This window comes from Equus przewalskii, chromosome 8, assembly GCF_037783145.1.
Source record: "Equus przewalskii isolate Varuska chromosome 8, EquPr2, whole genome shotgun sequence".
NCBI lineage: Eukaryota > Metazoa > Chordata > Mammalia > Perissodactyla > Equidae > Equus > Equus przewalskii.
Window position 1 is genome coordinate 35,221,130 of NC_091838.1, and position 128,183 is coordinate 35,349,312.

Consider the following 128,183-nt stretch of genomic DNA (forward strand, 5'->3'; position numbering starts at 1 on the left):
TGTGAATGTACTAAATACCACTGAACTGTACACTTTAAAATGGTTAATGTTATGTTATATAATTTTGGTCCAATAAAAAAACATTGTAATTGCATTTGGATGAGATGTCAGAAATAATCTAGTAATTTCAATTTTAGCATAGAATCCCTCCTTCAAATGGAAACATATTGGAATGCTAAAGTGTAAAGTGACAAACATGGAATTTCTCTGGCTGAAACAGAGGTAGGTGAGGCTCTGGCCCTCAGTGCTCACCCCGGTATCCCAGCAGCCCCTAAAGGGATGCCACTGAATCCCTAAGCCTCCAAGGAGGAATTGAATCCCATCTCCTTATTTTGCACATAAAAACACTGAGGCCCAAAGAGTGTGTCAATTGCCTAAGAAACTCAAGCATTTTTGAAAAATGGAGACAAGCTCATTATTTTTTCCATATGAAAAAATACCAATCAAACCTTAGCTAAGTGCTAAGCAAATAGTGTATGTAACACATGCAGAGACAAGAGAAGAGCGGGGTAGAGAGGGCCAGGGCCACCTGACGGCTGTGTCACCTGGGCCAGGAGAGCCACACAGACATCCTTAGAGAAATGCCAACATGCAAAAATCTCAACACAAACAACCATTACATCTAAGTTCAAGAGATAGCTTAAGCAGGTGAAGATTAAATTAACACAAGATAGAGCTGGAAAGGCATTTGCTGGAGACAGTGGGAAACAGTCAAGCTTATAAAATGGTAATGAAAGGCTTTGACACACTTGGGCTTCAGATAAAAGACATAATGTCCTCAGGGGAAAAAAAGAATATGCATATAGAGAGAGAGACATAGAGATATATATCTATGTCAACAATTATGTAACATTATTAACTCTAACTCTCTGGCCTTATAGCTCATCAAACAGAAAACCTCAGTCCCTTCCTCTCCACAGTTCCTGTGGAAGAACCACAAAGTGGTAAACATCCACCCAATATCCTCCCACAAACTCAGCCCAGGGAGCTGCAGGAGCTGGGACCCTGAGTCAGGACAGGTTGGCATTCCCAAACTCTGGAGCAACTTCTAGTCAGGAATTTGATGCAGTGAGGCTGGTATCTGTCCTGTCCAAGTGGCAGCTTCTCCTGCAGGAGCTTCTCCAACACCCCACATCACAGATCTTACCTTGCTCAAAACCCTACAGGATGCAGAACAGCATGCTCTTGACCCCTCCATTTGTTTCAGACCCTATGGAGATTAACTGTAGTGAGATGATGGGTGTCGTTCTCTGCTAGGGCAAAAAGGAAATATTCCAGATTTCCACACAGATGAAAGCTACTAATTTGTACAAATATATCAGAATCATTTCCTGTTTCCCAAGTTCTATGTATCTCTCAAATATACAAAGAAAAGAAATGACAAACCAGGTGAAGAATGTAGTTAGAATAGAAGTGAGTTTTAAAGCCCACTGGAAGTTAAAGTTCTAATTTGAACTGGAGCAGGAACATTTCAGAGCTCACGGCAAAGGCAGACAGTTGTGTGTAAATTGAGGCAATCTACACATGCAGTCACCCTTTGTCTATTTCCCTGTGGATGTTGCATCTCACCAAATGACAAGCATTAAGAAAGGAGTGAGATTTGTACCTAAAACATGTAAGAAGGCAAAAAGTAATTAAATACAGAACAGGCTGAAGTCCCTGGCAACGATTTGTGCCATGGGCTTCCTGGCCTAAGGCACCCCAACACCTGCTCACTCCATTTCCCACTTTAATTTAGACCCCTGACAAGCAGCAGGGCCTGGGCAGGAAGCAGTCTGATGCCAGCCCAGGTCTGTGCATGTCTGATTCACCCATATTGATTATGAGTAATTATAGGTGATCATGATTATGAGCTGTTCTCAAGCCAAGAAAGTAAGATTCTTCACTTATCAGAAACATTTAACTTCCCAGATGCTCCCTATTTTACTTCAAGACTATCTTCAGAAACATTAATATGATGCCTCTGCACTTTATTCGTTTTTAGATTTAGAGAAACGGTCATGTCTTGCCAGAGATTCCAAATGGGTTTAGAGAGGATAAGTCCACAATACGTATGTATATATAATAAGTTTTAACAGAGAATTGTTTTTTGAGAAAGTAGGAAAATCAACACCCCTCGCTCTGTCCAGATACATCTGTGTTCACAGATGGGCATCCTTCCCTGGAGAACAGGTCCCTTCATTCTTTTATGAGGGTAGGTACTGCCCTCTGCTGATTATTCAAAAGTGGTAGAAAAAGATACTTAATGTTAAGAGCAGGAGTTTCTTTCCCTCCCAATCAATCCCTGCTCCCAAGATGGAGATGGAACAGGAGGACACATCCCCTCTCTCTGACATTCAAGGTGATGTCCAGCCCTGAGGCAATCCTGCAGCTCATTAACTGATGCCAGCGCCGTAGGACAGACTAAACCTTGTTCTCCGAGCATCTAGACCAGACTCTTCACTGCAAGACCTTGGTCCCAGCAAGTTTCTGAGGATCGCAAAGGAGACACCTGTGCACCAATGAGTCAGGGACCCTGGCTACTCAAAGGAACTAGAACTTCCCAGGGTTTCAAACCCTCACCTCTGGAGGCCGCGGCCACAGCACAGGCGTTCCTCTGCATAAAGCCACAGACAGTGTCTCCACCATCCCACAGGAGCCAGGCAGGAGCATGGAGACACAGAAGCTCAAACATAATGCACAGAAGAGCAAAATGGTGTCTACAGACTGATTGATGGCACCAGCTCCACACAGAGGATAATGCTCATACAGAACTCATCTAACAAAGAGTAAGTGCCTCCTCTGCTAGGCCCTGGGCTAGGCACCAGGGCCACTGACCATCAGTAACACCCTGGCCCTGTGGCCAACATGGCCATGTAGTGTGAGGGAGACTTCAGCTGAAAGCTGCAGTTACCTTGTACAAAGTTTACATCGAACAGCTATTCTTGAGTAAAAGCAGCAAAATAAACCTTACAGATTGACTTTTTTAAAAGGATGACAAAGCAGAGAAAAGATCTGTGATTATCATCATAGTTATAACATTTGCTGAACTCTCTCTTTTAAGTAACCACCTTGAAGCTTTCTAAAAACAGAATCTAAAATAAGCGAATTTGATTGCTAAAATTAGCCAATTGCATAAACAAATAAAAAACTCAATCCACTTTTAAATGTCTGCTTTTGTTTTTAACCAGTTCCTTAAGAGAACTGACAGTGCCCAGTGACAAGCAAGCAGCAAATTCCTCTAGTAACATTAGATTCAATACAGCAAAACTGAAAAAAAACAAATATTTTTCTTGAGCAACACCACCATGAGATTTCCATATGCGTTTATTTAATGTAAACTTGCTTGGTGAATGTCATGAAACATGAAAGGTATGCAGCTCCCTGGAGTCTGACCAGCTCTGCAGAGAAAACATTTCTGGTTCCCAGAACAGCTGGATGGTGGACTCTGGAGGAGCCCCTGCCGAAAGCTTGTTCACAGTTATTCTGCCTGGTTTTGTCTCTGGAGGCATTAAAATGCTCTCTACTTATACAGTATCTTTCACCCAAGAATTTCAGAACACTTTGCAGACATTAACTGGTTTGTCCTCCCTGCCCTGGGTGGTCAGCTGGGGGAGGTCACCTGTCACTCTCCTTTCAAAAGGGCAGGTCTGAGTGTGTCTCCTGGAGCCACCACTTTCAGATGAGATCCTCAAAGCTAAAATAAATCTCCCAAGTAATTCAGGAAACGAACATCTAGGGAATTGGGGTTAGCTCAGGCATCCAAATAATGGCCTAAAGCTCCCACTCTCCCTTGCCTGGGGATCACAGCCCATAAGTCAGAGCGGTATTGAGAAGGGACTTCAGCTCTCCAGGATCCCATACCAGTGAAAGCTCCACCTTGGGCTCATGGTTTAAGAGCTGGGCTCCCACCAGCCACCATGTTAGTCAGCAGAAGCCCTAGCATGCTACCAGTGTGCAGGAAGCAATGGACCAAAGATATGAGTTTGTCTGATATGGTAAATATTTCACAGGAATATTCACTTCAACAAAAAATAAATACTTCAAGATTTAGGTAAACACCCAAGACATCTTCCAAAACCCTCTGGTTTGGATTGGACTTGGTCTATCTAGAATGGACCCAGATCATAAGACTCTGTTTCCTGGGGACTGACATTTGGGATTTACAGAAGAATCAAAACTTTTCTAGCATGATTACTGGTTGTTTCACAGTCTAAATCTACGACAGAACATTTTGGCTAAATTGGGCTCCCAAGAGGTATGTAGGCACTTTCCAGCAGTGCCTGTAGCCTTAGAGTTCAAACCCACAGACCAGAAACTCTCACAGGACACTCAGTGTCTAGAGAATGCTTGCTCTTTGAGAATTCAATTTTTTAACATCTTACCGTTCTAAAAAAGTTCTCTCTCTCCTAGACTCCTGGGGTTCATAATGACCATTCACTGCAATCATAATGTGTCAGTAGATGGAAAATCAGAATATGGAATGCAGAGGTTTTAGAAATGAGAGAGGACAGAAAGAAAGGAATATTATGGGAGCAAAGACTCTGCTAAGGAAAGGGGCAGCAGTTGAAGCAGTGGAGAGCAGAAACGTCAGGAAAGGAACACACAGCTTCATTTGATGGCAAAAGAGATCACCTTAAGAAAAACAAACTTTATATCCTACATGGCATTTCACTCAAAGAGAATAAATAACTTAAAACATTTTATCTCCCAATCACAGAACTGTCCTTTCCTCAGCTGAAAAATGTGTTATTCGTGATCCCTAAAATGCTTTAGCTTTTGATCAAGTCGATGACCCAGTGATGAACAAAGAGGATCCAAACTCCTTATTTTGTCATGGTTGCCTGCCTTGATATATAAACAAGCTTTCATGTTGGACAGTCTTGATCATTTTCACCTAAAAATTTAATGGTCAACTTCAGAACTTTCAGACAGATTAAGATTAGTTTTTATTCCATTCCAGTTATGTTGATGACAGGGGAGCCTCTGTCTTGGCCAAGGGCACTGGGGGGAACAAAGGGGTCCAAGGGGCTCATTCCAAGCTTCCAGGTCCTGTGGAAATGGCAAAGTCACAGTCCTGACTCACTTTGCAAATGACTAGGTCACCTTCTCTTCTGCACCCAGGTTAGCAGGGGAAGGTGTTCTACAGAGAGTCTGTGAGGCTCTATACTTCTTTCCTTCCTGCTTGATAAAGTCTCCCACTTCAGTTTGCCGTAAAACAATGGTTTGCATATCCCATTTCTTTTTCTAGTGCATGAAGGCAAACAGAGTGAACAGAGCTGGGTATGCATCCCACGCACCAGGGTTCTATCCTGCTCTGTGATATCAAAATAGAATATTGTGGTGTTAGGTCTACTTCTCTGCTCTTTCTCTTCCCACACATTAGCATACTAGGAATGGAAACATTTTAGTAAAACTCCTTGGGGAAATTTGGATATTTGCAGAAGATGGATAACTTTAAAACGTATGAGTGTGTCAGATACAGTAAAATATTTCAAAGGAACATCCACTTTGATAAAACACAAAAGCTCTCATCCAACTCATAAAAGAAGGCCTTGAAATCAAAAAGGTATCATTGATTGAGTCCTAAGGAATTGCATAGTATAATTTTTTACAGTAATTTGGAAAATTATGTTTGATATTTTAATCACACATAAACTACTTTAAAAGCATGTGAATAGTGACATCAGCGTCATGGTGGAGTGAGGTCTTTCAGAAGTCTTTCCCCTCCAATATACAACAAAAAAAATCCATAACCCAACAGAGGACATCCAAACACAGCACAAAAAAAATCAGAGAAACCCATACAGACATACGATAGAGGGCAAAGGGACTGGAGCCCCCCTTGGAGGAGGTGGAATGGGTTAAGAGAAATCTTTGCTCCCTCCCCTTAAAGACAGCAAACCTGGACTTCAGAAGGCCTCCAAGAGGAAAGGAATGGGGGCAAGGACATTCATTCGCTGGAAAATCAAGGACTCCCAAGGCCCTTGCAGCCTAGAGGGAAGCCCTCTACCGGGGAAAAAGGGTTTGCAGGGGCGGGGGGGTGGGGGTGGCGAGGATGACCTTATCAAGCTAACACTCCAGGAGATCAGAGGGAGAAAACCCCGAGAGCATGCAGAAGAAAGTACCCCTCCCCCTACCTGCTCAGCACAGCTCCAGCCCCTGGGATTTCGGCTGAAAACAGAGGGCTCATATTACGTGGTTCTTGACCCCCACCCAGCGGCAATAGGCAGCACCTGTGACCAAATAATGCCAGGATGCAAAAGAACAGAACTCCCTCTAGCAATATCAGACACTATATCAGATCTCCAGACCAGAGAGAAAACGACAAGTAGCCAGAAATCAGTCCTGAGGATGCAGAAATATGTCATCTAAATGACAAAGAATTCAAAACAGCTATCATCGAAAACCTCAATGAGGTAAAAGAGAATAAAAACCTCAATGAGGTAAAAGAGAATGTAGAGAAACAATTCAATGAGATCAGGAGCTACTTCTCAAAAGATATTGAAACTATAAAGAAGAATTAATCAGAAATATCAGAGATGAAAGACACAATAGAAGAAATAATACAAAATATGGATTACCTGAATGCTCGAGCAGGCACCATAGAGGAGCATATCAGCATAATTGAAGATAGACATGTTGAAATGCTCTAGATAGAGGAGGAGACAGAACTAAGACTAAAAAGAAATGAAGAAAGTCCCTGAGAAATAACTGAGTCACTTAGGGAATGCAACATAAGAATTATAGGTATTCGAGAAGGAGAATGGAGCAGAAAGCTTGTTCAAAGAAATAATAGCACAGAACTTCCCAAACCCAGGGAAGGAAATCCACGTGGAAGAGGCTGCCAGATCTCCTAAATATGTCAATGTTAAAAGACATATTGCAAGGCATGTAGAAGTGAAACTGGCAAAACTGAATGACAAAGATAGAATACTAAGAGCAGCAAGGCAGAAAAAATAAGCTACAAAGGAACCTCCACCAGGCTTTCAGTGGATTTCTCTACAAAAACCTTACAGGATAGGAGAGACTGGAATGACATATTCAAATCATTGAAGGACAAAAACTTTCAAACAAAAATACTCTATCCAGTGAAATTATCCTTCAGATATGATGGAGAAATGAAAACTTTCCCAGACAAACATAAGCTAAGGGAGTTCATAGCCATGAGACCACACCCCCACAAGAAATCCTCAAGAAGGCCCTCATACCTAGGAAAATAAAAAAGAGGAAAGGGGTTACAAAGCACAGTATAAGGAGTTAAATAGGTAGACAGAATCAGAGCAAGATAGCAAATGCTCAAGTATAGCATTAAAAACAAAGGGAAGGAAAACACCAAAAACAAAGATAATCTTGTCACTTTAACCATAAACTCATAACAGAAGATGGAATAAGGGAGAAAAACAACTTAGGAGGAGCAGAGGAAAGGGACTGAATTGGTTTAGCCTAAGGAAATTAGAGGCCATCAGCAAAGGAACTATCTCATCCACAAGATCTTGAATACAAATCTAAACAAAAAAGCAGAACAGAAACACAAAATAATAAATAAGGAGAAGATACAGAAACATAGCAGAAAAAACTACATAACTCGATTGGTAGACGAAAATACACAGAATGAGAAACAAAGGAAATGCAGGAGAATTGAAAAATGAGTGATAAAATGGTAGCATTAAGCCCTCATATATCTATAATCATCCTAAAGGTAAATGGATTGAATTCTCCAATAAAAAGACACAGAGTGGTGAGACAGATTAAAGAAGACCCAACAAGATGCTGCCTCCAGGAAACACATTTCAGCTCCAATGACAAACAAAGGCTCAGCGTAAAGGGATGGGAGATGATACTCCAAGCTAATGGCAAACAAAAGACAGCAAGTGTTGCAATACTTATATCAGACAAAGTATACTTCAAGATAAGACAGGTAAACGGGGCTGGCCCCATGGCTGAGTGGTTAAGTTCGCGTGCTCCGCTGCAGGCAGCCCAGTGTTTCGTTAGTTCGAATCCTGGGCGCGGACATGGCACTGCTCATCAGACCACGCTGAGGCAGCGTTCCCACATGCCACAACTAGAAGAACCCACAACGAAGAATACACAACTATGTACCTGGGGGCTTTGGGGAGAAAAAGGAAAAAATTTAAAAAAATCTTTAAAAAAAAAAAAATTTGAACACTAAAGAGCAGTAAAGTAAAACAAATTCATTTATAAACACACAAAATTTACCTTCACACATGTCCCTCCTCAGCGCAGGACTCTGCAATGGCTGCTCATGTCACTCAGAAGAAACCAATGTCAGGTAAAGAGAAACAAAGAGGGACTGTATATAATCATCAAAGGGACATTCTATCAAGAAGAAATAACACTTATAACTATCTATGCACCCAACACATGAGCACCAAAGTACATACAGCAACTATTAACAAACCTAAAAGAAGACATTAATAATAATACAATAATAGTAGGGGACCTCAAAACTCCACCCACATCAATGGACAGACAGAAAATTAACAATGAAACAGTGGAATTAAATGAAAAGCTAAACCAGATGGACTTAATAGACATATACAGAATACTCCATCCAAAAACAGCAGAATACACAGTCTTATCAAGTACGCATGGAACATTCTCAAGAATAGACCATATATTGGGAAACAAGGTAAGCCTCAATAAATTTAAGAAGATTGAAATAATAGCAAGCATCATTTCCAATCACAATGCTATGAAGGTAGAAATTAATTACAAGAAAAAAGCTGAGAAAAGGACAAAGATGTGGAGACTAAACAACATGCTATTGAACAACCAATTGAAGAAATTAAAGGAGAAATCAAAAAAATATCTGGAGACAAATGAAAATGAAAACATACCATACCAACTCATATGAGATGCAGCAAAAGCAATACTAAGAGGGAAATTCATCGCAATACAGGTCTACCATAACAAACAAGAAAAAAATCCAAAAAATCAATCTCAAACTACACCTAATTGAATTAGAGAAAGAAGAACAAACAAAGCCCAAAGTCTGCAGAAGGAGAGAAATAATAAAAACCGGAGCAGAAATAAATGCTATTGGAACAAAAAAGGCAGTAGAAAGGATCAATGAAACAAACAGCTGATTCTTTGAGAAGATAAATAAAATAGGCAAACTCCTAGCCAGACTTACAAAGAAAAAAGAAAGAAATCTCACATAAATAAAATTACAAATGAAAGGGGAGAAGTAACAACGGATACCACAGAAATATAAGGGATTATAAGAGAATACTATGAAAAACTATATACCAACAAAATGGACAATCAAAGGGAAGGGATAAAATTCTTAGACACTTACAATCTCCCAAAGCTGAATCAAGAAGAAATAGAGAATGTGAATAGATCGATCACAAGTAAAGAGATTAAAAGAGTAATCAAAAGCATCCCAAAGAATAAAAGCCCAGGACCAGACAGCTTCCCTGGAGAGTTCTATCAAACTTTCAGACAGGATTTAATACCTATGCTTCTCAAACTATTCCAAAAAATAGGGAAGATGGAATGCTTCCTAACATTCTACGAGGCCAACATCACTCGGATACCAAAGCCTGACAAGGACAACACAAAAAAGGAAAACTACAGCCCAATATTGCTAATGAACATAGATGCAAAAATTCTCAACAAAATATTGGCAACCTGAATACAGCAATTCATCAAAAGGATCATACATCATGATCAAGTGGGATTCATACCAGGGACACAGGGATGGTTCAACATCTGCAAATCAATCAACGTGATACACCACATTACCAAAATGAGGAATAAAAACAACATGATCATCTCAATAGATGCAGAGAAAGCATTTGACAAGATCCAACAGCCATTTATGATAAAAACTCCTAACAAAATGGGGATAGAAGGAAATTACGTCAACATAATAAAGGCCATATATGACAAACTCACAGCCAACATCATACTCAGTGGGCAAAAACCGAGTGCCATTCCCCTGAGTACAGGAATGAGACAAGGATGCCCTCTATCACCACTCTTATTCAACACAGTACAGGAGGTTTTGGTCAGAGCAATTAGGCAAGAAAAAGGAATAAAAGGAATCCAAATAGGGAGTGAAGAAGTGAAACTCTCACTGTTTGCAGATGACATGATCTTATATATAGAAAACCCTAAATAATCCATTGGAAAACTATTAGAAATAATTAACAACTACAGTAAAGTTGCAGGATACAAAATCAACTTACAAAAATCAGTTTCATTTCTATACTCTAATAACGAACTTACAGAAAGAGAACTCAAGAATACAATTCCATTTACAATCGCAAAAAAAAAAAAGAATAAAGTACCTAGGAATAAATTTAACTGAGGAGGCAAAGGACTGATACAGTGAAAAGTACAAGACATTATTGAAAGAAAGAGATTATGACATAAAGAAATAGAAAGAGATTTCATGCACATGTATAGGAAGAATAAACATAGTTAAAATGTCCATATTACTCAAAGCAATCTACAGCTTCAATGCAATCCCAATCAGAATCCCAATGACATTCTCCACAGAAATAGAGCAAAGAATCCTAAAATTCATATTGGGCAACAAAAAACCCTGAAGTGCTAAAGAAATCCTAAGCAAAAAGAACCAAGCTGGAGGCATCACAATCTCTGACTTCAAAATGTACTACAAAGCCATAGTGATCAAAACAGCATGGTATTGGTACAAAAACAGGCACACAAATCAATGGAACAGAACTGAAAGTCCAGAAGCAAAACCACACAATATGGACAACTAATCTTCAACAAAGGTGCCAGGAAGACACAATGGAGAAAAGATAGTCTCTTCAATAAATGGTGTTGGGAAAACTGGACAGCCACATGCAAAAGAATGAAATTAGACCATTATCTCATGCCATACACAGAAATAAACTCAAAATTGATCAAAGACTTGAAGGTAAGTCCTGAAACCATAAAACTGCTGGAAGATAATATAGATAACGCACTCTTTGACATTGAACTTAAAAGGATCTTTTCAAATTCCATGTCTTCTCAGACAAGGGTAACAATAGAAAGAACAAACAAATGGGACTTCATCAGACTAAAGAGATTCTGCAAGGCAAAAGAAACTAGGATCAAAACCAAAAGACAATCCACCAACTGGGAGAAAGTATTTGCAAATCATATGTCTGATAAGAGGTTAATCCTCATAATGTGTAAGGAACTCACACAACATAACAACAAAAAAACAAACAGCCCAATCAAAGAATGGGCAGAGGATATGAACAGACATTTTTCCAAAGAAGATATACAGATGGCCAATAGGCACATGAAAAGATGTTCAACATCACTAATCATCAGGGAAATGCAAATCAAAACTACACTTACTCCTGTTACAATGGCTATAATACTAAGACTAAAAATAACAAATGTTGGAGAGAATGTAGACAAAAGGGACCCTTCATACACTGCTGGTGGGAATGCAAACTGGTGCAGACACTAGGGAAAACAGTATGAAGATTCCTCAAAAAACTAAAAATAGAACTACCATACGACCCAGCTATCCCACTGCTGGGTATCTACCCAAACAACTTGAAATCAACAATCCAAAGTAATACATGACACCTATGTTCATTGCAGCACTATTCACAATAGCCGAGACATGGAAATTATCCAAGTGCCCATCGACTGATGATTGGATAAAGAAGATGTGGTACATATATACAATGGAATACTACTCATCCAGAAAAAAAGCCAAGGTTCATCCCATTTGCAACAACATGGAAAGACCTGGAGGGCATTATGCTTAGTGAAATTAGCCAGACTGAGAAAGAGAAGCATCACATGATTTCACTCATATGTGGAATATAAACAAGCACATGGACAAAGAAAACAGTTCAGTGGTTACCAGGGGAAGGGGGGTGGAGATTTGGCACATGGGGTGAAGGGGAGCACCTATGTGGTGACAGACAAGAAATAACGTACAGCTGAAATTTCACAATGATGTAAACTATATGAACTCAAATTTTTAAAAAGCATATGAGTATTGTCACTTCTCTAATACAGAAATGAATCTGTAGTTAATGAAGTATCATACAACACCTGAAAAAATGATTAAATTTATTGTTCAAAATTCTTTCTCCTCTATCAAATACAATTGCAATAAACATAGATTTATATTAAGAAACAAACAGAACTTAACATACATTAATACCAACTGTAGCCTAATAGAAAAAGTCTCAAGTTACTTGTTATATAACAAAAGTGATATTTTTCTATTTAGGTATATTTTTGGGAAACATTAAATAAAGTGTTCCAGATGATGTGGAGAATGGGGAGTTAGGGAGAATATGGGTAAGTGATCTACATTCTCACCTGATAGAGCCGAGAAAAAGCACTTGATTTTAAAATTGAAGAAAAATAAAATTTCTCAAGCCATTAGTGTTATCAGTACTGCCCTAATAAAACCATACCAACATTAATGAAAGTAATTTTTAATTCACTTACCATCCAACCCACTTACCGTCCAACCATCCTAACAAATCACTTTTATTCTCCACATTCCCAAAATAGTTCAACCCTAAGAAGGCCCATAAGATGAGATGACAAGCACATAGAAAAAAACTCACTTCTAAATTTGATAAAACTCCATTTAAAAAAATTAATACTGTAAAATATTTATAATAACAAGAACTAAGAAAGTTATTAAACAAAATAAGCCATATTTCATTCACACCATATTTTGAAACCCATTCCTAAGACATCTATGTTTCTCTGTCAGTTCCAAACATGCCCAAGAGTAAATGAAGAAATATTATAGATGTGGGAAACAGATGCCCTGAAAGCATTTCAAACTCTCACCCAAATTTTCATTGATTATTAGCCAACTCCATCACTACAGTAGGGCTGGCCACAAGAGGGAAAAGTAAAATCTCACAGTCTTCTACTATATGATTTTAGCACACTCTTCATCATAATCTCATTTAGTTCTTACAGCAAATGAAAATTTGCTCTACATGAAACAGTTACCCAAGGATGGGGAAAAAACTGGAGCTGAGAACTTACCCAGCTTAAAACTTAAAAGTATAATCCTGAAATTTGTCAGGATTTAATTAAACAACATGGGCTTGCTGTGTTCATGCTCCTCTTAGTGACTAAATTGGGGAAAATTAAAAAATCAGTTTTTCCCAAGTCATGTTCATTAAGTGTCCACAGTGTGAAGGATGGGACTCCACCAGTCATCAAATAAATGACAATATGGGCTCATCCAGGGAGTCCACCCACAATTTTACATCTTGCTTGTAAATTCTCTGTATTATGTAATACACTCTGTCCTGTCTTTGGCCTTCTACTTATGAAAGGCTCCCAAGAGAAAGGTTTGTTCTGTTCTTCGTTTGGCAGATGGCATTTTAGAAGGCTTGTGCACATGTATGACACTACAAATAACAACTCATGCAGCCCTCAATATGTAGTTACCTTCAATGTCATTTCTTATAGAAGATCTTAGCTTCTCCGGGCTACTATTGATTCCTTGTCAAATTTAACCTGCTGTCACTCACATTTTTAGGCTATATTTCTTGTGACCTCTATTGAAAAGCAAAAAGAGACTAAAATGGTGTTCATGAATTCTAAAAAATATAACATTTTCCTTAAAATATACAGCGTCTGTGGGGGAGATACAGGATCTCCGTGATGCAACATCCATAGTGTGCTTGAGCCATCTGCTGGTGCAAGGTCATGGGAAAGGTGTCTGTGTGGGAGCCTGGAGGCTGGACCTCCATGGGAAATTGCTTCAGCAACAAGTTGCTCCTACAGCTCAATGAAATTGGCATCAAGGAAAAGCCAGGTGCTGCTCAAATTAAGCTTAACCTCAAAATACTGAATAGGATAATTTTACCATGGCCAAGAGGAAAATCATGTTTGAGTTCAGAACTGTCTGTGGCGTTCCAGAGTCCTGTTCTGTTTATAGCACCCTTGGAACCCTAATCTTTAAGGAAAAGAAATAGTGAACTAGACAGAAAAAGCCCAAGTCCTGCACAATTTAAAATTGAGGAAGAGGTGACCATCTAGTCATTAAGCCTCTTTCATTAACCATGTGAACACTGTGGGTGGCCACAGGAAGAGGCCTCATGAGGAGGCCACAGCAGTCTCCCCCATCCATGCAGCAGCACCACTGCAGAACCTCCACTCCCACCCTTTAGTCTTATCATTTCTCAACAATGCAGCCAGAGTGATAGTGTTAAAATATTCCTTCACAGGAGTGACATCAGCATCATGGCAGAATGAGCTTGCCCAGGACTCTCTCTTCTCCAACATACAACAAAAAGGAGCAACAATATTCCAACAAAAAATATCCTAATAGCACAGGAACCCTTTGAGAGTCACAGCAGCCAAACAATGGAGGGCAGAAAGACTGGAGCTCCCCCTCAGAGGAGCTGGAACAGGGTAAGAGAGAACTTCATTTCCTACCATAATGACTGGGATCGCTGCCATGGAAGGCTCCCTGAGGGAAGGAGTGGGGGAAGGGTCACATGTCAGTGGGATCCCCCAGGACTCCCTAGCACCCTTGCAGCCTAGAGAGAAGCCCTCGAACAGAAGCCAAAGCTTTCTCCTGGGCTGACCTCATCAAGCCAAGACCCCAGGAGACTAGATAGCAAGAGCTGATCAGGAAACACAGGTCTGCGCACAAGAGAAACTGCCCCCTCCAACCCCTGCTGTGCTGCGCCATCTATGCTGAAGGTGGAGGGCTCAGAATACGTGGCTCTTGACCCCCCATCTAGTGGCAATAGGCTATAACTTCAACCAAATAATATCACAATGGGGAAAACCCGTACTTCCAGGATCAGGCAATTCATCGAAACTCCAGACCAGAGGGAAAATAATAAATACCTAGAATTATGTCCTGAGGAATCAGAAATAAGTAAACTAAATGGCAATGAATTCAGAATAGCTATCATCAAAAACTCAATGAAGTAAAAGAGAATATAGAGAAATAATTCAATGAGTTCAGGAGCTACTTCACAAAAGAGATTGAAACTATAAAGAAGAATTAATCAGAAATACTAGAGATGAAAGACACAGTGGAAGAAATAAAACAAAATACAGATTCCCTGAATGCTTGTGTGGACACCATAGAGGAGCAAATCAGCACAATTGAAGATAGACGTATTGAATTGCTCCAGACAGAGAAGAAGAGAGAATTAAGACTAAAGAAATTAAGAAAATCTCCAAGAAATATCTGACTCAATGAGGAAATGCAACATAAGAATTACATGTATCCAAGAAGGTGAAGAGAAGGAGAATGGAGCAGAAAGCATGCTCAAAGAAATAATAGCAGAGAACTTCCCAAATCTAGGGAATAACAGAGAAATGAGTGTGGAGTAAGCTTTCAGATCTCCTAGAGTTGTCAATGTAAAAACACGTACTGCAAGGCATATAGTAGTAAAACTGGCAAAAATGAATGACAAAGAAAGAATACTCAGGGCAGCAAGGCAGAAGAAAATAATCTACAAAGGAACCATCAGACTTTCAGAAGATTTCTCTGAAAACCTTACAAGCTTGGAGAGAAAGGAATGACACATTCAAAACCTTAAAAGATAAAAATCTTCAGCCCAGAATACTCCATCCAGCAAAAATATCCTTCAGATGTGAGGGAGAAATTAAATCTTTCCCAGACAAACAAAAGCTAAGGGACTTCACAGCCACGAGACACCCCCCCCCCACACACACACACACACACACAAGAAATCCTCAAGAAGGCCCCTATAACTGAAAAAAGAGAAAAGGGAAGAAAGGGGTCACAAAACACAGAGTAAGGAGACAAATAGATAGAATCAGAATAGGATAGCAAATATTCAACTATAGCATTAGGATATAGGGAGGAAAACACCAAAAACAAAGACAATCTTGTCACTTTAACCACAAACTCACAACACAAGTTGGAATAAGAGATGAAAATAATAACTTAGGAGGGGAGGAGGAAAGGGACTAAATCAGTTTAGACTAAGGAAATAGGAGGCCATCAGAAAAGATTCTGAATGCAAACTTCAGGGTAGCCACTAACCTAAAAAGCAGATCAGAGACACAAAAAATAAATAAGGAAAAAACTAAGAAACACGGCATAAGAAACTGCAGGCATCAATGGGTAGACCAAAATACACAGGATGAGAAACAAAGTAAATGCAGGAAAACTGGAAAACGAGTGACAGAATGACAGCATTAAGCCCTCATACATCAATAATCACCCTCAATGTAATTGGATTGAACTCTCCCATAAAAAGACACAGAGTGGCAAGATGGATTAAAGAACAACATCCAACAATTTGGTGCCTCCAGGAAACACATCTCAGCTCCAATGACAAATACAGGCTCAGAGTGAAGAGGTGGAAGATGATACTCCAAGCTAATGGCAAGCAAAAGACAGCAGGTGTCACAATACTTATATCAGACAAAATAGATTTCAAGATAAGGCAGGTAAAGAGAAACAAAGAGGGGCAATATATAATGATCAAAGGGACTCTCCATCAAGAAGAAATAACACATAACTATCTATGTGCCCAACAGAGGAGCACCAAAGTTCATAAAGCAACTATTAAAAAACCTTAAAGAAGATATCAAAAATAACATAATAACAGTAGAGGACCTCAACACCCCACTCATATCATTGGACAAATCATCCATTCAGAAAATCAACAAGGAAACAGTAGAATTAAACGAAAAGCTAAAACAGTTGGACTTAATAGACATATATAGAACACTCCATCCAAAAACAGCAGAATACACATTCTTCTCAAGTGCACATGGAACATTCTCACGGATAGACCATATGTTGGGAAATAAGGCAAGCCTCTATAAATTTAAAAAAACTGGAATACTAACAGGCATCTTTTCTGATCATAATGCTATAAAGCTAGAAATTAATTAGAAGAAAAAAGCTGAGAAAGGGACAAAGATGTGGACACTAAACAATATGCTATTGAATAAGCAATAGATCATTGAAGAAATTAAAGAAGAAATCAAAAAATATCTGGAGACAAATGAAAACAATAACGTGCCATACCAACTCTTACAGGATATAGCAAAAGCTGTATTAAGGGGGAAATTCATCGCAATACAGGCACACTTTAACAATCAAGAAAAATCCCAAATCAGCAATCTCAAATTACACCTAACTGAATTAGAAAAAAGAGAACAAACAAAGCCCAAAGTGAGCAGAAGGAGAGAAATAATAAAAATTAGAGCAGAAATAAATGCTATTGAAACAAAAAAGGCAGTAGAAAGGATCAATGAAACAAAGAGGTGGTTCTTTGAGAAGATAAATAAAAGTGACAAACCCCTAGCCAGACTTACAAAGGAAAAAGAGAGAAATCTCAAATAAACAAAATCAGAAAGAAAAGAGGAGAAATAACAACTGACTCCACAGAAATACAAGGGATTATAAGAGAATACTACAAAAAACTATATGCCAAGAAAATGGATAACCTAGAGGAAATGGATAAATTCTCAGACTCTTAACAACCTCCCAAAGCTAAGTCAAGAAGAAGCAGACAATCTGAACAGACCAATCACAAGGAAAGAGATTGAAAAAGCAATCAAAAGCATCCCAAAGAATAAAACCCCAGGACCAGACGGCTTTCCTGGGGAATTCTACCAAACTTTCAGACAGGATTTAATACGTATACTTTTCAAGCTATTCCTAAAAACTAGGGAGGATGGAACACTTCCTAACACATTCTACTAGGCCAACATCACTCTGATATCAAAGCCTGACAAGGACAACACAAAAAAAGAGAACTACAGGCCAATATTGCTGATGAACATAGATCTAAAAATTCCCAACAAAATTTTGGCAACCTGAATACAGCAATTCATCAAAAGGATCATACATCATGATCAAGTGGGATTCATACCAGGGACACAGGGATGGTTCAACATCTGCAAATCAATCAACGTGATACACCACATTACCAAAATGAGGAATAAAAACAACATGATCATCTCAATAGATGCAGAGAAAGCATTTGACAAGATCCAACAGCCATTTATGATAAAAACTCCTAACAAAATGGGGATAGAAGGAAATTACGTCAACATAATAAAGGCCATATATGACAAACTCACAGCCAACATCATACTCAGTGGGCAAAAACCGAGTGCCATTCCCCTGAGTACAGGAATGAGACAAGGATGCCCTCTATCACCACTCTTATTTAACATAGTACTGGAGGTCCTGGCCAGAGCAATTAGGCAAGAAAAAGGAATAAAAGGAATCCAAACAGGGACAGAAGAAGTGAAACTCTCACTGTTTGCAGATGACATCATCTTATACAAAGAAAACCCTAAAGAATCCATCGGAAAACTTTTAGAAATAATCAACAACTACAGCAAAGTTGCAGGGTATAAAATCAACTTACATAAATCAATAGCATTGCTATACTCTAATAAGGAACTAACAGAAAAAGAACTCAAGAACACAATATCATTGACAATCGCAACAAAAAGAATAAAATACCTTGGGGTGAATTTAACTAAGGAAGTGAAAGACCTATACAATGAAAACTACAAGGCTTCCCTGAAAGAAATTGATGATGACATAAAGAGATAGAAAGACATTCCATGCACATGGATTAGAAGAATAAACATAGTTAAAATGTCCATACTACCTAAAGCAATCTACAGATTCAATGCCATCCCAATCAGAATCTCAATGACATTCTCCACAGAAATAGAACAAAGAATCCTAAAATTCATATGGGGCAACAAAAGTCCCTGAATTGCTAAAGTAATCCTGAGAAAAAAGAACAAAGCTGGAGGCATCACAATCCCTGACTTCAAAATGTACTACAAAGCTACAGTAATCAAAACAGCATGGTACTGGTACAAAAACAGGTGCACAGATCAATGGAACAGAATTGAAAGCCCAGAAATAAAACCACACATCTATGGACAGCTAATCGACAAAGGAGCTGAGTGCATACACTGGAGAAACAAAAGTCTTTTCAATAAATGGTGCTGAGAAAACTGGAAAGCCACATGTAAAAGAATGAAAATTGACCATTCTTTTTCACCTTCACCAAAATAAACTCAAAATGGATCAAAGATCTAAAGGTAAGGCCTGAAACCATAAGGCTTCCAGAAGAAAATATAGGCAGTACACTCTTTGACATCAATATTAAAAGGATATTTTCAGACACCATGTCTTCTCAGACAAGGGAAACAATAGAAAGAACAAACCAACGGGACTTCATCAGACTCAGAAGCTTCTTCAAGGCAAGGGAAAACAGGATTGAAACAAAAAAACAACCCACTAATTGGGAAAAAATATTTGCAAGTCATATATCCAACAAAGGGTTAATCTCCATACTATATAAAGAACTCATACAACTCAACAACAAAAAGTCAAACAACCCGATCAAAAAATGGGCAGGAGACATGAACAGACATTTCTCCAAAGAAGATATACGGATGGGCAATAGGCACATGAAAAGATGTTCATCATTGCTGATCATCAGGGAAATGCAAATCAAAACTACACTAAGATATCACCTTACACCCATTAGAATGACAAAAATAACCAAAACAAAAAGTAACAAATGTTGGAGAGGTTGTGGAGAAAAAGGAACCCTCATACACTGCTGGTGGGAATGCAAACTGGTGCAGCCACAGTGGAAAACAGTATGGAGATTTCTCAAAAAATTAAAAATAGAAATACCATATGACCCAGCCATCCAGCTACTGGGTATCTATCCAAAGAACTTAAAATCAGCAATTCCAAAAGTCCCATGCACCCCTATGTTCATTGCAGCATTTTTACAATAGCCAAGATGTGAAAGCACCTAAGTGCTCATCAACTGATGACTGGATAAAGAAGATATGGTGTATATATATACAATGGAATACTACTCAGCCATAAAAAAAGGACAAAAGCATACCATTCACAACAATGTTGCTGGACCTTGAGGGTATTATGTTAAGTGAAATAAGCCAGATACAGAAAGACAGTCTCTGTATGACACCACTCATATGAGGAAGTTAAACACGTAGACAAAGAGAACAGATTAATGGCTACCCAGGGAAAGATGGGTTGGAGAGTGGGCACAAAGGGTGAAGTGGTGCACCTACAACATGACTGACAAATAATAATGCACAACTGAAATTTCACAAGGTTGTAAACTATCATAATCTCCATAAAATTTTTTTTAAAAATTTGAACACTAAAGGGGCTGGCCCCGTGGCCGAGTGGTTAAGTTCGCGCGCTCCGCTGCAGGCGGCCCAGTGTTTCATCAGTTCGAATCCTGGGCGCGGACATGGCACTGCTCATCAGACCACGCTGAGGCAGCGTCCCACATGCCACAACTAGAAGAACCCACAACGAAGAATACACAACTATGTACCTGGGGGCTTTGGGGAGAAAAAGGAAAAAATAAAAAAAAAATCTTTAAAAAAAAAAAATTTGAACACTAAAGAGCAGTAAAGTAAAACAAATTCATTTATAAACACACAAAATTTACCTTCACACATGTCCCTCCTCAGCGCAGGACTCTGCAATGGCTGCTCATGTCACTCAGAAGAAACCAATGTCCTCCCTGACCTGCACCATGACCTCTGACCTCTGACCCTCTGCCTTGGCCTGCTCATTGATCCTCCCATACTCCCCCTGCTTTCCACACAGCTCACTCCCCAACCTTCCTCAAACTGCCTGACTTCCCCATTCAAAGGCAAAGCCCACTCCCCCACTCCCTCCAGCTGTATTTTTTCTCGTAACACCACCTTCTGCACTTGAGTTCTATGTGACATTCATGGTCTGTTGTTTGTATCCCTGCTGCAGTGGCAGCCCCTGAGGACAGGCTGTGATGTCCCCAGGGGTCCACAACACTAGTGCACATTAGAGGAATGGGCATTCTCTCCTTCTCTCCTTCATCCACAGCACTCATGCATCAGAACATTCAGATTCACACTAATTCATTGAACTGTTTCAGATAAACATTCCTTTGTCATATTTGTTTCATGTTCTAATAAAAATAACTGCAGATCAAGCTGAAGGCCCCTGTGCCCTTCTTTTCTCCCCAGAAGAAACCACTGACCTTCATTGTCATCATTTCCACGCATGCTTTTATGCCCCCACCACATGTATGTAGAGGCTCATTCTCTATATTCTATTATTCTGCATGTTTTCAAGCTTTACACAAATATCACAGTATACGTTTACTGCAAGCTAGATTTTTTGTTTTATGTTATATTTAAGATTTATTCATGCCAATGCAGGTACCTCTCATTCGTTCTCATTCATTTGCTTTCATTTCCATATCATATTCCATTGTATGAATATCTCACAAGTTTTGCGATTGTACACCAGGCTGTCATGCACGTTCTTGAATTCAGCTCCTGTATCTCTTAAATGGGTTGCAATTTTTGCTCCCAGTTTTTGGCTTGTCTTTTCACTTCATTTCTGGTGACTTTTGATATAAAGCAGTTTTTCACTTTAATATAGTCAAATTTATCAGTCTCTTTATGAATTGGGCTTTTTGTATATTAAGATATTTTAATATATCCAAGGTCATGAAGATATTCTCTGTATGAGTTTCCTGGGGCTGACATAACAACATACCACAAACCAAGTGGCTTAAAACAACAAAAACATGTTGTCTCACACTTCTGGAGGCTAGACGTCTGAAAGCACAGTGTTAGCAGGGCCCTGCTTCCTCTGGCAGCTCTGGGAGAGAATCTTTCCTTTCCTCTTCCAGATTCTGGTGTTGCTGGCAATCCTTGGCCCACCTTGGCTTGTAGATGCATCACTTCAGTCACACGACCGTCTTCACCCTGTTTGTCTTCATGTGGTCTTTCCTCTGTGTCTGTCTGTGTCCAAATTTCCCCTTTAGGACATCAGTCATATTGGATTACAGCCCATCCATATAACCTCAGTTTAACTTGATTAACTCTGTAAAGACCTTATTTCCAAATAAGGTCACATTCTGAGGTACTGGGGGTTAGGATTCCAACACATCTTTTTTGAGTGACCCAATTCAACCCATAGCAATCTCTTCCATCTTTTCTGCCAAAGCTTTAGAGTTTTGCTTTTCACATGTAAACCTCGAACTGCTTTCTGAGTGAGGAGGCGACTCTAATTCATTTCCTATCCCTTAATCTCTCCTCCTGGTGTCTTGTGTGGAAGAGCCCATCTTTGTGAACCAGTTTCCAAATATGCCTCTGCCATGGATCAGGTTTCCATACGCATGTGGGTCTGTTTCTGGGCTCTGTCTCCTCTCCTTAATTGAGCTATTTCTTATTCCTGTTTCTTAATTATATAGGTTTATAAAAGAACTTGGTATCTTGTATGAATAGTGCTCCCTCTTTAAGTATAAAGATTTGATTTTTACTGGTTTTAGCTATCAGAGTTTCCATAAGAATTTTAGGATCAGCATCCCAAGCTTTAACAAAAACCTGTTGATATTTTGATTGGTACTCTAATAATTAATCAGAAAGAGATGACATCTTTTTTATGTAAAGTCTTTCCAATCATGCACACCATCTCTCTCTCTATTCATTTATTGTCTGTCAATGAGGTTTTCCTGTTTTATCTGGACATAGTTTGTACCAATTTGCTCCATTCATTTCTGGGTATCTAGGTGCTATGAAATGAGTTGCTGTAACGTCCATGGGGTGTTGTATATAGAACATCCTGTGGTTGTAAAGGCTGGAGGAGAAGGAGTAACATGGAGAGACAAAGGCCTAAGAAAGGGGTGTCCCTGGATCCAGGGACAAAGGCTGAAGGAGGTCCTCTCTCCAGTCTCATAAGAATGTGAGTGAAGCAAAACATAGGTTTTCTGTGACTATTTCAAGTTACCTTCCTTCTCCTTCCCTCCTACCATTAGTAAAAACAAGAAAAGCCAGTGTCAAACAAGGCATTGGAGGGAAAGGGTTGTGAAAGCTACATTGGTAGTCAATGTTGGCATCTACCCATTCCAGGGCAATCTGGATTCCCAGGCAGATGAGATCCAGCCTAGAGTTGCCTCCATATTGGGGATGGAGAGTGGGTTTTGAGGAAGGTGAGAATCTACCTGAAAAGGAGTCCACACAGCTGAAAGACAAAGAGCCACAGGATCTGAGGATCTGATTCCTTTTTATTAGCTTGTAAAGCACGAGACACACCAGATACATGTCATTCCATAAAGGAATCCAAAAAACGTCACACTTGTTCCTAATCAAAACTTTTAGCAAGCTAAGAATTTAAGAATAGAAAGTTTCTGAACTGAAAGTTAGCTTGATGAAGGATATCTAACAGGAGCTGACAGCTAACAACATGTTCTTATTAAAGTAGGAACAAGCTAAGTTGCCCACCACCATCACTTCTATCCATCACAATATGAGGGCTCTAACCAATGCAATAGACAAGGAAAAGGGAATATTAGAAAGGAAGAGAAAATGCTTACCTTATGGGCAGACAACTAAAATCTTCTAAATGATGAAATAAAACATAAGCAGAGTGAAAAAATAAGCGACAGTCTGGGAGAAACTGTTTTCAGTGTGCAAAAAACCAATGGACTAATATCCAAAATTTATAAATTGTTCTGACAAGTCACTATGAAAAAAAGACAAGAAAAAACAGCAAAGGATTAAAAAAATAGGACAATCCCCAGAAGAAACCCAAATGGTTGATAAACATATGAAAAGGAGCTCAGAGTCTTCAACCATTAGGGAAACACAGATTGAATTTTAATGAGATACAAATTTTCATATACAGGAATCTCTCGTATGGAAATATCCACATATGTGCCTAAAGATATTTGTACAAATTTATTCTTTGCAGCATTGTCAGTAATGGTGAAAACTAAAAATAGACCTGAATGTGTATCAATAGTGTGGAGGGCTCAAAATGACTACGGGAGCCAATTAAAGAGTGGCATGGACCCATATGTTACTGACAGAGAAAGGCGAATAACACACATCAGTAGGGTTTTTAAAAAGTAAGACACAGACTATTACATGTAGATTAAATCCATTTATGTTCTAAAAGTGTATAAGTACAACAAGAAAGGATCTTCAAGTCTCTAAGGAGCCTATGTTTTGTTTTTGTTTTTTTAAGTATAGAATGGTGTTTAGAAACCATTTACTAATATTTAATAAATGAATTTGTCGCAATGAGTCTGACGTCTGAAGAGTGTCTGAGTTAAAATTGAGATTTAGAACATGATTAAATGACTCCAAATTCTTTCCTTGAAAAAATAGTACTAAAAAACCCTCATTTCTTTTTTTTCTTTAAGATTTTATTTTTTTGCTTTTTCTCCCCAAAGCCCCCCGTACATAGTTGTATATTCTTCGTTGTGGGTCCTCCTAGTTGTGCCATGTGGGACGCTGCCTCAGCGTGGTTTGATGAGCAGTGCCATGTCCGCGCCCAGGATTCGAACTAACAAAACACTGGGCCGCCTGTAGCGGAGCATGCGAACTTAACCACTCCGCCACGGGGCCAGCCCCAAAACCCTCTTATTTCTTGAAATCTCCTTAAACCATAGAATTTTATGGATGTAGCAATCCTTGTCCTGCATTTAATTATCTGTATCCTCCTTACTCCCACACCCAAAATTATTTATTTCACTTTGTGTTTGTCCCTATTTGGAAGAAACGAAACTTCTCAGCAGGCAACCTGGAAAAAAAGTATTTGGGGAAGCAATTCAAAACCTTTATGTTACATAAGTACGGAAACAATCCCTGGCCACTATTGGTCCCTCAGGAACCAGCTTTATGTCTACTCCAGCCTGAGTTGATAACAAAATGGTTCCTCTGGGCTATTGATCTACCCCGTGCGGATTCACCTTGATCGGCTCCACCTTAGTTAAACTTCAGATCATGGGCCTCCAAGCAGCTGACCTTCCATCAGCTGATAGCTCTTCCTAGAACTACAGCTTTCCCTAGAACCTTGACTTATGCCTACACCTTCTAGCCTGTGCTTGCACTGATTGTCAATAAACGTGCCAAATAATCTGTCAGGAAATGCCCAAGACCTTACAATGGTCTGATAAGCCTCCCTATCCTCACTTCCCCGCCCCTCCCTCACTCTGCTCCTCCTCCCTGTTCCCTCCCTATCTCTACCTTCTCCACCCCTCACTCAGGACTTACAATATTGCCTTGTATTAGTAGCTACTCAATAAATATTCGTTGAATAAATGAATGAGACAATGAATGTACAGATTTCTCTCTAGTACCTTCAAGCCCCTCCAACTGACCACACTCACCACCACATATCCCTTGAAGTTCCCCCATCTATTCATTTTCCTCCCCCAACTCAAGTTCAGTTCACCTCACATTCTCCACAAGTCTTTCCAGATAAAATTGTTCCTATGACAGTAATCCATATATCATCATTCACCCACCAAAAAATGCTTATTTAGTGTTATATATGCAATGTTTGACCAGGGATAGTGATATGTATGCACTTGTACATTGAATGGTATAAAAGTTTGTGTTTTCCACTGATCAAATCAATGACACTCTACCAAATGCTTGAGCCTTCAAACAGATAAATATGTTAACACTAGCAAACTACAATGTGAAGCAGGAAATTGTTTTTAAACTTTCCTCCAACAAACTTTGCGATTTACACATGTCTCTTCCTTCAGATAAGATTTTCAAGAATAGGGCTTTTTTCAAGAATGTATCTTTTACTGCTTTGAAATCGAGTATAATGAAGTGAAAATTATAATAACAATTTTTGGCACCAGCATTCTTCTTGGAATTCTGTTCCTGTGATACGCCACTTGGAGTCAAAGATGAGAGCCTTAAACTAGTGTATCATCACTGGCTCAATCAACTACAAAAGACAAGCAACTTCTTTTTGTATTCTTATTCTTTGTTTGGTTTGATTTTTGTTTTCTCCTGGGAGGGAGAGAGAAGACAAGGAGGCTGAGGATAAGAGGAGTGAGTAGCCTGGTAAGCAACAGCCCAGAGACATTTTTGGAAATAGCATGTCTCATGTTCTATTTATTTGCTTGGTTGTGCTATAGACCCTTCTTTTATTAACCCCTTCAAATTTTCTCCCACTCAAAAAAAAACTACTTTGCTTAAGGATGCCTTTGTATCAGTCACATTTAGAATAGAAACTGATCAAAAGAGTTAGTGTGTCTAGGTCAATGCTACTGGGAACAGAGACAGCATTTCTGAAAGCAGGACCCAGAGCAGAAGTGAACATAAGTACGTAAGGCCCCTGGGAATTTGCAAAAATTTATGTTCCATAGAGAACATCAGTCAATTAGTTACATACAATTAATTTTCACTGAACTTGTTTAATAGCTCTGATAGTTTTCTGTATGGATGTAGATTGCTTAGAATTTTCCATAGGTAAGATCATGTCATATGAGATATAGTTATTAATTCCTTCTTTCCAATTCCAATGCCTCTTATTTCATTTTCTTGCCTAATTGCCTAGCTAGAACCTCCAGTACAATGATGAATGACAGTGGTGAGAGCAGACACCCTTGTCTTATTTCTGACCTTAGGAGGAAAGCATTCAGTCTTTCACTACTAAGTGTGATATTAGCTGTAGGTTTTTGTAGATGCCCTTTATCAGGCTGAGGCAGTTCCCTTCTATTCCTAATTTGTTAAGTGTTTTTATCATGAAGCGTGTTGAACTAGTAAATGCTCTTCCTGCTTCCATTGAGATCACCTGTGGGTTTTGTCCTCTATTCTATCACTATAGTGTGTTATTTATTGATTTTTGTTATATTGAACCAGCCTTACATTCCTGGGATAAATCCCATTTGGTCATGGTATATAATCTTTTCATATATGGCTGAATTTTGTTTGCTAGTAATTTTTTGAAGATTTTTGCATCTATATTCATAAGAGATATTGGTCTCTAGTTTTTTTTCTCGTGATGTCTTTGTTTGGTTTTAGTATCAGGGTAATACTGGTCTCATAAAATGAGTGAGAAGTGTTCTCTCCTCTTCTATTTCTTGGAAGACTTTGTGAAGAATTGGCATTAATTCTTCTTAAATGCTTGGTAGAATTCATCAGTGAAGCCATCTAGGCTTTTCTTTGTGGGAAGTTTTTTTATTATTAATTCTATCTCTTTTCTTGTTATAAGCCTGTTCAGATTTGCTATTTCTTCTCAAGTCAGTTTTGTTAGTTAATGTGTTTCTAGGAATTTGTCTAGGTTATCTAATGTGTTGGCATAGGATTCCCTTATAATCCATTTTATTTCTCTAAGTTAAGTAGTAACGTCCCTGTTTATCTCTGTTTTGTTTAATTCTTATTCTGAGGATTTGTCCTGTTCCCTTATTTGGAACATATTCCTTTGTCTCCTCATTTTCCCTCTTTCTCTGTGCTTATATCTGTGTATTAGGTAGATCAGCTACATCTCTCGATCTTAGAGAAGCAGCCTTACGTAAGAGGTGCCTTATGGGGCCCAGGAGACAGCTTCTCTCTCATCACCAGTTCCCAATGTTCCAGGAGCGTCCCCTGTGTGGGCTATGTATGTCCTTCTGTTGTGGCAGGGTTGCTCTTACTGCAGGTGCCCAGGGAGGCTAGGCTGTGCCCCTGACCAGCTGGTTGTAGGGCTCAGCTGCATGCAGCTTCTACAGTCCCTTCAGTCACTTTATCAGGTGGGAGAACCCCCTGCATAGTTGGCTGCAAGGTCTAATAGCACATTCCTGCTACAGTTTTTCTGTTAAGTGAGTAGGCCTCAAGTGATGAGGATTATTTTAGGCTGGTTACTTTTAAAAACTGCTTGGCTCTGAGGAGTGGAATTTGCTTGCCCTTTGATGGAGACATTTGCATTTGTGAAGGAAGTCTCCATCTGCAGCGGGTGTCTCCCTCTCTGCACCAGGAGGAAGGCGGGGTGGCCTTATCTCTGGAAACTCTTAATGGGGAAGGCAAGGACTTAAGTTGTTTACTGTCTGGCAACCTCATGTAACTGATCCCCGCCCACCAACATCCTCCTTTGTCTTTAGCTGAAGATAATATTTAAGCGGTGGCTTCTGCCATTTACTTAATCTGGTTTGATTCTTACCTAAAAGTTATAGGACCACCCAATAACCAGACCCTACCAGCACTGATACCATTTTAACAACTCTTTTTACATATTCTTTCCTTTGTCTTGTAAAGAGATAACTCACATACCTATGCCTTAAATTTAGCCTTACTCTCAACCCATGTTTGCAGCAGCAGCTCCTCCTGCCAGTGGGTCCTGTCCCCACACAGCAGCTCTGACTGCCCATCCATCCTGTCCCCATGCTATTCCACACTATTCTCTAAATAAAAGAGCACTACTGCCAGACCTTGAGAGTCCAAGAAATCTTTCTTTCGACTCCTCGACTCACTGACCTCGCATCACGAAGCATGGCTGGTTGCTAGGCTAAAGGGCTTACAATTGCTGTAGGCTTCTGTAGGCCTCAAAGTATGAGAGCTGTTGTCAGCTCTTTCAGTAGAGCAGCTGGGTGGGGCTGTCCCCAGGCGTGGCAGCACACAGTTGTTTCAGGCACTGGAAGGTGGGGCCAATCCCCTTTGTGGCTTAAGATTGCTCCCAGCCATGAAGTGCCACAGCTAGAAGGTGGCTTTTTTTCTCTTCGGAAAGGAATTTCTGCCTCTTCCACCTCAGTCAGCACTGTCCCTTGTTGTGGGGGTCCTTTTTATCCAGTTTCCAGTCTTTCTCAGGGGTAATTTTTCCAAGGGTAGTTGTCAGTTTGTTGTGTCCCCGGGAGGAGATGAGTTCAGAGTCTTCCTATGCTGCCATCTTCCCAGCAGGCTCCCCAATTTTAGAAATCTTAACAAAGAGCTGAACTTGGATTTCCTGTTCCTCTCTATTATATATTTATTTTCTAATTTATTGATTTCTGTTTTTAGCTTTGTTTCCTCCCTCCTACTTTCTTTGAGTTTAATTTTCTTTTCTCTCTATAACTTCTTGAGATGAATACTTAAACATTTATCTTTCAGCCTTTCTTAATTTTTAATATATGTATTTTGAGTCTATACATTTTTCTCTAAGCAATATTTTTGCCATATCCCACAGATTTTAATATGTAGTATTTTTGTCATCACTCAATTCAAAATATTTCCAATTTCCATGGTGATTTCTTCATTCACCCATAGGTTATTTACACACATGTTACCTAATTTCTTATCTAATCATTTTCCAGTTATCATTTTGTTATTGATTTCCAGCTTAATTCCACTGTGCTCAGAGAATACACTCTGTGAGTGCTTCCAGCAAATGTTTATTCTGAAGTTGTTGGGTGCAGTTTTCTATACAGGCCCTTTCAGTCAGTTTTGCTAATCACGTTCCAATCTTCCGTAAACTTAATGGTCTGTGTTACCAGCTACAGGGAGAAATGGGTGTTAGTGTGAATGTGTCTTTTTTTTCCTTAAAGTTCTATAATTTCCTATAAACTTTTTCTGCACATATTTTAAGGCTATGTTTAAGTGCACCCAGATGTAGAAGGCTAATATTTCCCAGTGATTAGATTCCTTTATCTTCAGCAAGTTTTCCTCTTGGTTTCTAAAATCAACTTTGTCTTTGGATAGTGTTTGCATAGTATGTCTTTTTCCATCCTTTCATTTTCAACTTTTCTGTATCCTTATTTTTTTAACAGCCTTATTGAGGTAGAATAAAATAAACTGCATATATTTAAATTGTACTGTTTGATAAATTTCAGATATATGTATATAAACGAAACCAGCCCACAATAAGACAATTAATATATCCATTATCCCTGAGTTTCTTCATGCTCATTTGTATTTTCTCCCCTCCCAACCTACCACCACAAGGCAGCATTGATCTGCTGTCACTATAGATTAGTTTGCATTTTTTATAATTTCATAAAATGAAATCATATATACTCTTTTTGTCTGACTTCTTTCACTCAGCATAATTATTTTGAAATTCCTTTTTATCTCTGAGTAGTAGTCATTGTGTGGATATATCATAGTTTGTTTATTCATTCACTTGATGAAGGACATTTGGGTATTTCCAGTTTTTAACTATTACAAATGAAGTTTCTGTGAATATTCATGTCTTCATAAGGACATATGCTTTTAATTTTCTTCAGCACACACCTAGGGATGGAAAAGCTATGTCATATCGTAGGTATGTATTTAACTTTTTTTAAAAACTGGGCCAGCCCGGTGGCACAGCAGTTAAGTTCGCATGTTTCGCTTTGGCAGCCCCTGGTTCACGGGTTCGGAGCCCGGGTGCGGACATGGCACAGCTTGGCACGCCATGCTGTTGACAGGTGTCCCACATATAGAGTAGAGGAAGATGGGCACAGATGTTAGCTCAAGGCCAGTCTTCCTCAGCAAAAAGAGGAGGATTGGCAGCAGATGTTAGCTCAGGGCTAATCTGCCTCAAAAAAAAAAAAAACTGCCAAGCTATTTTCAGAAGTAATTGTGCCATTTTACAATCCCACCAGCAATATATGAGAATTCAGTTAATCTACATCTTTGTCAACATTTAATATGGTCAGTCCTTTTTAATTTAGATATTCTAATAGATATGTAGTGGTATCTCATCATAGTTTTTATTTACATTTCTCTAAGGATTAATGATGTAGACCACCTTTTTATATGCTTATTTGCCATCTGCATTTCTTTGTTACTGAAATGTCTGTTCAAATCTTTTGCCCATTTCCTTCCAATTGCTCTCAAAACCACTCACAAATTTAGGGACTTACAAATTTTTTATCTTACAGTTCTGGAAGTAAGAAATCTGAAATGCATCACACTGGGCTAAAATTAAGGTTTGGGGAAGGCTTAATTAAGGTTTTCTACAGGCTCTAGGGGAGAATCCATTTTCTTACTTTTTCCAGCTTCTAGTGGTTACCCACATTCCTTGGCTCATGGCCCCTTCTCTTTCTTTAAAGCCAGCAATAGCTGGTCAAGTCGTTCTCACATCACACCACTCTGACAACTGGTTCTTCTGCATCCTTGTCCACATTTAAACCACCCTTGTGATTACATCAGGCCCACACAGTTAATCCAGGATAGTCTCTTTATTTTTAAGGTCAGCTGATTAGTAACTTTAATTCTATCTACAACCTTAATTCTCCCTTGCCACGTAACATAACATTTTCATAAATTTTGGGGATTAGAATATAGACAGCTTTGGGGGACCACAATTAGATATGTGATTTGTAAATATTTTCTTCAGGTCTGTGGCTGACCTTTTTTATTCCTTAACAGAGTCTTTCAAAGAGCAGAAGTTATTAATTTCAATGAAGTTCAATTTGTGAATTTTTGTTCTACGGATTTTGCTTTTGGTTTTCTAAGAAATCTTTGCCTACCCCCCACCCCCACCCCAAAGAAATATTTTCTGCTATTTTGTCTTCTAAAAGTTTTGGTAGGTTTAGGTTTTACATGTAAGTCTATTATCCATTTTGAATTAACTTTCTTATATGGTGTGAGGTATGGGTTGAAGTTTTGCATAAAGATATCCAATTGTTCAAAACACATTTGTTGAAAAGATTATTCTGTCTCCACTGAATTGCCTTTGCACTTTGACCATCAATGTGTGAGTCTATACCTGGACTCTCCATTCCATTCCATTGATCTGATCTATTTCCCTATCTTGATTCTAATAACACACTATCTGGATTACTGTAGCTTTATAAGTCTTGAAATCAGGTATTGTAAGTTCTTCAGGTATGTTCTTTTTCAAAGTTGTTTTGAATACTCTAAGTCCATTGCATTTCTACATGAATTTTAGATTTAGCTTCTCAAATTCTATCAAAACAGCCCACAGGGATTTTCATTGGGATTGTGTTGAATTCACAAATCAATTTGGGGAGAAATGATATTCTAACAATAACGAGTCTTCCAATATACGATCATGGAATAAATGATGGCTAGTTTTATGTGTCAATTTGATTGGGCCATGAGGTGCCCAGATGTTTGGTCAAACATTATTCTGGGTGTGTCTGTAAGGATGTTGAGATTCACATTTGAATCACAGACTGAGTGAAATAGATTATTTTCCCTGATGTGGGTGAGTCTCATCCAATCAGTTAAAGGCCTGAATAAAATAAAAAGGCTGGCCCTGGCATGAGTAAGAGAGGATTCTTCCTGCCTGTCTGCCTTCAATCTAGGACATCAGCTTTTTTCTACCTTCAGACTCAAACTGAGAGATCAGCTCTTCCTGGATCTCAAGGCTGCCAGCCTTCAGACTGAAATTACACCATCGGCTCCCCTGAGTCTCCTGCTTGCTGACTCACCCTGCAGATCCTGAGACTGCTGGCCTTCATAATCTTGAGTCAATACCTTATAACAAATTTCTTTACATATACATATATATGTATGTGTGTGTGTGTGTGTACACATATATATGTATATATTCTACTGGTTCTGTTTCTCTGTAGAATCCTGACTAATATAGCATATCTCCCCCATTTATTTATGTCTTATTTGATTTCTCTAAGCAACATTTAGTAGTTTTCAATGTATCCTCAATATTTTAAAATTTTATTATAAATCTTATATTTATGTCAGTTTATGATTTCCAGCAGAAACATAAAATATAATATAAATATAAAATACATACAGAAAACACAACTAATTTTTGTGTATTGATCTTGTATTGTAAAATTTTGCTAAACATATGTATTCATTCTCATAGCTTTTTTATAGATACCATCAGATTTTCTACATAAACAATGATGTCCTCTGCTAACAAAAGCAGATTTACTTCTTCCTTTCCAATTTGGATGATTTTATATTTTTGTTGGTTTTTTGATTGGTGTTTTTGTTTTGCCTCTTTGTACTGGCCAGAACTTCCAGTACAATATTGAATAGAAGAGGTGAGAGTAGACATGTTCCTCTGACTTGTTCCTGCTCTTAGGGAAAAAGCATTCAGACTTCTACCATTAAGTATGTCAGCTTACTTAAGTAGGATTTTTTGCAGGTGCCTTTATTATGCTGAGAATGTTCCAAGACTGCTGAGAGTTTTTATCAGGAAGAGGTTTCAAACACTTTTTCTACATACATTGAAATTATAACTTTTTCTACTTTAGTTTATTAACATTGTGAAATATATTAAATTTTCAAATATTAAGCCAACTTTGCATTTCAAAGATGGTCATGATATACTATCCATTTTATATATTGGTGGATTCTATTTGCTAAAATTTCATTGAGAATTTTTGTATCTATGTTAACAAGGGAAGGCTTCTTAACTACAAATTCTACTTATTTAACACGTATATAGCTTTGGTAGCTTATATCTTTCGAGTAACTCAGTAATTTCTTCTAAGTTATCAAATTTATTGCCATATAGTTATTCATAATATTCCCTTATGATACTTTTTTTTTTTGGAGGATGATTAGCCCTGAGCTAACTACTGCCAATCTTCCTCTTTTTGCTGAGGAAGACTGGCCCTGAGCTAACATCCATGCCCATCTTCCTCTACTTAATATGTGGGATGCCTACCACAGCATGGCTTTTGCCAAGCAGTGCCATGTCTGCACCCGGGATCTGAACCAGCGAACCCCAGGCCACTGAGAAGCGGAACATGCAAACTTAACCACTGTGCCAACGGGCCAGCCCCAATTTGAATCATTTTAAATTTGTTGTTTTGTGACCTAATATAGTTTAGCTTAGTATATGTTCCATGTGCAAAATGTATACTCTGTATTGGATGGAGTATCCTATATATGTAAATTAAGTCAAATTGGTTGATAGTGTTGTTTGATACCTCTATGTCCTTATTTTCTGTCTACTTATTCTATCCAATTATTGAGAGAGAGTTGTTGAAATTACTGACTATGTCTGTGGATTTGTCTATTTCTCCTTGAAGTTCTGTCAGTTTTTGCTCCATTTATTTTGAAGCTCTGTTATTTGGTAAAGAAATGTTTAAGACTGTTACGTCCCTATGATGAATTGATAATTTTATAATTATTAAATGATTCTCTTTATCCTTCATAATATTTTCCTCTGAAATCAGCTTCAAAGCAACAGGTTTGAAATCAACTTTGCCTGATAATAATAAAGCTACTCCAGATTTCTTTTCATTAGAGTTTGCATGGTATATCTTTTTCCATTCTTTTACTTTTAATCTATTTGCATCTTGTTATTAAAATTAGAATTCTTGTAGATGGCACATATTGGAGTCTAGTTCTTTTAATCCAATCTGATCATCTCTGCCTTTTAACTGAGGTGTTTAGACCACTTACATTTAATTTATATGATTGATATAATTGGTATCATTGGATATAAATCTATGATTTTACTATTTTCTTTCTATCTGACAATTTTTTCTCTTTTCCTCTTTTCTTCTTTTATGCCTTCTTTTGGATTTAGTGATTTTTATTATTCCATTTTATATCTTTTATAGTCTTATCAAGTATAACTCTTTGTTATTTTAGTAGCTGTCCTAGGATATCTACTACACATATTTAACGTGTCACAGTCTACCTTCAAGTGATATTACACCACTTCCCAGATGATATAAGAACATTATAACAGTTTAGTCCTATTTCTCTCCTCCAAGGCTTTGTGCTATTTACATTTTCCTTCTACATATATAATAAACCCTACAATACATTGACATTATTTTTGCTTTATACAATCTATCTTTTCAAGATTTAAATGAGAAGAAAAATGTGCGTATGTATCTATATATAAAATTTTCAGTGTTCATTCCTTTGTGTAGATCTATATTTCTTCTGTATTATTTCTCTTCTGCTTTTAAAGATCTCCTCTTATATTTCTTGTAGTGTAGGTTTGCTGGTGATTAATTCTTTCAGCTTCAATATGCCTGAAAATGTCTTCATGTCACCTTTGTTTTCCAAAGATATTGTCAACAGGTAAAGAATTGTAGGCTGACAGGCTTGCTTCCCCTGTCCAGTACTTGGAAGCTGTTGCTTTACTGTGTTCTATCTTGCATAGCTAGAGTACAAGAAATACAAGAAATCTGCTGTCATCCTAATTACTGTTCCTCTGTATGTGATGCACCTTTTTTCTCTGGAGGCTTTGAAGATTTTCTCTATATCACTGGTTTTAAGCAGTTGATTAGCCTTAATGTAGTTTTTTCATGTTTCTTGTGCTTCCTGTTCATTGATATTCTTGAATATGTGGGTTTATAGTTGTTATCAAATTTGGACAAGTTTTAGCCATTATTTCTTCCCACACCCAGGTTACTTCAAGGAGTCTTTTGTTTTTTTCTTTAAGTTTTTTTCTCCTTGTATTTCTTTTTGAATACTTTCTACTGCTATGCGTTTAACTTCAGTACTCTTTTATTCTGCAGTGCCTAATCTGCTATTAATCCTATTCAGTTAGGATTAATTCCTATTAATTCATAATCCTATCAATCCTATTTTTTATCTCAGACGTTGTAGTTTTTATTTCTAAAATTTCAATTTGCGTCTTTTTATGTCTTCCATGTCTCTACTTAACATGTTCAATCTTTCCTCTAGTTTCTTGAATATATCAAATACAGTTATAATAACTGTTTCAATCTTCTTTGCTCATTCTATCGTCTGTGTTATTTCTAGGTTAGTTTCCATTGATCAATTTTTTATCCTCATTATGGATCTTATTTTCCTACTTTGACTGCCAGGTAATTTTTGACAGGATGCCAAGCAATGTGATTGTTGGTTATCAAACATTTTCATATTCTTATAAATATTTCTGTGCTTTGTTATGGGACAGTTAAATTTCTTAGAAACGGGTTGATCCTTTCAGGGGTTGCTTTTAAACTTTGTTGGTCAGGACCATAACAGCTTTTAGTCTAGGATTAATTTATCCTCACTACTGAGGCAAATCCCTTCTGAGTATTTTACCTGATATCTTGTGAAATGAGGTATTCCACTCTGCTTATGGGTACAGGCACTGTTCCAAGTCCCATGTGCACTCTGAGGATTGCTCCCTCTAGTCCTTTCAGTTACTTCTCTTTCTGCAGCCTCAGGTGCTTTTCTCACACACTGTGCTGATTTGTACTGAGCTGAACACTAAACGGAGATGCTCTATAGACCTATAGAGTCTCTTACTGTGCAGCTCTCTCCTCTCCAGCACTTTGCCTGCAAAATTTAGGCACGTTGGCCTCCCCAGGTTCTCAGTTCTGTCTCCTCAAAATAAGGGAGATTGCTGGACTCCACCTGGGTTCCATTCCCTGTACTTTAGTAAACTTTCTCCAGGCAGTCAACTGGTGGGAATTGTAGGGCTCAGCTCATTTGTTTCCTGTCTTCATTGCCTGATGTTCAATGCTTCAGAACCATGGTTTCATATATTTTGTCTGAATTATTGGTTATTTCAGGAAGGAGGGTAAATTTTGGTCCCCATTATTCTATCTTTTTTTTTTTTTTTTTTTTTTTTTTTTTACTGAGGAAACATTGGCCCTGAGCTAACATCTGTGCCAATCTTCTTCTATTTTGTATGTGGGACGCCATCATATCATGGCTTGATGAGTGGTGTGTAGGTCCGCACCTGGGATCTAAACCCACAAACCCCAGGCCACCAAAGCAGAGTGCATGAACTTAACCACTACACCACCAGGCCACATCCTATTCTATCATTTTATAAACAGAAATCTGTATCCTTATGTTTTAGCAGTTTGTCATGTTAACTCTCATATAATTAGGCATTTTCTTTGTATCCAATCTGACAATATTTGTCTCTTATTAGGAAATTCTTACTATTTACATTTAACATAATTGCTAATATATTTAACTTAAGATCTACCCTTTTACAAAGCTCCTCCTGTTACTATTCTACATTCTTTTCCCCTCCTTTCTTGCCTTCCTTTGGATTATTTTTTATTATCCCATTTCTCCCCCAATTAGATAAGAAATTATATGCTCTTTACTATTCTTTTAGTGTTTACCTTCACTTACAGTATGCATCCTGTTTCAGAAGAAATGAAAATTATGAACAAGTATTTCATCATGAACTTTTTCATGTTTTGAAGCAAATGCCAATATGATTCAGGAGATTAAAACCACTACAAAGCAGAAATACAAGTAGACAGAAAATACTTGACGAGAAAGAATTTTTTTTAATAAGCTGGCAGATCTCAGAAAAGTAGAAGAAAAAAATTTACAAAAACAAAAGCAAAATTGGAAGCAACACAAAGGATATGATAAGTGAAACCCAGTAAAAGATACAGAGGAAAAGAATTAGAAAAGCAGGAAAAAGGAAATAGAAACAAAGAATGTTAAAAGGATCAGAGAGAAGTAATTGCTATGAAGGATGGCAATGGAGGCCAAATTTATGCATAAGATGAAACCAAAAGCAATGAGACACACTAAATATTTAAAGATATAATTCAAGAAAGCTTTCCAGAAATAAAAGAAGACATAAATCTACAGATTGAAAAGGACCCCCACTGTCCTAGGAAAAATTGACACAAAACGTCCAACACCAAGGCATATTTCAAAACATCTTTGTACATCCAGATGAAAAGTTTAAGTCACTTATAAGTGGAGACAGCAGGGAGCAGATTAGGCTGACCCTAAATTTCTTGTAGCAATGCTACAAGACAGTGGAGCAATGTCTAAATGTGTTCAAAGAAATAATGACTAACCCAAGAACTTTACAAAGACAGCCAAACTGTCTTTCAAAAACTAAGGCAAAAGATTGGAAAGCATCAGCCCCCTACGTCCCATGGGTTTATCTTTGAAAATTACTAAAGGATCAGGGCCAGCCCAGTGGCCCAGTGGTAAAGTTCACACATTCTGCTTTGGCAGCCCAGGGTTTACTGGTTCAGATCCTGGGTGCAGACATACACATCGCTTGTCAAGCCATGCTGTGGCAGACATCCCATATATAAAGTGGAGGAAGATGGGCACGGATATTAGCTCAGAGCCAGTGTTCCGCAGCAAAAAGAAGAGGATTGGCAGTGGATGTTAGCTCAGGGCTAATCTTCCTCAAAAAAAAAAATTACTAAAACATGAATGTCAGCCAATCAAACATAAGAGGAAAACTATGATAAAAAAGAGCGGCAAGCATAGGGAAAAGATAGCAACAAATGTTGCAATTATGATTACAGAATATAAATATTATAATACTGGCAGTGAAGAAATAATAATCATCAAAAATTGAGAGGCGGAAAGAGCAAATTTTGGCAGCTGACAGCTCTCAGATGAGACCCACTCTCGGGATTGGCCACGCCTAATGAGAATCACCCTGCCTGATGTTATGTCCCCTTTCTGGAGGCAGCCCACATGCAGTCGTTGGTTGATGCAAGAATTTAAGGACTTAGTCCCCATAGCTTGATTTGCAACAACTCTGAAGGGCCTCCCCACTGCAGAGGTCCCATGGGATTGGCTGCAGCCTTTGCTGTGACCACCTCTCAGCTTAACATTGTGGTGCAGTGGCCCTGCCAGTTGGGCCAAACAATTCAGGGAACCTATGATATTAGAGGTGTTTGTGGTAAGAAAAGACACATTGTGGTGTTTATGGCAAATCCCTACAGAATCACATTATACTACTAAGGTCCTGAAGCAAGGCCCCGCCTTCTATAGCAGACAATAACATCTTTTGAAAAACAGCTATTGGCGCACTACTGGCCCTCATAGACACAGAGTGCCTGATCATAGCCAATCAGGTGATCATGCAGTCAGAACTGCCCGTGATGAGCTGGCTCTGACAGACCCACCAAGTCATAAGGTCCAGTGGACCCATCAGCAATCCATGGTAAAAGGAAATGGTACTAAGACATCAGGCATGAGCAAGGCCAGAGCTAACAAGTGAACTTCACAAGCGAGTGATCCCCACTGTTGCATCAGTGCCTCTTCAGCTCACACCTGTAGCTAAAGGGTACAGGGAATCTTTGAGACCAGCTTACTGAGGAAGAAGGCGTGCCTGGCTTGCATGTTGGCCAGTTTCACATATCAGTACAAGCCAAAACAGGACTGCTGCTACATCACAGCCATACTTAGGACAGCCCTAAGAGACAGCAGTGGGTGACATCCTCCCCGTGGACACAGCCGTGGGTGCCACACCTCACCATCCACCTTGTGAGAAAGGACAAAGTCTAAAGTTAAAATATACACGGACTTGTGGGAAGTGGCAAAAGGGCAGGCTGGTTGGTGAGAAGCCTGGAAGGAAAATGATTGGGAAGTCTTAAGAAGAGGCATGTGGATGGACCTATGGGAGTGGGCACAAAGTGCGAAAATCATTGGATCACAGGTTAATGCCCACCAGAAAACATCCACCCCAGAAGAGACATTAAACATCCAAGTAGACAGAATGACTCAGGCAGTTGACGTCAGCTAATCTGTCACTGCCATCTCAGTGCTGGCACAACGAGTGATTGAAAAGAATATTGATGGTGGTAGGAGTGGAGGCTGTGGGCCCAATAGTGTGGGCTTCCACTCACATAGGCCAGTCTTCCAGCGGCTGCTGCTGAGTGTCCAATTTGCCAATGACGGAAACCAACACTGAGCCCCAATACAACATCCCTGAGATGATCAAGCAGACACTTTGGGGTAAGTTGAGTCCATTGGACCTTTCCCATCCTAGAGAAAGCTGGTTTCATCCTACCTGGAATAGACATATTTTGGGGATGGGTTAGACTTCCCTGCCCACAAGCCTGGTGTCCTGTTCCTGGGGGCAGCCTGGACCATGACTGTCAGTACAAGGATATAAAGGCCCAGTTCCCTTGCTCCAAATTAGGACAACTCTGAAGAGACATCCTAGCTCCAGAGCATCCCAAGGGAGTGGCTGAAGTCTCTGTTGTGACTGCATCCCAGCTCAGATTCTCCCTCTGCCAATCCTGCTTGCTTTCCTCCCATCAGTGTTGCTCCCAAGGGCACTTCTCCATAAACCTCTTGCATGAAAATCTCCAACTGAGAGTGTACATCCTGGGAAGTTGCTTGCAACAGAGGTCAAGGCTAGAGACAAAAATACCAGCTTAAGCCAAGTATGTGTGAGCATCTTCTCCCACCGTTCTCCATTGCTAATCCAATCCAGCACTGATGGGCACATCCTGGCATTAGGTTCTCAAGGACAAAACTGTTAATTCTGATTTCTGGATATCCATACAGGGACCCAGGGGTCGCAGCCTTGAAGGTGCATCCACTGTCTGGGCCTCTGAACTAAAGAATCCAGATTTCAAAAGACAGAACAAGGAGAATGTTGTTAAACTGGCAAATACACTAAAAACAGAAAGGGTCACATATATAGCTACAGGCTGCAGATATAACTTGTATTAAGTAAATAAAATTATAAAATAAAATATGCTCTGTGTGAAAGTTCAAAACAGACAGAACAGTTGGAACATGACAGCAAGCATGAAAATACTGGTCTTCTGATTCAGAAAAATAGATTGGAGAAAAGCTTAGTGAATAGATTAAAGCAATAATGAAACAACGTCTGCAAGTTAATTATGTGTTCTCTATCAATGCCTTCAGTGAGCCAATCCTTATGAAAAGAAAGCAAAGTACTTTTCTTAATGCCCTCTGAAGCATGATAATAGGCAAAGCAGTCCAAATCCTAAAATAATTTAAATAATGTTCCCTGATAAAAAACTGCTAACTCTGTAAGTCAAGGAGAAATAGTTAGAAATTTAGTTACTATATCCTCTTTTTCTCCCTTCTTTCTTTCCCTTCTCTCAGAGGTCTTTTTACCTGCCACAAAAGTCAGAAATCAGCAAAAATAAAAACAAGTCCTTGAAGACGTATGAGGCTATTTGAAGGGCCTGAAACAAAAGGATGACTCTGAAATATGTCTTCCTTGAGCTTTAATTTTTACAGATGCCATATTTATATACTTCATATTAATCTATATCACTCTTCAAGTTCTCAAATGAATGTAAGTTATCCCAACAATTAGATTTACTGCAATCCTCTTATAATTTTATCACACTTGATTAAATGATTTTATATATTAAAAAAATAATCCTGTACTTTAAAAACCATAGCCAAGTCTATATTGAGACATGACCAAATAACACGCCAAAGTGATAAAATAATAATTCGGAGCCATGGAGAAAATATTAGTTCAAAGTCACCACCAAAAATTCAAGCAAAACGTAGGTAAGAGCCCTGCTGGCATTTAGTTTTCTCAATCAATATCCTAATAGTAACCAACAGTTTTTATTTCCCTCCAGAACTTTTTTATGGATTAGCGTGTTTTTTTTTAATCATTTAATTTTTTATTGCGGTAACATTGGTTTATAACATTATATTAATTTCAGGTGTACATTATTATATTTTGATTTCTGGGTAGACTACATCATGGTCACCACCCAAGGACTAATTACCATCCATCACCGAACACGTGCCCCAGCAGCCCTTTCACCCTCCTTCCTCCCTCTTTCCCCCCTTCCTTCCTCTCTCCTTCCCCTCTGATAACCACAAATCTAATCTCTATATCTATGTGTTTGTTTGTTGTTATTGTTGTTGTTGTTGTTATCTTCCACACATGAGTGAAACCATATGATATTCGTCTTTCTCCCTCTGACTTATTTCACTTAGCATAATATCCTCAAGGTCCATCCATGTTGTCACAAACGGCATGATTTCATCTTTCCCTCCAGAACTCTTTGGTACATTACTTGTTTGCTCATCAAAAGATGAGTGTCTGTTCATAATGGGTTTTATTTTTTAAACTGCCAGGATTATTTGAGGACACACCATCCATAGTTTCTCTGGAACACTGTTGCCACATATATTAGTCATGTTTCACTAAAAGGAGTAGACGATGCTCCCTCACTTAAATTTCTGAGCACCTCCTTCTCTAACTCCCACAGCCTCCATCACCTCAGATCTTCCGCCAGCAAACTCAGAACTAGAAAGGAAGTAAGTCATACTTGAGGTGATCCACGTTATTAAGAGCCAGAGAGGAGAAGAAAGGGCTTCAGAACTATCTAGATTCCACTTACGTGTTCCCAGCATAATATAAAAAGTAAATCCTTCAGAAGACTCAAAAAAGGAAAGCATCTAAATGCTCTAAGGACATCAATTTGGCTTCTAATTAGTCTCTTTTCAGGACACTGTTTTCTTATGTACACATTCACTTCACCTGATCTGGACCCCCTTCACTGGGTACAGTTACTGAACCCTCTGGCTGCTCTGGCTGCTCTGATTTCTATCGCATTTCATAACAGATAACTGCAATAAAACATATCAGCACATTTTTACATCTACAAAGTGCCTGATACTAAACAACTCTGGTCTTTGCAAAATTTCAGCTTTTATTTAGCTAAACCAAAAGTAAAACAAATAAATGAATGTCCTATTTCTCTTAGGAAACTGCCTGCTAGCAAAACTCTTCTGGTCAAACATGAATTTTTGCTCCCAGAGGGCCAAGATAACATGTGTCTATAAATAGCCGAGAAAGCTTTGCTGGAAAGTATTACACGAAAATGGGTCATGTCAAGCTGCTTTCTCTATATGACTCTTGTGTCAGCCCTAGTGAATTTCCCCAAATGACTGTTCTGCTGAGTCTGCTTATTTTCAAATCAGTCTGGTCATTTTCAGCTCTTATATTCACCAACAGGACAGAAGAAACCGAGACGATTTTGTAAGTAATCCTTTATCCTGAGCACTGCCAACTCACAGCATTCCTCACCGAGGTTAATACTGCTTTTCTCAGAATTGCCCAGGCTAACCATATTAATGGAATATAAAGCACTTTCTTTTTCAGAATTTCCTTAGCTTAATTTTTATCTGTCTCTGCCACTTACCATTCCAGAACCCAATCAGCTTCAGTTTTAGCAATAACCTCATACTCTTTCCCTGCATCCTACCAATCACAAATGTCAGTTCTTAGTTGGGGCTCTTGACTTGGGCCACCGGTGACAAGGAATGGGGAAGTGTGTGGAGAAGCTCTTATCCCTGGCTGGTGCCTCAGATTACTGAATGTGCAAGTTTGACTGGCTCACTGCCTAGGAATTGCCAGGGTGGCCAAGGTTGCAGATATGCTCCACTCTGATTTAGAAAATTCACTCCATTCATATAAAAATTAAAACACACACAAAAAAGATCATGTCTCTATCATTGTTTAATTTACCTGCAAAGTTCCAGCCCATACCAGACATCAAATCTCACTTATATTACAAGTATCCCAAAAGATGCTTTTCTTAAATTACAGTTATCGGTTTTAATATTTATATATATCTTTCTGTAATAAAGATTTGAGTTTTTTCTCTAATCTTTTAAAAAGAATTTTAGCACATTTCATGTACAGAGAATACCCATATACTTGCTCTGCCTGCTGCAGTTTCCCCAATTAACATCTTGCATTAGTGTGGTATGTCTGTTACAATTGATGAACTGACATATTATTAACTAAATTCTTTAGTTTACATTAGAGTTCATTCTTTGTGTTGTACATTCTATGGGTTTTGACAAAGGCATAATGACATGTATCCACCACTGTAGTATCCTACTGCCCTAAAAATCTCCTGTGCTCCACCTATTCATCCCTCCCCTAGCACTGCCCAAATCCCCGGCAACCACTCATCTTCTTAGTGTTTGCCTTTTCCAGAATGTTGTATAATTGGGATCATACAGTATGGAGCCATTTCAGACTGACTTCTTTCACTTAGCAACATACATTTAAGATTCCCCCATTTCTTTTTGTGGCTTGATACCTCATTTCTTTTTATTGCCAAATACTGTTGCACTCAAAGAGAAGGCTTCTATCTCCACCATCATCATCATAGCTATGTGCCAGGCATTATTTTAAGAGCTTTATACATATTAGTTTATTAATCCTTACAACTTTATAAGGTAGATACTAGCAATATCCCCATTTTACAGATGAAACAGAAGAACGTTTTACAGAGGAAACAGGACGGAGCACTTAAGTAATTTGCCTAAGGTTACTAAGCTAATAAATAGTAGAACAGGATTTGAACTCAGGCAGTCTGGCTCTAGAGTCCATGCCCTTAACCAACTAGACTGTACTGCTTCATGCAAAAATGTCTGAAATAGTTATCCGTGCCTAATCTTGTTTTATTCACAGTACTATATTGAATATATAATTATTTCAAAATATACAATTGAATTAGGTGTGTTCTTTATTATTTCTCAAGAATAGTAACTCATCTTTCCTACATGTTATTTCCCTTTACTTCTATTTATTTAACTACGTGATGAATGTCTCTTTCCCCACATTCAGTAATATGAGTGTGCGTAAGTATGACTTATAACACCAGTAACTGGACACATCCTCTAATCTTCAATTTATGTTCAATTCCCCTTATTATATGGTATTTCCTTAACAACTTCAGATATTTTAGTCAAACTGAACTCTTTACAACATCAATTGTAAAAAGATGTCAATTTAAAAATATTATGAAAATTCCAGACTAAATAACACTGGGCCCACTTATAGTCCTGCTGTCGTGAGAGGTCCTTGGACAGCTACTGCTTCAGTCTCAACATGGCCTCCTTTGCACAAAGCAGCAACCTGGTAATCAGCTCCAGCAGGAAAACTACTCTTGAAATATTGTTTGCAGATTTCATTGACAGTATTGAAGTCATTTACGTCAGCCAGCAAAACAGTTGTTTTTACATTAGTGAAGTCACAGCCTGCAGAATTCAGCATCCCACTCATATTTGTAAGAACTTGTTTAGCTTCTTCCACCACCCTTCCTGGGACAAGCCCCATCTGAAGGGTCCAAATGGAGCTGTCCTAAATGGAAATGATCCTATAGACTAACAAAGCCTGACCGTAGGGACCAGTAGCCCTGGAGCTTTCATGGTGCTGACCAACTTTCTGATCAAGGATGACATGGCTAATCTTTCTCTCTGGTGGGCTCCTCTGGGAGAACACACCCCTAAACTCCCAACACCCCCATCCCCCAGCCTGGGACAGTGTCCCTGCCCTAAGGTGTCACCCCTCCAATCTTCAGATGTAAACTTATCATGAGTTTTCAGTAACTACTTAGATAATGAAAAATAACACTAGGCTAGATCTCTAAGAGCTCAATGTTTAAGTTCATATTATGATACAAATGTATATTTAACAGGGACCAGAGTAAAAGCAGGGGAAAATTATATTCAGGAATGACTATTCCCTCACTCCATTACCCCACAAAAATACAAGTTAATTTTTCAGTCACTTGATGTCTCACTGGATCCTGAGGAGTGAGACCATAAGGAAATGGTTAAGAATTTGTGAGCGTCAAGACAAATACAGTTACAAAAAACAGTCTGGTCCTCAACAAATTACTAGTAGGGAAGAGATGGTTGATCTCAGTATTTGGACTCCTAGGACAATCTGATCTCAAGTTTGTTATTTGATCCACAAAGTACATGGAAAATTAGTACACATTGCTCAGAAGTATAATGAGGAACTGAAGGAATAAAATTGCATAGATAATAAAGCAATTCAAGAATATACTCCCTTGGATCAGTTAAGATATAAACACAAACTGTCAGTCTTTCAGCAATCACCAAAAAACTGTTAGAACTAATCAACAAATTCAGTAAAACTGCAGTATACAAAATCAAAATACAAAAATCTGTTGTGTTTCTATATACTGATAATGAACTATCAGAAGAGAAATCAAGAAAACAATCCCATGTACAACTGCATCAAATAGAATAAAATACACAGGAACAAATTTAACCAAGGATGTCAAAGGCCTGTAAACTGAAATCTGTAAGATACTGATGAAAGGAACTGAAGAAGAAACAAATAAATGGAAAGATATCCTGTGTTCATGGATTAGAAAAATTAATATTATTAAAATGTCCACAGTACCCAAGCCAATCTATAGATTCAATGCAATCCCTATCAAAATTTCAAGGGTATTTTCCACGGAAATAGACAAAAAATTCCTAAAATTTGTATGGAACCAAAAAGACTCCAAATAGCCAAAGCAATCTTGAGAAAGAAGAACAAAGTGGGAGCCATCAAGTTTCTTGATTTCAAACTATGTTACAAATCTATAGTACAGTATAGTATTGGCTTAAAAACAGATATATAGATTGATGGAACAGAATAGAAAGCCCAGAAATAAATCCAAGCATATAAGGTCAATTAATTTACAACAAGGGAGCCAAGAATATACAATGGGGAAAGGATAGTCTCTTCAATAAATCATGCTGGCAAACTGGACAGCCACATGCAAAAGAGTAAAACTGGATACACAGGAACAAATTTAACCAAGGATGTCAAAGGCCTGTAAACTGAAATCTGTAAGATACACAAAAATCAATTCAAAATGGATTAAAGACTTGAACATAAGACCTGAAAACATAAAACTCCTACTAGAAGAAAACACAGCGGGTAAGTTCCTTGCCATCAGTCTTGGTGCTAATATTTGGATTTGACACCAAAAGCAAAGTCAACTAAAGCAAAAATAAACAAGTGGGACTACATCAAACTAAAATGCTTCTGTACCGCAAAGGAAACCAACAACAAAATGAAAAGGCAACCTACTAAATGGGAGAAAATATTTGCAAATCATCTATCTGATAAGGGGTTAATATCCAAAATATATAAAGAACTCAACAGCAAAAAAACCCAAAAAATCCGGTTAAAAATGGGCAGAGGATCGGGGCCGGCCCCGTAGCCGAGTGGTTAAGTTTGCGTGCTCTGCTGCAGGCAGCCCAGTGTTTCGTCAGTTCAAATCCTGGGTGCGGACATGGCACCGCTCATCGAGCCACGCTGAGGCGGCATCCCACATGCCACAACTAGGAGGACCCACAACTAAGAATATACAACTATGTACTGGGGGGCTTTGGGGAGAAAAAGGAAAAAATAAAATCTTTAAAAAAAAAAAAAATGGGCAGAGGATCTAAATAGACATTTTTCCAAAGAAGACATAGAAACTCAACAGGTACATGAAAAGGTGCTGAACATCATTAATCACCAGGGAAATGAAAATCAAAATCACAATTAGATATCACCTCACACCTGTCAGAATGGCTATTACCAAAAAGACAAGAGATAAAAGTGTTGGCGAGGATGTGGAGAAAAGGGAACCCTTGTGCACTACTGGTGGGAATGTAAACTAACTGGTGCAGCCACCATGAAAAACAGTACGGAGTTTCCTCAAAAAATTAAAACTAGAACTACCATATCATCCAGCAATTCCACTTCTGGGTGTTTATCTGAAGGAAATGAAAACACTAACTCAAAAAGATATATGCAACCCCAAGTTCACTGCAGCATTATTTGCAATAGCCAAGACATGGAAACAACCTAAGTACCATCAATGGATGAACTGATAAAGAAAACGTTATACACACACAAACACACAGCACACACACAGTGGAATGTTATTCAGAGACAAAAAAGAAATTCTGCCATTTGTGACAACATGGATGGACCTTAAGGGTATTATACTAAGTGAAATAAGTCAGACAGAAAAAGACAAATACCAAATGATCAAACTTATATGTATAATCAAAACCAAAAGAAACTCAGATACAGACAACAGTCTGATGGTTTGCAGAGGCAGGAGGTGGGTAGTGTGCAAAATGGGTGAAGATGATCAAAAGGTACAAACTTTCAGTTATAAATAAGTCCTGATGTAATCTACAGTATGATGACTATAGTTAATAATAACATGTTGGATATTTGAAAGTTGCAAAGAGAGCAGGTCTTAAAAGTTCTCATCACAAGAAAATAATTTTTTTGTAATTATGTGTGGTAATGAAGATTAACTAGACTTATTGTGGTGATCATTTTGCAATATATACATATATTGAATTATTGTGGTGTACAACTGAAACTAATATAATGTTATATAACAATTATATCTCAATTTTTAAAAATGACTACCAAATGTTAGTTTTGATGATAATTTGGCTATGTAAGAAGCATATTCTTATTTCTAAGGGATACATACTAAAGCATTTAGAGGTAAAATGTTAAAATGTCTATATTTTATTTTAAAATACTTCAATATAAACAGTTTTTAAGAAGAGGAAGGTCAGTTTCAAAAACAATTGCAAAAAAGTGAGTATAAATTGTTCATTTCAAAAATTATGCTCCAATGTCAAGGATTATGCCAATTATAATTGGACAAAATGATACATGGACCAAGAAGCTTTACTGGCAAGAGGCCTCCCTGTCGCGCCCCATCCCCCACCACCACACACTCAAAGTGCTAAATGAAACATTTTCCAAATTTAAAGTAAAATATCATTTTAAAAGATTCCCTAATATAATTTTAGAGAAACTTTTAGGTTTCTTATACAAATGTTCAGAATCACTAAAGGGAGGGATTAGAAGATCTGAAACTATAACATGCTCTTCCAGAATAATCACAACCCAGGCAGCATGGAAAGTTGATGTTCATATTGCTGTCTCTATCATATGTGCTTCATTTTCATACCTTACATGGGAATTATTTCCTTTGTATGAAACATCTTTTGTTCTAAGCACACAGTATCTAACAAATAAGGGAGCAATGGTCAAAAGTTTAGACGATATTTGGGAGAGAGGAATTAAACTTCATTAAAGCCTTATTAACCAGCTTCATCATCTGACTTCAATAAGTTGCTGTGGCTGACAGTGCCGGTCATTACCTGGAGGTAATATAAAGGCTATGAATGAAAAATAGTAAAAGGCTAGATTCTTAGGGATATAAGATCAATCCAATTCAGATACAAACAGATTAGACCTACAGAATACACATAAGTTTTCTTCAGGGAGCCTACAGCAAAAAAGAAGAAAAAAAGAAGATTGTAGATACAAGATCAATATACAAAAACCAGTTGTAGCAATGAATCATCTGAAAATGAAATTAAGAAAACAATTCCATCTACAATAGCATCAAAAAGAATAACATACATAGGTACAAACTGAAAAAAGAAGTGCCAGATGTGCACTGAAAACTATAAATGACTGTGGAAAGGAATTAAAGATGTAGATAAATAGAAAGTCATCTCAGGTTCATGGGTTGGCAGATTTAATATTGTTAAAATAGCAATACTTCCCAAAGCGATCTACAGATTTAATACAATCTCTATGAAAATTTCAACTTCCTTTTTTTTAAAACATAAATGAACAAGCTGATCTTAAAATTCATGTGGAAATGCAAAGGACTCAGAACAGCCAAAACAATCTTGAAAAAGAACAAATTTGAGCACTCATGCTTCTTGATTTCAAAACTTACTACAAAGCTACAACCAAGAGTGTGGTACTGCCATTAACAATAGACATATAGATCAAAGGAAGAGAACTGAGAGTCCAGAAATAAACCCATATATATATTGTCAGTTGATCTTCGACAAAGGTGCCAAGACCATTCAACAAATGGTGCTAAGATAACTGGACACCCACATGCAAAAGAATGAATTTGGACTCCTCCCTCATACCATATATAAAAATTAACTTAAAAGAGATCAAAGTGCTAAATGTAAAAGCTAAAAGTATAAAATTCTTAGAAAACATAGATGTATATCTTTGCTACTCTATCCATCAGAATCAGTAGCAGATGATTAGATAGACAGACAGACAAACATAGATTTATTTTAAGGAATTGGCTCAAGTGATTGTGGGGGCTGGCCAGTCTGAAATGTGTAGGGCAGGCTGGCAGGCTGGCAACTCAGGCAGGACTTGATACTGCAATCTTGAAGCAGAATTTATTCCCCTCCAGGAAACCTCGGTTTTTGCTCTTGAGGCCTTCAACTGACTGGATAAGGCCTATTTACATTATCCAGGGTAATCTCCTTTACTTAGTCAACTGATTGTAGATGTTAATCAAATCTACAAAATATCTTCAAAGGAACACCCAGATTGGTGTTTGACTAAATAACGGGTTACTATAGCCTAGCCAAGTTGACACATGAAACTACACTAAACTATGACCTTGGACTAAGCAATGGTTTCTTAGATATGATATCAAAAGTACAATAACCCCAGAAAAAACAGAAAAATTGCATTGTATCAAAGTTAAACTTTTGTGTATCAAAGAATACTATCAAGAAAGTGAAAAGACCATCCAAAGAATGGGAGAAAATATTTGCAAACCATACATCTGGTAAGGGTGTAGCAACCAGAATATATAAGAACTCTTAAAACTTAACAATGAAATGACAAATAACCCAATTTTAAAATAGGCAGAGGACCTGAACAGCCATTTCTCTAAAGAAAATATACAGCCACTGATGTTGTAAAAAGACACTCAGCATTATTAGTGATTAAGAAAAGCCACGATGAAATACCACTTTACACCATTATGATGGCTAGACTCAAAGACAAGTAAGTGTTGGCCGGGATGTGTAAAAACTGGAACTCTCATACACTGCTGCTAGAGAGATAAAATGGCATAGCCACTTTGGAAAATAGCCAGGCAGTTTCTCAAATGAGTAAACAGTTACCACATGACTCAGTAATTCCACTCCTAGATACTGACCTGAGAGAAATGAAAAACGTTTGTCCACGCAAAAACTTGTACACAAATGTTTAAACAGCATTATTTATAATAGCCAAAAGATAGAAACAGCCCAAATGTCCACCATCCTGGTATGTTCTAGAATTAGACAGTGGTGAGAGCTGCACAATCTGTGGCTATACTGAAAAGTACTGTACACTTTAAAATGGTGAATTTTATGGTATGCAATGTATACCTTAACAGAAATGACAAGCTCAGGAAATGTAGGTATGACAGAAAGTCATCTCCAGCTATCCTGGCCTTGGGCCCACTACTCCCAGGGCTGGGATGGAATGAGTCTCCTAGAGCAGTGGGCAACACTGGAGTGTTGTCCAACATTGCTTCAACTCCAGGGAGCTCCCTAGGGGCACAAATCATTCATGCTCAAGAGAAAGGATCAGACCAAGTTGTTGGTCACCACCTTCTAATAAAGAGCCCTACTGGGCAGCATTTCATACTAAGTTAACTCAAAGTTGGCTTCCTCTACATGTCCAACCTCCATGTGTCCAATTTGGTCCAATATGTCCAAATTTCTACATGGTTACTTTGAAATTCAAGTCAAAAGTCTATATTTCTAGTGGGCCAGTGAAGTATATCCCAATATCTGTGTTGGATGAATGCATGAATGAATTACACCAATAACATCACTTGCAGTTTAATTTGTAACTTGTATTAGGACTGGAAAACAACGCAAACAATCATAAACATATTAATAGGTCACACGACCATGGAAAGGGCAGAAGTGGAGCTAGGCTTGAGGCGACAGAATCAAGACTTGAATTCACCACCATGGTTCTCTCTGTCCCTCTCATGTCTGTCTCTGAGGGTCAGCTCGTCCTTTCACCCTGGTTTCACCCTCAAAGTGAAATTATGGTCCACAGTGCCGCCTCCTCCTCCTATCACACACACCTGCCCCTGAGGGGGAATGAACAATGTCCACTTCTCAGATGAAAGGAAAAGAGGCACACAATTGTTGTCTACCACACCGCTTTTCAAAATTTGCTCCAAATTATACATAGCTCATTAAAATTTTAATCCAGGCTAAAACATAAATGTTTAGAAACTGAGTCTGAAAGTCCTCCTGGGGTTTCTATTTGCACCTTCACTCTTCACTTAGAGACAACAATTCAGAAAACATGTACATTTGATAACAAGAGGCATAATTTTCAGTGATGAAAGTATCTTCTAACACAAAGGTGGTGCATGATGTCACTCTTCCTCATCTTTGATTCTAGCAAAATTCACCTTTAACATAGCTGACTCTTGACAAGTAACTGACTTCTCCCTTGCCCAGAGAACCCATCTTGAAACTCATTGGTAATCAAATACCTAGAGCCATCATTATTACTTGAGAATTTTTTCTCAAATGAAATGGTCTCAAAATTGGAGAACAGTCATATATACCCAAAAGTGCTAACAGGGAGCCCTTAGATAAAATAACAATATAACCTCAGAAAAAAGAAATGTCTGCAGTTCTTGGAATGTTTTAAGAGGCTTTCTCCCTAACCCCACAACATATATGCTAAAGTTTAGAACTAGAGAAAAAGGAATGAAAATAAACATCATTCAATAGACAAATTGCAGATAACCTAAGAATCACAGTTACAAAGTAAATTAAGTTGACAAATACCTATTGTGTATTTACTTGTATCTAGTATGCCCCGGTCATTTGAAAAAAAATCGAGAAATTGAGTTAAAAAAAAATCTGAACTGAGAGGGAGGCCCCCACTGTTCACTTATTTCCCTCTGCCACTGCAGGCTGGTATTTCTGTAACCTTGTCCGATAGTTTGCTTCTTACCACCCTGACCCTTTCAATCACTGGCTCTGTCAACAACAGGCAGGTGAAGCTGGCAGTGACAGTGGGCATCACACATTCCATGCTAGTGAGGACTGCACTGAGATCATGGCAAGCCACTTTGTTGCCCACTCCAGGAAAATAATGCCTCCACCTGCAAGCTTTCCCTTTATATATACAGTTTAGAGGAGGAAGAAATTAGTGTAGGTGAAATTTTTAATTGAGGAGGTAAGATTTGAACTTGCCCTTAACAGATAAGAGAATACTTTTGGGGTATAAAACCTACCTGAACAAAATCTCATTTGTTTTGCAAAAGTAAATGGCCATGTGCGTGGAACAGGGCCAAGGAGGAGCAACTTCCCAGGCTTGGAAAAAGAACAAGTTATTAACAGGAGATGAAGGTTTGGAATCTGTGAGGCAGTATTCAGAAATGTCCGTCCACCCGGGGCGGGTAGCTTTGCAAATAAATCCAAGAAGACTAGAGCAATGTGGGCATGCACCCATAGTGGGTCCATAGAGAGCCAAGGCACAGCTACGGGACTGGGGGCTACAGGCACAGGAAAATATTGCTGTCTGCAGAGGAAAATGCCAAGGGCAGCAACCAAAGTAAAAATAATTTATCTATACTCCAGATGGGACAATTGAAAAGGGAATTAACCTTCGTGATGTGGCAATGTTAAATTTAGATATTTGAGGTAAATCACCCCTACACCCACCCCCACAAACACACATGCTTTGACAGTCAGCAGGTCTCAAGTATAGAGCTGGCGAAAAACACCAGAGGAATTAACAACAGAGGATCAGGAAGTGAGTTTGGGAAGACAGAACCAGCACACACAAGGGCTCCTCAGTGAAACTGCTCTTGCTCCTCTGTATAAGGCAAGAGAAAGAGTTTATGCACCCAAAACACAGTCTACATGTCCTACTCAACAGTGTCTGTTATATGCTAGATACTCCTCCATTACTTTCTCCCCAAATGCTTATTAGACCCTTTAGTACTCAAAGCGTGGTTCACCAAGCAGGGCATATCACTGGGAGTTTGTTAAAAAAAAAAATTGAACCTCGGATCGTATCCCAGACGTACTTAATTAAAATCTGCATTTTAACAAACCCCCAGGAACGCCATTAAAATCTGAGAAGCCCTCGTCAATATCACTGAATTAAATCCTTCCAAAAGACAGACTGTACTTTCCATGTGAATAAAACTATCACTCTGTGTGCCCCCATAGGACCAGCATGTTCAACACACAGTAAAGCATTCTATGCTGCTTAGAACACACACTGTAACTGGCCGAAAAATCAAAGAACATGGCACTGAAGGTGTCTCAGAACTGTCTACTCCAATTTCCTCTTTTTGTGGATGAGGAAACCATTTCAGATAATATGTGGGCTGACTAAAGTCTAACAGTTTTTTTTAAACGACAATATAACTCCTTAATTACAGGTTACTAAACACCAGGAAGAGGAGCAAATCAGTATTTAGGTATGATTTATGTCCTCTTTAAAAGACATACTATCAATCATAGCACTTGTAGCTATTCAATAACCTTAAAAATTTAGTCCCAGGACCGGCCTGGTGGCATAGAGGTTAAGCTCGAGCACTCCACTTCAGCACCCGGGTTCACCAGTTCAGATCCCAGGCGCAGGCCTATGCACCGCTCATTAAGCTGTGCTGTGGCAGGCATCCCACATTTAAATAGAGGAAGATGGGCACAGATGTTAGCTCAGGGCCAATCTTCCTCAGTGAAAAAGAGAAGGATTGGCAGATGTTAGCTCAGGGCTAATCTTTCTCACACACACACACACACACTCTTCAGTCCCAAAAGGGCAAGTGCTCCTTCTGAATGCTCACCAAATAACAATACTTCACCTCTTTCGGTATTTGTCCGTAGATAAATTGCCTATCTCTAAGCCCTACTAGCTTGTAATCCATGAGAAGAGGCTGTGACACCACTGTAAACATACCCAAGGCAGGAACCGAATACATTTTTGTTGAATTAACGGAACTAATCAAATGAAACAACTGATCACACAGCTGTTAGTGGTGAAGCCAGTATTAAAAGTCAGTCTTTTAAATGACTGGATAAAGATGTGGTACATATATACAATAGAATACTACTCAGCTGTAAAAAAAGAACAAAATGGTCCCATTTGCAACAAGATAGATGGACCTTGAGAGAATTATGTTAAGTGAAATAAGCCAGATAGAGAAGGACAATTTCTTTATGACTCCACTCATATGAGGAATTTAAAAATGTGGACAAAGAGAACAGATTAGTGGCTACCAGTGGAATGGTGGGGTGGGGGGTGGGCACAAAGGGTGAAGGGGTGCACCTACAACACGACTGACAGACAATAATGTACAACTGAAATTTCACAAGATTGTAACCTATCATTAACTCAATAAAAAATTTTTTTAAAAGTCAGTCTTTTAAGACCTGGTAGGGGAATAATTAGCAAATATTATCAGCCTAATCCACATTTTAATTTTCACTAAACACCAACTGAATAATCATTTGCTGAGGTCCTAACTTGTCCAAGAATTAGGTTACATACAACTCCTGGAAAGCAAGGATGAATAAGACAAAAGTCCTACTCTTGAGATTTGCCTGGATGTACCATATATTGACATCTACTAAAAGTAGAAACTCTCTACTGAAGACTTTTTTGGCAGAGGTGGGGGATTCACAACTCAGGTGACTTTTCACTGTGATTACCTTCAAAAGCGAGAATGATTACTGGAAGAGACAAGCATAAAATGTAATCTCTCTCTCTTAATTAATCATACTTGTTATTAGCATACATGTTTACTTTATGTAGGTTGCAAATATGAAGTTTTCTATTGGAACATGGTTGAAATAGTGTGGGCATTTCAGCCCAAGCTTTGAGAGCTTTCTCTTGCATTGCAGATGAGTTAACTCTTTCCAGTGGATTTCATCTTCAAGACCTGCTGCTAGTGCCAAAGCAGCGGTGCCCATTCAGAGAACCCACCAGGGCCACTGCACCAAGGGATCCTCTGGGCAGTGTCAGGGGTGCCAGGCCTGCCAGGACTCACTAACATCCAGAAGCCCATCTGTTTATCTTCAACCATGAGGAGAAATTAACTTCATTCAGAATGCATTAGTGGCTTAATGAAGCCCATATAACCTCATAAAACCTCTTTAAATCAGCCCACACTTTACACAGGAATAGACTTGATTCAAATTCGTATTTTAACATAATTTAAGATTGAATGTTCTGGGGCCGGGCCTGTGGCCAAGTGGTTAAGTTCGAGCACTCTGCTGCGGCAGCCCAGGGTTTCACTCGTTCAGATCCTGGGCGCGGACATGGCACCACTCATCGGGCCACACTGAGGTGGTGTCCCACCTGCCACAACTAGAAGGGCCCACAACTAAAATATACAACTATGTACTGGGGGGATTTGGGGAGAAAAAGCAGAAAGAAGAAAAAATCTCTTAAGATTGAATGTTCTTAGATTAATATTTTTAAATGCTACCATTTATTGATCACTCTGCATCAGACTGTGATTAAAACCATGTATATTATTTCATAAAACCACAACTCTATGGGGTAAGCATGGCCTTTACAGGAGAAACTGAAGGTTACAGGGGCTAACTGGCCCAAAATCATAGGGCCTGGGGCAAAATGGTATTCGCCCCAGGATTTGTACTAGCTTCATCTCTACTGCTCTTCATTTAGCAACTTACAATCCTGTTCAGCTTGGAATATTATTGCTAATGGGCAGTTAGCCTCTATCAGAAGGGAGAAATGCCAGATGAGGTACTCACAGCCTTGATCATCTACTTGATAACCAAGAGTTAACCATAATTTATATTTACCTATAACCTCAATAGTATCATCTACATTCATGTTCTAAATAAGTAGTGTTTCACAAGGACTTAACACAGGGAGGGTCTGAAAACAAGCATTCCAACAGGTTTGGTAAATACAATTCAGTAAAGTTTTCATTGCATAAAGTTATGTAGTAGTTGGCAGTTGTGATTTCAATAATTTTTAATCCAAATAAATGATTCTAACATTTCTTTGTAGCCAAATACATTGTTTTCAAAAAGTGGTATTTTAAATAATCAAATATCGTGAATAAGAAAACATCCAATATTTGACTTTTAGTGTCAAAAAATGTACTTTGGCGATATGATTTTTTTAATTCAAAGAATACAATTAAATTATTAAAATACATTTACAAATAGTTTTACAACTAAATTACTGTGATGGTCACTAACACCATAGCTGGCTGCTTGGACACCAACTCCTAGAAACAAGTAAAACCAAAAATATCAACACATAAGGACACTGTTTTCAAGAAATACAGCAGTGATAGGTTGAGAAAAAGATCTGCAAATCAGAGTGGTAAAGAAGTTAGGAGTGGTCCCAGGGTAATGAAGTGAACAGGAATAAACATTAAGTGGTAAACAAAGGCACAGGAGTAGAAAGGAGTCAGAGCATAGCAAATGGTTCAAGCTGATGAAGCAATCTCTCAAGACTATTCTCCAAATTCATGGTTAATGTTGATGTAAAAGGAAGAGGATGAAGGGGATCATAGCCAGGGTGAAGGGAAAAGAATACTGCAAGAGCTTCAAGGAGTTTAAAGGAAGGGTCTACTCAACAGGAACAGAAAGAACTGGTCATAAGAACAGAGGTGACCACAGGCTTGGTAGCAAGGGAGATTCAGAGAAAATGATGGCACAGTAGTCACAAAGCAGGGTGGGGGGCAGGCTGGGGGGGAGGGGGGTGGACACACACACACTTTTAACTGCAGTTTATTTTCTAAACCAGTAAATATATTCAGTACTCCTTACCACTGAGCTTGGAGAATAACACCATTTGGCTTTAAGATATCATTGATTAAAATGTTACCCTAGGGACTGGCCCAGTGGAGCAGCGTTAGTTAAGTTGGCACACTCCGCTGCGGCGGCCTGGGGCTCACCAGTTCGGATCTCAGGGATTGGACCTAGGCACCACTCCTCAGGCCATGCTGTGGTAGGCGTCCCACATATACAGTAGAAGAAGATAGGCACGGATGTTAGCTCAGGGCCAATCTTCCTCAGCAAAAAGAGGATTGGCAGAGAATGTTAGCTCAGGGCTAACCTTCCTCAAAAAAGAAGTTACCTTAATTTGGGGCCAGCCCAGTAGCACAGCCGTTAAGCTTGCACACTCCATTGAGGTAGCCCGGGGTTCACTGGTTCACATCCCGGGCAAGGACCTACACACCACTTATCAAGCTGTGCTGTGGCAGGCATCCCACAAATAAAATAGAGGAAGATGGGCACATATGTTAGCTCAGGGCCAATCTTCCTCAGCAAAAAGAGGAGGATTCGCAGTGGATGTTAGCTCAGAGCTCATCTTCCTCAAAAAAAAGAAAAAAGTTACCCTAATTTAAAATGACATTATTAATGTATCAAGTTATCCACCATCACTAATCATAAATAATTTTTATTCCTATGTAGGGCCACAACCACAGCAAAGTGAGTATCATTGTAATTCTTCATAATCAAGGATTTAAGACAATTGTGATCTCAAAGTGGAATCAAAAGACTTAGTCCTCATTCTCTGCAAGAACTTCTTTTGGCAAAAAGAAAAGAACAAAGGTAGACTTAAAACATTAACTGTATTTATACCAAATAAAGAAGGTGAGATAACACAACAAAGATGCTTTTGTAGCAGTTTGGCAAAATAAAAAAAGAAAATTTGAGGTTCAGCAACATACCAAAGTATAGACCAAAAAAGAAAAAAAGAAAAGCCAAGAGGCGACACCAGTATTTACATTTCAAGCAGAGACTAGTTAAAAAAAAAATCCTCAGGGGCCGGCCCCATGGCTGAGTAGTTAAGTTCTCAAGCTCCGCTTAGGTGACCCAGGGTTTCACCTGTTCAGATCCTGGGCACGGACATGGCACCGCTCATCAGGCCATGCTGAGGCAGCATCCCACATGCAACAACTAGAAGGACTCACATCTAAAAATAAACAACTATGTACCAGAGGGCTTTGGGTAAAAAACAGAAAAAAATAAAATCTTTAAAAAAAATCCTCAATATTACATTATTTTACATTTTAATTACTGTTTAGTTGTGTGTAATTTACTTTAAGTTTTTTTAAGGGCTAAGAGCATAAGTCAACATATTTGCATTAATACAGTTTTATGCATTAAACAATGTTTTAACAAAAATAATTCAAGGCAATATTGAGTTCATAAGAATTATTTTTTCTCCTTAAAGAAGTCCATACTTTACTCAAGATTAAGAAACCCAGGCAATTAGATATTTTACTTTACTTGTGAACTCAATTATTTTCACTTGAGTCTTAAGTGAAGAAAATTTTATCACCCACTTTAAATTCATCTGTATAGCCGTTACAATTATCTGGATTTTTTAAATTACAGCAATTGAAAGACAGTTTACAATAACGAATATATTCTGGACATCTGACCATCATTACTTATTTGGCCAACGCAGCTTGAGAAGGAGTAAAACAACACATCTCTCTTTGTTAGTTATCAATTGGGAAGAAGATGTACATTTTTCCTCAAATTAAGGGCTGATCAACTACAAAGGCTATAAAATCCCACCCTTGTGCATTTACAATTACCATGCTTTTTGATTGTAAAAGGATGAGTCTTTGGATCCAAATAAATGGCATTAAGTATTAGAACTAATTTTACTATATTTTAATATGAGGGCGTCCTTTTCAAAATCTCATTTCACACAATAGCCAAGACATGGAAGCAACCCAAGTGCCCACTGACTGATGACTGGATAAAGAAGATATGGTAGATATATACAATGGAATACTACTCAGCCATTAAAAAAAAAGACAAAATCATCCCATTTGCAACTACATGGATGGACCTTGAGGGTATTATGTTAAGCAAAATAAGCCAGACAGAAAAACAAACACGATGATTTCATTCATACGTGGAAGACAAACACACGGACAAAGAGAACAGTTCAGCAGTTACCAGAGGGAAGGGGCTTGGAGGGTGGGCACAAAGGGTGAAGGGGCACACTTATACGGTGACTGACAAATAATAATGCACAAATGAAATTTCACAATGTTGTAAAATATTATGACCTCAATAAATAAATACAAACTTTAAAAATCTCATTTCACATTATATTGTAAATTATCCAGATTACTTTGTAAAGTTATCTATTGTTAAAAGCCTGTTTCTTTTTTTAAAAAGCTATTATACTAGATGAAGGAAGAATATACACTCAATTGCTACCAATGATTCCTTACAATCTTTGAACAATATTTTTTAAAATTACTCAACTACTGCACTGAACAAGCAACTAAAAGTTTTCACTATCAATTAGTTCAATGATTTGCTTCTTTACTGTCCACCGGTTTCTATTACTATTGGTTTCTTAGTGCCAACTATTAGTCTTCCTTTGGAGGTAGAATATTAACTTTACTTTTGTATAATCTTTTAGCTGTCAAAATTTCTAGATAAACTTAAAGTACCTGCTCCTTATTAAACAAGGACAAGATAAAAGAATTCATATAAGAAGTCTACATTTGGCAGCAAATGGATCACTGCACAATCCTTACAGGTATTTGCTCAGTTATTCACCTGAGAAAGGATGATTCCTCGAATCTTTCTAAATTAAGAAAGTGAGAGACAGCCCTGATGGTCTAGTGGTTAAGGTTTGGTGCTCTCACCGCTTTGGTAGCCCTGGTTTACTTCCCAGTCACGGAACCATGCCACCCGTCAGTTGCTATGCTGTGGCTGCACATCACATAGAAGATCTAGAAGGAACTACAACTAAGACATACAACCATGCACTGGGGTGAGATCTGTCTTTATCGTGATATCATAAATGAACTTACTGAAAAAATCTTGGGTCGCTCTTATAAATTACATGTAAAAATGAGATGGTGCAGACCCTTAGGAATTTTTTTAGATGACGATATCCTCCTAAGGATGTAAACACCATGGCAACCCCTTCATATCCAACAATTTTTCTTTATCATATACTCACTCCATGAGTTCCCAAAATTCGCCTATGTCACAAAATGGTTTTGTCATTTATTTTCTGTATCATCAAATACCTTCATTAATTTTCTCTTCAGAAAATGCTTATGTTGCTTTTATTTTAGATTCAACTAAACTTCTTAAATAGCCAAGATTTTCACTATGAACTATAAGATTTCCATCTACTCTTTAGTAACTTCTATAAGGCATATTAACTTTAGCATAAAAGATATTCTATTCCACACATTTCCTGGTTTTGAGTAAAGAGTACTACTGCGTGGAATTAACTGCTATTGCCCCTATCAATTCTATAATATACTCCATCTATTTTTTTATACTGTTTCTATTTTATACACAAGTTATATACACTTTCCAAAATCTTGAGTGTCGGAATCTTTTTGTGAAAATGACCAAAAGTGAATCATGCTGGTACTGGAAAAACTATATTGATACTTATCAGAACGTACAATCAGTGCCTTTTAGATCCTTCCCAGCAATGATACTATGATTCTACATATATATGTTTAAAAGATATACTTATAAAAGAAAATCTGGAAAAAAATTCCTTAAATACCTCCCCAAATCCTATTATTCATGATACTAGACTTTATCATTAGTACTTATATTCTTTAAAATATACATAAGAACACAGTCACATTCTCATTAAAGAAGCTACCAAAGTTTTGACCAAAATCTTAATTCCATACTGCACCTATGAGAGCCTCCCAAAGCCATACACACCAAATCTCTTAAGGAAAATGCATTATTATTTCCCAGCTGTGTACTCTAAATTTTCAAAACAATATGAATTTTATATGTATTTATCAATAACAACTATATTTAGTGAGAAAAATTCAAATCAATGAATTGGTATTAAGTAATCCAGACTAATAAAAACCATGTGAGTCAAACGAATTCACTCTCCAAGCACCTACTCAAATTTGAAGTGTGATAAATTCTTCTGAAAGGATAATTTAAAACTAATTTATTTCTATTTTACACCCAAAAGACTCAAATACCATTGACTATCCCTATAAATGTTTGTTCCAAAGTCCTGAAAAGTCACACATAAACCTGTAACAAATGCCATCACTTTAAATACTAGAAAAAATATTTTTTAAAATTAGCAATTCTGAAAATTAGTAAGTAATTGAAATCATTAAAGCATAACGCTGACCTAATAGGACAAAAATTTTATTTTTGTAATCTTTATTAATATATGATCATCCCCTAGGGTCTCACCTTATAGCCTTTTAAACAAATTCAAAAGCAATTTTACAGTTCATTTAAACTAATACCACACACTCCTACAACCTTAGCCACTTTACAAAACAAAGGAAAAGTTGCTTCAAAACTGCCATCTTAGAAATGTTACCATAATAAAGAACGGCTCTATATTAACTCCTCCGGTAACCAACCAGTGTATCTTAGATTGCCATGTACATCTTGATTGTGACATACAAAATGGATTCTGCTTTGGAAATTGGCTAACTGGGATGCAGATTTCTGCAGAGATACATAGTCGCAAAAACAAAAGAGGAGAAATAAACATTATAGGGCTGACTCAGACAACATAAACCTGGGAAAAATAAACCTTCACAAAAGTAGATACAGGGAAAGGAAAGACAACAAGAGATCAAGGTACCCAGATTCTCAGCCCATCAATATATAAATAATTTAACAGTGTTCAAATGGTTATTAGCTCCCAGGTACGACAAGATACATTTTCAAGGTGGAAAAGAAGTCATTAGAGATATTAATTTAGACCATCAGTAACCATCAGACTCTTAACATATGATGTCAGTGTAATTCAACTTAATCTCCAACCATGTGAAATTTTTAAGAATGTATTCCAAGGTAACAGTTAATTTAAAACCTACTTTAATAAATTACACATGCATTAAGTTGTCTGTATATATTCTCTATGTGTTCTTTTAAAGCATTTTAAACATCTTTGATAATTAGAATAGCCATGTTGAAATTAATAAGTTTAGACAAACTGTCACTGACTTTAATGTATTATTGACCAAGAAAAGGTAGCTCAGAGCTTTAACTTTGAGTGAACTTGACAAAAATACGTCAGGGCACATTTGAGAAATCTGTCCTTGTTACCTGACCACCTTTCTATTTTCTTCAGTGAATTCATGAGAAAAGAGTATTTTCAACAAAGTAGTATATCCAGTGCTTTGAAATGAAAAACAGTGGCCTAAAGCCTCAAGTCACTTTGGTAAAAGCAGAATACAAATGAATTTTCAATTCAGAATTACATATTTGCCAAAGTAGAGGATAAGCGGAATGGATAAAATTAATCCCAGTTAGTATTAAAAGCATTGGGAGAAGAAATGTCACAAAAAAATAAAGAAAAATAATGTTACAAAGAAAAAACAGAATGTATATTTGGATAATTTGCAGTCTATTAATTCTATGAAAACTAGCATTATTCAAAGTTTTTAATAACATTTCTGGTGAAATCAAACTCAAAATATAATACCTGGGATTCCTCCTTCTCCAAAGAAGAAATTAAACTAATTAGGCAATCTGTTCTCTGAAATACTCTGCAAATTCCAATTCACAAGAGGTATACAAAATAGGATAAATAATAAAAGGTGTGTATAGATGAAAAGCTACAATAATTCCAATTTTTGCTACCTCAGCAAGGTACTGTACATATATCACATCAATATAATAGAAATGGCACGGTTTCTGAGGACATGTTCCACATTTTATTTACATTTTAAGACTATCTTTAATCTCAAAATCACATATTCATACACTTATTTCCTTTTTGTTGATTTCACTTAAACTTAAATGCATGGTTTGTCAAACAAAGACTGTAAACAAATGTTTGCCATGTCTGTTAAATGTAACACACAGGAACAGCTTTTAACAGAAATTCATCGACCTCCTCTATGACATTTTTTTTAATTATAAATACAGGTATCAAAACAATCCTGAACATATTTTTGATACTACTAGTAGTCAGCACCCACACCGCTTCAAAAATTAACACAATTTGTGACACTATTCATTGTACCTGCTACTTTAGACAATTTCAACTGAAGCTCTTTCACTAAGCAAGATGGATAAAGCATGCCATTTCTGCTTTTCCTTCTTGAGATTTTTACTTTTCAGAAACACACATGCTTACACAGCCATCTGACACTTCTCGCCATGCTTCCATCTTGTGAATCTGAATTCTATTGTGAGTACTCCAGGTTGATGCTTAAATGACAGTTCATTAACAAGAGAAAAAAAATTTGTGCTGCATTTTTCCTCCTGTTACCTAAAAACATAATGGGTGTACATATATTAAATATATTCTTACAAATGTCCAGGTCACGTTTACCAGCTGGAATTCTTTTACTTAATATGTAGGTATTCTGAATTGTGATATTTAATCAAGACACTAACATGAGTAGAAGATTGTTGATTTAAGACAAGTTTGAGATCCACTAAATTAATTGTTGTATGTTTGTCCTTCTGGTGGCTGTGGAAGCTTCATATTTTCTTTGGACATCATTAGACGTCTTAGCTCTTGAAGTACAACTTTAATGCTATATGAATTTTGCCATTTTGCTAACACTGGTATGCTCCGTGCATCCACCTGAAAGAGACGAAAGAATAAAATTAACTACCAAGTTTAAAGCACTATGGCACCAATTTATTAAACATACTTTAATAAGAAGCGCTTTTAAAAATTCATAGCCTGGCTCTATTTTCACAAAAGTGAACATTTTAAAACTACAGGTTCATATAAAACTTATGGAAAATATTCCTTCTTTAACAGGTGTTTCCTAAAAATGTGTGTCTTTTTTGTGTACGCACTTTTCTGTATTTTACAATAAACACGTCGTGAACTTTGGTCATCAGAAATAAACATTATATTAAATAACTACATTGTAAACGTATTTACAATGCCTTCTTGATAAGGTTGGAAGGTTGCTCTCCATTTCCAATGCCGCTACCCAAAATCTGAGCAATTTTCTCAGGGGGTTTAGAAAAGAGCTGTGAACCTGATCTCTGCTTTCAGATTTCTCTTTCCGATGTATTCTCTGCATTATACTAAATAAATCTTCCACTGTGGGAGACTGACATAATGGGGTTGGAGCTCCTTCAAAGGTTCATTCCCAGACAACTGTCATCACTTGACCTGTCTGGTGGTTTCCTGGAAAACTCCAACAGGGTTTGTCTTTATCTGACCTTAGCACTCACCCACTAAGTATCGCCTATTACCTACCCACCCACCTCCGCCTCCACGTCCACCCTAGGCATTTGTCAAAAATAATCAGTGTCAACTGTTTAACATCTCTGCATCCTGGGGAGGCAATAATAGGGCTAACAGGAAGGTGATCAAAATACTTCAGAGGAAAAGTTGGAAAATGAGACGTCCACATGCATCTTAACCAAGTGGGATTTATCCCAGAAATGCAAGGTTCGTTCAATATTTTAAAAGTCAGTCAGTGTAATATACCATATTAATAAAATAGAGAATAAAGCATGATTGTCTCAATAGACACAAAAAAGCATTGACAAAACCCAACAACCTTTCAGAATAAAAACACTCAACTAACTAGGAATAGAGGAGAACTACCTCAACCTAATAAAGGGCATCTACAGAAAATATCTGGCTAACATCATACTTAATGATGAAAGACTGAATGTTTTCCTCTAAGATCAGGAAGAAGAGAAGGATGTTTGCTCTCATCACTACTATTCAACACAATACTGGAGGTTGTAGCCAGGCAATCAGGCAAGAAAATGAAGTAAAAGGTAACCAGATTGAAAAGAAAAGAAGTAAAATTATTTCTGTTTGCAGATGACATGATCTTGTATACAGAAAACCCTAAGGTATCCATTAAAGAAACTATTAGAGCTAATAAACAAGTACAGCAAGGCTGCAGGATACAGGACAAATATACAAAAACTATGGCTGTGTCCTTGCAATGAATAATCTGAAAATAAAATTAAGAAAACAATGCTACAGGGGCTGGGCTGGTGGCACAGTGGTTAAGTTCAGATGCTCCACTTCAGGAGCCTGGGGTTTGCAGGTATGGATCCCAGGTGCGCAGCTACACAACACTCATCAAGCCATGCTGTGGTGGCATCCCACACAGAAAATAGAGGAAGATTGGCACAGATGTTAGCTCAGGAACAATCTTCCTTGAGCACAAAGAGGAAGATATGCAACAGATGTTAGGTCAGGGCCAATCTTCCTCACCAAAAAAAATGCCATTTACCACAGAGTAAGAAAGAATAAAATAGATAGGTATAAATTTAACAAAACAACTACAGGACTCGGACACTAAAAACTATAAAATATTGTTGACACATTAAAGACCTACATAAATGGAAAGACATTCCATGTACATGGATCAGAAGATTTAATATTCAGATAACAATACAACTCAAATGATCTACAGATATAATGCAATCTCTATCAAACTTTCAACTACCCTTTTTTCTTTTGCAGAAATGCACAAGCTGACTCTAAATTCATATGAAACTACAAGGAACCCAGAATAGCCAAAGCAAGATGAAAAAGAACAACAAAATTTTTCCAATTTCAAAACTTACTTACAAAGCTACAGTAATCAATGGAAGTAGGAGTGATGACAGCGACATGGCGGTATGAGCTCACCCGGGACTCTCTCCCCACCAAGTTACAACCAAAAAGAGCAACTGTTTTCCGGCCAAAAGACAAAATCATAATAAGAGAAATCATCAGAGACCCACAGCAGCCGAATGATGGAGGGTGGAGAGACTGGAGCCGCCTCGAAGGAGCTGGAATGGGGTAAGAGAGAACTTCGCTCCCTCCCCTAGAGAAGGGGATCACTGCCACCAGTGAGGGAAGGAGTAGGTGAGGGGCTGCGCATCCGCAGGATCGTCCAGAACTCCCACAGACCCATGCAGGAGAAACCCTCAAACAGGGAAAGCTTTCGCGTGGGGGGACCCCATCAAGCCAGGGCCCCGGGAAACCAGAGAGCAAGAGCTGATCAGAATCCAGGTCTGTGCGCAAGAGAAAGTGCCCCTCCTCCCCCAACCCACGCTGTGCACAACCATCCAGGCTGAAGGCAGAGGGCTCAGAACGCACAGCTCTTGACCCCCATCTAGTGGCAACAGGCTGTAACTGCAACCGAATAATAGCATAATGCACAAAAACCGCTCTTCTACCATCCAGCAATTTATAAAAGCTCCAGTCCACAAGGAAAACAATAAAAACACAAAAGTATGTCCTGAAGACTTGGAAATACGTAAACTAAGTGAAGATGAGTTCAAAATAGCTATCATCAAAAAACTCAATGAGGTAAATAGAAATACAGAAAAACAAGTCAACGAGTTCCTGAGTTACTTCACAAAAGAGATTGAAACTATACAGAAGAATCAATCAGATATACTAGAGACGAAAAATACAATGGATCAGATAAAACAGAATATGGATTTCCTGAATGCCTGTGTAGACCCCATAGAGGAGCAAATTAGCATAATCGAAGACAGATAGGCTGAATGGCTCCAGACAGAGAAAGAAAGAGAACTAAGAATTTAAAAAATCAGAAGAAAATCTCTGAGAAATAGATGACTCAATGAGAAAATGCAACTTAAGAATAATCGCAATTCCTGAGGGTGTGGCAAAGGAAAATGGAACAGAAGGTGTGCTCAATGAAATAAAAGATGAGAACGTCCCAAATGTAGGGATTGAGAGAGAAACGTGTGCGGAGGAATCTTTCAGATCTCCTAGATTTGTCAATGTAAAAAGACCTACTGCAAGGCATATAATAGTAAAAATGGCAAAAATGAATGACAAAGGAAGAATACTCAGGGCAGCAAGGCAGAAGAAAATAACCTACAAAGGAACCGCTATCAGACTTTCAGTGGATTTCTCTACAGAAACCTTAGAAGCTGGGAGAGATTGGAATGATATATTCAAAACTTTAAAGGAAAAAATCTTCAGCCAAGAATACTATATCCAGCAAAAATATCCTTCAGATATGAGGGAGAAATTAAATCTTTCCCAGACAAACAAAAGCTAAGGGACTTCGTAGCCACAAGAACCACCCCCCAAGAAATCCTCAAAAAGACCCTCATACCTGAAAAAACAAAAAAAAGGGAGAAAGGGTTCAGAAAACACAGAGTAGGGAGACAAATAGAATCAGAATAGGATAGCAAATATTGAACTATAGCATTAGGATAAAGGGAAAGAAATCACCAAAGCAAAGACAATCTTATCACTCTAACCACAAACTCACAAGACAAGTTGGAATAAGAGATGAAAATAATAACTTAGGAGGGGAGGAGGAAAGGGACTGAAACAGTCTGGCTAAGGAAGTAAGAGACCACCAGAAAATAGACTATGTTGTACACGAGATTCTGAATACAAACTTCAGGGTAGCCACTACACTAAAAAACAGAACAGACACACAAAACATAAATAAGGAAAAATCTAAGAAACCCAGCATAAGAAATTGCAGAAGTCAACGGGTAGGCTAAAACACACAGGACGAGAAACGAAACACAGGAAAACCAGAAAACGAGCAACGGAATGACAGCGTTAAGCCCTCATGCATCAATACTCACCCTCAATGTAAACAGATTGAACTCTCCAATAAAAAGACATACAGTGGCAAATGGATTAAAGAACAAGATCCAACAACTTGTGGCCTCCAGGAAACACACCTCACCTCCAAGGACAAACACAGGTTCAGAGTGAAGGGGTGGAAGACAATACTCCAAGCTAATAGCAAACAAAAGAAAGCAGGTGTCGCAATACTTATATCAGACAAAACAGACTTCAAGATAAGGCAGGTAAAGAGAGACACAGACAGCCAAAACATAATGATCAAAGGGACACTTCAAGAAGAAATAACGCTTATAAATATCTATGCACCCAACACACGAGCACAAAAGTTCATAAAGCCACCATTAACAAACCTAAAAGAAGATATCAAAAATAACACAATAATAGCAGGGGACCTCAACACTCCACTGACATCAATGGACAGATCATCCAGACAGAAAATCAACAAAGAAACAGTGGAGCTAAACGAAAAGCTAAAACAGTTGGACTTAATAGACATATAGAACACTTCACCCAAAAACAGCAGAATGCACATTCTTCTCAACTGTGCATGGAACATTCTCAAGGATAGACTATATGTTGGGAAACAAGGTAAGCCTCTACAAATTTAAAAAACTTGAAATAATAACTAGCATCTTCTCTGATCATAATGCTATAAAGCTAAAAATTAATTACAAGAAAAAAGCTGAGAAAGGCACAAGGATGTGGAGACTAAATAATATGCTATTGAACAAGCAATAGATCACTGAAGAAATTAAAGAAGAAATCAAAAGATACCTGGAGGCAAATGAAAACAATAACATGCCATACCAACTCATATGGGATACAGCAAAAGCTATATTAAGAGGGAAATTCATCGCAATACAGGCACATCTTAACAAACAAGAAAAATCTCAAATGAGTAATCTTAAACTACACCTAACTGAATGAGAGAAAGAAGAAGAAACAAATCCCAAAGTCAACAGAAGGAGAGAAATAATAAAAATCAGAGCAGAAATAAATGCTACTGAAACAAAAAAGGCAGTAGAAAGGATCAATGAAACAAACAGCTGATTCTTTGAGAAGATAAATAAAATTGACAAACCCCTAGTCAGACTTACAAAGAAAAAAAGAGAGAAAGCTCAAATAAACAAAATCAGAAATGAAAGAGAAGAAATAACAACAGACTCCGCAGAAATACAACAGATTATAAGAGAATACTATGAAAAACTATATGCTAGCAAAATGGATAACCTAGAGGAAATAGATAAATTCTTGGACTCCTACAATCTCCCAAAGCTTAATCAGGAAGAAGCAGACAATTTGAACAGACCAATCACAAGGAAAGAGATTGAAACAGCAATCAAAAGCATCCCAAAGAATAAAACCCAAGGACCAGTCGGCTTTCCTGGGGAATTCTACCAAACTTTCAGACAGGATTTAAAACCTATCCTTCTCAAGCTACTCCAAAAATTAGGGAGGATGGAACACTTTCTAACACATTCTACGAGGCCAACATCATGCTGATACCAAAGCCTGACAAGGACAGCATGAAAAAGGAGAACAACAGGCCAGTATCGCTGATGAACATAGATGCAAAAATTCTCAACAAAATTTTGGCAATTTGAATTCAGCAATTCATCAAAAGGATCATACATCATGATCAAGTGGGATTCATATCAGGGACACAGGGATGGTTCAACATCCGCAAATCAATCAACGTGATACACCACATTAACAAACTGAGGAATAAAAACCACATGATCATCTCAATAGATGCAGAGAAAGCATTTGACAAGATCCAACAGCCATTTATGATAAAAACTCTGAACAAAATGGGGATAGAAGGGAACTACCTCAACATAATAAAGGCCATGTATGACAAACCCAGAGTCAACATCATACTCAGTGGGCAAAAACTGAGTACCATCCCCCTGAAAACAGGAACGAGACAAGGATGCCCTCTATCACCACTCTTATTTAATATACTACTGGAGGTTTTGGCCACAGCAATAAGGCAAGAAAAAGGAATAAAAGGAATCCAAATAGGGAGGGAAGAAGTGAAACTCGCTGTTTGCAGACGACATGATCTTGTATATAGAAAACCCCAAAGAATCCATTGGAAAACTTTAAGAAGTAATCAACAACTACAGCAAAGTTTGCAGGGTATAAAATCAATTTACATAAATCAGTCGCAATTCTATACTCTAATAACAAACTAACAGAAAAAGAACTCAAGAACACAATACCATTCACAATTACAACAAAAAGAATAAAATACCTCATTGTGAATTTAACTAAGGAAGTGAAAGACCTATACAATGAAAATTACAAGGCTTCCCTGAAAGAAATGGATGACGACATAAAGAGATGGAAAGACATTCCATGTACATGGATTGGAAGAATAAACACAGTTAATTAAAACGTCCATTCTACCTAAAGCAATCTACAGATTCAATGCCATCCCAATCAGAATCCCAAAGACATTCTTTACAGAAATAGAACAAAGAATCCTAAAATTCATATGGGGCAACAAAAGACCCCGAATTGCTAAAGCAATCCTGAGAAAAAAGAAGAAAGCTGGAGGCATCACAATCCCTGACTTCAAAACATACTACAAAGCTACAGTAATCAAAACAGCATGGGACTGGTACAAAAACAGCTGCACACATCAATGGAACAGACTTGAAAGCCCAGAAATAAAATCACACATCTATGGACAGCTAATCTTCGACAAAGGAGATGAGGGCCTACAATGGAGAAAAGAAAGTCTTTTCAACAAACGGTGCTGGGAAAACTGGAAAGCCACATGTAAAAGAATGAAAATTGACCATTCTTTTTCACCATTCACCAAAATAAACTCAAAATGGATCAAAGACCTAAAGCTGAGACCTGAAACTATAAGGCTTCTAGAAGAAAAGGTAGGCAGTACACTCTTTGACATCAGTATTAAAAGGATCTTTTCGGACACCATGTCTTCTCAGACAAGGGAAACAATAGAAAGAGTAAACAAATGGGACTTCATCAGACTAAAGAGCTTCTTCAAGGCAAAGGAAAACAGGATTGAAACAAAAAAACAACCCACTAATTGGGAAAAAATATTTGCAAGTCATACATCTGACAAAGGCTTAATATCCATAATATATAAAGAACTCACATAACTGAACAACAAAAAAATCAAACAACTCGATCAAAAAATGGGCAGGAGACATGAAGAGACATTTCTCTAAAGAAGATACACGTATGGCCAATAGGCACATGAAAAGATGTTCATCATCGCTGATCAGCAGGGAAATGCAAATCAAAACTACACTAAGATATCACCTTACACCCATTAGAATGACAAAAATAACCAAAACAAAAAGTAACAAATGTTGGAGAGGTTGTGGAGAAAAAGGAACCCTCATACACTGCTGGTGGGAATGCAAACTGGTGCAGCCACAATGGAAAACAGTATGGAGATTCCTCAAAAAATTAAAAATAGAAATACCATACAATCCAGCTATCCCCCTACTGGGCATCTATCCAAAGAGCTTGAAATCAGCAATTCCAAAAGTCCCATGCACCCCAATGTTCATTGCAGCATTATTTACAATCGCCAAGATGTGGAAGCAACCTATGTGCCCATTAACTAATGACTGGATAAAGAAGATGTGGTATATATATATACAATGGAATACTACTCAGCCTTAAAAAAGAACAAAATCGTCCCATTTGCAACTACATGGATGGACCTTGAGGGAATTATGTTAAATGAAATAAGCCAGATAGAGAGGGACAATCTCTGTATGACTCCACTCATATGAGGAATTTAAAAATGTAGACAAAGAGAACAGATTAGTGGCTACCAGGGTAAAGGTGGGGTGTGGGGTGGGCACAAAGGGTGAAGGGGTGCACCTACAACACGACTGACAGACAATAATGGACAACTGAAATTTCACAAGATTGTAACCTATCATTAACTCAATTAAAAAAAAGAAAGCTACAGTAATCAGAAAATGGTGGTGCTTACATAAAGATGGGCATATAGATCAATGGAATACAATTGAGAGCCCAAAAATAAATCCATGCATATATGGTCAAATGATGTTTGACAAGGGTGCCAAGAATACACAATGGGGAAAGGACAGTGTCTTCAATAAATGGTACTGGGACAGCTGGATACCTACATGCACAGGAATGAAGTTGGACCCTTAACTTATAACATACACAAAAGTTAACTCAAAATGGATCATGGACATAAATTAAGAGCTAAGCTATAAAACACTTGGAAGAAAGCAGGTAAATCTTCATGACATTAGGTTTCTTAGATATAACACCTAAAGTGCATTCAACAAATGAAAAAATAGGTAAACTGGCTACATCAAAATTTTAAATATTTGCATTGCAAACCATACCTACAGAAAAGCCACGAGACAATTCACAGAATGGCATAAAATACTTGCAAATCATATATTTGATGGGGGGCTCTTGTTCAGTATTTAAAGAACTCTTACAACTCAATAATAAAAGACCAAATATCTCAATTAAAATATAGGCAAAAGCGGATTGTAGCAGACAGCTCTCATGGACTGTATGTTTGTGTTCCCCTCAAAATTCTGTGTTGAAACCCTAACCATCACAGGAACAGTATTAGGAGCTAAGGTCTTTGGGAAGTAATTAGGTTTAGATAAGGTCATAAAGGTGGAGCCCTCATGATGGGATTGTGTCCTTTTAACAAGAGAAAGAGACTAGAGCTTGCTCTCTCCTCGATGTGAGAACAGAGCAAGACGTCAGTCATCCACAATCCAGGATGGGGGTCCTCACCAAAACCCAACTATGCTTGCACCCTGATCTTGGACTTACTAGCCTCCAAAACTGTAAGAAATAAAATTCTGTTGTGTAAATTATCCAGTCTATGGTATTTTTGTGAACCAAGGGTGGTCTCCAGGCAACAACAGTGTGCAAGGAAATGAGGCCCTCAGTCCAAAAACTCACAAAGAAATAAATCTGGGGGCTGGCTCCGTGGCCGAGTGGTTAAGTTTGCGCGCTCTGCTTACGAGGCCCAGGGTTCGGATCCTGGGCGCGAACATGGCACTGCTTGTCAGGCCACATTGAGGCGGCGTCCCACATCCCACAACTAGAATGACCTGCAACTAAGATATACAACTATGTACAGGGTGGGGGGGCGGTTTGGGAAGGTAAAGCAGAAAAAAAAAAGAAAAAGAAAGAAATCTGGCCAACAACTACATGAGTGAGGTTGGAATTGGATCCTTACTTAGTCAAGCATTCAGATGAGACCACAGCACAGGGTAACATCTTGATTGGAACCTTGTGAGAGACTCTGAGCCACAGGACTCAGTAAAGCTGCACCTACATTCCTGGCCCACAGAAACTGTGAGATGATAAAATTTTGTTTTAAACTGCTTTAAGAAAATAGACAAAGGATCTGAATATACATTTCTCCCAAGAAGATATACAAATGGCCAATAAGCATGTGAAAAGGTACTCAACGTCATTAGCCTAATCAGGGAATTGCAAATCAAAACCACAATGAAATACCACTTCACACCCAGTAGGGTGGCTATAATGAAAAGACAGTAACAAGCGTTGGAAAGAATCTGGAAAAGTTCGAATTCTTATACACTACCAGAAGGAACGTAAAATGGTATGCCCCCTTTGAAAAAGTCTGGCAGTTCCTCAAAAGGTTAAACAGAGTTACCATATGACCAGCAATTCCATTCCTAGGTATAAACCCAAGAGAAATGAAACATTTGCCCACTAAAACCTTGTACACAAATGTTCACAGCAACATTACTCATGATAGCCAAAACTGGAAAAAAACAAATATCCATCAGGTGATGAATGGAAAAACAAAATGTGGTATCATATAATGGAATTATTATTCAGCAATAAAAAGGAATAAAGTACTGATATACACTACAACATGGATGAACCTTGAAAATATTATGTTACGTGAAAGAAGCTAGTCACAAAAAAACATATATTGTACGATTCCATTTATATGCAAAGTTCAGAACAGACAAATCTATAAAGACAAAGTAGATTACGAGTGGCTGTTTAGGGTAGAGAAGGTAGGATGGAAAGTAACAACTAATGGGTACAGGGTTTCCTTTGAAAGAGACAAAATGTTCTAAAATTAGATTGTGGTAATGAGTCCACAAATCTGTTAATAATAAAAACAGTGAATTATACACTTTGAGTGAATTGTATGATATGTGAATTATACCACAATAAAACAGTTTAAAAATAGAAAAGAAAAATAATTTTTAAATATTTCTCTTACAAGTAACTGAAACAATAAAAAGAATGTTATAATGTTAAGATGTATTTAAAATGCTTCCTCTAATGCTTTAATTTAAGGAGTAGTAACCCCCTTAGGCTTTTTAAATAAATTCCCTAAGTCAACAACAGATTATAAATGGAGAGAATACCAAACTATTTCCAAAGCAGAAACAAACACTTCCACGTGTAATGTTAAATGATAGTTAAATAAACAAAAGTGACTGCAAATCCTGTGAAATATGAAGAGTGCACAAAAAATTGGGAGAAAAAAAGATGAAGAAGAGGGAGGAGGGAGAAAAGAGCATGGGAAAATAAATATCATTTCAGAACAAATCTGCACCTTATCAGTTCATAATATAGAATAACCTCCAAAATTTGAGACCTCATAGCATAAAGCACTGTAATTCATGCTTTACAGTGCTAACCACCCACAAGGAATAATTTTGCTTAGTTGTATTAAACAAATATAAACTAAAATTACTAAAGCAACACTCATAATTCATCTGGTACTTAAATAACCTCAAAATATATAAAAGCATCCCAGCATAATCAGCAATGGTCAATGAGAAATTCCATGCTATTTATTTACTAGTTATAAAATAACTTAAATTCTTAGAAAATAATCAAGAGAAAAACTGAAGTCCAATATATACACCCTACTTCTAATCCTTTATACACATACCTCCACTCTCTAATAATTAAAATTAGTATTTATTTTTCTGTTTTCAAATCCCCATTCCAGCTTGACAATATGAAGTGTTGGTGGGATATATTCAAGGGGTACTCTTACACACAGCTAGCGGGACAGACATGGACACAGCCCTATGGGGAGCAACTTGACAATATTCAATCAAGCTGAAGACAAGCCCCACACCTCAGGAGACATGCCACTTCTGGCTGTATGCCCTAAGAACAGTGCTACTCAAAGCATGCTCCATGGAACAATGCTAGGCCTTGAATTGATTTTTACTGGTCCATTACAAGACAAACCTAGTAAATAAAAGCAAGCATTTAGAGAGTTCTAGCAATTTGACAAAGAATTTTCTATTTAAAAAAAAATCTGGGCTTATATTTTGTCTTCTTTATTTCATTTTTCTAGTAACTCATTTTTATTGTATTTTACAAAACTACTGATCCACAACATATTGGAACCAACCAACAAACCAGCAAATACCCAGTCCTGAGAAGCACTACCCTAGCGTACAAGAATAGTTGTATAAGAATGTTCACTGTAGCAATCTTTTCAGTGAAAACTGAAAACAATCTAAATGCCCACCAAGTGAACAATAGAATATTAAACAATAAAAAGGAACAATCTAATTCACACGACTCAACATGAATGAAGCTCAAAAATCACTGACATATGATTCCATACAAAGGTGATACAATATAGAGATATATACACATGTGCACAGTAAAAGCACAAAACTCACACACAGAGGGGCCGGCCCAGTGGTGCAGTGGTTAAGTTTGTGCACTCCGCTTTGGCGGCCCAGGATTCGCTGGTTCCAATCCCAGGCACAGACCTACCCCACCACTTATCAAGCCATGTTGTGGCAGGCGTGCCACATATAAAGTAGAAGAAGACGGGCATGGATATGCTCTCAGGGCCAATCTTCCTCAGGAAAAAGAGGAGGATTGGGAGTGGATATTAGCTCAGGGCTAATCTTCCTCAAAAACAAAAACAAACAAAACAAACACCTCACACACGGAAATGATAAACACCAAATTCAAGATGGTATTACTGCTGAGGAAAGAGGAATGGGAAACTTGGGAAAGATACACACAAAGTTAACTATTTATAATGTAGTCTTTCTTTAAAAGAAAAAAAGATCTGTTACAAATAGGAAAAAAGTGTTAAGATTTGACAAGACTAGGTGGAGAATGTTGGTTACATCATTCTCTAAAACGTGCCTGCATGTTAGAAACATTGCTTTTAAAAACACCAAAAATAAAAAGAAAGAGAAAAATGATAATAAATTTATAGTAATTGCTGCAAAAGAACAGAACAGAATGAAGGTAACAGAGTAACAAAGAGAAACATAATTCAGATGCAGGCATCAGGAAAGACTTCTCTGAGCAAGTGACATTTACACTCAGAAGTGAAGGATCTGTAAGGATTAGCCAAAGTAGGGGAGACGTCCAGACAGGGATAACAGAAAGTACAAAAGTCCTGAGGCCAAATGAAAGGTTTTCAGGGTAGTGTGCACACTGTGGGCTCCCAATGAGCCATGGCAAAAAGCACATACATTGTGGCTGAGGCCACTAAAGGATTTTAAAGCACAGAAGTAACATGACACAATTTGTGTTTTAGAAAGATCCTTCTGGCTAGTTGTTTTGTAAAAATTGGAGGGGGTAAATAAGTAGAATTAGAGAGGTTTTGCAAGGGTCCAGAGAAAAGATGATAGCCAACATTCATTTGGTGGCAATGTAAATAGAAAAATAAGACCTGACTCAGGTTATATTTTCAACAGACTGACATGACTTGATGATAGATGGGTTGAGGGAAAAGAGGTAGAGAGGGAGTCAAAATGTCAAAAAATTGGCAAGAAGTCCATGAGATGAGATAAACTTTTGTTAGAGGTGGCTTTGAAATTTAATCCTTAATTTCCTAGCTCCCTCAGCAACTCAGAACCCAGCATTAATTACTTAATTTCCAGAGTCTAGAATATGAAATCAAATCAGCAGTTGAGAACAGCTACTCCTGATCAACAAATTTTACAAGAACGTCTTCCTCATAAATGCAATGCTGCCTGTCATAAAAGAATTCCCTAAACAATATTCCTTCTGTAAATTCAAAATGTTTCATTATTCTGCTTCCATCACATCTCTTAATGTTACTTAACACAGAAATAGTTAAGTATGCACATTGCAATTTCTAGAATAACCAATGAAAGAATAGAAACAGAATTTTAAAAGTTGAGGACAACCATTTCAAAAGTAGGCAAGAAATAAGAATCACGTGGGAAAACAGAAACCACAAAACAAGATGATTTATTTAAACCTGGACATAGCAATATACTGCACATTAAATGTAAATACACTAAATGTTCCTGGTAAATTACAAAGATTGACAGACTGACAGAGAAGACTCCCAGGGCCCAGCTTTGAGTTTGCACACACCAAGTAGGGAAGTTTTGGAGTGACCCAGAAGGTCCAGAGCTGAGATTTCTAATGATCTTTCCACCCTCCTCCTGTCAGGGTTGTGCTTTCATCCAGTGTATTGAGCACGTAGGCGCCAGTCCATCTGGAGCCCTGCTTTGGGCCTGCGTACTAGGCTTGTGAGGGGCTAGCTGTGTGTCCAGGGCTCAACTTGTGGCCGGAAGTATGGTTACATACAGAGGAAATTGAGCAACTTTAAGTAAATACACTGGGGATGATGGGAGCCAGGTTCTCACAGGTGGAGGAGGGAATTACAAACATGAAAAAGATGAAATTTGGAATAAACTCTGTGGTACTGGAATAGAATTGGAAGTATTGGTATAAACTCACGGTTTTTAATAGATGGTAAGATAGATACATAGATAGGAAGGAAAGAGGAAGGCAGGAAGGATAGGTATACATATGTGATACACTGGATAAAACTATAAAGAAAAATAAGAGAATATAAAAGAAAATTTTCAAGATGCAATTACCATTGCGGGGGAAAGGGAGCACAGGGATGGGATGAGGAAGAACACACAAGAAGGTAAGGATATTCATAACATTCTATTTCCTAAGATGGATGATGTTCACTTTATTATTATTATGTCATTATGCTTCCTAACATGTATTCTGCAGGTGAGTGTGCTCTCAACATGGCACTTCAAGAGCCTGGACTTCAAAGTCTTAATGTGAACCTAATAATCTACTCACATTAGAAACTGAGCTGTTTTCACTAACTTCCTTGTGTGAGTCAGAAAGAACATGTCACTTTATTTGCTTTAAACAGACAACAATGTTCAACCATGACTGTTCATTCCAATACAGACATACTTGTTCCTCAAAGAAAACCGCCCTCTTCATGAATATTCATCTTTTAATCTCACCAAATGTACCTTAATCCTAAAGAAAAACAGCATTCAAAGAGAAATAACGATGATCTTTTCACCAAATATTCAACTGAAATGTGATTACTGAAGCAACTGATTAAAACCCTAAGAGAAGTGTTACCATCACATTTATCTAGGCTGGTACATAAATCTTTTAAAGGATAGGTTGATTTTTAAGGGAAAAACAACAAAAGATAAACTTATTTAGACTTTCAGCTAAACAAAGGTCCTGTGTTTTTAACTTCCTCCTGACTATATATGATAGTTATTATAAGAATGAAATGACTACTTTAACTTACCATTCCACTGGAATTATTTATTCCATTCATATTAATTTTGGTTACAAATCTAACTGATGGAGGAGCTTCTGGGTATTTAGGTCCACATTCTACTTTCAGGCTATATATTCTGTTTTCATAATTTGTCTGGAAGGCAAAATAATATTCAATAATATTATTCAATTCAATATTATTCAATTCAATTCAATAATAGTATTCGAGTGCTAATAAAGAGGAAAAGAACAATATGAATTTGAACTTGATATTACTGTGTGTGTGATCAAGAATTTACTTTTCTACATTCAAATTTAATTGACGTATACGGTAAAAAAAAATGCGGCAAGCATCATAAAAGTAGAGATTTTATAAAATTAAAATAATTATACAAAGCAATAACAAAATGATCAGAATTTGCTTTTTGTGGTACAAATAACGTCTATCACAAATTAAAAGGAAAAAATAAAGCATTTAAATTCAGATTTTACTAAAAAGTTTACATTGTGGGGGGAGGGACTACTGGACTTGTGTCACACATATATAAAAGTTTCCATTTGTCCCAGACAATTCTGTTTACTCCTATGTCCCAGTATTAATTATTAATAATGCTTCATTTCATTCTCAAAAGGATCTGGTTGAATAAACTATATGGTTACTCCACTTATACGACAATCAACAACTTCCAGCAAAAGGGAAAACACCATATTATACCATCTTACAGCAATACAACATAATTATTTCATGCCTCTTATTATATTACATTACTTCATTAACTTTGTGGTTCATTAAATTCCATTATCTGAATTCAGAGATAAAACAGCAAACTTTATGTTACCACATCATATTAAAATAGGGTTTCTTAATCAAAAAGTTTAACATTACCACCAAACAGCCATTTTAAAGCTACTAGATCACTAGAATACTTCTAGATTATTCAGGGTTTATTTTCATGCCTATAATGAACTCTTCTTTATCCTTATGGTTTTTGTTCACTTGGTTAACTTCTTAGCGCAAAATTAAAACAGGACAGTAAAAAATAAATGAAAGTGACACATTTAATACCTGTTGGTTCCTATAAAACCTGGGGGAAAAAAGATGCTAACCGTCTACAGATTTCACTTACCCAAACTGATCCACAGCTTCCTTTCCCTTAAGTAAGAACTACTCCCAAGTGGAGGTCAGATCTGGGATATTAAACTACTGTAATTTAAAATGTATGCAACAATCTTGAACATATATTATTAAATATTTCAATATTTTAAAAAAGAAACAGCTGTATAAAACACAACCAAGTTTAATGGCAAACATATATTAATAACATGCCCAGCACTTTGGATATTTATAAAAAGGACTAAAATCAGACATATCTCAAGGAAATCATCAAGTCTTTGGTTCTCCAATCTGGATGCACATTAGCCTCTCTAGAAAACTTGCACTAAAAAAAAACCTAAAAATAATAATAGCCCCTGAAAAATTCCACAAGTTAAAAATACTCAAAGTATGTGGAAACAACCAGAACTTTCATACTTTCCTGGGTGTACAGAATGGTATAACCATTTTGGAAACAATTTGGCATTTTCTTATAAAGATAAGTAAGCATACATCTACCCTATGATGTAGCGATTCCATTCCTAGGCATTTTACCCAAGAGAAATGGAAAGGAACATATGTTCATAAGACGACTTGTAAAAGAATGCTCATAGCAGCTTTATGTCAAATAGCCAGAAAGCAGATAAAACACAAATACCATAAACAACAGAAGTGATAAACACATGATGGTATATCCATACAGTAAACTATTACTCAGTAATAAAAAGAAACACATTATTACATGGAACATTAAACAACACAGCTGAATCTCTGAGACATTATGCTGCATCAAAAGAAGCAGACCAGTAAGCACCCACAGTACACGATTCCACTTACACAAAGTTCTACAACAGGCAAAACTCCTCTAGGGCACAGGAAGTGGTAGTGATTGGGGTGGGGATGAGGATGGTAAGGGGCACGGGGAACTTTCTGGGATGATGGAAATATTCTGTATCTCCATACGGGTGTAGGTAACAAGGTCCATTTGTTGAAACACATGGGAAGATCTATGCATTTCACTGTATGTAAATTATACCTCAATTTTTTTTTGTTAAAAAAATTTTAAGCTAGCCTATTGATCTAATTCAATGCTTAGAGTAAACATCACCCTAACTTTATCTTTTGACACTTTGGATTAATTTCATCACCTCTGAAATTTAAATTAATAGCCAAGTCTTTCTGTTATCTAACCAAAAAGTAAAATAAAATAGAAAAGAAAGTAGTAAAAGGAACTAATATTTACTAAATATGTACTATATAGTCAGGTACTCTCCTATTGTCTAATTACTGATTCATTTAATTCTCAAAACTTCTAAAGATGTATATAGTACTTCGACTTATATATAAGGAAACAGACAACTTACTGAACCTCTAATGCTAAAAAATATTGCTTCAAAAAATTTAACACACAAACATACAGAGAAAAACCAAATTGCTAATCATATAAATCCAAATAAATAACATAAATACCAGGGATCTTAATCAATAATGTATAAAAAACAGTTAGCCAGTAATAGTATGTTAACATAACAATTTTCCTATTATCCTGGCTGGATGTAGATACCTAAAGCTGGAGACAAAATTGCTCTAAATATGGCAACTTCCAAAGAGAAAAAGCTAAGACAAGATGCCAATCCCTGCAGGTTTTATTAGAAGCAAGTGAATGAGTGCTGTGACTTGTCCCACACACCTCAGTGAGGGAGAAAACTGGAAAGTGGGTGATGCAAAGCAGAAAATTATCAGGTGGTGAACACAGTCTGGTTGGGAAGAATGCTGTGCCTTTGCAAAGGTACTCCACTCCTGCCTCTTCTTGGCACCTAAAGGAAGGGAGAAGAGGCTCCAAGATGACCACCCAGAGAAAACAGAGGGCCCAGTGGAAGAGAAGTCACTGGAAGAGACTGCCAGCATGGCAGTCAGCAGCATCTTGTCCATGTGCCCCTGCGAGCAGGCCCTACCCTCCCCCCAAGTTAGAATAGCCTCTGCCCCACACTGGGCACAGCCTGGACTTAGGAGCTTCCTGCAGTTCAGTGATACCAGGAAAGGCAGCCAGCTTAGGAAGCCCCACTGGTGACTTCAACTAGGTAAGAGATCAAGGCAGAGCTGCTGTTCCACGTTTGGAAACTGTGCTATGCAACAACCCACAAAATCACTAAGGAACTCATACATAAGCTTCAAAACATTCTTAAAGTTTAAAGTCCACTGGAGGTAGTGGCTGGAGAAAAACCAAATCTAAATAATTTCAAATTTATACTTCATCAAGTTCAGACTGTCAAATCTTCAAACTATTCATTAAATAAGAATGTTCACAAGTTTTATAAGCACTTTTTTTACCAAACAGACCATGATAATAGTGTTCACAGGTAGTGAAAATCAAGGTTTTCACTAGAAATATCAAGTTATAAAACACATCAAGAATTCTAACCATCAATATTATATTTCCTTCTTCAAATGTCTTATGGAAAAATCAGAGCAGAGGGAAGAGGGAGTTTGTTAGTTTAGAAGCATGCACAAATTTTGCAAAGGAGTACCAGATAATATAAAACATCATTAATTCATTCATTCTCTAAAGTTAACATTGCTAATTACCTGATCCATTTTTCTTATGTAATAATCAAGAGAAAATCTAAAATCTACCCAACAGCAAAACAGTTGAAATGCTCTCATCACAAGCTATCAAACAGTATACAAAACCAAAGACTAAAAAAAAGAATCCTTCAAATTTGTGTTCTTTCCAGCAAGTCAAAAAGACTATACAATACATATTTCACAGACTCACTGCAGAGAGTGCAGTAAATGGGATCTTTCAGACAGGAATGGAATGTAGAAAAAAAATTCACCATCTGAAAAAGACTTTGAGTAAAAATCAAACTTCATAAACTTGAGAAAGACCTAAGAATTAAACACAATGGGCATGTTGCCAACAGTGCTAAAAAATATGAAAGAATCACAGACTTTTCAATATATTCTAAACATGAAGAAATTGAGGCCTATCACATTTACATGGCAAGTCAAATGTCAGAGGACAAATAGCAACGTGCACTCAAATACAAACCAATTTAGAAACCCTTGGTTACACACAGAGTGGGTTAGTAATATGTTACATCAAAATATGCTGTTTGCTCTTCCCAAATATCCCCTCCATTTCCTCACCTTTTCTCCTCTCTATCTGGAATGTTCTCCATCCCCATCACCACCTTCTGAAATCCTACCAGTCAGTCCTTTAAGGCTCATTCCAAAGGCAACTTCCTCCACTGTTCAGCCTTCCTCAATTATTCCAGCTAGAAGAAACATATTCTAAAGTCCCGTAGTGAACTTTCTCTGCCATATTTAGAACCTGTCATTTGTATTTATTTTTCCTCCTTTACTAATCTGCAAACACTTTGACGGTAATGACCATATCAATCTTTCCCCTCAAATCCTCCAGAAAATCAAGCACTAATTCCCTGCACACAAGAACCATCAATAAATGTATACAAAATAAATAAAAAGAGAGGAATTGTTTCAGTGAGAAGTTATCAATTATTTAATATCAAAATTACAAAATGCTTACTCTAAAGTGACAATAAATATTAATAAAAAATATATAATTTATAGCACTGACCCTTGGTGGCCCAATAATCATGCCTGTCCACCTTGTAAGTGTCATATCTTCATCATCTTCAAGGCCCCAGCTAACCGTACCATCGCCTACTCCTTTTTGTCCTTCTTCAAGTTCTTCCAACAAGCGAAAATTACGAGGAACTTTAACTCCTATACAAAAGAATGTCAATGTAAATGTAAAAAGCTCATAATTGTAAGAGCTAAACATATTCAAACTCAGCTTTTTCCAAATTAACCTATACAAATTGTTTCCCCAAAACAACAAAATTCCCTTTATACAGCATTCTGCACCAGAAAATGCTGAATCTAAAAACCCCTCAAAATGAGAATGGTAAAGCACTGTACCAAATATTAACAGCAGTATAGAACATGTATATAAATTCCTAGTTAACCAATTTTATACTGACATAAATCAATCATAAGTAAATCATTATAAAGTGAATATTTTCCATAATTGAGATTTCTGTTCCTTGCCAAGGACTCCATCAAATAAATGGACATGACTAGAAAGTTCATAAATGCTCAATTTCATTAACATATACTCTCTAATGATTTTTAAACAACAAAACTATGTTCCATCTTTAAAAATGCACTGAAAAGTACTGTTTTCTAAAACGTTGAAGCAGCCTCACCCATAGCCCCCAGTCACTCTCCTTCCCGTTCTCCAGTGGAGTCCGACCTCTCCCATGTTGGCACAGGCACTTAATCATCACTAGAGGAGTTATTTGATTTGAGAACAAATTTCCTTTATGGATATAGCAGTTTCCTAGGACATGCCCTTCACCTCCTGGCCCAACCTAGCAAATTTTTCACAATTCATTAGCCCTTCTTACACCTCCACCTCTCTACCCTTTAGACCTCATCACTCCTTACTTTATTTCTAAATCTTAACACGGATTATCTTCCTCACTGCCTCTAATCTCCTAGACTTTCACAGTTCCCATTCTCTCATTCTCACTGAACCTGCTCTTTGCCATCATTTTGACTTCCGATTCCTGGAATCCAACCATGATTCTTCCAATTTATCACAACCTTTCCTAGGATTACTGGCCTGGCCTATCCAACGAACATGGTCTTCCATGTTCTCAACATCATCTAGCATGAAATATCTTCCAGCCCCACTGCACAAGTCTTGAAAAATTTAGGTAAACGCCCTCAGAATCCTCTTTCTCTGGCTTTGGCACACTCTCTCCCTTTCTCGCTTTCTCTCAAATGCACAGATACACACACAATTATGAGACAGAAAGAAAGAAGTGGCATCTCTTTTAACGCGATTGTCATTTTGTATAACTTCTCTCTCTTGCTGAAACCAAAACCTCTTTCACTTACTAATTCATAGTAATCCAAGATATAAAATGAAAAGCCAGTAAATACTGTAGCTTAAAACAAAAACATTAGCCACTTTATGTACTGTGCAAAACACAAAACACTTGAAAATCTTGGGCCACAGAAATATGGAGCTGTTATAAACCACAAAAATAAGAATAGCTATTATTACAACTACTATGATTATTAATAACCATTTCTTTAGCACACATTGTGTGCTACTTTAAATAAATTACCCCAATTAATCCTAAAACCACCCATTTTACAGTTGCGGAAACTGAAGTTTGAAGAAGTTATGTGACCTACTCAAGGTCACATTGTAAGTGGCGGATCCAGTGTTAAAATCCAGTTTCTAGACCAAAGTCATTCTTTTAACCATTAATTTACACAGCACTCCAAACTACACAGGCAGCACACCCTGAGACAAATCTAGGAATCAGACTACCCAAGTCCAGATCCCAGTTCTGCAGCCCACTTGACATGTGACCCCAGCACAGTTTTCTCACCTATAAAAGTGAGATAACAATAGTTTCTACCTCACAGAATCACTGTAAAAATTAAACAAGGTAATCCACCTTAAAATACAATAAATGTTGTCTTTGATCATTTAGTGTCCATGTTAAGGAGAATTACATAAACCTTCTATTCACTTCCATCTAAGTTGTGTGAGAATAAAAGTTCTTTGTACAATCCCTATAGGGTGGCCCCCAGAAATTTTATCCTAAACTGTAAGTTTCTATTCACGTAATATTGGAACAACTGCTATTTTCCTGTAGATATACAGCCATGATCCACAGAATACAGTGCTCTTGAATTGCTTTAAAAGTAGTCTTAGATGAGCTTGATTACCCTTACCATTATGAAGTCATTCCCCAAGAATAATTCTAAATTTGTGTTGAATTTCGTTGCCTCCTTTTTATAAACAATTCAGTCAGGTGACCTTTATGAGCATCCAAAACTACAAAGTAAACAACGTAAAATTAATGTTTCTTTTTACATAAGTGCCATAAAAGTGATAAACCTAGTTATTGCTAAACTTTTCACCATTACTCTTATATAGTATACTGGGAAAATGGTTCTAAGATTATTAGACCAATTACTGGCAATGCGAACATTTAAAAGCTTATAGCAGCTAAGGCTATTTTGTTTTTAAAGTATGATTCAAAAACAAAAAGACCCCCGTGAGCTCCAATTTTCAAATTCAGGGCTAGAGCACTCTGCTTTTATTTCACCCAACCACAAATGTCTGTGAAGAGAAAACAGCCACAAGATGGGAGTGTTGCTCCAAGAAAGTTGCAGTGTGCACATAAGCTGCCCTCTGGATCTCTTGCCACCTATGAGCCTTTTTCTATAGTTCTGTTTGTCTTTTTCCTGTTTGTGTGTGTGTGCAAGTGCATGTGGTTTTATTAAATAGTTTTAAATATTTTAATCCCCTTAGTCTGAGGTCTTCACTAAAAGAAAAAAAAAGTCCATATATCCAAAACTTTCCAGCTGAAAGTCCTTCATTTCCTTTTTTTCAGGGAAGGATTGGCCCTGAGCTAACATCAGTGGCCAATCTTCCCTTTATTTTTCCTCCTCTCCAAAGCCCCAGTACACAGGTGCATATTCTAGTCCAGGTCCTTGTAGTTGTTCTATGCAAGCTGCCGCCACAGCATGGCTACTGAGAGATAAGCGGTCTGGTTCCACAGCCGGGCAGTGAACCCAGGCTGCCAAAGCAGAGCACACCAAACCTTAACCACTAGGCCATCAGGGCTGACTCTGTAACTGTTTTAAAATGCTGTCAAGGAACAACGAGAAAACGAGATAAAAATGGCAGTACTAACCCTCATACATCAATAATCACTCTAAATGTAAATGGACTGAATTCTCCAATCAAAAGACAGAGAGTAGCCGGATGGATTAAAAAACAAAACCCAACATAAGTTTGCACAGTCCGCTTCAGTGGCCCAGGGTTCGCAGGTTCAGATCCCAGGCACAGACCTACGCACTGCTCATCATCCCACATACAAAACAGAGGAAGATGAGCACCGATGTTAGCACCAGGCTAGTCTTCCTCAGCAAAAAGGGGAAGATTGGCAATAGAGGTTAGCTCAGGGCAACCTTCCTCACTAAAAAAAAAACACCCAACAATATGCAGCCTCCAGAAAACCCATCTCAGCTCTAAAGAGAAATACAGGCTCAGAGTAAAGGGATGGAAGACGATACTCCAAATCAATGGCAAACAAAAGAAGGCACATGTTGCCATACTTATATCAGACAAAGCAGACTTCAAATTTAACAAGATAATGAGAGAGGAGGTGCAGTATACAATGATAAAAGAGACATTCCACCAAGAGGACATAACACATTAATTATGCACCTAACACAGGGAGATCAAGGTACATAAAGCAAATATTAAAAGACCTAAAGGGAGAAATTAACAGCAACACGATAATAGTAGGGGACTTCAACACTCCACTTACATCAATGGACAGATCATCCAGACAAAATGGCAACAAGGAAATAGTAGATTTAAACGAAATATATGACCAGATGGACTTAATACATATAGAGAGAGCATTCCGTCCAAAAACAGCAAAATACAAATTCTTCTCAAGTGCACATGGATCATTCTCAAAGACACACCAAATGATGGGAAAAAGGCAAGCCTCAATAAATTTAAAAAGACTGAAATCATCTCAAGCATCTTTCCTGACCACAATGCTATAAAAGCAGAAATCAACTACAAGAAAAAACTGGGTAAGTGAGAAATATGTGGAGACTAAACAACATGCTACTGACCAACCACTGATTCAATGAAGAAATCAAAGAAGAAATTTAAAAAATACCAGGAGACAAACAAAATTGAAAATACAACATACCAACTCCTATGGGATGCAGGAAAAGCAGTCATAAGAAAGAAATTCACAGCAATACAGGCACACCTCAACAAACAAGAAAAATCTCAAATAAGTAATCTTAAACTGTACCTAAAGAACTAGAAAAAGAAGAACAAACAAAGCCCAAAGTCAGCAGGAGAGAAAAAATACAAATCAGAGGAGAAACAGAGACAAAAACAACAATAGAAAGGATTAACGAAACTAAGAGAGCTGGTTCTTTGAGAAGATAAACAAAATTGACAAACCCTTAGCCAGACATACCAAGAAAAAAAGAAAGAAGGCTCAAACAAAATTAGAAATAAAGGAGGAAAAATTACAACAGATAACTGCAAAAATAGAAAGCATTGCAAGAGAATACAAGAAAAACCTATACACCCACAAATTGAATAACATAGAAGAAATGGATAAATTCGACTCATACAACCTCCCAAAACTGAATCAAGAAGAAATAGAAGGGCCGGCCCAGTGGCACAGCAGTTAAGTGTGCGCATTCTGCTTTGGCGGCCCAGGGTTCGCCAGTTCGGATCCCGGGTGTGGACACAGCACCGCTCATCAAGCCATGCTGTGGCAGGCATCCCAAATATAAAATAGAGGGAGACGGGCAAGAATGTTAGCTCAGGGCCAGTCTTCTTCAGCAAAAAGAGGAGGATTGGCAGATGTTAGCTCAGGGCTGAGCTTCAAAAAAAAAGAAAAGAAATAGAGAATCTGAATAGACCAATCACAAGTAACAAGAATGAAACAGTAATCAAAAAACAAGTCCAGGACCAGATGGCTTCTTTGCTAACTTCTACCGAACATTCAAAGAAGATTTAACACCTACCCTCCTCTAACTATTCCAAAAAATAAAAGACAAAACGCTTCCTAATTCATTCTAAGAGGTCAACATTACCCTGACACCAAAACCAGACAAGGACAATACAAAGAAAGGAAAATTAAAGGCAAATATTGCTGATGAACACAGATGCAAAAAATCCTCAAGAAAATATTGGCACACCAAGTACAGCAATAAATTAAGAGGATCATACACCATAATGAAGTGGGATTTATTCCAGGGACGCAGGGGTGGTTCAACATCCACAAATCAATCAACATGATACACAACATTAACAAAATGAGGAATGAGAATCACATGATCATCTCAATTGATGCAGAGAAAGCATCTGACAAGATCCTACATCCATTTACGATAAAAAATCTCAATAATATGGGTATAGAAGGAAAGTAGCTCAACATAATGAAGGCCAAATATGACAAACCCACAGCAAACATACTCACAGTGAAATACTGAACGCCACGCCTCTAAGAACAGGAATAAGATAAGGAAGCCCACTCTTGCCACTCCTACTCAACATAGTACTGGAGGTTTTGGCCAGAGCAATTAGGCATGAAAAAGAAAGAAAAGGAATCCAAATTGGAAAGTAAGTAAAACTCTTGCCGTCTGCAAATGACGTGATTGTATATACATATAAAATCCTAAAAACTCATCAGAAAACTATTAGAAATAATGAACAACTAGAACAAAGCTGCAGGGTACAAAATCAACTTACAAAAACCAGTTGCATTTCTATACTCTAACAACAAACTCGCAGAAAGAGAAATCAAGAATATAATCCTATTTAAAATCACAACAAAAAGAATAAAATATCTAGCAATAAACTTAATCAAAGAGGTGAAAGACCTATACACTGAAAACTATAAGACATTATTGAAAGAAACTGAAGAAGATATAAAGGAATGGAAAGATATTCCATGCTCATGGATTGGAAGAATAGTTAAAAAGGCTATACTACCTAAAGCAATCTACAGATTCAATGCTATCCCAATCAGAATCCCAATGACATTCTTCATGGAAAGAGAAGAGAGAATCCTAAAATTTATATGGCACAACAAAAGACCCCAAATAGCCAAAGCAATCCTGAGGAAAACGAACGAAGCCGAAGGCATCACAATCCCTGACTCCAAAATAGACTACAAAGCTATAGTAATCAAATCAGCATGGTACTGGTAAAAAAACAGACACACAGATCAATGGAACGGAACTGAAAGCTCAGAAATAAAACCACACATCTACGGACAGCTAATCTTCAACAAAGGAGCCAAGAACACACAATGGACAAAGGAAAGTCTCTTCAATAAAATTCAAAACAATGGTGTTGGGAAAACTGGACAGCCACGTGCCAAAGAATTAATGCAGACCATTATCTTCCACCATATACAAAAACTGACTCAAAATGGATTAAAGACTTGAAAGTAAGACTCCTAGAAGGAATTATAGGCAGTAGACTCTTTGACATCAGTCTTAAAAGCATCTTTTTGAATACCATGTCTACTCAGAGCGGGAAACAAACGAAAATACAAACAAACGGGACTAGATCAGATTAAAGAGATTCTGTAAGGCAAAGGAAACTGAGAACAAAACAAAAAGACCACCCACCAACTGGGAGAAAACATTTGCAAATCCTTTATCCAACAAGGGGTTGATACCGAAAATATATAAAGAACTCACAGAACTCAACAACAAAAACACAAACAACACAATCAAAACATGAGCCGAGGATACGAACAGACATTTTTCCAAAGAAGATACACAGAGGGCCAACAGACATATGAAACGATGTTCAACATCACTGATTATTAGTGAATTACAAATCAAAAGTACAATGAGATATCACCTTACGCCAGTCAGAACAGCTATTCTACCAAGACAAAAAACTACAAATGTTGGAGAGGATGTGGAAAACAGGGAACCTTCATGCGCTGCTGGTGGGAATGCAAACTTAGTGCAGCCACTATGGAAAACAGTGTGGCAATTTCTCAAAGTGTTAAAAATAGAAATTGCCATTAGAAATTGAGACATTGGCAGCAGCCATTATTGTGACCTAGTACAGACATGCTGACACAGACACTGGCAGATGCTACTGGAGTTCTTCCACCAGCCTGTTAGCCCAGAGTCTGCCTGACACATCAGACCACTAATTTAATCAAGCTCAGCCAGGGCAGGCAGCCTGCCCCAGGGACCGGCCCCACCAAACAGCAAGCCCTCGGGCAACAGGTGGGTCTGCAAAGGCTGGGTTCCTGGATCCTCTGCAGCCAAGTGAGTGGGTCCACCTCTGAGGGGCAGGGTGTGCGCAAGGAGCAGGTTGCGTGTGTGGGGCAATGATGGAATATGTGGGGCCTCTGCAGGGGGGTAACTGGGTCTGTTTCACAGAGAAGGACTTGTTGATGCTGTGTGTGGTCCTGTGGGCAGGGGGGTTTGTCAGTTGCAGAAGACTTGTGCTTCTCAAACAGCCACATGTGGGATCAGCCCCACCTTCCAATGCTGAAACAATTATGTGATCCCATGCCTGGGGCCAGCCCCACTCAGCTGCAATCCTGAGAGACCTGACAACAACCTTGCAGGCTGGGGGCCTACAGCAATTGTAGGCCCCTGAGCCTAGCAACCAGCAACACTGGGGGGCTACTCACTTAACAGAAAAACTGTAGCAGGAATGTGCTATTACACCTTGCAGCCAACTGTGCTGGGGCTCCCCATGCCAAAGAGAGTGACTGAAGGGTCCAGAGCAGCCACACACAGCTGAGCATTACAACCAGCCAGCCAGGGAGACAGCCTAGCCTCCCTGGGTACCCGCAGCAAGAGCAACCTTGCCATAACAGAAGGTCATATGTAGCACACACAGGGGACACCCCTGGAACATCTGGAACTGGTGACAAGAGGGAAGCACACTGCTGGGCCTCAAAGGCATAAGGCCATCTCTCCAAGATCAGGAGACATAGCTGACTCACCTAATACACAGATATAAGCACAGAGAAAAAGGCAAGATGAGGAGGCAAAAGAATATACCCCAAGTAAGAGAACAACACAAAACCCTAGAAAAAGAACTAAACGAAACAGAAATAATCTACCTGACAAAGATTTCAAACATACAGTCATAAAGATGCTCACTGTTCTCGGGAGAAGAACGGAGGAACTCAGTGAGGACATTAAAAAGAATTGAAAAATATAAAAAAGCAACAATCCAGAAAGAAGAATACAAAATGGAAACAAAAAATTCACCAGAGGGACTCAATAGCAAAGTAGATGATACAGAAGAATGGATCAGCAAGCAGAATGCAAGACTAGAGGAAATCACCCAAGCTGAACAGACAAAAGAAAAAAGAATTAAAAAGAATGAGGACAGTCTAAAGAACCTCTGGGACAACATCGAGCGCATTAACATTTGTATTATAAGTGTTCCAGAAGGAGGAGAGAGAGACAAAGGAGCAGAGAATCTATTTGAAGAAATAACAGCCGAAGATTTTCCTAACCTAAGGAAAGAAACAGACATCCAGGTATGAGAAAGCAAAGAGAGCACCAAATAAGATAAATCCAAAGAGACCCACACCAAGACACATTATAATTAATATTTCAAGAATTAAAGATAAAGAGAGAATCCTAAAAGCCGCCAGAGAAAGGCAGTAAGTGACATACAAAAGAAATCCCATAAGGCTATCAGCTGACTTCTCAGCAGAAACCTTACAGCCTGGAAGGGAGTGACACAATATATTTAAATTGCTGAAAGGAAAACACCTACAGCCAAGAATACTCTACCCAGCAAGGTTATCATTCAGAAAGGAAGGAGAGATAACGAGCTTCCCAGACAAGCAAAAACTAAAGGAGTTTATCACCAAGAAACTAGTCTTACAAGTGATTATCCAGTCCAAAACCTAATACTTTAAAAGAAAGAAAATTATCACCAGGAAAAGTTGGATGACAATCCTAAAAGTCATTCAACTACTAGTTAGTTGCCAAACCAAGTCAAAAACCCAAGTCTCCAGGGTTCTCACTAGTCTCCTCTTTACTACATTATAATGAACCTCTCTCTACTCAAAACAGCTAAGAGCAAAAATAATAATATTCATAAGCAAAACTCTGAATGCAAACACTCTAGAAAATATCTTCCAGTTTTCAATGTGAAGGATATCAGATTCCTAATCACTTACCTCTATTTCCCTTGACACCAAAAATAAAGGCATAAACAGTGCCAAAGAAATACCAGAATGAGTCTTAGCCATACTGTGTTTATTAGAAACAAGGATTTCCCAATTTTAACTCATAAATTTTTACCTTTTTCAAGTTCCTGGGGAAAAGCCATAATTAAGACCTTGAACTGTAATAAATCTGGCAATCTATCCACAGAAACAAATGAGAAACAATAGCAGAGCAAATACCAGTTTACAACTAATCATCTAAATTAGGCAAGTTCTGAAATAACACTACAAAACAAAACAAAAAAAAGATGAGAGGTAGTATAGTTTTGATGAGGGCAGTGTGGATTCCAGTTCCAGCTGATGGTAAACAGTCTGAGACATAAACCCCACCAAAATTCAGAAATAATTATTGTTTACATTTTAGTGTATTTCCTTTCAGATTATTTTCTACACATAATAATATATGGTTTCTGTTTTTTCCCAAAATGAGATCATGACTTATAATTTTGTAATTTCCATTTTTCTCCATTTATGAATATATTTCTACGTCAAACATAATCCATTACCATTTTAAAACGCCCCAATGAATAATATTAGCCTTGCTGGGGGCAGGGTTAGGGAGACTTCATTGTACACCCTTTCACACTATTTGACCAGGTGAATCATCACCTACTCAAAAATGAAAGGAAAACACCTGTAGGAATGGAATAAATTTTTTATGTCCTATTTGCTTTCCAACCCTACTTTCCTCATGAGCACCGAGGTGAGCTACGGATCCCTTTCCCCTCATCCCACTCCCAGAGTGTCTGCGGAGTTGAAGAAGAGAATGTCTGAGGCATGTGTGCCATGGAATAACTGGACCTTCCAGGATTCTCACCTAGCTTATGGGGTGGCCAGGCTGCTTACCTGTCTCCTGCAGAGCTCTCTTAGGCACATGCGTTTCTGCTACTCTTCAAACCTGAGTGGACACATTGTTAAGATGGAACTCATGAAAAGTTCCACCTGTAATTTTAGTTCTCTGGTTCCTACCCTACTCTGGGAATTCTGAGTTCCCCTCAAATCCCTTACAAGCTGACTTGGTTAAAAATGACTTGATTTACTGAGCATCTCCTATGTAACAGACATTTGCTAAAAGCTTTACAGGCAGAAGTATTTCATTAACTCTCACCTTGTAAGTTGTTATTAACATCATCATTTTACTAGGTAAGAAAATTAAGGCTTAAATGTCTGAACCTTGTGAATAAAACTGCTGATATTCAGGCATCTTTTTAACCAAAAGAAACAGTAATTTCATGAAGTTCAATCTGACAACATGAAAAGTGAGGGGGAGTCAGGGTTGAAACTTGGGTTTCAAAGCCCAAGCTCTTAGCCATTATTCTCTACTGCGTCAGCATGGAACCCACTAGTCTAAGATGGCACCCACTTCCCTAGTTCCTGCTAAATTGTCCCCAATCTCAAAATCCGATGGGAATGAGGAACAAACACATCATGACCAACTGTGGAAGCAACTCTGAGAAAATAAATCCTGTTCTGAACTCTTTTACAAAGAAAACTTTCCATATATCCCATACTGGGTATGCTCAAAGCAAAATATTCCTACCTAGGGAAATAACACAACTATCATATTTTTCATACAGCCATCTACCTGAATACAAGAAAAATCTTTTGAGGTACTATGGGCAGATATATGCGCATTTTACAAAGACCAAAGACATGAAGTAACTCACTCAAGATCATGGCAAGGTAGTGGCTGAGTGAAAACTAAAATTCCAATTTCCCAACATGGGTACAACGCGCTTTTCTGTTACCGTATACCACATCTCAAAATCCAGAAAATAAAAAAGAAGTAGTGAGACTACAGAATGTGTACAACTTAAAATATATATTTTTCAAAAAATACTCGTTGAAATTTTCTATATAAACAAAAACACCATAAAGAAAGTTTTAAAATTTAAGTCCAAGAAACAGGAGCTTACCTTCTGGTTTTGCATGCTTAAAACCACATATTAATAGAAGCATTTATAAAGCTCTCTGTAATATTTTCAAATTTTTCATAAATTTAAGACTAAATATTTGTTTGGTCTTATTTCAATATTCTTATCTTCCTTGATGAGACAAAAAAAACTATGAAAATAACACCATGTAGAGAAACACATATTAGGCAGCAAAGTACTGAGAGATCTATATTTTGTCATCCATTCAATTTTTTTTTTTTAAAGATTGGCACCTGAGCTCACAACTGTTGCCAATCTTTTTTTTTTTTCCTTCTTCTCCCCAAAGACACCCCACACAGACAAACATAGTTGTATATTCTAGTTGTGAGTGCCTCTGGTTGTGCTACATGGGATGCCGCCTCAGCATGGCTTGATGAGCGGTGCCTGTCCACACCCAGGATCCAAAGTGGTCAAACTCTGGGCCATTGAAACGGAGCACATGAACTTATTAACCACTTGGCCATGGGGCTGGCCCCCATTCAATTTTATATTAATTCATTCCTTCACTCAAAAACACCTGACCAGTAACGGAATTAATGCTAGGCACTTGATACGAGGAGAACTAAAACCTTTGTTTGCCCTCAAGAAGTTTACAACCTATGAGAGAAAGACAATTATAAAGACAGCACAATACAATGTGACAAATCCAATGGGAGCATCAAGAAAGGACAACTAACCCCAAAAGAAGGGACAAGGAAGGTCTCCTTGAAGAAGAAACTCTCCAAGTGCATCATAAAGAACAGACATCAGGTAAAGAGTAAGCGAAATCACTTAAGATGTCTGCAAAGAAAATTGCAAAACACAAGCAAAGAACTTAAAAAAACTGAATAAGCAGAGCAATCTGCCTCCATGAGAAACTCATTATAAAGACATAAGTTCTCCTGAAGTTAATCTACAGATTCTTTCAAGTAAACTGAAATTCCAACAGCTCTGTTCCTGGAACCTGATGAAGAGTGCTAATACTCTTATGGAAAACCTAAGGAGCAAGAGTCTGGAGAAAATTTTAAAAGAAAAAGAAAACAGAGGGGATACTTTCCCTAGCTATTAAGACTTTCTCATGAGCCAAGAAAATTAATCAAGTTAATGTGAAATTAGTGCAGGAATTGACACAGAGACTAATGAAAAAGAAAAGTCCAAACATGGATACATGCATATACGTAAACAGAATATACAATAAAGGCAGCATTAAAAGTCAGCAGGGGGGCCAGCTCAGTGGCGCAGTGGTTTAGTTCGCACGTTCCGCTTCTCGGCAGCCCAGGATTCGCCAGTTCGGATCCCGGGTGCAGACATGGCACTGCTTGGCAAAAGCCATGCTGTGGTGGAGGAAGATGGGCTGGGATGTTGGCTCAGGGCCAGTCTTCCTCAGCAAAAAGAGGAAGATGGGCAGTAGTTAGCTCAGGGCTAATCTTCCTCAAAAGAAAAATGTCAGCAGGAATCCAGATTAAAGGAGACCACAGAGACATGACAACCAAATGCAATCTTGGATCATGTACCAGAAAAAAAATTATATTCCCTTAAAAGACATCAGTGTGAACATTGGCAGAATTCGAAGAAGGCCTACAATAAAAGTTCTGTATCAATTAATTTCCTGATTTTGATAATTATATTGTTGTAATGTAAAAGGATGCTATGGTTCTCAGTAACTACACACTGAAGTATTTAGGAGTGAAGAGGCCTATGCCTGTGACTTATTTCAAATGGTTCAGAAAAGAAAACTATGTGTGGAGGGAGGGGAAGGGGGAAAGAAAGAGCACTGACACAAGCACAAGCAAAAACTTTAAATATGAACACAATAAATACAGATGACGGTATACGGGAATTCTTTTTACTGTTTATGTAATTTTTCTGTAAATCTGAAATTAATTCAAAAGAAAAAGATAGGAAAAGAATGGACTGTTTAGTTAATGGTGTTAAGATAGTTTATTCACATGGAAAAATAAAATCAGATCCCTATCTCACAGTATACATAAAAACGAATTCCAGGCACATTAAATGGCTAAACGTGAAGGGCAAAAGACTTCAAGAAAATACAAGATATCCTTATGATCTTGAGATATAAGAAAGGATTTCTTAAAACAACAAAAAAAGCACAAACCAAATGACTGATAAACTTGACTAAAATAAAAAACAGTTCAAAAAAGACAAATGAAAAGATGAGGAGCCACAGACTGAAAGAAGATATGAGTAACATAGGCAAAATATAGAAAGAATTAGCATCCAAAATATAGAAAGAATTCACCCTATAAATCAACAAGGAAAAGACAATTACGAATAAGGAAGTTGACAGAAGATGAACAGGAACGAACAATAAACATAAAAAGACACTCAACCTCAGCGGTAATCAGGGAAACAAACTAAAACCATAATGACTATCTACCAGATTGACAAATATTAAGTTGGACAATACTTGATTTGATGAAGACATACAGAATGGAAGCTCATTCACTGCTGAAATTAGAACAAACTGGTACAACTACTGTGGTGAGGAACTGGTAATATTTAAGGAGATCCAGGCATAGAGCTAGAGAAACTCATGCAAGTGCTCACAGGAAGGCAGGAACAAGACTCTCACTAAGCATTGTTTCTAATAGTGAAAATTTAGAAATAATCTAAGCATAACATGGTATAATCAATGACATAATACTGTTGCAATTAAAATCAAAGAACAGAATTACAGGTAACAATCAAGGCTAAAATTTTTCAAACATACTGCTTAATGAGTGTGTAGTTTCAGTTTTGGAAGTTGAAGAAGTTCTAGAAATTGGTTACACCACCATGTGAATATACTTAACATTACTGAGCTACTGAGTTAAAGACAGTAGGTAAATTTTATGTTATGTAAATTTTATTAAAATTTAAAAGAAAAAATAAACCCCAAAAAAGCCAGATATTAACAGAGCTTTATAGTGTTCACTAGTACACACATATGTAACAAAAGTACAAAGATGTTTGCGGAATATACTCCAAAATCAGGATAGTAATCACCTCTGGGCAAAGAGGAAGTGACGCCAGCTCAACGCAAGGAAGAGATAAGGGAAGCCATATTGTAGGAAAGAAACCATACTGTAACTTTGACTTCTGACTAACCCACTCAGCTGGATATGCTCCCTCCAGGAGATCTAACTGCTCTGTAGATTTTATGTCGCCTGCTTATGCAGGTACCTCCCAGCTGCAATAAGATGCTAACTTTGTTCTTCTGAGTTCCTTAGGAATGTGATGACCCCCGACAGAGAGTCTATTTGGTGTGGCCACTCACAGTCTGCAACATTAGACAGTCAACATTCCTAACCCCCTCCCCTGTAACCCACTGGCCTATGTAACTGCTTCAAGATTCTGTGCCCCTCTTAAGATACTTCTTTTGGACATCAGTCAGCCATCTTCTCTCTTGCTAGCAAGCTGTAATAAAATGCCTTTTCTCTGCCACCATCTTGCTTCTTGACAATTGGCTTTTGTGTCATGACGAGCAGATCATGCCCCTTTGTGTGGTAACAGCAGGAGTCTAGTACTTGGAAGGGTACTGGTAATGCTTTATTTCTTCAAAAAACATGAAACAAGAATAATTTATTACATATCCCACAACTAGAAGGACCTGCAACTAAGATATACAACTGTGTACAGGAGGGGTTTGGGGAGATAAAACAGAAAAAAAAAAAAAGATGATTTATTAGAATTTGAGAGAGCTGGGGGTGGGTACACGTGTATTCATGCATTTTTCTACTGTTTAAAATCTTTCATTTAAAATAAAAAAGGAGAGACATTACCAAAAAAAAAGAGAGGGAGAATTGTAGGCAAAGGAGGATAGCAGTTGAGTATCAACGAGCAAAGACCCAGAAATTGCTGGAAGGACAGGCTCAGCAGAGGACAAGGACAGATGTGCTTGCAAATTCAGACTTTACCTGCAGCAATGAGGATCCAGGAAGGGGTTTTAAGCATAAACTTCATGGATTGGAAGGAAAAAGGGTGAGAGCAACATCAGTTGTAATGAAAAACCAATCAGGGAAGTAAAGTGCCTCAATTAAGAAAATTGTGGTTCACTTTATTGTTGTAATTCTGTAGTTTTATTTATTTCCAATTAACCAAAATCAAATATCGACTACGAGGGAGGAACTGTGCTAAGCCAATGGGATCTAGCACTGATAGTCACAGTCCCAGTTCTCATGGAGCTTACAGATTCACAGGTGAGCAAGACACGGAAATCAATTGGAATACGAGAAGTGGTAAAATGAAAAAAGACAAAACGAAATTTTCATAAAGTAGTAGTTTTGCTCTACCACAAAACTAGCCAGATGACTCTGGGGAAACAGTGTTTTCTTTTTACACTTTGCATATTTCAACGTGAAATGTGGGACTAACCACCAGTGATGTATGACCTTTTGTCCACCCCAACATATCTCAATGACCAACACATAAAAGCCTACTATAGGAGGGAGTCCACCGGACTGCAGAGAAAGAAGAAGAGGCAATAATAAGAAATCCTATTGTCTCTTCTCTGACCCACCTCTATCCTCTGGTTCAGAATCCTTGCTGAACCACATTATGTCTGAAGCTCCTTCCGAATTTAGGACTCCTGAACTCCATGAAAGCAAGCAACCATAGATTAATTTCAAACCAAAACAATCTATATGATGCCTGAAATGCCTTTTGAATCAAAATTAAATGCAGTTTTAGTGCTGTGTAAATTATATTGTTTTACTTTCTAAAGATTCACGATTCTTTTATTTATTAACTCTCAATCAAAACAGCCCACAATCATTATATTTTTGTGGCAAATTAAAGACAGCCAGAAATTCTTTGCCATTCCTCCCATTGAGATGTGAAGTCTAGTTTTCCTCCCCATTTAACCTTCCTTCATTTCATTTGGAGGACTGTCTAAGAACACCAGACATGATGCTACCCTAAGAAGTCAAAAAAGAAAAAAATCAAAGGGAAAAAATGATAAATATAAGGTATACAATTTTCAAGTTGATTTTTAAACTATTAAATCCCTATCAATATCAATAGCCAGTTCCACTGAACAAGTAGTAAATGGATATATACATATATATAACAAGTAGTAATGAATAATTATGTTTCATTGATAGATACAAAATACAACTGATAATCTAACAAGAAAGCAAGAAAAATATACAAGCTAAAAGAATTATGAGATTATCATACACCCATCAAAAAATAAAATCAAAAACATGCTAAACAAAATATTGGTTGAACTGTGGAAAAATTATTTATAATTATACATCATTATACAATCACTGGAAATCAATTACACCTTACTGACAAGGTAATCTGACAAAATATAACAATTTTTAAATATTCATATGCTTTGACTTAAAACTTCACTTTGTGAAATGCACCCTGAAGAACAAAACACAAGGGATGCAGACAGCCTCCAAACCCAGATGGGGGCAATTCTTCGCCTCCCCCTAGGCACACGCCCCCAACTCCTCTCAAGAGATGGGTACTATCTCCCCTCCCCTTGAATCTGGGCTGGCCCACTTGTTTTCATAGAATGTGGTAGACTACAGCCTTTTCAAAGGCTGTAGTTTCTGTTTAGTTCTCTTAGAAGCCAACCACCAAGTAAGAAGTCTGACCACCCTGACACTAACAGGAAGTGAACAAGTCCAAATAGGGCACCCAGAGTAGCCACGTGGAAAGAATCAAGGCACCTGGGCAACAGGCCCAGCCATCATCACGTGAAGTGAGACCAGCACAACCACCATTAACCCCCAAAAGGTGAGAAAGAATAATCACTGTTTGTAACCACTAAGTTTTGAGGTGATTTGTTTCATAGCAATAGATGACTGAATGGGAGAAGGGCAGGTGGAAAAGTAATCAGGACAAAAATGCTCAGCAGGGCAAACCTTATAGAGGCCAAGTGGCACACACTCAGGTAAACTAGGTCAGGTATTTAAAACATCATGTAAAATTTTAAAGTATATGAATTATATTAACTGTATAAATGAGAAAACAGAACTAATAACAACACACACACATTGATCATAATCATCAAATGTTTCCAAACGTACATCACGATGAACCCAAAAATAAGCTACAATTGATGCTTTAAACTCCCTGGGCCTTTTTACCTTATAATGTTATTAATAACAGAATGTTTTAGAATATAACAAAAGAAAAGTCTTCCCAAAAGTAAATGAAGTCATTCTGTAAGATCACTTTACTGCCCTCTATTCTGGACTATATGCACTTGCTCCCTTCCAGGCACTTTCAGTGGAATTCCTAGTTGGATGGGCCTGTCACACTATTAGCTCTGAACACTCACTCAGTAAATGAACAAACTGTCCTGAATCATTAAGCTCTATCACAGTTCTTCACTCACAATCAACCCTGTTCCATAATCCTAATTGGGCCCATAAACCCCACTGGTTAATTCAAAAATAGCCATTAGAACTCCACTATAAATACTATCATCAAGAATGATGTCAAAAATGTTAAGAATACACAATTGTTGCCTTCAAGGCATATAATTTACATTTTAAAAAAACTTTAGAATTGAATTATATCCATCAAATAGTATGAATTTATACAAACGTTGACTTAATACTAAAAATTATATATAACTCACAGAAAAAAACAGAATATTCTTTTGCTGAAACGAAGGTTTACTTGGTACAGCAATTTTAACTTTTGCCACAAATAAAGATTTCAAGAAATTGCATGAGATTAAAAATTATTTCACTGGAATACATTTAAGTGTAATAACAATTGCTTAATATTCAACTAATAAATGAGAACATGTGTTAACATGATTGTAGAATCCAGTATTTTAAAATCTGGTATAGACTCACTCCACTGAGTGTTTTTTAATAGATTTTTGTGTGGGGGAGGGGAAAATTGTACTTGAGCTAATATCTGTGCCAATCTTCCTCCTTTTTTTATGTGGGATGCCACCACATCATGGGATCGGAACTTGTGAAACCCAGGCCACCAAAGCAGAGTACACAAGCTTAACCACTACGCAACTGGGCCAGTCCCTTTAATAGATTTTTAAACATCGTCTTTCATCAAATCTAAGACAGTGTAACTATATGATAGACTATTATTTTAAGAAATTAAAACACACCACCAATTAATATGAGATATACCAATTTCAGATATTAAAATGTGTCTTAAGGACTGGCCCAGTGGCATAGTGGTTGAGTTTGTGCACTCCACTTTGGTGGCCCAAGGTTCATAGGTTTGGATCCTAGGTACGGACATATACATCACTCACCAAACCATGCTGTGGTGGCATCCCACATACAAAATAGAGGAAGACTGGCACAGATCTTAGCTTAGGGCCAATCTCCCTGACCAAAAAAAATAATAATAATAAGCGTCTCAGAACTGATGAAATATGGTAAAACATTCCTGAAAAAACAAAATCAAATCAAACGTTGTACATCTGAAGCACCTGTACTATATCTTCAAACACAGACAGAAAAAAACCTGCGGATTAGAGGACTTGCAGTGGTGTGGGGGATGCATTATGTACGGGACAACATGAATCATGCTACTGGTACTCTTTAGCTTACAACCAAAACCAATTTGCCCCTAGCCACTTCCCCAAAATTCTGCAACTATATGAATAATTCATTCAGAAGTCTATGTGCTGTATACAAACTCAGCTGGATAAGGAGAAAGTAAGTAGCTTAATGTGTTTATTTAGTGAATGCATTTGAACAACATTCTCTTAGTACTGTTTCACTTCAGAAAAGTACACTAAAAAAATTTATGAGTAAAATGTTATTATATAAAAAGGGCAAAAGCTAGATTTTACTTGAGCCCATTTATTTTCTCACTACTTATTTTCTCATGTATTATTAAATCACTTACATAGAAACTGTACCATAAGAAAACAATGACAACACAAGAGGCACTCAATAAAAACTTACTGGATTTATGGCAGATGCTTACTTTCAATCTCTCTTTCTAATTTTATGGACCAGCCCTGTAGCAGGCATTGGTGTAGCAGGCATTGGTGAACACAAAGACAGAATCCTTTCCCCAAGGTCTTACACCCCAATGACAGTAAAAGACAACAGTGTAAGCAAATACATTCAAATACAATGCAGTAAGTTGTTGCAGAAGATTTGCTCCAATAAACTATACATATCTCAATGAGATAGACAAACCAGGGGAGAACACAGAAGTTACTTAAGATTCTCCAGAAAAGCAGCTAACAATGTTTATTTCAGAACTATGAAGGGATACGTGCCTAAGAATAAACTAAACTAGGGAGTGGAAGAAAGTTAGGTAAACTACAATACATTCTGGTTCCTCTCTAGTATGACTTTCTAAGTAAAATTAGGAACGGCATACAATCTAGAGGCAGTGAGGTCTTCTTCTGATAGAAACCACCTAAATGATCATAACTGTTCTCCTGGGAGTCCAGGAAGCTGCAGTTAGCTTGCACAGTGAGAAAACCGTATTAAGCAAAATACATAAATATCACTCCAAACGTTGCTTGTAAGCTTAAACACTTCAGAAAATTGAAAATCTCAATAACTTAAGTATTTCCTCTCAGGAAATAACCACTTACATCAATACTGTTTAGTAAACCACAACTGATAATTTAGGTAGCAGGTGACACTAGCATGACTAACAAACAGTACACCAAGCCATGCACAGTTTGTACTTTTCAGTAACATTCTAAGCGTTAGACTAAAAAATCTACGACATAATTAGTTACAGTACTTACAAAGTGCTTGGAGTATGCTTGATATCTCAGTACTTACAAAGTGCTTGGAGTATGCTTGATATCTAGCTATATAACTTTTTGTAATGTAAAGTTAAACCTCACACCTGGCAATGCGGAGCTTAGATTCCTAGCCCACTGTCAGATAACAATCATGTAAAATAATCATAACCAGATTATCAATCAGAAGTTACGTCAACATGACGTTTTTAAAACAAAGAACCAGCTAAACAATGAAGTACATACCAAAAGCCACACTGTATTAATAAAGTAGAAAAAAAATGATAAACTGGACTTTAAAAAAATTGTAAACTTTTCAGTTTCAAAGGATACCATCAAGAAAGTGAAAAGACAACCTACGGAATGGGAGAAAATACTTACAAACCACATAGCCGATGAGGGACTGGTTTAAAGAACATATAAAGAACACTTACAACTCAGCAATGAAAAGAAAAATAACCCAATTAAAAAGTAGGCAAGGGAACTGAATAGACATTTCTTCAAAGAAGAGCACAAATGGCCAATAAGCACATAAAAACATGCTCAACATCATGAGTAATCAGGGAAATGCAAATCAAAACCACAATGAAAACACCATGTCACTTCCACTAGGATGACTAGAATCAAAACAGCAGTAGTGGAGAGTGATGTCAGCATCATGGCAGAGTAAGCTCTCCTGGTAATCTCTCTTCTCCTCCATACAATCAAAAAGCCATTCACACTCCAACAGTGGACATCCAAACACAACACAAAGAGAGACCCACTGAGAGACCCACGCAGCCATATGTCGGAGGGTGAAGAGGCTGGAGCCCCCCTCAAAGGAGGTGGAATGGGGTAAAAGAAAACTTCACTCCACTCCCAAAAGACTGCCATCTGGGACCACAGGCTGCCTTCGAGAGGGAAGGAAGGGGGGCTGAATGCCCATTCGTAGGTACATCAAAGACCCCCAAGGACCCTCACAGCCTAGAGGGAAGCCCTCATCCAGGGTGAAAGTTATCACAGGGGGTGACCTCACCAAGCCAACACCCCAGAAGAGCAGATGGTGAGAGCAGAGCGAGAAAACCCAGGAGAACAGAGAGGAAAGCATTCCTTGCCCCATCAGCCCAGTGCCAGCTCCAGCACCTTGGATAAACAAGCCAGACTGAGAACAACAAACGCCACTGGTTTTCACTCATGTGGAATATCAACAAACACATGGACTAAGAAAACAATTCAAGGGCCATTCCCATGGCCAAGCTGTTGAGTTCGTGCGCTCTGCTTCGGCAGCCCAGGGCTTCACCGGTTCTGAGCCTGGGCATGGACATGGCACCGTTCATTAGCCCACATTGAGGCAGCGTTTCACATAGCACAACCAGAGGCACTCACAAGTAGAATATACAATTACATACTGGGGGGCGGGAGAGGGGCAGTTGGAGAGGAGGAGAAAAAACAAAGAAGATTGCAACAGACGTTAGCTCAGGTACCAATCTTTAAGAAGAAAACGGTTCAGTGCTACCGGGGCAGGGGTGTGTGGGGTTGGCACAGGGGATGAAGGGCAGCACTTAAGTGGTGATGGCCAAGAAACAATGTACAACTTAAGTTTCACAATGATGTAAACTATTATGAACTCAATAAAAAAAAAACTTCAAGTAATAAAAAAAAAAAGTCAGGCAGTAGTGTTTGTGATGATGTGGAGAAACTGGAAATTTCATATATTGCTGGTGGCAATATAAAACTTGCCTTTGGAAAATAGTATGGCAGCTCCTCAAACAGTAAACATCGAGTTATCATACAACCCGGCAATTCCACTCCTAAGTATATACCCCAAAGAAATGAAAACAGGTCCACACAGAACTTGCACATACATGTTTATAGCCACATTATTCATAACAGCCAAAAGGCAAAAACAATCTAAATCAACAGATGAAAGGACAAATAAAATGTAATATATATAAACAGTGAAATAGTATCCAGCTATTAAAAGCTGAATACATGCACTAATATATGCTACAATATCAATGGACCTTGAAAATATTATACTAAGTGAAAGAGGTCAGACACAAAAGACCACATATTATATGATTCCATCCATATGAAAGTCCAGAATGAACAATCTACAGAGACAGAAAGTAGATTGTTTAGTGATTGCCAGGGGCTGGGAGGAAAGAATGGGGGTCACAGGGTATTGAGAGCTGAAGGGTGCAGGGTTTTCTTTTTGAGGTGAAAAAAATGTTCCAGTGGGGGAAATGTTCCACTAGGCCCTGTGGCCTAGTGCTTAAGTTCGTGCACTCAGCTTTGGCGGCCCAGGGTTTCACTGGTTCAGATCCGGGGCATGGTCCTAGCACCGTTCATCAAACCATGCTGAGGCAGCATCCCGAACAGCAGAACTAGAAGGACCTACAACTAGAATATACATAATTATGTACTGGGGGGCTTTGGGGAGAAGGAACAAAAAAAAAAATGTTCTAGGGCTGACCTAGTGGCGTTGTGGTTAAGTTAGCACACTTCGCTTCAGTGGCCCTCACAGGTTTGGATCCCAGGCTCATCAAGCCATGCTGTGATGGGGTCCCACATACAAAACAGAGGAAGACTGGCACAGATGTTAGCTCAGGGACAATCTTCCTCAAGCAAAAAGAGGAAGAACTGGCAAGAGATGTTAGCTCACGGCCAATCTTCCTTACCAAAAAAAAAAAAATTTCTCAAATGACTGTGGTAATGGTTGCACTCATCTGTAAATATACCAAAAATCACTGAATTGAACATTTTCAACAGGTGAATTGCATGCTATGTGAATTATATTCAATAAAGGTGTTAAAAAAAATAAAGTAGAAAAGAACAACTCCCTGAAACCATACTCAATATTAATTACAGCTCCATCTCCCGGAAGCTTCAGCTTTCTTATGACTCATCACTCAAAGATGTAGTCAAGGATTTCATGGAGAAGACTGGCCTTTTTTCACAGGACCCTGGATTTGAGACCATTTCAAAACCCCTGGAGAGAATAAGGAACCCAGGTTATGTGGCTGTTGCCCAGTTTTCCCAGTCCTACAAATCTTGGAACCCAGTTCTTCCTACCTGATAAACAAAGTCTTGTCCAGAGGATCCTATTTGAGGAAGTAAGGTAAAAGCAAGAATGGGGGGAGGGGAAGATGAGCATTAAATATCCTAAAGGCCACTTTATGAGCAATACTAGAAATGTGTAAGATAACTCATTAGGTTGTGATTCCTACTTCTGATAGAGATGAGTTTCTATAAACCTCTCAGAGCATTCCCAATAACCTCCCCTCCCCAAAATAAGTTCAGAGGGAGAATCTCAGATTTATAAGAATCACTAAGGCAAACAATTACTAGGTATATATTTGCCTGCAATACCAAATTTGTGCTCACAAAAAAAGATTTATATAAATATGTAACAGTACTTACTCACTAAAATCAGTTTTCCTAAATCTGTTATTCTTTTCAACAGTCATTTACTCCTCAAAAGAACTTGCAGTTTTACTTACAATGCCGTTAGACTCTATCATCTGTTGTCTTGATCCTTAATGGCATTTATTTATGAAATAACATTACTGGGTCCCACAAAATGAAAGCAACCAAAAGGTTTACAGAATACAGTGTGATACAGAGCAACATCAAAACACCTGTAAACAAGAAACCAGCTCTGGACTCAACATTTAACTAAATAATCCTGTGAAAGTTATTATATATCTAGATTTCCATTGCTTATCTATAAAATGAACTTGGTCTAGAGCCTAGATGATCCATAATGTACTTTCCATTAGAAATACTATTTCAACATATGTAAAGACCTATACAAAGCCATAAGGATTTCTCTCCTTCTGTGGTTTAAAACTTTACTGAGCTCCAATTTAAAACTGAAAATACCACCTGCTCTTATACAAATCAGTCAAGACTTTGTAAACAAGAATAAATCACTCCCAAACCCAGTCCTGAAGTCCCATCTTACAGGATTATCTCAAAGATTTACTTATAAATACATCAGCTCTTTAAAAAAACCAACTACTTTGGAACGCTGAATTTTATTCCATTTATTCTAGTCTACATGCCTCATAGCCACTTTGAAATTTGTGTCAAACAACTCCCCAAATAATTGCTAAGTGGATGTTTCCACATATGTGCAATCTTTGCTTTCCATATGCATGATTTTCAATTACCACAATTTAGTTAATTAACACCATTCCCCCAACACACGGTTCAAACTTCAGTCTCCACAGTGGATTAACCATGAGTAATTGCATAAAGTACAAACTTTGCTACTAGCTCTTCAGCCCACAAATCACTATGTAAATAACAGATGAGCATCCTCATCTATGGCCAAACACTTCACATCTCTCAAAGACTGCTGATGACGGGTCACTGCACATCTGTCACTCAGTTCACATATAGATAGCAAAGCATGTAGCAGTGTTGCCTCCTTGTCTATCAGTGGTGACAAGGTAGACAAATCACATGTCTACCAGATGACATTCTATAAAAATAGACAAAAAAGGAAAATAGCTAACAAAGATGAAAATGCAGCAAACAAAAACTAAATGAAAGTGCAGCAAAGAAAAAAAACTGGTAACACTTGAAGTGAAATCTGAATCAAATGTAAATAGCTATAGAATACCTGACCACAGGAACATTGGAGAGACACTAGATGAGCAGCCAGAAGAACTTTGTGAAGGTGAGCTTACGGATGTAAATGAGGAACATGGTCATCAGAAAAGGATGACAATTCCCAGGGGAAGTGAAAAACTTCACAATAAAGAAACTCTCAAGAGATACTTCCTAACATTGAAAGCACAAAGGATAAAATATTGGAAGCTGATCCATATTTAAGAGCATGACAATTCACCAAAGCACAGAAAAGATGCTTGCTCAACATCATAAGTACAATGAGAAGAAAAAGGCAAGCACTGTTCAAAGTACCCTTGACAAGTTCGTTACAAAGAAATAAAACACTAATTCTTAATCTCTCTCTGTTTAAATTAGAGTGTACTAAACAAACACTAATTTTACTATTTTTTTCATTTTCCCATAAACTTGTAACCACAGGAAGAGTTTTTAATGTTTTAGCAAACATTTTCAAAAGTCTCAGAATAAATCGAATTTTTCTCACCAAGACTGCTTTGGAATAGTCTCAGGTTGCATGGTCATTTTTACCAAGCCGTACTACTGTGCAAACGGAGTATTGCCTGTATAGTAAGGTTGTGTTATTTAATCATTATCAAGAGAAAACATCTATCAAGAACATCCAGGTTCCTAAATGACATAGAATAATCTACCAGGCCAGTTATTAAAGTCTCAAGAGGAAAATAGACCACTACAGCTCAGCTCTTCTATTGTTTAGTTCCCAGGTTCTATGCTACGATTTACGCATGCAAATCTCTTCTAATACTACCCCCAAGTTCTACCCATATCCAGGTATCTTCATCTTAAAGATGGGGAAAACAAACAAAATCATGTTGTCCAACCTTTTCATAGAAGGCATGGGGAAAATGATGTTTAAGAGATCCAGTGGCATGCCTAGCATGGCACAGTAATCTTAACAGGGGCAGCAGGGGACTTAAAACACTGCTAATCCAGTTCTTACTCCAATATACACAATGCTGCCCAGTTCTGAGGAGAGCAATTAGGTTTTATTTTGGCTTTGTTTTCCACCCATATGGCTTACATAGACCTACTGTCAAAGAAAAAATATTCCATTTTCTCTGAGCCTCTCATTGCTTAAAGACATTTTACAATCATCTGCATTCAGAGACTTCAGGCCCAATGTAACACTAGTATAACTTAAGTGATAAGAAATTTTAAAATGTTTCACATTACAATGTATCCTGAATGGGATCCTGGGACAAAAAATGGACATCAGACAAAAACTAAGGAAACCAAAATACGTATAGCATGGACTTTAGTCAATAACTAATGTGTTAATATTGGTTCATTAATTTTGACAAATGTACCATACTAATACAAGATGCTAACAACAGGGGAAACTGAATATAAGGTACATGGGAATTCTCTGTACTATTTGCACAACTTTTCTGTAAATCTAAAACTAAAAATTTTAAATTTTTAAAAAAGTACTGTACATACTTTTTTATCTAACACTACTTCTTTTATTAGTGCTGGGATATAATTAAATTTTTGAATCACAGCTACTAACTGTACTAATAAATTTCTATTCCCTAGAGTAGTGTTTATTAAGCTATGTCCTATGAAACCCTCTTGATGCCAGCGATGACTCTGCCTGTTGGAAAAAGATAACCTAGCCAGTAAAGTCTCCACCACAGTCTTACTTCCATCCAAGACCCTGAAACAAGGATTCTGCTAGGAAGAAAAGTGTAAAAGCCACTCTCAAGCCGGACAGGGAGTAAGATTCATGATTTGAGGAATATTCCAAATTCACAGTTCCACATAACGGAAAGAACACTCGACAGAGAGTAAAACAACCTAGATTCTAATCTTGACTCTATTACTAACCAACTACATAAAATCCTATATTTCTTTAGGCCTCAGTTTTCTCATCTGCAAAATAAGAGGACTAAATGGTATGGCAAAGTATGTTTCAACGTGAAGATCTCAGTCTAATTAAAACTTTTTCCCCCCAATTTTTCTTCTGGTAAGAAAAAGGGTAAAAGCATATGACATAGATAATAAATGTTAAAATATAATGCTTAATAAAGACCAAAAAATATCTCTCAGGTGTTTTTTCTTTTTGGCCTATCAACTATTTTTACCAAGATTATTTCGGCTTAAATAAAAAACATGTACATTAAAACCATCTAATTCATCTAATTTTAAATTTCAAACTATATCACATTTATTTCACAAATATACAGGTACTATTTCCCTCCAATAATACCAAGAAGCAAACAACACAAAAGTATAGCTATGAGAAAGCAGAATTTAAAAATAGTTTCAAAACACAATCCAAAGCTGCTTCTGCACTCATCTCCCTCCCAGTTCAACAATACTGTCAATAATGTAAAGCACAGGAAATGGAGAAATGAATTAAGAAATTCACGATGGCAAGTTTTTAACAACAGTTTCTAAATGAATTTCAGTGGTTTACGAAAACTCAAATACCTAAAATATATTTTTTAATTATGCTAACATTTCAAATTTCATAAATCTAAAAACAGGGCGAAAATCTAACAGAATGCTGAAATATAAACTAAAAAGTACAGGTTTCCAATGTACAATCAATATGCTAATCTATCGGCAACTTCTTTATAATTTACATTCGACTTCAAAAGTGACTAAACGTGGTTAACAAAAAGTATCTGCCATAATATCACCTAATTTTTGGTCTTTTCTTTTTGTGTTTAAATAAATAACGCAATCCACAAAATGAAAACTATGAAATTAAAATACACCATTTTATTACCAAATTTTCAATAACCTATAGGTACTAAGCACTACTCTTAAAAAGGTATGTGCCCATTCACAAACATTCGATTTCAAACAGCAAATACAGTAATTAAAGTTATAACACCAAAATGTCACTTTTTAAGTAATCCTTGCTTTACTAGTTAGCTCCGAGCTCAAGTATACTGAAATATTTCCCCAACGCTAAAACGGTTAAAGATCTTTTCTATAAGACCTGTACATAATAAAGATGAGATTTAAAAGACAATTTTTCATTAAATTTTACGTAGAATATATTCTGTAGTATCACTTTAAAAGTCCCAATCACAACATACACCGAAGCCTTCCATTTTAGCAGATATAGATTTGAAAATTCATTTTATTATGCAATGGTGGCATGAAATACTAAACCACACCGTTCTATGATTTGGTTTTAATAATGACTAGGAAAATGAAAGATCATACATATTAACATATTTAAAACTTAGCATTTTTAATTTAACATTTTTTAAATGGTCAAATTTCCAAAACCTCAGCGTTAATACTCAATTTCAAAGTCTGTGCTCATAAAACATCGTATTCAGTACAAGAGAGGAGCTGAACAGCTTATCTAAGAAATCACTTTTTCTTCAATTAGCTTTCATCTTGCTCTGTGCTTCTATTTGCACTGCAGTTTTTTACTTAAAAGACACCACCTATCAATAAGAACGTTCACCTCTCCGTTATTACTAAGACCACTCATGTCAAGGCAAGTTCAGAGGAACGGGAACCCCTCGATCCAGGACACCCTTTACCCCAAACCCCCCGCGCGCAAAAGATTGATATCACCCACTTCAGGCCTCCTCTCCCTCCTCCCGCACCGCCTTCCGCACAGTGACCGGACCCGCACCGGCCGGCCCCCGCCTGTGCGCTGCGCCGAGCCACCCCGCCCTCAGGCCGCAGGCGCGCGATCGACGCGCCAGCACGACCCGCCGCCCCCGACGGCCGCCGCGGGCCCTCGATACCGGTCCCTCCCGGACCCTCCCTGCTCCCGGCTTCGCTCCCCGGGCAGCCCGGCGTCCGAGAAGTCGCACTCCGGCTTCTCCCACACGGCCACTGCCCGGCTGCTAGCAACAGGCGGACAGGCAGAGGCGGGTCACGGTGGGAAAGCAGGCAGCCTGTGCCGGGAACCGACCTGTGGAGACCGCCATCTTCTCCTGCAGCCCGACGCAGCCGCTTGCACGCACGGCGACGTCACGCGTCACTTCCGGAAGTGTGTCGCCCCGCCCACCCCACGGCTTCCCAGCCCGAGTCATCGTGGACTCCGCCCCGGCCTGAGGCACGCGACGGCGTCGTTTTGGAGTACGTGGGGAATCGATGGTGTTTGGGTGGCTTCCTGAGACTGCGCAATTAATTCACAATAAAACGTTGAAGAAAAAGTTCATTGGGAGGCTTGGGAGACAAAGTTGAGTCACTCACCATAATGTAGAGAAAAAAATCAAAATATATTTTAAAAGGCATGTGCAGTGGGACTGGGATCTCCAAGGCAGCTGGCATGCAGTGAGGGACAACATGCACTGGTTTTCAAACTCTTCGTACCCTTGTATACGTGTATAAAACATCTTATTAAGAATATCTTATATTGGTTAAGTACGGAAATGACAATGTTTTAATATATTGAATTAAATAAAGTACATTATTAAAATAAAAGTCAACAAAATGTGGACTTCACAAATATAGTTAGTAGTATTTAATGCTATCCTCATTTTATAAAAAATGAAACTAAACCTCAAAGAACTTTAGTGACTTTCTTAAGAGTGCACGTCTATCGATAGCTAGAGCAGAGCTGGGATTCTGATAAAGTTCTGACTCCAAAGTCGATGCCCTTTTCATTCCTGGTTTCCGTTACAACGCTCGTCCTGATGGTGAATGCTGAAGCTGCTGCAGCGATACTTTCCAGTCTGAAGCTTTTACTTTCGGCGGTAATTGTTACGCAGAGAGAGGGGTAATTACTGCCGAGATGGAGATTCTTAGTTCTTTCCATCCTGCACACTTATTTACCCCATCTCTTACACATGTCTGAAGCTTTGAGGAAAGAAAAACCCTGGTCTTTAATTTCTGAACTTGGAGTGTCTGCTGCTTTTTCTTCTCAGTTGGTCCCAGCTATGCCTCCTAATATAAAGTGACACTATATAGCATTCTTTTAATATTTGTTTCACTCTCTGTGGTAGGCAGCCTCTAAGACACCTCTCAATGATCCCCTCCTGGTGTTCATGCCCTTGTTTTTTATAATCCCCTTGCCTTTTGTTGAGACTGGGTTTATTGACTAGCTTCCAATGAATAAAATAAGACAGAAGTGCTGGGATATCACTTCTGAGATTATGTTTTAGAAAGACTAGGTTCCATCTTCAGCACTTTCTCTTGCTCTCTTGCTCCCTCTGAGGAAAGCCAGCTGCCATACGGAGAGGTGCCCTTTAGCAAGGCTCACACTGCCGCTAACTGAGATCAGCCTCTGGCCAAGAACCTTGGAGGAAGTGAGGCCCTCAGTTCGATAGCCACAAAGAACTGAATCCTGTCAATAGTGAGCTTGAAAGCAAATCATTCCCAGTTGAGTATTCAGATGACACTGCAGTCCTGGCCATCACCTTAATTGCCACTCTGCCAGAGACCTTGAGGCAGAGGAACCCACCTAACGTATGCCCAGATTCCTCACCCATGGAAAATGAGATAACAAGTGTTTACTGTTTTAAGCCACTAAATTTTGGGATAATTTGTTATGCAGCAATAAGAAACTAATACGCTGTCCTTGGTTACTGTTATTGTACACTAGCTAATGTTACAAACGTTAGGTAATCATTATTATACATCATACTGGGGGCCAACTTGCTCTAACTATACTCAGTTAGTGGTCTGTTTGCAACAGCAGTTAGATAATGAATTACTAAAGCCCACCCTATAGATAGCATCTCTGATGCATGGGTCCCCATGGTAATGGGTGGGATGCTTAAGTTTTTCAGGAACTGAGAGTCAACTCCTTGTCCAATTCAGGACAGTTGAGACCAACAACTCATCAACTGAGCTTGAGCAGATGACCTATAAGTGACCTCCTGATGTCAGAGAGTTAAAAATTCCACCCTCAGATCATGGTAATGCCACCATTTTGTGTGTCCTATGAAAAGCCATGAAGCTTGACTACACTTGAGCAGATCATCAATTACCTCACTTCTCCTTACCTCCCATCATCTATTGCCACACTTCAGACCACCCTACCCCTTTACTCCACAAATATCCCTAATCTCCATTTTGGGAGGAGGTGGATTTGAGATTGGTTCTTTTGTCTCCTCACCTGGCTGCCTTGTAAATTAAACTCTTTCTCTGCTGTAAACTTCTTGTCTCAGTGATTGACATAATCGTGCAGCAGGCAAAAGAAACCTGCCTCAGTAACGTACATTTTTCCACAAATGTCCAATCCAGTTTCACTTGTATGTTGGTAAACCTCTATTGACACATGTTTACCATTTTATTATGGCAGACTAGATAATGGCGAATTTAAATATTACCCCTCAGCCAACAGAATCAAAAGTAACAACTAGGAAAACATTCACCAAATTAGTTCTACTTTACAAATTGTAAAGGGTTTCTCAGGAAACGCTTAAATCTTAGTAACAAAATACATAAATATTGTCTTCACATTTTGTAAACAAACCTTGCACAGCCAGTAGTAGCCCTACCATCTTTCTATCTATCGTTCTTTGAAGAGCATATTATAATAAATGAGAGGAAGTCAGATTTTGTGTAACTTGAGAAAAAAATGCTCAGTTTTTCCTTATTCTCAATAATATATAAAGCAACAAGCCTCATGACAACCATGAAAAAGTAGGGGTGAAAAATTACATCAAGTTTCTTGGGAGACAAAGACGAAACAGAAACAAGCAGAAAAGAAAGACAGATGAAAGAAGAAAATCACAGAAATCAAAAAAGTTGGCTAATAAATCCTTGAACAGTGTGGAAACGTAATTGCAGAAAGAAGCAACTCAGAAGCTGTCTGAAGGGCCAGACCCAGTGACCCAGTGGTTAAATTTGGCACACTCTGCTCGGACGGCCCAGGTTGAGTTCACGGGCACGGACCCATACCACTTGTCCATCACTGGCTGTGGCAGTGGCTCACACACAAAAAGAGGAAGATTGGCAACAGATGTTAGCTCAGGGTGAATTGTCCTCAGGAAAAAAAAGAGCAATATCTGGAGTAGGAGAAAGAAGCAGTCATGGAACAGCTATGGAAGCAAAGTCTGTTGTTTGTGGGGTGTCAGCACCAGACAGGGACAATGTGAAAGGCTCAAGAGCCCGGGAGAGGCAGTAAAGGCCAAGGTGAATATAGATCTCCTCAATCCCAATTCCCAATATCCCTATACCCTATATTCCCTATACCCAATGAGTATAGAGCTCCTCATCGTTTTCCCACCCCTGTTTACTCAGCTTATCAGTGTACAGTGAAGAAGATGATGGATTTGGAGCCAGAGACATCTACGTCCAACAACTTGTTCACTTTGTGACCTTAAAAAAAGGCATTTAATCTCTTTTAATTTCCATTTCCTCACTAGTGAAATGGGAGTAATTTTAGGATTTATGCTTAAATACATTTAACATAGTATCTGGCACATCAAATGTATACAGTAAATGGTTGCAATTATTCTGATTAAACCCTAAGAGAAGACTATTCTTTGTACTTGTAGGCAAATAATTCTTATAGGAATTTTGTCTTTTCCTCTTGGCTCTGGCTGCTAGGAAACTCAAAGCCAAATCTTTAGCACATCTCTAGTAAATATTTGTTATATAATGTGTATCCTAACTTCACCCCTCAACTCACCTTGTTTTCTTATTTCTCCCTCGTCATATTTTATACTTATTTGCTTCCTTATCATGGTATTTAATATATCTCTGTAAGCTACCACAAGTTTTCTCTTTTTTTTTTTAGAAAGAGGGACAGTATTAAAAGATTATAAACAAGCTATTTATAGGCTTTTGATGTCTGTATAACCACTGGATAACTGAGTTCTGGTATATGCCATTTTCTAATCCCCTCCTAAGACAAAATGTCCTAACACGTGCTCTAGTGGAAGACGACCTAAGCTGTTCCTCAAACAAAAGTGGTTAAGCTGCAACACGTAAACCACTTCCTGCCAACCACAGCTAATATAGATAGATTCAAGGGCATCCATTCTGTAGACTAACGAGCAGCCTGTGTGGAGGTCTGTTGCAACAAACACCTTTGCCAAACATGAACATCAATCAATATTCTGTTGTATGTATACCACATTTTCTTTATTCATTTGTCAATGAACACTTAGGTTGTTTCAATATCTTCGCTACTAAGAATAACACTGCAGTGAACATAAAAGTGCAGACATCTCTTCAAGATGATGATTTTATTTCCTTTGGATATGTATCCAGAGTGGGATTGCTGGATCATATGGTAGTTCTATTTTTAATCTGTTTTATTTCCTTTGCTGGATTTGAAGAAGCAAGCTTCCAGGTTGCAAGTTTCACTTGGAGAGGGCCATGTGACAAGGAACTGTTTGATGCTACAATGGTGGATACATGTCATTATATGTTTGTCCAAACATGTAGAATGTACAACATCAAGGCTGAACCCTAATGTAAACTATGGACTTTGGGTGATTATGATGTGTCAGTGTAGGTTCAACAGTTATAAAAATGTACTACTCTGGTGGGAGATGTTGATAATAGGAAAAGCTATGCATGTTTCAGGGCAGGGAATGTATGGGAAATCACTCAATTTTGCTGTGAACCTAGACTGCTGTAAAAATTGTCTATTTTTTAAAAAATCCTCCAGTTTTGAGGCTACCCCAGTGGTGCAGCAATTAAGTTTGCACGTTCCACTTCAGCAGCCAGAGGTTTTCCAGTTCGGATCCCGGGTGCAGACCTATGCACTGCTTGTCAAACCATGCTGTGGCAGGAGTCCCACATATAAAGTAGAGGAAGATGGGCACTGATGTTAGCTCAGGGCCAGTCTTCCTCAAAAACAATAAATCCTCCAGTTTTACTCAACTAACGTTCTTGCAATGGCCTGGAAGGCTCTACAAGATCAATTCTCATGCCTGCCCACTTACTTCACATTCTCATCTCTTACTCCTCTCCTCTTTGCTCTTTTATATTCAACTCACAGGCTTCTTCACTATCCCCCAAATAATGCAGATTCACAGCCACTCCAGGTCTTTTCACTGGTGATTACTTCTCCTTGGACCTCTTTCCTCCCAGTACATATCAGCTGATTATCAGCCCTGCCTACTTCTTGCGCTCTCCTGGCGGTACCTCTGGCCAAAGCCCATAGATGTTCATCTATTCTCAGTCAGGCTGATCAGATCCTATCACTTGGGTTTTCGACAGGGATTATCGCTGGCTATGCTCCACTAAGGACAAACTCCTGAGGGAGGGTCTGTACACTTCTACTGCCCATTCCAACCATCCTCAGATGTAATGGGTCTTTTCTGAGATGTCCAAGCATGACAAAGCTGTTGGGGGAGAATAGATTCGTTCTTGACCACCTACTGAGAGCTGATGATTCAAGCCCAGAATCCTGCAAATAAGCATTTTCACCACAAAGCCAAGATTAAAATGTACGGCACTCTCAATTCTCCTTCTCCCATTTGATTGAATGTTGATTGATTTTCACAGTGTTAAGTCCGAATTCAGTGGGTCCATTCTTTCTCTTACTCATATTGAGCAGCTGAAGTATTCTTAAATCTAAATAAAGAAGAGCTGATGAAACCCAAGATAATACAGATGGAATTTGTTGTTACTCTCTTGGTCTTTTTCTTACTATGTAAGGGGATTCTTAGGAATATTGGTAACTTTTGAAGTTTTCAAGTCCTTAGCTGGGTAGAACGGATAACCACTGAAATAACATGTATGCTAAAAGTAAGGGGGATAACTCAGGGTTACATAGAACTCATTGAGAGGGAGAGTCTGACATAAAGTCATAAATTTCCTAGATATCTAAATTCCTTTTTCTTTTTCAAAGAAAAGGATAAAAACATTAATTATTTTGTTAATAATTCTACTATAATAATTTGTTCATAACTTTATCACGTTAGCACATCTACTTTTAGATTCTTTCTTTTTTTTTGATGAGGAAGATTAACCCTAAGCTAACATCTGTTGCCAATCCTCCTCTTTTTTTCCTTGAGGAATATTAGCCCTGAGCTAACATCTGTGCCAGTCTTCTTCCACTTTATATGTGGGTCGCTGCCACAGCATGGCTGATGAGTGGTGTGGACCCATGCCTGGGAACCAAACTGGTGAACCTGGGCCACTGAAGCGAAGCACATTGAACTTAACCACTACCCCACGGGGACAGCCCCTACTTTTAGTTTCCTGTATGCCTTAAATAAACATATTTTCTTATCATTGCTTTCATAGTTTACATATTATTTACTACTTTCCGTACGAATATTATTTCCACTCAGTCTTCATAATTATAATTTTAAAGGCTTTAAGATATTTATCACATTATCAAGCCATTCTCTTAATTTTGGACATTTGTCAGCTGCTTCCAATATTTACTATTTTTGACAAGTATAGAGGAGCATACTTTTGCTTATGCTGAACCATTGCAATAGGATATGTTTCCAGGAACAGAATAGCTGGATCAGATGATATGACCTATATAGCTCTTCCTACATAATTGCAATTAGATATTAAAATTTTAATTATATGTTTGCTACAAACAGCTGCAATATTAGTGTCTGTGCCAACACATGGTCATCAATAAAATACTTCAATGGACTTGACAACATATGATCATACATCCTTTTAGTCAAAGTAAGATTTTTCTCACTTTTCTTACAGATCCATGAATTCTCAAGTTTCTGAGTATGTCATAAAGAAGAAATAGTTTAAATTTTTAACTTTTATGTGACTAATAAAGTATATCCAAATATTTATAATAAATAAAGCTTTGATACTGCCCTCGTTTAAATTAAGCTGAAGGACTCTGTAGTTGGAGACCTTAGTTTAGAAAGTAACCTGACTGATTGAAGATGATGCTATTGAACGTTCCAACTCTCTGCATTATGTTAGGTTTTTATTGTCTTCTTTAAAATCACTTATTTTTAACCAGCAGAACATGCTTGAAATCCAGACCTGACAACAAAATTTTACATGAAGGACCTTTTTGGAGAAGCTTCATCATCACAATGCATCCTGTGGACATAGTATGTTTGTTGGCTTCTAATCACCATGGACATCAGAGTTCCTTCCATTTCCACCTGGCTGAGGGAATCAAAGAATAGTATATAAGGTCATAACAGGGAAAATCAGAGGATTGGTTGGCTGTGTTTCAGAAAAGAATATCTCCATAAAATTTTAGTCAAAAATAAAGTGTACTTCATTCCAGATGACTGTAATAACACTTCTTATACAATACACAAGTGGTATCATTTCAGGTGCACATGAACACTTAGAGAATCCTCAGTGCTGTGTCCAGAAACACAAATAATTTCATTGTTTGTAAATTATTTTTGAATAATAGAATTTTTTTTTTGAGGAAGATTAGCCCTGAGCCAATCTTACTCTTTTTGTTGAGGAAGACCGGCCCTGAGCTAACATTGTGCCCATCGTCCTCTACTTTATATGTGGGATGCCTACCACAGCATGGTTTGCCAAGCGGTATCATGTCTGCACCTGGGATCGGAATCCTTGCATCCTGGGCCACCAAAGCGGAACGTGCGCACTTAACCACTGTGCCACCGGGCCAACCCCTGAATAATAGAATTTTAAAAACAGACCTTTAGTGACTTCTGGTCACAAGATTAATTTTTCTTTAATTAGGCAAGAGTTAATCCCAGCCACTTTTGAGTAAATTAATCTTGTTCTATACTAGATAAACATTGTCTTGTTAATAGAATGTGAAGTTTATCACTTATTTAATATTTGCTCTGCAAGCATTTATTAATTCTTCCTATTTTATTAATGAATAATATTATAGGAAAGAAAATGAAGATAGGTTTTTTGCCTCAGGAAGTCCCAGTTCTGATATAAGAACAAATCACATGTGAATATGAAGGTATTAGAAAACAATTTTCAGGGGCCAGCCCCATAGCATAGAGATTAAGTTCACAAGCTCCATTTCAGTGGCCCAGGGTTCACAGGTTCAGATCTCAGGCATGGACCCACATGCCGCTCATCAAGCCATGCTGTGGCAGCATCCCACATACGAAAAAGAGGAAGATTGTCACCAATGTCAGCTCAGGGACAATTTTCCTCGCTAAAAATAGAAAAGAGAAGAAAACAGTTTTCACATATGTTGGGGCCCAGGGCAAGCTGCTCCAAATATCCCACAATGTTATATTGATTATTTTGAATTAAAGTTACTTGTTTTGGTTTAAAGTAAAACTTGACCCTCCTCTTTCTGTTCCTCCTGAAAGAAGGAAATAAATCTCTCATGAAAGGTACCCTCCTCGCACCAGGAGATAGAGAGACATCCTATCACCAGAACTAAGGAAAGGGCCTAAACACGGCTCAGAAGCCTGTATAAACAAACATTATTACTTTGACTAATGTACTATCTCAAGCCTAAATTCTGCCTAAATTCCTCACAAATTACAAATTCCTAACTTTTTTTGTCTTGTCAATTCCTCACAAATTTACCGTCTCTTTGTATAAAAGGATATATATAAACTGCCTACTTTGTTCACTCTCTGAGCATCATTTTTTTTATGGTGACCTCTAGTACATATGTATTAAATTGATTTTCTCCTGTTAATCTGGTCTTATGTCAGTTTTTTTATTAGTCCAACCATCAAAACACAAAAAGGGAAAAGGGAGGAATTTCTGTCTTCCCAACACCTACTAGCAATATCACTCAAAAATATTGAGTGTTCCCACCTAAAGTACATAACTTTAGGGGTTTAGACTTGAAGTACCTAATAGTACTCTCCCCCTTACTGGCAGATTACTGCAGGATGTACTGCTTTGTAACACTATCAAATACTTACTGCATGGCAGAGCTCTTCAGAGGAAACAATGAGTCTATTAGCATGGTAGAATAAAGACTATATCTAGTCTTTCTCCCCTGTTCCTGGCACAGAGCTTCAAACATCCTTGGAATTTCCTGCATAATAAGAGATTACTCATTACAATAGTTTAAGGATGGGGAAGGGTTACAAGAAAGACCAGGTACATGATTCAAGGGTTGGAACTTTGGGTCAGCCCAACCTCTGGGGAAGGAAAGGGGCTGGAGATTGAGTTCAATCATACATCCAGTTACTTAACTAATCATGTCTACATAATGAAACCTTGATAAAACTCTGGATACAGAGGCTCCAGGGAGATTCCTGGCTGGTGAACGCATTGATGTGCTGGGAGGATAACATGCCTGGATTCCATGAGGAGAGGATGTGGAGGCTCTGCTCCTTCTCCCTAGAGCTTGCCCTATGTATCTCTTCATTTGACTGTTCTTACCTGTATTGTTAGTCAGAGTTCCCCAGAGAAACAGAACCAATACGATGTTTACATAGAGGGAAAGAGATTCATTATAAGAAATTGGCTCACATGGTTATGGAGGATGAGAAGTTTCAAGATCTGCAGTCAGAAATCTGGAGAGCTGGGAGAGCCAACAGTAAAAGTTCCAGTCTGAAGGCTGGCAGGTTCAAGACCCAAGAAGAGCTGATGTTTCCATTCAAGTCTGAAGACAGGAAAAGACTGATGTTCCAGCTCAAAGCAGAGAGGCAGGGGGAGTTTAATCCTACTCATGAAAGGCCTACCTTTTTGTTGTATTCAGACTTTCAACTGATTGGAAGTGGCCCACCCACTTTAGGGAGGGCAATATGCTTTACTCAGTCTAACACTTAAAATGTTGATCTTATCCACAAACACCCTCACAAACATAAATTGAATAATGTTTGACCAAATATCTGAGCACTCCATGGCCCAGTCAAGTTGATACATAAAATTAACCATCACAGTATTCTGTATAATAAAACTGTAATTGTAAGTATAAGACCTTCAGTGAGTTTTGTGAGTAGTTCTAATGAATTATTGAACCTTAGGGGATTGTGGGAACCCTTGAATTTACAGCTGGTTGGTTAGAAGTGCAGGGGTGGTCCCAAGACATGTAGCTGGCATCTGAAATGGGGGCAGTCTTCCCTGTGAGATCTGTACTAACTCTGGGTAGTTAGTGTCAGAACTGAATTGAATTATGGGACACCCATTTGGTGCATAGAGTTGGTGTTTGAACACTAGTAGGCTGTGCTAAAAAGGCAACCATACTTTGTATATGGTCATAGCCACTTGTCAAAAGACAGCATGGTTAGTGCTGTTCATACCTTGGTGTTTTCAGCTTCATGGTAGATTTTCACTGATTTTCCATGGAGTCATCTCCCGCAGCAACAATGGCCATATACTAAGAAGAGTGCAACATGATATTGCCTTGCAATACGGTGTTGCCAGGGTAGTATTGTAAGCAAGATTCTTCAGTGCATCAGAAGTACAAGAAATGATATTCCAAAATCTCATATAAGCATTTGTTATTGTCAAAATGTCTAGACCTTTATAGCCTCTTTGTAAGTCTGGTTGCATTTATAAGTATTTAATTTAACTATTTAAAGTATTTAAGTATTACAATGACTCTATTATGGCAAGACTAGTTATATCACCAAAGAAAACACAGTGTATGTCCCGTTAAACTATTTATTTTATTTTATTTTTGAACAGGTAATATTTCCAATGTTCATAAACAAACCATCAGAAAGTATACAGTAGAGTCTTCCATCTCTGCACCATCTGCCCTAACAACTCCCCAGTTAACCACTTTTATTAGGTTCTTACCTATTTTTTCAGAATTTCTTTTTGTATTCCAGCAAATCATAGTATAGATTCTTACTCTTCCCCAGCCTTTTTTACACAAAAGAGGGATAACTGAATATGTTATTTTAGACTTTCCTTTTTCTATTTAACAATATTTCCTAGAGATCTTTCCATGTTAGTACATTGAGAGCTACCGCATTCTTTTTTGTAGCTACATAGTATTCCTTTGTATGGATATATATGATTAATTTAATTAGTCTCTATTAATCTGTATTTAGGTTGTTTCTAATTTTTTTGAAATCGCAAGCAATATACAATAACCTTGTATATAACACATTTCATAATGTCTGTCAATGTCTAGACTGAGAATTGCTCTGTGCAAACATTCACAGTGACACATTATGGTAAGTTAGACTATGGCAAATATTGACAACTAATATCATTTCCTTCAAATTGCAAGACAAGCAGATAGTAACATTTTTTTTTTTTAAGATTGGCACCTGAGCTAACATGTGTTGCCAATCTTCTTTTTTCTTCTTGTTCTCCCCAAAGCTCCCCAGTACATAGTTGTGTAGTCTAGCTGCAGGTCTTTCTAGTGCTATGTGGGATGCCACCTCAGCATGACTTGATGAGCAGTGCTAGGTCTGCAACCAGGATCCGAACCCACAAAACCCTGGGCCACCGAAGCAGAGTGCATGAACTTAACCACTTGGTCACAGGGCTGGACCTGATAGTAACATATTTTAAGGAAGAGGAAAGTGAGATTCTGAGAAGTCAAAGTGTCTTCCCAGGTTGTTCAGCAGTGCTATAGCCCATTCACCATCTCCTGACTCCAATGTCTGAGTCCCTTGTTATGTGAGACTGTTTCCATCTGTGTCCAATCATTCAGAAACCCTTTCCATTCAAGCTTGGAAGCCTTATCAAGTCTAGTGAGGCAAAGATTATGTTTTCAGAATCTAATTATACAGGAAATCTTGGCTATATCTTCATGTTCCAAAGTTTGCAACTTCCGCTCTTTTCAAATACTCTCTTCCATAAAATTTCATTTCCTCTCTATTTTCAAACCTTCTGTTAAACTAGTGATAGTGGTTGCCCTATAGGAAGAACACTCTGGGAAATGAATATAGAAAAGAAAACTTTTGTTTTGTTGTGTATTCTTTGGTATTGTGTGAAATTTTAAACCAACTATTAACTTGTTCATTTAAAAAATAATTTTAGTAGGCAAATAAAACTGCTCCAAAAATGTTTTCTTTAAACTATAGTTCCCCAGGAAATATTTCCAAGTGATCTCACATGGCCTCTTCCAAACTCTCCCCTACTGTTTGCCATCTGTGTACGTGCAGTTTGTTTATGTTATCCAGCGGTATATGAAAACTCCTTTTGGGATCCTACCTTTTTGGCCCCCAAACTCTTTTGATTTGAAAGGCAGCCATGTAAAAAGAAAAAGTTCTAAATTAACCTAAAAAGCAAAGTACAAAAATGTAGTACATAGTATGAATATAAATATTTCAAAACAATTATGCATACATTAAGGAAATATATTTAAAGTGTTTGGTTCTTTTTAAAAAAAATGGTTATTTTTGATTACTATAACTGTTGAGTGATCTTTAATCTCTTTTTGCTTTTCTAAATTTTAAATAGTATGGTTGTATATTGGTTTCCTAGGCCTTCCATAACACATTATCACAAACTTGGTGGCTTAAAACAACAGAAATTTATTATCTCACAGTTCTGAATCCTAGAAGTCCAAAATCAAGGTGTCTGCAAGGTTGTTTCCTTTTTGGAGGCTCTAAAAAAGAATCTGTTCTAAGCCTCTCTGCTAGCTTCTGGTTGCCAGCAGTCCTTGGCTTATAGACACATCACTCCACATCACTCTGCTTCCATCATCTCATAGTATTCTGCCTGTGTCTCTATGTCCAAATTACTCTCTTCTTATAAGGACACTAAGTGCTGGATTAAGGACCCACTCTAGCCCAATATAAATGCATTTTTTTAATTGAGGTTATGATAGTTTACAACCTTGTGAAATTTCAGTTGTACATTAGTATTTGTCAGTCACCATATAGGAGCGCCCCTTGACCCTTTGTGCCCACCCCCGACTCCCCTTCCCCCTGGTAACCACTAAATAGTGTAACTACATCTTAACTTGATTATCTCTTCAAAAATCTATCTCAAATAAGGTCACATTCACAGATATCAGGAGTTAGAACTTGGACTACAATTTTAGGGGACACTATCTAACCCACAACAGCATGTATTAATTATTTTATGACTTTTTTTGTGTGTGTGAGGAATATTTGGCCCTGAGCTAACATCCTCTGCCAATCCTTCTTTTCGCTTGAGGAAGATTGTCACTGAGCTAACATCTGTGCCAGTCTTCCTCTATTTTATGTGGGATGCTGCCACAGGGTGGCTTGACAAGTGGTGCTAGGTGTGGACCTGGGATCTGAACCTGTGAACTCTGGGCCACCAAAGCAGAGCATGCAAACTTAACCACTATGCCACTGGGCCTGCCCCAATGACCTTTTTCTTAATGCAAAACTAAGAAGTTAATGGTAGAAAGCTTAAGAATAAAGCAAATTGTGTAAAATACATGTGGAAGGATACATAAGAATATGGTAACACTTCTTGCCTCTTAAGAAGGGAGCTGGAAGGATAAGAATAGGAGAAACAGTTTCCACTGTGTGCCAATTTAGATCCTTTGTGCATTGCACAATGTAAGTACATTCCCTATTCAAAAACAAATTTTAAAGTTTTAAAAATCTAGAATCTAGTCACATTAGTTGCCCTTGGCTTGGCTTGCAGTCATTACTGCCCTCCTGCTAGCCACTGAGCTCCAAGTTGATTCTAGTCTCCATCACCTGGAGAAGCCCTTCCCCAAACCCATTACCATGTCATCCTCTCTGTTTTGATGTCATCAATTTATTTTAAAACACTACAACATAGAGAGCTATTTTGTTTAAGATAAACTTTAGAAGAGTTATATGGAATTCACACTTCCTAACATTTTATCAGAAAGGCCAATCTACTTAGGCTGACACTATAAGCCTTTGGGTGTCCATATCTCTTTCAACATCAGAAACTTTACCAATTAGCACAATGAATATCAGAAATGAGCTTTCATTAGTGAAATTAGTGACTTAATTAGTACAAGTGTTAGAAATGGGATTTTATTGGTGAAATTAGTTGAATTTAAGATATAGGGATAGGCTAAAATAATTTAGAAGCATTCTGCACCCTTGCATACCTAGGACACTAAAATTTACCAAACTCTTCCCATTCATCTTTTAGGATGGTCATAAAGCACAGTGATAAAATGACTCTAGATCCAGCCATGATTCCAGAGGATATTACCTGAATCCTGGATCTGTCTCTAGGTCACTCTGTTGGCCTAGGTGTGGTCCAATCACCTAAAGAAATGAAAAGCTAGGACACCTTTGAGCTTAGGAGCATTACATAAATTGTGTTTGTGCCTACTTGCTAACAGAAGTTTGTCCTATAAATTTGTGGGGGTGGGCTGAGGAAGATTTGCCCTGAGCCAACACCTATGCCAGTCATTCTTCCTTTTTATATGTGGGACTCTGCCACAGAATGGCAAACAAACCCCGGGCCACTGAAGCAGAGCATGTTAACTTAACCATGATGCCACTGGTCCAGCCCCGGTCCTATAAATTTTATGTGTCTACAGAATTCATCAAGATATCTTCTTTCATTGTAAAAACTTATCTGGAGCAAGGTTGGAAAGAGAAGGCATTTTTAGAAGCTACCAATATCAACCCAAAGAAACCTAGTAATTGTGAATGACCAAATTGCCTTAAGTCAGTTCACAGCATTCTCCATTTCTGGGAATTTAAAGAGCCATACACAAGTCCAGGCAAGATGCATGCTCAGAAAATCTTGACAAGACCTTAAGCTTTCAATTGTGGCTGATCCCTAGGCTCAGAGCAAGCCTAGCTGAGTGGTGAATGATCGCCCCACCAGAAAGCCAATCTGAAAAGCCTGAGAGTGGTGTTTGTTTTCTTTTCTTTTTTTTTTTTTTTTACAGGTTTTTTATTTGTTTGTTTCAGCTCCTGCCATTCAAGGAAATCTCTGTCAAAATATTAGCTGAACATGAACTAAAGGAATAGAGACTTCAGTGATCACACACAGCAAGAAACAGCCTTTGCAAAACTCATTTGGAAAAGTCTCAAAACAAATGGACAACTACAGTCTTCTACAATTAAAAAATAATTGCAAAACCTGGGGAAGGGGGGGAATCTGATGTCCAGAGTTACCACATTATGATAATCAAATGCCCAATTTTCAGAGAAAGAAAAAACAAAAGGCATACAAAGACACAGAAAAGCATGATTCAATCAAAGGAAAAACATAAATTGATAGAAACCATCGCTGAGGAAGCACAGACATTGAACTTACTAGACAAAGACTTTAAAGCAATTGTCTTAAATTTGTTCAAAGAGGGAAGAGAAAACGTGGACAAAGAACTAAAGGAAACCAGGGAAATGCTGTGTTCTCCTCAGATTCATATATTGAAGACCTAACACCCATGTGGCTGTATTTGGAGTAGGGCGTAATTAAGGTTAAATGAGGTCATAAGGGTGGGTCCCTCATCTGATAGGATTAGTGTCCTTATGGGAAGAGATACCAGAGAGCTTGCTCTCTTTCTCTATCCATGCTCACGCACCAAAGAAAGGCCATGTGAGGAGTTAGCAAGAAGGTAGCCATTTGCAACCCAGGAAGAGAGATCTCATTAGAAAGTGACTCTGTGGGCCAGCCCAGTGGTGCAGCAGTTAAATGCGCATGTTCCGCTTCAGCAGCCCAGAGTTCACTGGTTCAGATCCTGGGTGTGCACATGGCACCGCTTGGCAAGCCATGCTGTGGCAGGCGTCCCATATATAAAGTAAGGGAAGATGGGCATGGATGTTAGCTCAGGGCCAGTCTTCCTCAGAAAAAAGAGGAGGATTGGCAGCAGTTAGCTCAGGGCTAATCTTCCCCCCCCCAAAAAAAGTAGAAAGCGACTCTGCTGGACCTTGACCTAGGACTTCTAGCCTTCAGAACTTTGAGAAAATAAATTTCTGTTGTTTAAGCCATGCAGTTTATGGTATTTTGTTATTACAGCCCAAATTGACTAATACAGACACCATCAAGTGGATAAACATGTGCACTTTGGGAGTCCCAGAAGAAGAGACAGAGAAAGGAGCAGAAAGAATATTTGAAGAAATGGTGGGCAAAAACTTCCCAAATTTGATGAAAGATATGAATATACAAATCCAACAAGGTGAATGAACTCCAAATAGGATAAACCCAAGGAGAACAACACTACCACACATTATAATCAAACTGTCAAAATGCATCAATAAAGAGAGAATCTTGAAAGCACCTCATCACCTAAAAGGATCCTCAATAAGAATATCAGCTAATATCTCATCAGAAACCTTGGAGGTTAGAAGGCATGAGATGGTATATTTGAAGTGCTGAAAGAAAAAACTGTCAATCACGAATTCTATATCAAAAAAAAAATTCTATATCCATAAAGCTATCCTTCAAAAATGAGGGAGAAATTAAGACATTTCCAAATAAACAAAACTTCTAGTGGAAGATTGTTGCCACTAGACCGGCCCTACAAGAACTATTAAAGAGAGTCCTTCAGGCTGAAATGAAAGATGTTAGACAGTATTTAGAAGCTGTATGAAGATATAAAGATATCTGGTAAAGGTAACTGCATAACTACATGGGCAAATATAAAAGCCAGTAATACTGAGATTTTGGTTTGTAACTCCACTTTTTATTTTCTACAGGATTTGAAAGAAAAATGCATAAAATAATTATGAATCTATGTTATTGGACATACAATGTATAAAGATACAATTTGTGACATCTGTAACATAAAGGAAGGAAGGGAGATGTGTAGGAATAGTTTCTGTATGCATGTGATTGAAGTTAAATTGGTATCAATTCAAAGTAGATTGTTATAACTTTAGGATGGTATGTATAATCCCCATGACAACAAAAAAGAAAATATCTATATAATATACACACAAGGAAATGGGAAGAGAATCAAAACATGCCACTACAAAAAATCAGCTAGGCACAAAAGGAAGTAGATATAGAGGAAACGACAGAAAAACTATAACACATAAGAAAATAAAAAGCACATGGCAGAACTAATTTCTTCCTCATCAGGAATTAATTTCAATTTAAATGGGTTAAACTATCCAATCAAATGGCAGAGATTGGAAGAATGGATGTTTTGGGGGTTTTTTGTTTTGTTTTTTGTAAGGACTGCCTCGTGGAGCCCATTCAGCCCATGGTCAATGAGCAAAAGAAATGAATACAATTGTTTTAAGCCATGTTT

The 128,183-nt window shown here is 37.9% G+C and overlaps 1 protein-coding gene and 1 pseudogene across 6 annotated transcripts; both read right to left on the reverse strand.

Annotated features, from left to right (window-relative positions):
* Positions 1 to 44,038: 44,038 nt before the first annotated feature.
* LOC103541048 (2-iminobutanoate/2-iminopropanoate deaminase pseudogene) lies at positions 44,039 to 44,732 on the reverse strand (annotated as a pseudogene).
* Positions 44,733 to 61,160: 16,428 nt separating this feature from the next.
* On the reverse strand, positions 61,161 to 111,281 carry UBE2V2 (ubiquitin conjugating enzyme E2 V2). Of its 6 annotated transcripts, none has more exons than XM_070631653.1 (5): positions 111,198 to 111,255; positions 84,996 to 85,098; positions 82,816 to 82,964; positions 78,150 to 78,275; positions 61,161 to 63,586 (listed from the first exon to the last, which is right to left on the reverse strand). In XM_070631653.1, exons 3-5 carry the CDS (start codon positions 82,858 to 82,860, stop codon positions 63,440 to 63,442), a joined length of 318 nt encoding a protein of 105 aa, XP_070487754.1. In that variant the 5' UTR covers positions 82,861 to 82,964; positions 84,996 to 85,098; positions 111,198 to 111,255; the 3' UTR covers positions 61,161 to 63,439. The 6 variants fall into 6 exon arrangements, with proteins under 6 accessions (XP_070487754.1, XP_070487756.1, XP_070487757.1 ...); XM_070631655.1 differs by lacking the exon at positions 111,198 to 111,255 and adding an exon at positions 110,856 to 110,940; XM_070631656.1 differs by lacking the exon at positions 111,198 to 111,255 and adding an exon at positions 105,508 to 105,644.
* Between the last annotated feature and the right edge of the window lie 16,902 nt (positions 111,282 to 128,183).

What these genes read in the sequence shown, in the direction of transcription:
- UBE2V2 (XM_070631651.1), bottom strand. An exon ending in TGATTATTGGGCCACCAAGG is followed by an intron (nt 78,276 to 82,815) that starts GTCAGTGCTATA and finishes TTTGCCTTCCAG; the next exon opens with ACAAATTATGAAAACAGAAT. An exon ending in TAAATAATTCCAGTGGAATG is followed by an intron (nt 63,587 to 78,149) that starts GTAAGTTAAAGT and finishes CGTCTCTTTCAG; the next exon opens with GTGGATGCACGGAGCATACC.